Source organism: Amblyraja radiata, chromosome 8 (assembly GCF_010909765.2).
Source record: "Amblyraja radiata isolate CabotCenter1 chromosome 8, sAmbRad1.1.pri, whole genome shotgun sequence".
Classification (NCBI taxonomy): Eukaryota; Metazoa; Chordata; class Chondrichthyes; order Rajiformes; family Rajidae; genus Amblyraja; species Amblyraja radiata.
The window spans coordinates 54,278,631-54,422,809 of record NC_045963.1 but is presented as its reverse complement, the minus strand read 5'-3'; the positions used below and the strand labels follow the sequence as shown (position 1 = coordinate 54,422,809).

General features: G+C 43.3%; 2 protein-coding genes across 4 annotated transcripts; one reads left to right on the top strand and one right to left on the bottom strand.

Annotated features, from left to right (window-relative positions):
- Positions 1-3,771: 3,771 nt before the first annotated feature.
- dll1 (delta like canonical Notch ligand 1) lies at positions 3,772-12,429 on the bottom strand. The gene is made up of 11 exons (XM_033025915.1): positions 11,760-12,429; positions 11,348-11,641; positions 10,836-10,896; positions 10,441-10,698; positions 9,495-9,555; positions 8,158-8,288; positions 7,884-8,053; positions 7,565-7,781; positions 4,855-5,644; positions 4,606-4,720; positions 3,772-4,420 (listed from the first exon to the last, which is right to left on the bottom strand). The coding sequence occupies exons 1-11, from the start codon at positions 11,811-11,813 to the stop codon at positions 4,415-4,417; spliced, it is 2,157 nt and encodes a 718-aa protein (XP_032881806.1). The 5' UTR covers positions 11,814-12,429; the 3' UTR covers positions 3,772-4,414.
- A 20,828-nt stretch (positions 12,430-33,257) lies between these two features.
- fam120b (family with sequence similarity 120B) lies at positions 33,258-119,662 on the top strand. 3 transcript variants are annotated; one of them, XM_033025914.1, is made up of 11 exons: positions 33,258-33,475; positions 52,391-53,446; positions 61,420-61,600; positions 75,455-75,568; positions 75,951-76,126; positions 83,751-83,843; positions 99,211-99,417; positions 103,154-103,256; positions 106,349-106,474; positions 112,161-112,218; positions 119,401-119,662. In XM_033025914.1, exons 2-10 carry the CDS (start codon positions 52,433-52,435, stop codon positions 112,199-112,201), a joined length of 2,055 nt encoding a protein of 684 aa, XP_032881805.1. In that variant the 5' UTR covers positions 33,258-33,475; positions 52,391-52,432; the 3' UTR covers positions 112,202-112,218; positions 119,401-119,662. The 3 variants fall into 3 exon arrangements, with proteins under 3 accessions (XP_032881805.1, XP_032881804.1, XP_032881803.1); XM_033025913.1 differs by lacking the exon at positions 119,401-119,662 and adding an exon at positions 118,383-118,471 and having other exon boundaries at positions 112,161-112,222; XM_033025912.1 differs by lacking the exon at positions 119,401-119,662 and having other exon boundaries at positions 112,161-112,386.
- Positions 119,663-144,179: the final 24,517 nt, after the last annotated feature.

Sequence of the window (144,179 nt, the reverse complement as noted above, 5' to 3'; positions counted from 1 at the left end):
TTAGTCAAAATGAAGCTTAAAATCTGGACTATAAATCTGAACAGCATTGAGATCTATCTGAATAGTTAATAGCGAGCAACTTGGGAGCACAATAGGTTGCAATTAAGAATAGACAGCTGGATGAAAGGAATTAGTCTATAGTCACAACCCTCAATTAGGAGTGTGCTACTTCTCAATTACTGCTTAAATCTAAAAAAAGACCTAGTGAGCTATTCTGTAATGAGCATGAAGCAGCTGCATAACTATACTTAAAACTATGTATAATGAACAGGTGCTCAGAGCTGAAAATGAGGTAGTCATCTTTACTGTAAAAATGCTTTGAGAAATTTACTTGCACATAAGCTGAAGTATTATAAAGGCAAGATGTTGGTAACTCTTCCTTCTATGCTGATTATTTACTATTGTATGGAAATATACTTTAAGTTCAGCAAAGATGCAGGCCATTCAGCCTAACAGATTGATTCTCATAAGTAGGAAGGAACTGCAGATGCTGGTTTAAACCAAAGATAGTCACAAAAAGCTGGAGTAACTCAACGGGACAGGCAGCATCTCTGGAGAGAAGGAATGGGTTATGTTTCGAGTCGAGACCCTTCTTCAAACTGATTAGGGATAAGGGAAACGAGAGGTATAGACGATGATGTAGAGAGATAAAGAACATTGAATAAAAGGTATGCAAAAAAGTGACGATGATAAAGGAAACAGGCCGTTGGTAGCTGTTTGTTGGGTGGAGACGAGAAGCAAGTGCGACTTGGTTGGGGGAGGGATAGAGAGAGAGGGAATGCCGAGGCTACCTGAAGTGAGATAAATCAATATTCATACCACTGGGCAGTAAGCTGCCCAAAAAATATGAGATGCTGTTCCTCCAATTTCCGTTTAGCCTCACTCAGACAATGGAGGAGACCTAGGACAGAAAGGTCTATGTGGCAATGGGAAGGAGAATTAAAGTGTTTAGCAACCGGGAGATCAGGTAGGTTCTGGCAGGCTGAGCGAAGGTGTTCAGCGACACATCTGTACCTCCACCAAACTCATCTACTGTATCCGTTGTTCAAGATGTGGACTCTGTGGACTCTGACAGACTGGGCGTTCGTTTTGCGAAACATCTTCGCTTAGCTTGCCTGAACCTACCTGACAGACAAAAAAATTACTTAAATGTTCCACTACTAATATTACGGTGGTGCAGTCTGGCACAACCACCCCCCCAACCCCCCACCACTTCCACTGCCTCCACCACCCAGTTCCATCCCTCACCTCCACCTCCTCCAAGCACTCATCACCAGCCCTCACTTCTCTGGGTCATTATTGTATTTTTCTTTTCTTCCCCCCTCCCCACACATATTTCCCTTTTCCTCCATCCCTCTGGTTCCACATTTCATTCCCCGCCTTCCTTTCCAGATTCCATCATTTGCGCCTTTTTGTCTTCTCCACATCACCTATGGCCTTACTATCTCCACCCTTCTCTCCCCACTTGATCCATTTGGCAATCTACCCCTTTCTTACCTTTATCCATCTATAACTTGCCAGCTCTTGCCCCACCCCTTCCTCTCAACTCTTTCTACCATCAATCTCCCTTCTACATCATCTGAAGTAGCACCCCAACCTGAAACATCCTTTGTTCATTTCCCTCCACAGATGCTGTCTGACCCAGTGAGTTTCTCTAGCAGTTTGTCTTTTGCTGAAGATTCCAGCATCTGCGATATCTTGTGTCTCGACAATGTCAGTGTAGCTTTAAATTATAATCAAAGCATTGAGTTCAAACTGGCTCCATTCCAACTCTTAAATTAATCTGAAAGTGAAACCAATAATCTACAAATTTAGTTGATGTTCCAGGAGTTTGAAACTACTGATTAAAATTTCATCCTCGTTATACTGAAGACTTTATACAGTATTTTTCCCAGTTAGCTTGGTAACACTATAAATCCTTTGTATTTTTAAGACCAGATGGGTGAGGTTCAAGCCTCGGTCAAACAATTACCAATTGCACATAAACTTCCCATGAGGAAAATGTTTGTTGGTTTTGCCTTAGCAGAGTTTGCAGAGCTCGTGTGATAGGATAGGGTGGGATGGAGAGGAAGGAATCAAAAGACTGGCAGAACCTCTGCATTTTCCTGTTTAACCTAGTAGCATTCAGCAATATTTATGGAATTATCTGTAAACTCTCACATAGCTCCTGCCAAAGAATAGCAAAGAAAAAGGGACATGATCCCAAAGTGGAAGTAGTGGGGATGGGTTAAGAAAGTGACGGCTAGAGCAGAAGAGGGAACATCACAAAAATGAGTGTGTTCACATTTCACCTTCCAGCCAAGTGACAAATCCTGTTTATTCTAGAAAGTAAAAGTACAGCTGGTATGCAAACAACTTTTTACAAATTACATTATGAGTCAAGCCACTAATCGCAAGCACACAGTATATTTCAACAGAAAAACATGTGCAGTGAAATAAAACAAGCTAGCAGGAGATTGGAGGTCGAATATCTCCAGCACAAAAGTGGAAAAAAAGTTGCCCATCCATAATATATCAAGGTCACATAATTAATCCAGCAAACAATTAATTATCTCCATTTACGTTGTTCATTTTTAATGTCTTTGCTGGTTATGCTGCAGCTGTATTATTCTTCTTCAAATGAAGGAGTGATGCCTGTCCACTCCTCCTATTCTCACTTCTTTATCTCTAAAGATCACAACCCCATCACTACTAATACACTCAGAACTATGATGAAATAAATAGGACAATCTGCTGCAAAAAACAAAAATGCTGGAAACATTCAACAGATCATGCAGCATCTGTGGAAGAGAAATAGAACTAATAAAGGAGCTTTGACATGAAGTGGTTTTCTTCCTATAGACTTGCTGCGTGTTTCCAGTGTTTACTTTCCCCCCCCCCCCCCCACACTTCAATGTCTGCATTTCTTAATTTTAAAGACAATTTGATACCCTGCACAGAAATCAAAATAGGTAAATTGCTCAGGAAGAACTTAAAAAAATTGTTTCACTTTCTCAAAAAAAAAACTGAGAGGGTTCAAACTGAATTAATTATTTTACAGATGAGAATTTATCAATTCAGCCACATTACTCTATCTCTCTCCTTTCTTGGATCTTCATACCACCATGGCATGCTGACCATTTTGCTCATCTACATTAATCCCAGTTGCCAGTGTTAGATCTGTATCTCACTATGTTTTGTCAATTTAAATGTCTGTCTAATGGATGTTTCGATTTCTGGAAGTGAATTGGGCAAGAAATGCAAAGTGGTTTCTGAATGAATTGCACCCCAAGGATATGGGAATTAGGAAAAACACTAACCGCTGCCAAATTAAGTAGCTTAAATCTGTCTAGGTTGATTTGTTAACAAACTACACAGAGGAAACTCAGTAAAAAGTAAACAGGAAACCTTGTACACTGTGAAATAATACATTATATTAGCACAAATTCAGAGGTCAGAATCCTAGTGAAAATAAAGTAGAAACAGAAACGATATCAGAGCTCCAATGAGTTATTATACCTTTTATTTTTACAACTCAAGTAATCAAATAATGTTATTGGAAATATTCAAGTTTAGGGAGATGCAAATTCCAATTGTTTTATTTGAAAAGATGCTTTAAATAGCTTTAAATTAAATATGTATAAATGTTACTCTTTCAAAAATGGAAGATACAATTGGGATAGACAGAAACCCTTGAGGAGCTTTTGTTTTAGTGTAATGGGAATATAGGTTTGAACATAAAATCAGAGAATATGCTGCAGAATGAATAAAACAGAACTAGGAGAACATCAGAAAATTATAATCAATTTCATTTATTTAGAAAAAATATTTATAAAACACTTTTCTTCAGTAACAAAAAACCAATACAAACAAGTCCAATAATTTTTTGCACCTGTTTCTATAAATACGAATATGTACAAAATATAGACATATAGAACCGAAGTGCCTTTTCCTTTTTACATATATAGCAGAATTTTAAATTATGTGAAATGAACTTCAAGAACCTTTAAATGCACAAGCAAGTTCTAAAAATATTTCGGCGCTTGAAAGAATACTTGTGTTTACTTTTCCTCCTCCACTCGCACATTAGAAAATAGTTCCATGTCTAAAGAAAGGCATTGGAGGCAGCATTTGCATCTCCAGTACGAGAACATTTCTCATACTTCTCCTGAATTTACACTCAAAGGCAGTGCAGGCTTTCTGTTCAGACATTAAGCCCATTTAGAAAATACAGGAAGCAACTGTTGGTCCATAGTGCAATGGATTTTCTTCTTTAAATGCCATTTAAAGGCAGTGCAACAGGCGAGTACAGGTCCTGGCTTGCTGTCTGTCCTTCGAGTCTTCTTGCCAGTTTCGGCAGAGAACCAGTTCAATCTAAGCAGCAGTTTATTGGAGAAAAATCTCTTCTTGGCAAGACAATTATTGTCCTTCCATTTTACACCTGTGGAGAAAGCAAATAGATTCACTGTCAGCTGCTGGTTTTGGCCACCAGAACATCATAATTAGTTGTAAGCAAAATCTGTGTGGAATGGCAAAGCATTGTTAAACTGGTTATACTACAAACATTTAGTTAATGTCTTCACTTGTTAGGATGTGAATTAAGGAAGGGTAAAGAAAAGTATTAACCTCAGTTGCAATTATACATTCGTCCTTCTCTTCTGATATGACGTATACCGACTGGTACTTGATGTCTTTTGAGGCAGAATATGTGGACTCTGGCTGCTTCCTTTCTGATGGTTCACTGTTAGTTTGAGACAAAAGCAAGAGTTAGGTTGCTAGGCAATTGACTGGGTTTCCCAACAATGGACTGGATATCCCAGATAACATCCACATTCACTGTATCAAATAAAGAGCAAACTGATTTTTTTTTTTTACCCATTGTGCTGTGGAGCATTTTTGTGCTCTGATTCCGGAGTATTGACATCTCCCCGTTCATTTTCCTCCTTAAGGAAGTCTTCATTCTTTAACTCGTGCACCAAATTATAATCCACTGAAGGGTATTTGACCTTGTAGCCATTTCTCTCTGCAGAGCTTTCACTTTGCAAGTCCACTTTTTTGTTGGTGTTTTTGATCTGTGTGGCGGCAATGATGCTAATGGAAATGTCTTTCTCACGATGGCAATCAGTAAGGTTGTTCATTGTCTCAATCTCGCTCTTGGAGATGTCAGGCTGGTGCTGGCCCTTCTGAAGCTTTACCCGCATGCAGACAACAACTGCTGCACATCCCAAGAGTAGCATCAGGACCAAAATAATCCCAGCACCCACGGCAACCCACGGGAACTGGCCCTTGTTCTCAGCATCCGTGTATTTATCCTTAACGTCAATTATAACAGTTTGACCCCGAGGCTGCTCTGGCAACAGGAATTGGCAGTTCAGGCCACCATACCCATGGGCACACTGACAGATGTAATGATCATTTCTTTCATGGCAAGTCGCCCCGTTGTGGCAAGGGTTGTTGAGGCATTTACTGAGAGAGATGTTGCAGTTCTTCCCATTAAATCCAGACAGACAGGTGCAGGTGTAGTCATTAACTCCATCCTGACATGTTCCACCATTAAGACAAGGCAGACTCGCACAGTTGTCAGCATCAATATTACAGTTTCTGCCCATGAAGCCATCGCGACACTGGCATATGTAGGAATTCCCAATGTCAACACACTGAGCATCTAAACAGGAAAAAGAGATCTTCAGTTATATGATTCAATTCTTACAATGAAAACTTGCATTTATTTAACGAGGTTTTAACAAAGTAATATGTCCCAAGGTGCTTCAGGTAAGGGTGGTCAGGCAACATATGATGCCAGGTCACAGAAGGTGGTAATACAAAAGTAACCAAAAGTTGTTCAGGATGTCAGGAACATCTTAAAGGAGGAACGACAATGTAAAGGTTGTGAGAGAGAATTCATGAACTTGTGAATTAGACCATATATTATCAGGTGAAGAAAATAGATGTTTAAAAGGCTTAAAGAATACAGATAACTAGGCAGTAGAGCCTGTACTATACTGTGTTCTATGTTTTAATTTATTTCAAATTTTAATTTTATTTAAAATTAAATATACTCAATTAAAAAATATAACACCACATAGCTTTCTTTACATGCATAGCATTGTCCAATCTACAGACAATCTTAGACAAAGCACTAGAGCTACTCCAGCACTCCTTTGATTATATACTCTTTGGGAGGGGACCCAGTCGCCTAGGACCCAGCCTCTAAAACCAGTGACACCAAGACTTCAGATTGCAGTCCTTCACCACAAAGCCTTTGCTCGTCAGCATGTATTCCTGCAGCCTGGAATGTGCCAACTGGCTGCATTCACTTACACGCATCTTGTTGTACTGGGAGACCAACATGTTTCAGGCAGACCAAAGTGCATCTTATGCCAAGTTGATGATCTTCCAGTAACACCTGATGTTTGTCTCAGTATGCATCCCCAGAGATCAGAGAGTCCTTTATTACACAGCTCAACATGCCCCATTGCATCCTCTTTACAAACACACAGACCACAAATTGGAAGTGAGAATTCAACCATGTGCTGAGGTTCTGACTTGCAAGGCCCCTCTCACTGTCAACCAAGCAAGGTCGTGGTACTTGTTAGTAGAGGTCTGGCAATGAGACATTCTGCCAAATGATTTTGGCAGTCTGCTTCAGAAACCACCTCGTCCATCCTATCTTTCTCCATTCTGTGCTGACAACCACCAGAAGGATGTAGGGTCAAAAGCATTTTCCTGCTGAAATCTTTCTATAAACGACAGCAAGGAAAGTCCAACTGAATGGAATATTGCCATGCAAAGAAGCCAAGCACATCCATTACAAGACCGGGGACAGGTAGAACCTTAGCATGTAGTGCCTCATATGCCCAAGTCCTTCCTGATGGATTTGGCAAAGGGTTCTATAGAACATACGAACAAGACATGGGAGTCGTCAACTTGCCCGACTCCAGATTTGATTGGGAAGTTTATCCGTTTCCAACCAATTAATTTGGACTGCACTACTGAAGTCTATGTAGAGCAATTGGATTTACATAGGGTATCTACCCTGCAGAAACAAGGAACTATCAACCAGAAGGGCCCTGACCTGAAACATCACGCATCCATGTTCTCCAGAGATGCTTCCTGACCCACGGTGTTGCTACAGGACTATGTATGTAAACCATATACCTGTGCAATGTCAAAGCCCTTTTCTTGGTCCAAGCTAGCAAGATAAATGCCCACCCTCCTGTCCCACATATACATGATGGTAGCCCCAAACAGCACCAGGCTGTCAGAGATTTTCTTACTGGGTACAACACAGATTTGGTCCTGCGCACATCTGAAGTCACATAAAGGCCAGACTGGTTAGGATTTCTTCCCCGAAGATTGTTAGTGAACCAAATAACCTTTACAACAATCTGATCATTTCATAGTCACTATTACTGTGGGGGTTTTAATTCCATTTTTACCTAACTACTTGATTTTAAATTCCCTAATTGTTGAAGCAGGAGTCCAAATCTTTCTCCCAATCAACGTCCCATGACATTGGATACTAATCCAGTAATTTACCCAGTAATTTAACCAGTATGACCTAAAAATTTACATTCCTGCTCACCATTGGTGCAAGGGCTAGAACTGCAGTGATCAATTTTCTTTTCACAGTTGAACCCAGAGTAACTGGCTGGGCATTGACAGCTGTATCCACCAGTAGGTCTGTCCGAGCATCTCCCTCCATTAAAGCAGGGCCTGTCCTCACATTTCATAGCACTCAGTTCACAATTTTTCCCATGGAATCCAGGTGGGCAGGTACAAGAATATTGGTTCTCCAGATCCTAGAATTAGATTTCAATGCAATGGTTACTTATCCATGTTAGAAAGAGCTGTATTACATTTTTTTAAAAGACAGATGTTTTTAACGGAACACGCTCACTTACTGTGCAGCTTCCACCATTTTTGCAGGGATTAGCATCACATTCATTGATCTCTATTTCACAGTTGGACCCAGTGAAGCCAGGGCGGCAAGAACAAGTGTAACTCCCCTGACCAGTGTTTGTGCATGTCGCTCCGTTCTTGCAAGGTTTGTGATGTGTACAATAATTCAGATCTGGAAGAGGGAAAAAAAAAAAGAATCGATCATTCACAGAAGAAATTTAACAAACACTAAAATATCAAATAAAACATTGGAGTTTTGTGAAAGATAGATCTTACCTTGGTTGCAAAACAGACCGCCCCACCCTTCCTGACAGTTACATTGCCAAGGCTGCTGACATGTTCCATGAAGGCACCCTGGATAATGAATGCACTCATCACAGTAACGTCCTTGCCATCCCACCCCGCATCTAGAAATTAAAGAAAAATAAAAACGTTTAAGAATGTGAATAAATCTACAAGAAATGTAAGTAAAACATGGAACATACAGTTTTCCTTTCCTAAAATTGTTATGTATTTGATTATGTGATATGTGCATCAGAAGCAAGGCCATCATTTATTTCCTACCCTTAACTGCCATAGAGAACGTAACAGTAATATTGCTAGTTGCAGCATCACAATAACACTACCTGCTCACTATAGTAATGATAAATTAATGTGAGAAGGAAATAGGATGCACCATTTTAAGCCTTGGGTAATATTACATTTTTCAAAATGTACAGTTTTAGAACAAGCTGCTCAATCATTTGGATGTGAAGAACTGAAAAACAGACAGGGATACCAAAATGCAAGACTGAGAAATCTGATGTGACTGTAAAAAGTTTGATACTTTGGACTGAAAACATTAGTTGATGAGGAAATAAAACTAATGTTTGCATCACCAATTCACAGTGTGCGGGATTGGATATAGTGGGGAAGCACTGTTCAGCAGTAGTTAAATCTCTGCATTAGCGAGCCAGAGGCCTGAACTAACACCAGCACAAATTGTTAATAATTTGACCATAAGTCATAATGAAAGATGGTTTATACCCTCTCAAGAACAATTATAGGTGGGCAATAAATTCTGGCTTTCCCAGCAATGCCCACATCCTGAAAAAAGATATGCCCATTTGAAAGAGATTTAAGATTAGCTTATTTTGGCCAGTGAAGGTGGGGTAGGAACAATAAAAATATATTCAATTAATTTTGTGAAATGATCAATCTCTACCGAATGGTCAATACTGTTGAGGTTGCATGAAATATAGTCCCAGCCTAGTCCAGTTCTGCAGGCCACATGGGCCAATAGAGGGCGCGCTGAGCAGCTGTTCAGTTGCAGAATAACGAGAACTGAAATACGTCTCCCTACACTCGTTTAGCTTGGTAATAATAGTAAATTTACTTCCCGGTAGGGTAGTGTAAATTCGAGTTAACAGCAATGTTTTCCTTTTGTTACTTGATCCCCAAAGACTTGAAGTTTCCCAGGCTTCCAAGATGTACCTAACAGCCACCAGAAGATGAACCTCTTTGAACTTTGGAAGATGCCTTCTATTCCCACGCACCTTCCGATACAGATCATTTACCACCTCTTTTATCTATCGGTCAACCAACAGGGGGAACAAGCAGCTCTCATTACTCACTTGCATTCCCCAGGTTTCTCGCACAATCCGTGTTGTTTGTCGCAGCCAGGAAGGCAGATAGCTGGGGGAGGGAAATTTCAATTTTATTTTTTTTTTCAACAAAAATAACATATCAAGTTTGACAACCCTTTAAACAACTTTAGTTTAATACAAAAAAGGAACACGTTGAGATGGGGACAGAAAATATTTTTGCAAGGAAGTGATTGTGCATTTATTTCTGGGTGGGAAGTTTCTGATAACTGATGATCACGAAGCTACTGTATAAAGAGACCTCAAAGTTGTTATTTTTGTTTGCTTTTATTGCCTGTCCCGCTCTCCCCAACTTCAATGTCGGTCTGAAATCTGTTTTTCTTTTTCTCTCTCTCCTCTCCCCCTCCCAAAAACTCCACCCCTTCATATCTAGTGTGTGTGTGTGTGCGCGCACAGATAAGAGTGGACAGCTGGTTTGCAGGCTGGCTGCGGCAAGACAGCTGCCTCATTGTTCGCCGCCTCTCAGCCCCACAGCGCAGCTGCCCTCGTGGACTTGTGTGCTCTCGACAACAATACACGCCACCGCCAGCCAGCCTGCCGGCCGCCCGCCCGCCCATCCGCGCCCCGGCACACCGCCCGCCCGCTCGCTCAATTGTCACCGCACGAGTGAGATGGCCCAATTAGAGTGAACGGAAGGCTCAGAGTTGTCGCTGTTGCATGGGCTGAAGCATAAAGTCAATACAGCCTGTATGTGTCGGTAAATTTAATGGCTGTTTAATATATGGTATTAGCAGGAAACCGAACACATGCTCCCCAAACCCAACTTATACTTTATCCAAAAATAAATGCTAAAACATTTTAAGAACAGGAGCGTTGTCGCGTTAAAATTGGACTATTTGCAGTTAAAAGTGCTGTTGATTGAGCGTGCGGCTTGCCCTATTAAAGTGGCGGCGTGCAATGGGAAATGTGCACTCACATTCATCGCAGTAGGTCCCCTTCCAGCCCGGGTTACACATCTTTTCACCCTTTTCGCCGCAGCTGAAGTGGCCGAAGGCATCATCTCTGGGGCGGCAGAAGACGGAGCAGCCCTCCCCGTAGTAATGCTCGTCGCAGACAAAGCGGTAAGAATATTTGAGTTCTGTCCTGGCGCTAATATGGACATCCTGCGACCACTCGTCCCCCACGGCGAGGTGTCTCTGGGTAGCCAGGCGGCTGATAAGACGATCCGGATTATCTGGAAGCCACGAAGAATGGGGAAACCGTACACATAATTAAAAATTATACATATCTCAGTGGAATTTAATGAAAAGGGTGGGGGGTGGAGATTACGAGAAGTGTGTGTGTGTAGGGGGAGGGGGTGGAGGAAGTTACCTGTGCTGAGGTCATCGGTGGGGTCTTCATGTAAGGCTTCGATTATCAGAGAGAAAGTCCCCTGTTTAGAAGAAAATAGAGTCATCTAAAGCTTCAAAATTGCTTCTTTAAAAAAAAAGGAAATCAGATCAATGCCGCCCTTCACACTCGCCTAGATAGACGTAATCTCTGCTGCCTCTGTGTTTGAAACATTAGGAGCGGATCCTTAATCAGAAGTGTGTTTATAATCTCGGCACAGGATACTGGCAGAGGCTGCGATTGTTAACCATCTTCACGCTTAATTTCACCACCTTCACACATAACATTGTAAAATGAAGCCGTTTGGAATCTCACGCTGGGCTGAAAATTGCCAGTTAGGGTCTGTGAGGTTTCCCACATCATTAACTATTTTTACTCCAGAGGAGACGCTTGTTCAGCTTCACAGCCCGGCTCCCCATATACCAACTTCAGCGCCACATTGACTTCTCCCACCGCTCTCTCGCACACATTAATTCTTCAACGATGCAACTTACCGGCCAGGTGAATGCGAAGGGGAATCGAATGGGGTTGTTGAATGCTTCCGCGTTCGGGATGGAGAAGGAGTTGGAGCCGAGCACAGGGGTGAGGGCACTGCCGTAGGTGCACGGAGGTTCCGGGGAGATGTTCGCCTGGTAGTGCTTCAGACACACACGGAAGAAGGTCTTGCATTCGCAAGGCAGCCCGTAGTTGGAAGCCGAGCCGCCTTTGCAGCAGTTCGCGTTGCCAATCAAACCTTTGCGATTGTTAAACTCTTGTAGTTTTAGCTCAAACACCCCAGAAGGGGAGGCCTGCGAAAATAAAGGGGTGTAAGAGGGAGGGGGGGAAAAAGCCGCGAAAGGATTGCTGAAGATGTGAGCGACTGTTTGAATGTATGTAGCGGGGTAAGTCAGGAGCAGCTGTGCTTACCTGATGAAGCGTGGCAAATACCGTGATGAAGAGGCAGAGGTTGTGACGGGCCATGGCTGAGAGCACCGTTTCACTTCGCCTTTATGGAAGGGAGAGCCCGGACTAAGCCTCGCCGCTCCCAGCTCCACTGAGAATGCTTCTGTTTTTCCTCTCCCAAATCCTCTGCCTGCTGCAATTCTCCACAGAACCGCCCTTGCGTCAATGACTGACAGCTCCTCTCAATGAGGCTCCGTGGCTGGAGGGCAGCGGGCTAAAGATCGATGCGCACACTGGCCGAACGAGCACCTTCCTTTCTCCCTCTCCGTCTGGCTCGCGTGGGCTGTCTTTCTGAGCCTCTTTTACCCCAGACGTTCGGATTTTAATTCCAGAAGGGAACACCCTGTGCAACGAGACGATCCCGGGAAATTTAGGAACAGCTTGAAAATTCTTAGTTCAGTCAATAATTCCAGTGGAAGCTTTTATTTTAAGATGGTAGATTCTAAATAGAGAAGAAAAGAGAGCACTGATGTTCTCGGATAAGGTCGGATCCAGGAGGTTATCGCATTTGTTATCCTCCTACTTTTATGCTTTGCCTCTCGGTCTGTCTTTCCGTGCCTCTCTGTGCTTTACGCAAAGCACACGCGTTACCTAAACCACTCCCACTCCGATCCGCAACACTCGAAGACTGATGCACCAGGCGCCTTGTCCTGCCTTTATATACAACAAGGGATCTGCATTCCTAATGACACACAGATTGTTCGACCAACTCCCCCCCCCCAATCTGTCGAGATGTTACAAAAGGGGCCGGTCTTGCCCTCCTCAATGGATCCAAATGTCCAGTGAGCTGTAAAATGGGCAATTCTCCTAGCACACACAAAAACTCATTTAAATTCTAACAAATACATATATGTTGTATATAAACATCCGCACAAGTTTCCATCAATTTTTTACAATTTATTAGTTAACGGAATAGCGACACTGGGAGGCGTGTTATGAATGAAACTCCCTCTCCCCACTTTCCGCGCGAGCTATTTACTTTCTGCAAGCAATTTGAGGGGCGGGAGAATGGTCGGGGCAGAAGTTTGAGATATCCGATGAAAGTTAGAGCATTTATGGATTTTGACTCTGTATGTGTGTGTTTCTGTAAAGCTGTGTCAGTGAGGGGAGAAAAGTTGGTGGGTGTGTGTCGTTCGCGTGGCTGTCATTACGGCAGTTGTTATTGTTGAGCTCAAGGCGACTCATTGTGCTCTCAGCTGTATGGTAATGCCAGCAAGCACCTGCTCCCTACAATAGAGCAGCTCCCCTTGGCGCACGCTGCCTTCCCTCTGGTCCTGCGCTCAATCCGGCCAACAAACAAACACATCCACACCAACTGACCAACCGTCACACACACACAGTATATGTACAAAAGTGCACAACAACACCAAAAGTTCATAAAACCCAACTCATGAAAAGGTTTATTTCTTTGTATATTAAAAAAAATCTATCGTAACTCAAATTTAAAGGGAAAAATCTTTTATTTTAGTAGACCGCGCTCACCACTATCAGTGTAAAGATTTATGAACAGCTGTGGAAGCGGATCTTTAGACTTCACTGAAAAAAACTTATCGGTCAAGTTTGTTGTAAGCTGTTTTCTTTATGGTACGTTTCAGTCGCGGGAATATCTACCTTGGCTCCTCGCTATATATTAAGAAAAACACCCGCGGAGAGTTCACATGGAAGTGCCTTTTATTGTTATCGTTTTAAAATGCATCCTTGTGTTATACGGTTTCCTGCCGCATTAATGGCTCATCTGGCCGGATTACTTTTACACGAGGCGTGCAATGACTTGGAGAAACTCAATTTATCTAGAGCCAATCGCAGAAACATTGACTTTGCAAAGAGAGAGACTGCTGATGCCGCGGCTGTAATGTGTACTGTTATGAAAGGAAGCAACAAGTGATTCAAAAGATTTTGCTTTTCTAAACAATGTCCTCCAAAGAGGTTTTTTTTAATACACAGACGCCAGATAATGGCTTGCATGTTAACGCATTGCAAAAACTTAATGCATCGCAATTTTATTAATATTCAAGCGTAAATAGGTTCCACGCGCAAGGGTTTAAAGCGACAAAAAAAATGTGCCTTTCTCAACCGCCCAGCATGCGTTTGTTGAATTGACGGGGTACAGATTTCTCGATTGCAGCGGAAAACCGTGACTGAAAGGCATACTAAAACATGGCAATCCGTGCCAGTGCAGTTATTCTTTTCGGACTTAATTTATGCCACGCGATTCTGTTTTCGTGAAATCAGGCAGAAAGCTCTCTTTTCTCTCTTCTCCTCCTCCTCCTCCTGGATGGCTAAGCCTGAGTTTGAGAAGGGGAGGGAGATGGGGGGAATGAGACAGAGAGACTGTTTAACTTAAGTGGTTCTGCTGGAGCCTGTTGGAGTTTAACTCCTGTCCACCAGTAACTAAGGGAACAAAGAGAGGGCAGCGCTGGGGATTCGAGGTCCAACTATTCAGCTTTTTTTCTTCCCAGTTTAATTTTCATTATCAAGACAAGAGGAACCCTTGGGGGATTCGATCTCAAGGGGTACGACACGCCTCAGACGCGGTCAGCAGATAGCCAGCCATCTGCTCCAAACAAATGGCGTTATTCCACTGAAAGTGGCATGTCTCTGTATGACTTTACTTGCAAATGCGATCCTCCGATCAGTGCTGCACAAAAGCATGCTCAAAATAACCTGTAACGGTATGACAAATGACATATGGCTTAGATAGTCCATTACTAAGGGATTTACTCTCTGTCTCCCCATTGATAAATCAGAACAAATCTATAAACCCTAAAGTGCACATATTGGTTACATCACGTGGTTTTACTAGAAATGTAACAGATAATTCATTTATTGGAGAAATCGTGCTAATACCCCCGCAATGAACCTTTTGATGTCATACATTTGTCAATTGGTTAACTTGTTTATTTAATAGCCCACCATTAAATCTGATTTCAACGATTCCGTCCTTGCAATACATCAGATGTAATCTGCCTTGAGCAGGTGCTGTGATTTGCGTGTTTGCGTCTGCGTGTGAAACTGTAACAGAACTAAATGCATTCGTTTTATCAAGAAGGCGAGGTAGAAAAAATGGACATGTCCTATCAAAAACATCAAAAACAGCCACACGTCCTAAAACGCCAGGTACAATATCCATCACTGGAATACAAGTGCGGAAGATGGTTACATTTGACGGATTTATCGCTTGGTTGAATCAAATATTCCATACGGTCATGACTTTAAGGTATAAAATGTAACTGAACCTGTTAAATGTACTGTGAAATTGGGAGATCAGTAATTTAATGTTATATTTCTGAGGAAATATCTTATAAAAGAGAACTGGGCGTAAAACGAAAATGGGATGGTGGCATTAGAATCGGAAGTTTAATATTATATTGAAATGAATCAGAAATTTAATAAAGAGAGCATGTCCTGGCATTGGCACTAATGGAATTCATTACAAGTGAGTCGTTGTATTGTTGCCTAACGCTGTCCTAAAAACATTGCGTACGTGTTGTAATATGTTTTTTTGCGCGAGTTATTTGTAAACAACTTGAAATGGAGGTGCGCCTGCGGGTAAGTTAGATCGGAGAATAATTCTTAAAATTACCATCTCCACCCCCTTTCATTTTTTCTAACTTTGAGGAATTGAGCAGAAAGTCTCCGAGCTGGTGCCTGGCATGTGCTGATTAGAATATGAATGCGCTAGTCGCGTGGCTCATCCAGTTCTGGGGAAAGCAGATGAGAGATACAAAGCTCTCTTGTCTACCTTTTCAAACACTGCCATCCATCGAAAATCATCTGCTGCGGCGAGTCCCAAGACTCATTTTCATAACAAAACTGGTATGTTTACCTGTGATCTTAGAACCGAGGGGGCATTCCTTTTTGTCCACAGATCAGATTACCAGACCAGCTGCTTGGTACGTGTCTTTATACACCAGACTGCCCAATCTCAGAGTGCTCCAGCTCTCTCTCTCCCTCTCCCCCCCCCTCCCTCTCTGTTCCCCCCCCCCCTCTCCCTCTCTCTCCCCCCCCTGTCCCTCGCCCCCCTCTCCCCCCCTCTCTCTCCACCTCTCTCCCCCCACCCCCCCCTCTCCCTCCCCCCTCTCCCTCTCTCTCCCCCCTCTCCCTCTCTCTCCCCCTCTCCCTCCCCCCCCCTCTCTCCCCTCCCTCTCTCCCCCCCCTCTCTCCCTCTCTACCCCCTCTCCCTCTCTACCCCCCTCCCTCCCTCCCTCTCTCTCATCCCCTCATTGTTGCTGTGCTTAAGGGGCAGATTATACGAGAAAGTGGGGAAGTGGTGGGGATGTGGTGGGGAAGTGGTGGGGAAGTGGTGGGGAAGACAAGTTTTTGTGCACTGTCCCGTACAATGCAGTAAAACAAATCTTTCACTAGAAGATTATTTGCTGAGTTTTCTTGTGGAGCTGAGGGCGGTCGCGTGCCGATGTCTGCTCCGAACATCTGCCGGCTCTGATTATCAACCTGATTGGAAGAGCCCCTTCGGCTTGTGACAGAGGATTGCACACAACTTGATGCTACGGTTTCTACAATGATCATATTGCAGCTCCCAGCTAACAGATTGGTAGCCACAGAGAAGTGTGCATATTATATCTGATTTATTCTCATAACATGGGCCCTTTTCCTGCTCTAATTGCTAAATATGGTCATTCGTTGATGGGGGGTTGTGATTAAATGGAGCGCTCCTTTATGAATAAAAAACAAGCGTTTCATGATTTCTTTTTCAGGGCGCCCAAAACACCTGAAATTCAGCAATGAAATGCTGTTGTTTTAACGAATAGTCACGGCTGAGATGTCGTGAAATTCAAATTTACTGCTATTTTGATGCGATTCCGCAGATCGGCGCTTAAACAGCCACGCGGGAGGCATTCTGTAATGTTCTTAAAATCCTCGATTAATACATTTTAATTTTAGCGTATCGCTAAACACACGGGCTAACATTAGACGAAGCTCTCGCCAGATGGAGGGGGGAGGGGGGTAAAACCGAGATCGATATATCAATACACTTTAAATTCAACATTTCCTCTGCCAAACCACTGCCTGGTTGTGTTATTGAAAGTCGCCCACTAATTATGCAATGTTTAGTTTCACTAAAGGGAAAGTAGTTTGTTTAATCCCTAAATCTGGCTGCGTTGAGGTTTGCATGTATAATGCGCCAGGTTGCAGGTGTTTGTGTAATTGTTGCGCGTGTTTAATGTTTTTTTCATCGTACTAATCAACCTTCTTGAAAAGTGCTTGGACCACGCAAAATAGTCTATCTGGCACTGTACGCCGCACTTACAAGTCACAATTATACAACAACCAAAATATTGGCAACCCCGACACGTTTTTAATATCCACAGTGAATTCCGATAGTTTACAAAATCTTTGCACCGTTGACTTAACATTGCTGTGCAATGCGATCTGATTTATTACACTAAGTATTGAGCAATGGGTTCTGAATGGGACGGACCGGGGTCGGAGAGACTCTATCGCTTTCTATAAGCATCTGCCTCGAGTTGAACAGATGTCGGCACCTGCGGTGACAGGCTGCATATGTTCCATCCCATTCACTATTCTCTCATACATCACCACAATAGCGAGGCTTTGTGCACACAATTCCACAATATATTAATCTCTCAGATAGCTACACTCCCCAGAGCTCTGCACTGTTTAATTTTATACCAGCAATAACATCTGACTAATCCCTAAATCTGCTCTTAAAAGGTCCTTTAACCCAACCTGTAAAGTTATTTAATTTCCACCTGTTACCCTTTACAGAGCTAATCTTCTGAGCGGTATTTCGGTTGTTCTTCTCTTTACATTCTCTTTAGGGGATAGTATTGGCTTGTTCCGCCTAATTAAAAATACAGGTATGTTGTAAATTAAATAAGCGAGGTACGGGAAGAGATGGGAGTACCACACAGGCTGTGCCAGTCCATGCCACGCGGCCCTATGTTTCCCTGAATCAGATATAAGCTGCATCAGCCAACTCTCAGGTGAGGGGAGAGAGAGATTCGACAGGGAACGGATCTTCACTTTGTTTTGTACAGAAGATGGTGAGAGAACGATATTTGCAGATTGGGAAATGCCATGCAGATATACGTGTGGGGAAATACCAATACATTCACACAAACCGATACCTATGAAAACAGATATGCTGTATACACACAGCACGAACCACATTCGTATGCATCTCTCCGGCAGACCCTCGGGGCTGAGGATGATTGGTTCTGTGGGGACTGGGGTGGGTGATTATGGGACATAATACACATGAAATCACACACTTGCAAACATTGATATCGTCAGATGTGAACACGCACGAGCAAGATTACACGTGTAAATATATGCACACAATATATCACCCAGAGAGTTGTGAATTTGTGGAATTCTCTGCCACAGAAGGCCAATTCACTGGATAAATTTAAAAGATAATTAGATAGAGTTCTAGGGGCTAGCGGAATCAAGGGATATGGGGAGAAGGCAGGCACGGGTTACTGATTGTGATCAGGCATTATCACAATGAATGGCGGTGCTGGCTCGAAGCGCCAAATGGCCTCCTCCTGCACCTGTTTTCTATGTTTCTACATATAAGCATCAGCAAAATTAGATTACATATATGTTTCAATTTAGGCACACACATAAATCATGTTGGAGACATTTTATTTGTTAAGAAATCATCCTGCCATTTTACCTAAACCAACAAGTACTTATCAGTGTAATAACTGTGAGGGGACATTACAAATAATATCGGAGAGGTTTTATTTGTTTTGTTTTTTTAATTTCCCATTTTACTCGCTCTGATCACTTGCCCCGATGTTTGGCGCGGTGTTTTTGAGCGGAGCATCCCTACACACCGCGTTTGTTTTAGCGGTTGCATGCAGACATTCAATTCTGCTCCAGGGAAATGCTGGCGTCCAGTGTCGGCAATTAACAGAAGGCGCCACTGGTGTAAAGGTGAAAGCAGAAGAAAAATAGCAAAACGAATACCCGGTCTAAGGATCCGGTGCACCCTGTCGTACTTTCATGGAGGTAAATAATGATTGTTGTGCTGTCGGGCTCCCCTTTGCATGTTATCTGAGTCCCTACGCAGCACTGCCACCTGTTTGAATCCTTTCGAATTAATTTGAGATACAACTAAGATATAGGTTCTTTCAATGCTGGATCCGTTTCTGAGTAACTCTTCCTTTATAAGTAGATCATATGATATCAATGCCAATGTAGTATTTTAAAGTGTCATTACCACTGACGTTGCAGTTTACAATTTTCTTTGATGAAAGGAATGGCCCCATTCATCATTTTCACTTTTAGGTGTGGGAGACTTGTGGGGTAGAGGAGAGGGTGAATATTCTATCGGGATAGCTCATCAGGGACAATTCCGAGGAAAAGCTGTTTTGAATGCAGCTCCTATGGTTGATTAAGTTCAGAAATTAGAATTGCCCCATTATTTGAGACACCAAGTGTGGCTGCTGCCAATACATGGCACATTCACCAAGCGACAATGGTCAGAAATGTGAAGGGAAAGATCCATTCATTCCCCTGGGTATTGAAAATTAAGGGACGATCAAATTAAGGTGTTTTAATATGTCATAAGGATTCAATGAGGTATGAGAAATTTCAAACACAGAGGAAGGCCTTCCTTCCCAATCTGCCCACTTAGTTATTTTACACAACTATCCATTCAGTCGCATTCCACTGTTCTATTCTCCTAACCCAACAATTTGTATTTTCCATATGTGATTATCTAATTCCCATTTGAGAGCCACAGTTGAAATTGCTTCCATTATCTTTTCAAGGAGTGTATTCCTGATCATAAAAAGTAATTAAAAGCATCTTCCTCCTATCATCCCTGGTTTCTTTAGCCAATTACTATGATTCTCTATCTTCTGGTTCCTGACTCTTCTGATAATGTAAATGGGTTCTATTAATTCTTCATCAAATCCTCCTTAAATACTTCATCTATTGATCATGAAAAATATTGCTTATTGGAATGACAATGGATGTGCCATTGCAGTCTGGTAGGCTGACATCTACAGCTCTGAAGTCAGGCATCAGCTATCGGACACCTCCTCATACCTACCCTATGGCCATGACCCTACAGACAAACACCTGGCCATCAGCTCCCTTAATCTTTGCAAAATCCACAAACAATGTACAAGGAGCAGTCTGTTCCTGCCCCACAGAATGCTTCTCTAAATGCTTTGATACCATCTTATCTCCCCTTGCACATTTCCTTTGGACCTACATCTGAGACACCTCACTCACCTTTCAACTCCTCAAAATCTGTCAATTCCTAAACACCCCATTGCCTCATCTTTACCATGGACATCCATTTCCTTTACACCTCCTTCTGACCAGGAAGGACTTCCTTGAACTGAGACATAATCAGTTTCTCTCAACTAAGACTTTTCTTTGCCTATCCAAACATACACTGGCACCACCTCCCAACTCTTTCTCCACTACATCAATGACTGCATCGGAGCTGTCGCCTGCACCTATGTAGAATCTGTTGAATGCATTCACTTCACCACTAACTTCCACCATGCTCTCAAATTCACCTGGACCACGTCTGACATCTCACTCCCCCTCCTTGATCTCTCTGTCTCCATCACAGGGAACAGACTATCGATTAATCTTTAAGACAAACCCATCAACTTCCACAGTTATACGGAATAAATCTCCTTTCAGCATGCCTTTTGCAAAGGAGCCTAAGAGAATTCCCTGCACGCAAATTCTCTGTCTCCACAGCATTGGCTCGCAAGATGAGTCCATCCATTCTAGGACATCTGAGGTCATAGAAACATAGAAACATAGAAAATAGGTGCAGGAGTAGGCCATTCAGCCCTTCGAGCCTGCACCGCCATTCAATATGATCATGGCTGATCATCCAACTCAGTATCCTGTACCTGCCTTCTCTCCATACCCCCTGATCCCTTTAGCCACAAGGGCCACATCTAACTCCCTCTTAAATATAGCCAATGAACTGGCCTCAACTACCTGTGGCAGAGAATTCCAGAGATTCACCACTCTCTGTGTGAAAAATGTTTTTCTCATCTCGGTCCTAAAAGATTTCCCCCTTATCCTTAAACTGTGACCCCTTGTTCTGTACTTCCCTAACATTGGGAACAATCTTCCTGCATCTAGCCTGTCCAACCCCTTAAGAATTTTGTAAGTTTCTATAAGATCCCCGCTCAATCTTCTAAATTCTAGCGAGTACAAGCCGAGTCTATCCAGTCTTTCTTCATATGAAAGTCTTGACATCCCAGGAATCAGTCTGGTGAACCTTCTCTCTACGCCCTCTATGGCAAGAATGTCTTTCCTCAGATTAGGAGACCAAAATTGTACACAATACTCCAGGTGTGGTCTCACCAAGACACTGTACAACTGCAGTAGAACCTCCCTGCTCCTATACTCAAATCCTTTTGCTATGAAAGCTAACATACCATTCGCTTTCTTCACTGCCTGCTGCACCTGCATGCCTACTTTCAATGACTGGTGTACCATGACACCCAGGTCTCGTTGCATCTCCCCTTTTCCTAATCGGCCACCATTCAGATAATAGTCTACTTTCCTATTTTTGCCACCAAAGTGGATAACCTCACATTTATCCACATTATACTGCATCTGCCATGCATTTGCCCACTCACCCAGCCTATCCAAGTCACCTTGCAGCCTCCTAGCATCCTCCTCACAGCTAACACTGTCCCCCAGCTTCGTGTCATCCGCAAACTTGGAGATGTTGCATTCAATTCCCTCGTCCAAATCATTAATATATATTGTAAATAGCTGGGGTCCCAGCATTGAGCCTTGCGGTACCCACTAGTCACTGCCTGCCATTGTGAAAAGGACCCGTTTACTTCTACTCCTTTTCCTTTAGTAAACATGGTTTCTCCCCTGCTATCCCTCATCCAAATTTCTTCTGTGTCCCACAGTATTGGTCCTGCTCACTTTCTCCCCAGAAGGAACAAAGATAGTCTCCTTGGTCCTCACCTTTTAACCCACCAGTATCCGCTTCCAACACATCATTCCAATATTTTCATGGAGAATGATGAATTTTCACCATCTTCAACGTGATCCCACCACCAGTCATATCTTCCCGTCCGTACCCCTTTCTGCTTTTCGAAGAGACCGTTTCCTCTGCAATTCATTGGTTCACTCATCCCTTCCCACCCAAATCATCCCCTCCCCAGGCATTTTCCCCTGCAACTGCGGGAGATATAAAACCTGTCCCTATAACTCTGCCCTCACATCCATCAGGGATTCACGTCAATCCTTCTGGGTGAGACTGAAGTTCATGTTCATTTCCTCCAACCTCATCTAACTGCATTCAGTGCTCCTGATGTTGGCTCCTTTACAATGCCGAGACCAAGCATAGACTGGGCAACCATTTCGCTCAACACTTGCGCTCGTTCTGCCATATGTCCCTCTTCTTTTTTACCCCTCTCAACCAGGATGTGTATCCATTTCTCCCTTTCCGCCACCCCACCCCCTCTCCTTCCACTTATGTTCCTTCCTCTGGCTTCACATTTTGCGCCTCTTCTATTCTTATCTCACACGTTTTGTCTTTTCATCTCTGACCTTTTTTCAACCATCTGCCAATCAAAAATCCCTGTCACCATTCACTTGTCAAACATTGTCCCAATCCCACCTCTCTTCCAGCTTGACCCAACTCGAAACATCACCTATCCATGTTCTCCAGTGAGTAATTCCATCACTTTGTGTGTTCTTAGCTTAAAGTTGGAGCTTGATAATTCGGGACTGAAATTAGCAAGCACTTTACCCACAGGATTGTGGACTTTATCACTTTGTTCATTTCTAATCCAACCGGGAGAACTCTTTAGCCAACTTCAGATTAAAAACAATGTTGAATAAAGCACAGTAATTGTACTTGTGTTCATAGGCACCTGATCATGTTGGCTTGCTCAAAAATACATTAGCAGGAACTATTATTAAGAATATGTTGGGATGGATTTTAAACAGAGACTAGACTAAGTGGGACCCGTTGGGTCCCAGTCACATGGGAGGAGGGGTGTGGGAGAGGGGGGGTTTGGGGGAGAGGTGTGGGGAGAGGGGGTGTGGGGGTGGGAGAAGGAACAGGAAGGGTAAAGGGGGGGTTTTGGGGGTGGGTGTGGGGAGGAGGGAGAGGGGGGGAGGGGGGTAAGGGGGGGGGGGGCGTGTGGGAGGGGGGGGAGGGGGAAGGGAGGGAGGGGGTGTGTGGGGGGGAGGGCGGATGTGTGGGGGGATGGACTCCACTCAGTGGCCACCGGCCGCGGCACCACACAGCACCTCCCGACTCCACACAGCGGTTTTCCCGACTCCACACAGCGGCTTTCCCGACTCCACACAGCGGCTTTCCCGACTCCACTCTTGCGGACTCAATTAGCGCGGCTTGTTTACACAGCCCCGCCTCTAGGGCTTTATTCTCGGTGACTGACAGGCGAGAAGATCAATCTGCTGATGTCATGATTTTTTAAACCTTCACAACTTTTCCCATATTTCACCAATCGGAACAAAACTTGGTGTCTTGGAGTAGAAGAGAACAGTGAGTAAGGTAGTGAAAAAATCCTAGCGATATAGGATAGCGTTTTTGCGCAAATTTAATTACAACGCAGACCGGAAGTGGTCAAGGTGAGAGTTTAAGTAATAGTATAGATAGATTGTTTGCAATAGAAACTGTGCTTTTCCACAGAGTTTTGTTTGCTCATTTCCCCCATTTCCTCCCAGTAGGCTGATCCTAACCATCTGAAAAAGGTTTTATGAGTTGTTGATGTAGCTCATGCCCATTATGCAAACCAACCTTGGGCTACATCCACAACTCTCCGCAATTTCTTGCAATCTTGGATGGAGCAGCTCCCAAACCATGCTGCAATGCATCCTGATAAAATGCTTCCTAGAATTTTAATCCTGCAACAGGGTGGTATATTTCTAAGTAAGGATAGTATTTGGCTTGGATAGAAAGTTTGGATGATCTGTTCTTTGTTCCTGCAAGGCTGAATATTGTTGTTTTGATAGGGACATTTATCCCGAGAACAGCAATGAGCTGAGTTGTACAATGCAATGTATGTTCACTCAAACAGGCAGGCAAGACCTTGATGTAAAATTCGATCTGCTCAATCATTTACACTGCAGTTCATTCACTCCTTCAACCGTACCTTCCAAATCCACAACCTCTATCAGCTAGGCAAGATCGAAACACAAAGCTGTAGTAACTCAGCAGGACCGGCAGCATCTCTGGAGAGAAGGAATAGGTGACGTTTCGGGTCAAGACCCTTCTTTTCAGACTGAAGAAGAGTCTCGACCCGAAACGTCACCCATTCCTTTTCTCCAGGGATGCTGCCTGTCCCGCTGAGTTACTCCAGCTTTTCAAGTTCAAGTTCAAGTGAGTTTATTGTATGTGTCCCAGATAGGACAATGAAAATCTTGGTTTGCTTCAGCACACAGAACATAGTAGGCATTTACTACAAAACAGATCAGCGTGTCCATATACCATTATATGAATATAAACACATGAATAAATAGACTGATAAAGTGCAAATAACAGATAATGGGTTATTAATGATCAGAGTTTTGTCCAAGCCAGGTTTAATAGCCTGATGGCTGTGGGGAAGTAGCTATTCCTGAACCTGGTTATTGCAGTCTTCAGGCTCCTGTACCTTCTACCTGAAGGTGGCAGGGAGATGAGTGTGTGGCCAGGATGGTGTGGGTCTTTGATTATACTGCCAGCCTTTTTGAGGCAGCGACTGTGATAAATTCCCTCGATGGAAGGAAGGTCAGAGCCGATGATGGACTGGGCAGTGTTTACTACTTTTTGTAGTATTTTCCTCTCCAGGGCGCTCAAGTTGCCAAACCAAGCCACGATGCAACCGGTCAGCATGCTCTCTACTGTTCACCTGTAGAAGTTAGAGAGAGTCCTCCTTGACAAACCGACTCTCCGTAATCTTCTCAGGAAGTAGAGGCACTGATGTGCTTTCTTGATAATTGCATTAGTGTTCTCGGACCAGGAAAGATCTTCAGAGATGTGCACGCCCAGGAATTTGAAGCTCTTGACCCTTTCAACGGTCGACTCGTTGATATAAATGGGACTGTGGGTCCCCATCCTACTCCTTCCATAAAGTCCACAATCAGTTCCTTGGTTTTGCTGGTGTTGAGGGCCAGGTTATTGTGCTGGCCCTCAAGACAGTTGCTCGATCTCTCTTCTATACTCTGACTCATCCCCATCAGTGTACGTCCCTCAACAGTGGTGTCCTCAGCGAACTTGATGATGGAGTTCGCACTGTGACCGGCTACGCAGTCATGGGTATAGAGTGAGTACAGCAGGGGGCTGAGCACGCAGCGTTGTGTCTACCTTCGGTTTAAACCAGCATCTGCAGTTCCTTCTTACAAAAGGACAGCAAGAGCCCGGGGACATCTCCACCTGGAAGTTTCTCTGCAAGCCAAACAGTATCTTGCCTTCACTGTTACTGGGTGAAAATCCTAGAACTCCTTCCCTAACAGGATTGTGGATATATCCATATCCGAAAGACAGCAGCAGTTCGAGAGGCAGCTCACCATCCCGTCAATGAACATTAAAAAATCATCTACATGCAATATGGTTGAGGTCTGCATTGCCGGTGGTCATTGCTTCAAGACCAGCATTTATTAACGCCCTTGAGAAAGTTTGTGGCGAGCCCAATTGTGCAAGTGAAGATAATCCTACAGTGACGTTGAAAGAAAGAAAGACAGTGACATTGAAGGAAATGCCATATATTTCCAAATCAAGAGATGATGCTGGAATCAACCTGCAGGTCTGGCAGCTCAGGTGGAAAGGGAATCAATAAACGTTGTACAGGACCTTTTCGTACTGTCTAACCTACTGAATGGTTTTTTTAAAAGGTTTTTAACGTCTATGGATTTTTTAAATTATTTTTTTCCATTTCCACATCATTTAGCCCAAGGGCAAGGAAAGACCAAACTGGGATGCGCTGGATTGAACACCACCAGCGGGCGCTGTCTGTCGTGCACGCGCGTCGGGAGCTCGCTTTCCGTGGGCGCGCACGGCGGTGGCAGTCAGCGGCGGCGACGGCGGCAGGTAGGCAGGTGCTAGGGAATGTGGAGGTTGCGATGGCGCTGGGCTACTCGGCATTGAAGCGGGCTCTGGGGCTCTCCGTCCTCGGGGCAGCCTGCCGACCAGTGCCGCTCCTGAGGTGGGAGTGTCTTTCGTGGAGGCCCGGGACAGGGAAGTAGGCCGCATGGGCTACTCGCACCCATCCCCGGCGTGAAGTTCAGCTGCAGACTGCCTGCGATCACGCTGTCCTGGGGTGGTGATGGAGGGGTGTGGGTGTGGGTGCGGAGCTGTACCAGTGCTAGACTTGCTGACTCTCATCTGTAGCAAAATTAGGAGCCAATTGCAAAATTAATACTAGAGGGCATAGCTTTAAGGTGAGAGGGGCAAAGTTTCAAGGAGATGGGCGGGGTAAGGTTTTTACACAGGGTGGTAAAGGGCCTGTCCCACTTGGGCGTAATTTGCTCGTAATTTACGCGACACGCGCGTGGTGCTGCGCACATGGTGCGCATTACGTGCGCATTAGGCACGCATGGTGCGTGGTGACGTAGGCAGTGACGCGCGGTCGCGCGCGGCACGCCAGGATTTTTGGATGTACCAAATCTTCGCTCGCCATCTGCGTGACGCGCAAATGACGCCCAAGTGGGACAGGCCCTTAAGTGCCTGGAACACGCTGCTGGGGGTGGTTGTTGAAGCAGATACGTTAGCGGCATTTAAAAGACATTTGGATAGGCACATGGATATGCAAGGAATAGAGGGATATATATTATGCGCATGTAGATAAGTGTTGGTCTTGGTTCATGTTCGGCACAGACATTGTGGGCCGAAGGACCTGCTTTTGTGCCGTAATGTTCTATGAATACCAACAGTCGAATAAGGAAAACACATGGGACTGTAGATCCTGGAATATCACTTCTAGTCTTATTGTCAAACACACAAGTACTGTGAGATACAGGTATAAGAAAAACTTGCTTGCAGCAGCATCACAAACATAAAAGACTCCAGATAACACACAAAACATTAGTCATACATTAATTACACAAATTCTGCAATTAAAATAAAAGATCTGCAAAAAACAAAACATAAGTGTAAAATTAGAGAAAAATAAGTCCATGATAGTGCAAGAAGTGGTCCATAGTATTGAGGTAAAATGTGATGTGCGTAGTTTGGTTCAAGAACCCTACAGTTGTAGGAAAGTAGCTATTCCTGAACCTAGTGATATGGACCTTCAAACTTCTAAGGCAATAGCAAGAAGAGGGTATAGGCCAGATTGTGGGAATCTTTGATAATAGGTGCCATCTTCTTGATGCAGCGCCTAATGTAGATGCTTTTGATAGTGGGACCAGAAAATTATGGAAAATATCAGCCAGTGATGCAACCTCTGTAGAAAGGAGCAATTAACAGTTTGCATGAGGGAGCCTTTCTTAAAGCCTGCTCAGTGGAAAGGCTCCTGAGCCAAAACTTTAGCAAGCTTCTCTTTCTGCAGATGAAGCTTGACTGGCTGAGTTCTTCCAGCATTTTCTGTTTTTAAATCAAATAAAGGATTTAGAAACTTGGAGTATTGAAGAGCCTCTCATAATGCTGGGCAAGTTCCTCGAGTCTGACCATGTGCTGACAGGAGAGCTTTAAAGCTGCAGAACGACATTCTGTTTCAAATGACATGGAACAACTGGTAACCAGTCAAGCCATTCATTCCATATTGTAAATCCATGCTCCATCTATGGAAACAGCTGGATGTTTTGCCACACCTCTCGGATTTCAATGATTGATATTTGGTATTGGTTTATTATTGTCATGTGTACTGAGATTCCGTTTTTTTTTAATGTTTTATCTGCTTGTTTTTATATATTAAACTTATTTTTGGTGTTTATTATGGTGTCTACTGAGTACTATGTCGCCCTGGCCACAAACTCTTTGAATCACTTCCCTCTGGAAGGCGACTCCGGACTGTCAAAGCTGCCACACCCAGACATAAAAACAGCTTTTTTCCACGAGTAGTAGCTCTACTCATAACCAAAAATCTGTAGCCTCATTTTGCTCTGGTATTTTATTTAATTCACATGTTTAATCGATAATGTTTTATTATTAATGTTTGATGTTTTATGTGTCATTCCTAACTGTCACTGTATGTTATGTTGTAACTTGCGGGCGGAGCACCAAGGTAAATTCCTTGCATGTGAATACTTGGCCAATAAACGTATTCATTCATATCTGTTGTGCTGTTGCAAGTAAGAATTTCATTGGTCTGTTTTGGGACATTTGGCAATAAAACGACTGGTGACTAATTAGTCAAATTATACCATATTCCCCTCCCAAACATGTTTTGCATGCTAACCCCATACATGAGTACAATCAGTATGAGTACACAAGTACAACAGGGAGGGCAAAGGGGAAAACAAACAAAGTGCAGAATATAGTGTAGACACAAAGAACTGTAGATGCTGGAATCTTGTGAAGAACACAAAGTGCTGGAGTAACTCCGTGCAGGTCGGGTAACATCTCACATAAACTAAGAAATGGTGCCTGACTCACTGATTTACTCCAGCACTTTGTGTTCTACCCAGTCTACCCATGGCCTACAGAGATGATGCTTAGCTGAGTTACTGCAGCACTTTGTGTTCTATGCAGAATTTAGTATTACAGCTGTAGAGAAAGTGCAGATTTAAAAAAGTACAAGGTCAAATAAGATAAAGTCAACATGATTTTGTGATGGGGAGATCTTGCCTGACAAGTCTGTTGGAATTCCTTGAAGAAGTAAATAGCAGGATAGTCAAAGGCGAGTAAGTGGATGTTGTTTACCTAGATTTTCAGAAGTCCTTTGATAAGGTGCCACACGTGAGGCTGCTATACAAATGAGAGCCCATGGTATCAGAGGGAAGATACCAGCATCGATAGAAGATTGGCTGAATGTCAGAAGGCAAAGATTGACTTGAGAATTAAGGGACTGAAGTTTAGGGGTAACATGAGGGGGAACTTCTTTACTCAGAGAGTGGTAGCTGTGTGGAATGAGCTTCCAGTGAAGGTGGTGGAGGCAGGTTCGTTTTTATCATTTAAAAATAAATTGGATAGTTATATGGATGGGAAAGGAATGGAGGGTTATGGTCTGAGCGCAGGTATATGGGACTAGGGGAGACTATGTGTTCGGCACGGACTAGAGGGGTCGAGATGGCCTGTTTCCGTGCTGTAATTGTTATATGGTTATATTATATGGTTAAAGAGTGGGAATAAAGGGGGCTATTTCTGGATGTCTGCCAGTCACTAGTGTTGTTCCACAAGGATCAGTGCTGGGATTTCTACTTAACCTTGTATAACAATGATTTGGATGATGGAATTGATGGCTTTGCAGCCAAATTTGCAGATGATATGAGGATCCATGGAGGGGCAGATGGTGTAAAGGAAGCAGGGAGTCTGCAGAAGGACCTGGACTGGTTGGGAGAGTGGGGAAAGAAATAGCAGATGGAATACAGCAGCGCATAATGTGCTGTCATGCACTTTGGTAGAAAGAATAAAGCCATAGACTATTTTCTAAATAGGGAGAAGATTCAGGAATCAGAACTACAAAGGGACTTTGAGTGCTAGTGCAGGATTCCCAAAAAAGTTAATTTGCAAGTCGATTCGGCAGTAAGGAAGGCGAATGCAATGTTAGCATTCATTTCGAGAGGGCTAGAATAAAAAGGCTGGATATAATGCTGAGGCTTGAAAAGGCACTGGTCAGACTGCATTTAGAGTATTGTGAGCAGCTATGAGCCCCATATCTGAGGGGGGGATATGCTGACATTGGAAAATGATCCCGGGGATGGTTGAGTTAACGTATGATGAGCGTTTGACGGCTCTGGGCCTATACTCGCTGGACTTTAGAAGAATGTGGGTGGACCTCATTGAAACTTTTCAAATAGTGAAAGGCCTGGATAGAGTGAATGTGGAGCGGATATCGAGGACCAGAGGAGACAACCTCAGAATAAAAGGACATACCTTTAGAAAGGAGATGAGAAGACATTTCTTTAGTCAGAGGGTGTTGAGTCTGGAATTCATTGCCACAGATGGCTGTGGAGGCCGTTATTGGGTATTTTTAAAGCAGAGATTGACAGATTCTTGATTAGTAAGGGTGTCAAAGGTTATGGGGAGAAGGCAGGAGGATGGGGTTGAGAGGGAAAGATAGATCAGCCATGATTGAATGGCGAAGTAAGGCCAAATGGCCTTATTCTGCTTCAATGACTTAAACGTATGAGTATGACACAAAGCCGGTACAATTCCACACTTAGCACGTGAGCCTTCTCCAATCTTTATGTCATCCTGTAATCATCACACCTTTTCCCCAAGATGCTCATTCAGCTTTTTCTTAAAATTGATCTATTATTCTCAGCCAACTGTGTGGTATGGAAAGTTTCATATCCTGATCCAATGGGTAAAATGTTCAAGACCCTTATTTGATTATTTTTGAATGCATTTCTATGTGGTCTCTCGTTTTACTTTTTCAATTTCTGACCTACAGGAAGGTTATTGAGCTCATTCTAAACAGTAATTGATGTTCCTTTATATGAAATGAATCAAGGGGAAGTGCTGAGGTAGGAGTTCAGCCATAATCTTGATGAATGGGATCAGCCATAATCAAGCTAAAAGGTCCTTCCCAGACTCATCCTCCTAATTCCTATATTTTAATATGAAAATATTCTGGTGTAGAAATTTGCCTTTTGTTGCTTGTGCTAAATGTGGATACTGTGGTCGCAGCTGGATATTGTATCACACCTCTGGGATTTCACTGATTCTATATCAATCAAATTTTGCAATTGGAGTATGATATCCAGGCAGCACATAACACAAGGGTGATCTTCCTTCCCTTTGTGTGCATCAAAACCTTTCATAATTTTGAAAAGTGGCCCAATCTGTATAGCTTTTTCTAACGGATAAAACCTTGGATTTATGAATCAATTCATAAATTCTTTCTTCACCATCACCCCTGATTCTAAATTCCTTTCATAATGTAATGAACAGAATATATTCACTGTTCCGTGTGGTTTAACCAAGATTTCTGTTCTGTTTTTCTGTTCTGACTCTCTTGTTTGATCTGTTATTCTGGTTCCATTAAACATCATTATTACCTGTAGTGCTTTCCATATTTGTAATCCAATATCTTTATCCTTTACATGATTTGGATAATTATTTTTCATATAATATACAGCTTAATTGGTTTATCCAGTATTTTACTTAGTATTTAACACAATTATATATTTTTTGATGTCATGAATCCTTGGCTCTTTGACAAAGTAATTGTTTAATATTTCAGTCATGTGAGCTATCTTTCAAGTACTTGTTGTCTTTGACTCTTTAAATTGGTAGGGTCCTGCAGGTTTTATGGTTGGGATTGTGGGAGAAGATGCTTATGAAATAGGTTTTATTGAATTGTTGAAGTGACTATCTGGCAGGTACGCCAGTGGTGGTGAGAGTGAAGGGCTTGTCTCACTTACGTGTCCTTGGCATGCAAATTACACAACCTCGTGGTCGCGTTGAGGCGCATGGGCATCGTATGGCCGCGTGGGGCCGGTCCCACTTAGAAGCGCGGAGCGGTATGTAGTTGTGCGCGACATCGCGCGGGGCTCAAATATTTGTAATGAACAAAATCTTCGCGCGTCAACGGCCTGTCGCGGAACTGATGGCCAAAGTGAGACAGGCCCAAGACCCTGGCGCGATGCAACGCCTCACCTTCAACAGCAGCAGAAGCAGGCAAACGAGGCCTGGGGCTCACGGCCGTTGCGGTCCGGATGTGCCCCCACGTCTACTCCCAGAGCGTGGCCAAGAAAATTGAAGATAGACACAAAATGCAGGAGTAACTCAGCAGGACCGGCAGCATCTCTGGAGAGAAGGAATAGGTGACGTTTCGGGTCAAGACCCTTCTTTTCAGACTGAAGAAGAGTCTTGACCCGAAACATCACCCATTCCTTCTCTCCGGAGATGCTGCCGGACCCGCCGAGTTACTCCAGCTTTGTGTCCATCTTCAAACGACGTCACGCGCTCCAGACGGCTGTGCGTACGCATGTAATCGCGCCCGACCTTCGCGGAACCATTGCGGCTCAACACGACCACGAGGTCGCGTAATTTGCGTGCCAAGGACACGTAAGTGGGACAGGTCCTTGAATGTCTAGAGTGCTGGAAGGGTTGCTTTGCCTTAGGGGATGTTGAACCTTCGACTATTGTTGGAACTGCACTCATCAAATTGAAGAACATTTCTTCATGTGGATAGACTTTGGGGAATCAGGAAGTGAGTTATTTGTTGCAGACACTCAAACTCTAACCTGTTCCCATAATGCACATAATTCATTACAAGTAAATTATTGGCTATCCCCAAGATATTGGTGGTGGGGGGGGGGGTGTTCCTACTGTTCTTGAATAACAAGTGGAAGGAGGTAATACAGTAGTATATCTTTCTCTCTGTCTATTATGTATATCACATTAATGTATCCTAAAGTAAAATGAACAAAATAACAGCAATTGAAAGACTGCCTTGAGCTCCTGCAGTGCAGTCGTGGGTTGAAAGCTTTTAGTAGGCATCATGTAGCTGCAATAAACTCAAAAGCAGAGTGTCTGCCTAGTGATCCCGTGCAACCTGTGATTTGGCTAAACATAAAAGAGGAAATACAAATAGTGGCATTTGAAATGATGAGGGGTTGCTTCTGATAATTTATTAGAAATTCTGCATAACATGTTGATATTATGGTCATTTATTTATGGGAACATGTCCAACTTGTAAATTAGAAGTTACAGTTTTGGGATAGCTGGTGAAAATCAAGCTAATCAAAGTAGAGCAAAATGGAATACCACTATAAATGTTGTGGAGTTAATTTTGAAAAATCAATGTGACAACTTCAAATGATTTTTCTGCAGTGACAGATACAGTGTCCACTTACATCCCAAACCTTCAGAACTGCTTGATTTCGAATACAGTATCCATTTTTTGTTTTGTTCCTGAGATTGAAATTGTCAGTTTGAAAGAAAGGTAACTTCACAGAAGATAATGCAATCTGTCACAGTTTTCACATTCAGTTAATAATTTTGCACATTTTAATTTTAAATTAATTGTGTGAAATCATTTTCTAGTGAGCTAACAATGGAATAAATAATTTCCACCTGCAGCACAATTGTGTAAGCGAGGAGAGAAGGGTGTGGACTTGAACAAATTGCTGGAAAATCATAGGTGAGACCAAGAGGCGAATCGGAGGGGAGGCTGGCTGGACTATGGTGCCTTCCTCACCTTGGTGCCACTGTGTTATGTTGTGTCGTGGACTTTCTGTGTTTGTGCTTTTTTAATTCAATTTTATTTTTAATATGTTTTATTGTTTATTATTTATTTATTTTTATGATACTGCCTGTAAGGAAAATTCATTTTGTTGTCTCTAATTGAGACAATGACAATAAATTTGAATACAATACAATACAATACAATACAATACAATACAAGGCGACTACTTTGCTAAACACTGGCACTGTGTCTGGCAGGGCCACCTGGAGCTCCAAGTTGCTAGCCACTTCAGTTCACCTTCCCGTCCCATATTTACCACACTAGCCTTGGCCTCTTTCGTTCAGACTAAATCCACACATAGATGGAAGAATAGCACCTCATATCCCGCTTGGAGAGCCTACAACCCAATGAGATGAACATTGAATTCTCCAATTTCAGGTAAACCCCTTTTTTCTACTTGGGCTCCCTGCCCCTGCCGCTTAATTCCTTCCCCCCTCCTCTACCTTCTCCATTTACTCACCACCCATCCTCTCCCCTACTCCAGGTTACCCATTTTTCTTCACCCCCCCCCCCCACACCCCTTATCTACCCATCATCTGCTTCTACATTTCACTCCCCACCATCCTTTTTTTTTTAACCAGATTTCACCTGTAATGTATTCATACATATCCAGGCAACCTGCATGTAAGTTGTTATTCATTCTGCTGTCCGGAATATAATAAATTTGGCGACGAGGATGTGATAGAGTTTGTGAACTCATCCTTTAAATACAGTGCAGGATTGTTTTGCAACATGCAGTATTGTTTAACATTTTAAACAGTAAATATGGAGTTGTGTCGCAGTTGTTTACGAGCTGGACACGATAGGCCGCAGATCCTTATATGCAGGGGACTGTAGTTTAAAACTGCAGCTGTACAAATCGGCAAAAGTTTGTCAGGCTATCTCTATGTTGTGTCTACGTGGCGAGATGTCATCCTTGGGATTGTATAACATTTTAGACTGAGTGTTTTTTGACAAGTTCCTTAAGCTGAATAGCCTTTGTACAGCTAAGTTTTAGGTGAATTGTTACACCAAAAGAGACAGGAAATCGGGGTTTTTGAACGGACTTTAAAAAAAAAAAAAGAGAATGACACGATGGCAGCGTCCACGGGCTACATCGGAAACCTTGGCACTTTTGACAAGAGCAGAGAGCCGTTTAGCAAACATGTTTTTCACGGCAAACAACATAATGGAGGTTAGTGGTGAAGGAGAGATAGTGACTGAAACAAATAAGGCCGTTTGCGAACACATAAAAGCAATTCTGCTAACGGAGATCGGTCCTGAAGTGTACGGCACACTCGTGAATCTCCTTGCGCCCATGAAGGTAAAAGACGTGGAAGTGTGTGGAACAAAAAGATACTTAGGAGATAGGATCAAAAGTGTTCATGTTGATCAAATGATTCCAGCCAAAGATGAACCAAAAACTGAGCTTGACGTCCTAATCCCCGAGTTTTCATCTGAAAGTGAGTTGGAAGAGACCACTGTGATTGAAACACATAAGGCCGTTTGAGAACGCATGAAAGCGATTCTGCTCACGGAGATCGGTCCTGAAGTGTACGGCACACTCGTGAATCTCCTTGCGCCCATAAAGGCAAAAGACGTGCCATTCAATGACATTATGAAGAAGTTGGAGGAGCACTTCAACCCAAAGCCTCTGGAAATTGCAGAAAGCTATAAATTTGGCACTAGAAACCAGAAGCAGAAAAACGTAACTTTGCATTGTAACTTTGGAACCTTTCTCTGATGCTCACTACGTGACAGATTTGTTTGTGGTCTAGTGGATGAACAAATTCAGTCCAAACTCATGAACACTCCAGATCTTACATTTGAGAAAGCATGCAAGATTGCTACCACAATGGAAATGGCATCAAAGAATGCTCGCAAGTTTCATCCACCATGGACTTCAGTGGCCAGTTACAGTCACAAGGCCAAACCAAGAGGCGCTAAACCAAAACCAAAGTATGGCGGGGAGCCGAGTTCAGCCAGTTGTTATCGTTGCAATGGTAATCACTCATCCCATCAAATGGCCAAGTGCTATAACTGCCAGAAGAATGGCCATATCGCCTCAGCATGTTGGGCCCAGCTTAAAACAGGAAACCAACAATCTGCGGGAATCAAGCGACAACACTAGAGAGGAGTTCACAACTTGGAGATTAACCTAGATGGAAATGAACTTGGGTTGTACATTTATGCAACCAACATCGATAAGCCTACAACCAGCCAAGGCAAGGACTTTCGAACAAAACTATTGATAAATGAACAGTTAATCGATAGGTGTATTGACACGGCAGCAGATTGTTCGGTCATGAGCAAAGACCTGTACGAAACAAAGTTCCAACAGATATTGTTTGAGAGTAAGGTCAAGCTGAGAACCTACTCGGGCGAAGTTTTGGAGACATGTGGAAAATTGAACTGTAAAGTTCAGCATAATGGTTAGTCAGTAACACTGCCCTTCATAGTGGCCAGCTACAGAAATAAACCAACCCTCCTTGGAAAGGATTGACTGAGCAGAATAGAGTTATACTGGAAGAACATTTTCAGCGACGATTTGTCCAAATCACGTCTTGAAAACGTCATAAGCAAACATGCAAACATTTCTGCTGACAGTTACACGGGAATAACAGGGTACTCTGCACACATTCGACTTAAGCAAGATGTGAGACCTGTGTATTGTCGACCAAGACCTGTACCATATGCACTAAAGCAACAAGTGGAGGAAGAACTCGATAGCTAGAGCGGAATGGAGTATTCGTGAAGACAGACCAGAGTAACTAGGCAATGCCAATTGTGGCCATACCCAAGACCAACAAAACTGTTCGACTATGTGGTGACTACAAACTCATAATCAACCAAGCCGTTGAAGAAGAACAATATCCGTTACCAATCTCGCAAGATCTGTACGCAGAACTTGGCGGAGCAAAAGTCTTCACTAAACTGGATTTGTTACACGCTTACTCCCAACTCAATGTCGACCAGAAAAGTCAGCAGTACTTGACTATCAACATACATAAGGGTTTGTATTCATATACAAAGCTGCCCTATGGTGTGAAATTCTCCCCGAAAAATTTCCAGTCTTTCATGGACAAAATGTTACAAGGCATTCCGCACTGTGTGTGCAACCAGGATGACCTACTGATATTCACAGAGGGCATGGTAGAACATCTGGAAATCCTTGAGCAAGTTCTCACACGACTGATCTGCCACAATGTCAAACTGTGACAGAGCAAATGTGCATTTGCGCAGTCAGAGGTGGTAAAAGAAACAGGTTCCTCTTGTCAAAATCAGGGTACTAAAACAGAGCCAAACAAGCCAACAGTGGAGTCAACACCTAAACCTGTTACTGTTAGAGGATCAGGCAGGATCCGTAAACCAGTAGTCAGATTAAGTTTGTAAGTTAAGTAACTCACTGTATAAGTAAAATGAAAATGTGTAGATATGTAAAATAAAAGTATGATGTTTCATGAATATTGGTTTAAAACAAGTATCACAACAAAAAAATTGTGACTGAGTACTTAGATTTAATACTTAATAAAAGGAGAGCAGTGTAATGTATTCATACATATTCATGCATATGTTAATGAGTTGGTGTTCAATATAAGATGGGAATGTTGGGTAATAAATCTCTCTCGTGATCCAGGCAACCTGCGTGTAAGTTGTTATTCATTCTGCCGTCCGGAATATAACACCACCATTCACAAGCCTTTATCTCTCCATCTCCACATTTCCCTCCTCCACATGATTCATCTGTCAATCAACCCCTCCCTTACATTAGTTTAGTTTAGTTGGGAGATGGATCCACCTACCAATTGCCAGCTCTCACCCCACCCTTTCCTCTCACTTCATTCTACCAGCGATCTCCCCTCTATTCCATCAGTCTGAAGAAGGTTCACAATCCCAAATATTATCTTCCCTGTGCCAGTGTGGGAAACGTGCTCAATAGAAATGTCGGGAAATTGGCTATTCCTCAATTTTCCTATCCAGAATTTCCTAATGGTAATAAAACAAATCGTATGAAGTTTGCACATTGTCCGTGTGAGTTTCTTCTGGGTGCTTCAGCTTCCTCCCCATCCCAAGATGTATGGGTTTGTCGGTTAATTGGCTGGAAGCAAGAAAAAACCAGGACAAATTAGGGCCGGCAACAGATGACTTCAGGCAGGGTGGTTCCCTGAAAGGCCAATTGTTGGCTCGGAATTAAGTGATCCCAAAACGATTACATTTAGGCCGTGGGCTGAGCACTGAAAAAGCGTCTAGAATTTAACTTTTGTGACGCATGACTGGTGTCTACCTAAAATTTGGCACAGATTTAGATAAAATATCATTAAGAAGGAATTTGTAACTCGTCAGTGCCAAGTGTTGCACACTAATTAATTAAGATAATTAGAAAATTTATTAGAAAAAGTAACAGCGCCCTCGTGTTCAATAATAGGTAGTTTAATATTAGTCTATGAGGAGCTGGATTCCGTGTTGCGGGCTATTTACTTCCTGGCTCAGGGAGATCATAACGGAGAGAGAGAGTGAGAGAGCGAGAGCCCGTTTTGTGAAGGATTTTATTGAAAATGGGTAGAGAAAAATGACCAAATTTAATGAAGAGTGGATATGCGAATGTAAAAGTAAAATCGCTAGCGAAATGGTAAAAATCTCGGCGTTTTGGCGTCTGGTTTTCGCGGAGTAACGAATCAAAAACTTACAGTATTTAAGTTGCAGTTTTTGCATGCTCCTTTATAACATTTTACATAACATTTTACATCAGTACAACTTGATTATTAAAACAAAGACAACTTCAATTCTTGATTTAAAAAAAAAATGTATACAACAATGACCCCAATCATCCCATTTCACCCACTCATTACTCTGGACTAAACCAAAATTATTTCTGAAATATTGGTCATAAATTTGGTGCAAAAATGCTCCAAAATAAGGCTCAGAATGCACCAGAGAGCATCTAAAACCCCAGAGCTTCCAGTGCCCTTAAGCGGGCCCTGGACCTCGTCCGCGAGGGAGTTCACACTTCGCGCTTGTGATGTGTGCTGCACGAATATTATTTCACATAAAATTTGGGTGATCCTATCATGCCACCCCCTTTTTTGAAAAGCTTCGTGCAGGCCTGGGAGTTGACACCAGGAACAGTAGATGAGGTTGGAGGAGATGCAAGTGACCTCTGCCTCACCTGATGAGACTATTGGGGTCCTTGAATGCAGTAGAGGGGGAAGGTAAAGGGACAAGTGTTGCATCTCCTGCGGTTGTAGAGGAAAGTATCTGGGGAGGGAGTGGTTTGGGTGGAAAGGGATGAGTTGACCAGGGAGTTGCGGAGGGAACTGTCTCTGCGGAAAGCAGAAAGGGGTGGAGATGGGAAGCTGTGGCCAGTAGTGTGATCCTGTTGGAGGTGGCGAAAATGTTGTAGGATTATATGCTGTATGTGACGGCTGATGGGGTGGAAGGTGAGGACAAGGGGGACTCTGTCGTAGCAACCGGGAGATCCAGTAGGCCTTGACGGTCCGAGTGTAAGTGTTCGGCGAAACAGTCGCCGAGTTCACGCTTGGACTCGCCGATGTACAGGAGACCACATCAGTATTTGGATTAGTAAGTATGCAGATGATACTAAGATAGGTGGGGTTGCGGGTAATGAAGTAGAGTTTCAAAGTCTACAGAGAGATTTATGCCAGTTGGAAGAGTGGGCTGAAAGATGGCAGATGGAGTTTAATGCTGATAAGTGTGAGGTGCTACATCTTGGCAGGACAAATCAAAATAGGACGTACATGGTAAATGGTAGGGAATTGAAGAATGTAGGTGAACAGAGGGATCTGGGAATAACTGTGCACAGTTCCCTGAAAGTGGAATCTCATGTAGATAGGGTGGTAAAGAAAGCTTTTGGTGTGCTGGCCTTTATAAATCAGAGCATTGAGTATAGAAGTTGGGATGTAATGTTAAAATTGTACAAGGCATTGGTGAGGCCAATTCTGGAGTATGGTGTACAATTTTGGTCGCCTAATTATAGGAAGGATGTCAACAAAATAGAGAGAGTACAGAGGAGATTTACTAGAATGTTGCCTGGGTTTCAGCAACTAAGTTACAGAGAAAGGTTGAACAAGTTAGGGCTTTATTCTTTGGAGCGCAGAAGGTTAAGGGGGGACTTGATAGAGGTTTTTAAAATGATGAGAGGGATAGACAGAGTTGACGTGGAAAAGCTTTTCCCACTGAGAGGAGGGAAGATTCAAACAAGGGGACATGACTTGAGAATTAAGGGACTGAAGTTTAGGGGTAACATGAGGGGGAACTTCTTTACTCAGAGAGTGGTAGCTGTGTGGAATGAGCTTCCAGTGAAGGTGGTGGAGGCAGGTTCGTTTTTATCATTTAAAAATAAATTGGATAGTTATATGGATAGGAAAGGAATGGAGGGTTATGGTCTGAGCGCAGGTATATGGGACTAGGGGAGATTATGTGTTCGGCACGGACTAGAAGGGTCGAGATGGCCTGTTTCCGTGCTGTAATTGTTATATGGTTATATGGTTATCAGGGACACCGGATGCAGTAGATGAGGTTAGAGCAAGCATATTGTAAGCCAGAGTGACCCATTCATGCAATGTAGTTGGCTCTTAAAATCTCAACCCACTAACTTTGCCTTGGATAGGTTCAACTTCTTCAAAAGAAAAACGTTTTATCTTTTATAAGAGTGGGCTGAAAGATGGCAGATGGAGTTTAATGCTGATAAGTGTGAGGTGCTACATCTTGGCAGGACAAATCAAAATAGGACGTACATGGTAAATGGTAGGGAATTGAGGAATGCAGTTGAACAGAGGGATCTAGGAATAACTGTGCACAGTTCCCTGAAGGTGGAATCTCATGTAGATAGGGTGGTAAAGAAAGCTTTTGGTGTGCTGGCCTTTATAAATCAGAGCATTGAGTATAGAAGTTGGGATGTAATGTTAAAATTGTACAAGGCATTGGTGAGGCCAATTCTGGAGTATGGTGTACAATTTTGGTCGCCTAATTATAGGAAGGATGTCAACAAAAAGAGAGAGAGTACAGAGGCGATTTACTAGAATGTTGCCTGGGTTTCAGCAACTAAGTTACAGAGAAAGGTTGAACAAGTTAGGTTTTTATTCTTTGGAGCGCAGAAGGTTAAGGGGGGACTTGATAGAGGTCTTTAAAATGATGAGAGGGATAGACAGAGTTGACGTGGATAAACTTTTCCCACTGAGAGTAGGGAAGATTCAAACAAGAGGACATGACTTGAGAATTAAGGGACAGAACTTTAGGGGTAACATGAGGGAGAACTTCTTTACTCAGAGAGTGGTAGCTGTGTGCAATGAGCTTCCAGTGAAGGTGGTGGAGGCAGGTTCGATTTTATAATTTAAAAATAAATTGGATAGTTATATGGACGGGAAAGGAATGGAGGGTTATGGTCTGAGTGCAGGTAGATGGGACTAGGGGAGAATACGTGTTCGGCACGGACTAGAAGGGCCGAGATGGCCTGTTTCCGTGCTGTAATTGTTATATGGTTTTATGATGTTTTGTTTGGGATGGGAGATGTTAGCCTCTGTAGGAAAGTGTCAATTTCTTCAACTGACAAACTGCACTCTGAGGAATAATAAATGGAATACAATTTAATAAACCTTGGATTTATTTTCACCAGATCACCACAGATGTGACATCAGTGCTACTTTTAATTATGGGAGTTACTGCATTCATCTCACTCCTGCAGTTCAACTATCGGCTCATCCCACGCTGTGGACGTAATTTGATCATTGCACACTCATTGATATTTATTGTATGGATACTTTGAGGGATTCCGACAGTTTCAGAGGCCTAACGGCAGGAAACTACATGCTAACATCACAAATCATTGTTATTAACTTTGTGCTTCGATTTGAATTGATGCTTATTTAGAGGCAGGTGTGTTTACTGTTCTTGATAAATTGTTAATGGACGTCTTATGACAAGAAATTGCTGGAGACTCAGTCCAGGTGATTGGCACGTGGAGTTAATGGCATAAAAAAACATGGACACAAGCCACGGTTTAACTTCCATTTAGGCTTTGGTTTCTTTCTTTCTTTCAGATAAGACAAATTCCAGGACTGCCACTTAATGATTTGAAAGTAGATTAGAAGCTAAGGAAATGCTTTAAATTGGTTGTACTGTTCTTCCAGTGGCTTGCCTGGTAAACACAGTGTGTGACTGGCTTTAACTCTTGGTCTCTATGGGGTATCTGTTATCTGCAGCACAAGAAAAGGGAACCACAATTAGCTTCAGCATCTCTATATCAGGATGGGAAATTACAAAGAATTTTTAGCACAGTAATAGGTCATTTGGCATAATGTTCAATGCAAGTATTTACCCTTTGCACTATTCTCTTTCCACCCCTCCTCGTCTCATCCATTCTACATATTAAAGCATGTTTACTGCTGCATGTGGTGTCTATGAAGTGTGGAACAATGAGTAAAAGGGGAAGGATCTCAGTCAGAGATAAACATGCAAACAATTCTCCAAATCCGTGCAGACCATCAACCACTCATTTAGATTAATTCTACATTAATCCCTTTTTGTAATCTCCTCACTTTCTCAATAGCCTCCTTCTCCTCTCAGATTGTACCACACTTGGGACAATTTACAGTGACCAATTAATTTACCAGTGTATGTGGAACCTGACAATATAAATTCTGATTTCTGTCATGCCACTGATCAAATTGCCTGCAGAATGTGGACTTTGGTGAGGTTCAGGCTACCTAATTAATGCAGGCAGGACAGGTAATGTGTTGCAGCAGTAGTACATGGGAGCTGATAGAAATCTTTGTAATTCATGATGACCACGTCTGCAATAAAAATCTACAGCTAAAGGCTTAGGATCTGAGATTTGGACATGGCAGCAGAGAAGATGAATGTTACTTGTTCCAGGGGGCATTTATGCCCCTTAGACGAAATACCACAGAAGTAGTCCATCAAAATAGGTGGTGGGGGGGGGGGGTCTTGAGGGTATGACTACGCTTGACAGGGATCAACCAGATAGCATTGAAGGAGCCTAAGTCCACAGTCCACAGAAACAAGGTTAATGCAGCCTGTGTGGATGAAAGCAGATAGTGGGATGAGCAAACTGACCACAGTGCGGTGTTACAGAAAGCTGTTCAAGCTGGAGAGGACAAAGGAGTGTACTTATGAAAGGGGAAAGTGCAGTTGGTGGATGCTTACTTTTCTCTGTAACTGTGAGCGAGAGTCTTGAAGGCTGCATTACAATGTTGCGGATATCTTCTCAGGCCTGGAAAGGAACTTAATATGGGAGGTAAAAAGATTGAACCTTTGTGGTCCACTTGGGAACCAATGACATTCATAGGATGAGGAAAGAGATTTTGTTAAAGGAGTACGAGCAACTAGATCAAAATTTTTTTTAAACGGAACTACAGAAATTATTAATCTCTGTGCATTAAAGCTCTGATAATCCTGTGGTACAGTACTGGAAAACAGATTTCCCAGACTATTGAATGCTATCCTATAAATTTGCAACACACTTTTAATTGTTTTTTTTGTCAGATGTTACAAAATAGTTAATAAATTTTCCAATAAACTGGTGAGTCTAAAGGGAATACAGTGAAAAAAGTTCTAGTGTGCTTAAAGTGTTGGAAAAGGACCCACACACTTAAAGGGAGCACAAGAAAAGGGCCTTCTACGTTGAAAGGGAGCTTCGGAGAAGTGCCCTCAATGAGTTTAAAGAGAGTATAGGTAACGGGACCACAGTTTGTTAGGCGGGAGTGTCAGAAATAGAGTCCCAATAAGTTTAAAGGGAATGTATGGAATAGAATTGTGGTTATTTAGAGGGAGTGTGGAAACAGGGCTCTAGCGCGTTTAAAGTGAGTGTAGAAACGGGGCCCAAGTGTGCTTAAAGTGAGTTCCAGAAAAAGGCCCTCATTGAGTTTAAGGGTGAGGAAACGGGGCCCCAGTGTGTTTGAAATAAGTGTAGGAACCGACTCCGATGTATTTAAAGGAAGTACATAGGACCCCGGTGTGTTTAAATGGAACAGGGAAAGTAAAGCCCCGATGTGTTTGTAGGGAGCACAGAATACTAGAGCTCAAATATCTGAACCATCGGGATTTACATACATTTAAATGTTGTATTATTGGAGTTTTACTGAATTACAACTTGACCCATGTACAAATTGGCCTCTGTAAATTTCCACTTGTGTATAGGTGAGTAGTCAAGTTGATAAGAACGGAAGGAAAATAAGAGAAGAAGGTGGTAGAGAGAGCAGCTGATTGAAAGGGGAGCGGGCTAGAGGTTCTATGGATTTCTGGGGGGAGTTAAAGGAATCTGAACTAGGCTGCAGACCTTGCGTGAAGCAGCTGCTGAAACCTAGGGAAGTGATCAGCAAATGGCGAATGGCCACAGAGGGGGGAAATGGACTCGGAACAATAGACACAAAATGCAGCAGTGACAGGCAGAATCTCTGGAGAGAGGGAATGGGTGACCTTTTGGGTTGAGGCCCTTCTTCAGATTGAGGACAACCCTACCTAGGGAAAGGGCAAATGATAGTTAGCTGGAGTGAACTACCAGGGAAACATAGAAACATAGAAAATAGGTGCAGGAGTAGGCCATTCGGCTCTTCGAGCCTGCACCGCCATTCAATACGATCATGGCTGATCATCCAACTCAGTATCCTGTACCTGCCTTTTCTCCATATCCCCTGATCCCTTTAGCCACAAGGGTCACATCTAACGCCCTCTTAAATATAGCCAATGAACTGGCCTCAACTACCTTCTGTGGCAGAGAATTCCAGAGATTCACCACTCTCTGTGTGAAAAATGTTTTCCTCATCTTGGTCCTAAAAGATTTCCCCCTTATCCTTAAACTGTGACCCCTTGTTCTGGACTTCCCCAACATCGGGAACAATCTTCCTGCATCTAGCCTATCCAACCTCTTAAGAATTTTGTAAGTTTCTATAAGATCCCCCCTCAATCTTCTAAATTCTAGCGAGTACAAGCCGAGTCTATCCAGTCTTTCTTCATATGAAAGTCCTGACATCCCAGGAATCAGTCTGGTGAACCTTCTCTGTACTCCCTCTATAGCAAGAATGTCTTTCCTCAGATTAGGAGACCAAAACTGTACGCAAGGAGAGAGCGGAGCGAGGCAGCTGAGATAAAGTTGAGATAAAGTTGTGAAGGAGCAGAGTGTTGAGAGGAATGGAGGAATATGAGGCAAGGAATGTGAAGGAATTGGCAGCTAGAAGGTCATGTGAAGGGGAGGCATCTGAGAAGAAGGTGAGTTGCGTGAATGTGCTGATGGTGGGGTGCGTAGTTGAAAAAGATAAAGCTGAAGAGGGGATGTAATTGAAGTAGATGGAACTGAAAGAATTTGTGTTTGTGAAGGAGGCCCTCACTCGTGTTTCCTCGGTACCCCACAGCTCCGCCCTTGCTCCCCCTAGTCGAAACAGAGACAGAGTCCCCCTAGTCCTTACCTTCTACTCCATCAGCCGTCGTATACAACACATAATCCTCCGAAATTTCCGCACCTCCAACGGGATCGCACCACTAGCCACATCTTTCCATCTCTACCCCTTTCCGCCTTCTGCAGAGACCGTTCCCTCTGCAACTCCCTGGTGAACATCTCTTCCCACCCAAACCACCCCATCCCCAGGTACCTTCCCCTGCAACCGCAGAAGATTCAACACCTGCCGCAATTCCTCCTCCCTCGACTCTGTCCAGGAACCCCGGCAGTCCTTTCAGGTTAAGCAGAGGTTCACTTGCACCTCCTCCAACTTCATCTACTGTATCCGTTATTCACGATGTGGACTCTTGTACATCGGCGAGACCAAACGCAGACTGGGCGATTGTTTCGCGGAACACCTTCGCTCAACCCGCGTGAACAAACCTGATCTCCCAGTTGCTGGACACTTTAATTCTCCTTCCCATTCCTACACAGACCTTTCTGTCCTCGATCTCCTCCATTGTCAGAGTGAGGCTAAACGCAAATTGGAGGAACAGCATCTCATATTTCGCTTTCGCTTGGGCAGCTTACAGCCCAGTGGTATGAATATTGATTTCTCTCATTTCAAGTAGCCCCGACATTCTCCCGCGCTCTATCCCTTCCTCGCCCGTCACACTAGCTTCTCATTTTCACCCAACAGCTTACAATGGCCTGTTTCCTTTATCATCGTTACTTTTTTGTGCATATTTTTCATTCATTGTTCGTTATCTCTCCACATCACCGTCTATATCTCTCATTTCCCTTATCCTTAACCAGTCTGAAGAAGGGTCTCAACCCGAAACGTCACCCATTCCTTCTCTTGTGTTTGCTGAGTTTGTCCAGCAAAGGCTGGTCTCCAATCATCTTAGATCCCATTGCCATGGAACAAGATCTCACTTAGTTCATTGGCACTCAAGTGGGACTGGCTTGGTTGTGCAACTTGGTTGGCATATACAAATTGAGCCAAAGAGCCTGTTTCTGTGGTATATAATTCAATGGCTCCATAAATAATTTGGTAGCTCGTGTGCCACGAGCACTACACGTAAAAATTATTTTTGCATATTCTCCCATTCCTCTGGACCAGAATCATTCTCGATCCTGAGAAACTGCCTTGGAAGAAGCACAACAGCAGTGCGACTAATTTGTCAAAAAATTAAGAACTTCTCACAAAAACCATTGTGTGATTTTCCCCATTACCTATTAACACCAATGTGGCACCAAAGACTGCTGGCCACACTGTCCACTATATCTCTCAGAACTCAAATAATTGCTGTCTTAGGCATCCCTGCAATTATTCCACCTGGGACAGGAAAAATAATAAAATTATAATGACTGGGCCTGGGGATTGCATTAGTGCTAAACGAGGAGCCATTCCAGGTCCGCAGGGAAAGTGGGATGGACATGATTCTCAAAACAGCAACCCTGTTGCAGAAAAGAATACATCTCTGCAGACAAGACCTTTGATCCACAAGAAGGGTTTTAAAATTACTCAGCAAACATTAGAAAATAAATTATGTAAATTCCATAATATATATGCATCCAGAGTAGAATGCCCTTCAGGGTGTTTTTTAAAATAAAATGCATTTCATGGCAAATGTCCAGTGACAGTTGTTTTAACCAGGTCCAGACTTGCATTTTATTTCCCAAAATTGGACTCTCTAGCACCATGAGTCTACCAACAACCCTAGATGGGACTGAGGGGCCTTGGTATGCATCAGTAGAGGTGGCAGCACAAGTGGATATTAGAAGTGAAGAAGATGTATGGGTTGCTGGTCTTCAGTAGCTGAGCTTGAAATATAAGAGCATGGTTTAAACGTTACCACACTATAGAAAATATATGGTTGTACTGAAGAGGGAACAGAGAAGATTTACCAGAATGTTGCCTAGGACAGAACAAATCAGTTATGAGGAGACATACATAAGGGGCTGCAGATGCGAGTATAAAAAAAAGACACAATATGTTGGAGTAACTCAGTGGGTCAGGCAGCATCGCTGGAGGACATGGATGGGCATTGTTCTGGGTTGGGACCCTTCTTCAAACTGATTGTAGTGGAGGGGGAGTGCTGGAAGGGAGGCAGGAGCAGGAGAGGCAAGTGATAGGGGTGGATACAGGTGAGAGGGGTTTGATTGGCAGATGGGTGGACAAAGGCCAGAGATGAAAAGGAGACAAAAGGTTGTTAGAGAAGGAGAGAAAATGCATGAGGTGCGAGGGCAGAGGAAGTGATATGGGTGGAAGATGATGGAGGGATGGAAACAGAGTGGGTGTGATAGTGGGAGGGTGCACATCCAGGTGGAGCACAATGAATAAGGGGGGGGGGGGAATAAAAGGGGTGGTCTGTTGGTTAGTTGACTAAAAGTCAGTTATGAGGAGAGACTGGGTAGGCTGGGTCTACTATCTTTAAAGCGGAGGAAATTAAGGGGTTGGGTGGACCTGGTAGAGATATACAAAAATATGTGGGGAATGAATAGAGGGAATAGAAACATTTCTCTATAAAGGAGTTTCCTAAATGTTACTGTACCTGCATTTTAGCATTCATGATTGATGCACAAGGACATTCAGATCTCTGCATATCAACATCTTTCAACCTCTCATCATTTAAGAAGTATTCTGCTTTTCTATTTTTTCCACCAAAAGTTGCCCTCACAATTGCTATGTATACGACCATTCACTTTATCAATCTATATCCTCCAAAGGCTTTCTTCATCTTCCTCACAGCCCATATTGTTTAGACTCATCAGTGAACTTGGATATATTACACTTGATCCCTTCGTCCAAAATCATTATTATAGATTGTGAATAGCTGGGGCTCCAGCACTGATCCTTGTGGCACTCCATTGGTTACACTGTTCTCCACAATTTCTAGGAAACTTTCTGCATCTGCTTGCATGAAGATGGGCACAACATTATTAGTTTACTCACTTTACAATTATCATATTCTCGTGTGTAATTTCTCTTGCCTTTAGATTACTAGTTAAGTCTTCATTGCATAACACTAGATCTGAAATAAAATATTCCTCTTAGGCTCTTTAGGGAAATAAGACGCATGGAGAAATTAGAGGGGAATGGCATTGCTGTCTGAGCGGCTGTAGACTCAACGTGCCCACATGTCCGTCACATCATAAGGAAACTGGAGAAAATCCTAAACATATTTAATTTGCATAATATTGCTTTGAATTGTTCCTATATCAAACAGGATTTAGTGTGTTGATGTCTTTGCCAGACTTGATAATTAGTTTGGGGATTAAGTTAGTGACAGTGCAAATGGGAATTCCTGATCAGAGCAATTTTGGTGAACAGCAGGTGATTTACAGCAAGTGCTTTCATGGAAATTTCTGTACTCTTGAGTATTTGACTGAATGCATGAAACATAATACAATAATTGTCCCTGTGCTACTCAAAGTGGATGTCTCATCTCCTCCCCCACCACCACTAATTCATGACAGTTATATTATAGAGAGTAACCTCTGAGTGTCGAGCAATCAGCAATGTTGGTCTACAGAAATGTACTGAAAATTCCCTTGTTGCTGTCTTCCAATGCAATACATCAGACACAGTGTAGAGTGGTGTTGGCAGCACAATTAAAGCTTGAGACCCTATGCTGGAAACAGATTCCAAGGTATATCACACCCAATTGACAATGCAAATATGAATATTCAGGAATGTTTAAGAAGGAACTGCAGATGCTGGAAAATTGAAGGTTGACAAAAATGCTGGAGAAACTCAGCGGGTGCAGCAGCATCTATGGAGCGAAGAAAATGGGCAACATTTCGGGCCGGAACCCATCTTCAGTCTGAAGAAGGGTTTCGGCCCGAAACGTTGCCTATTTCCTTCGCTCCATAGATGCTGCTGCACCCGCTGAGTTTCTCCAGCTTTTTTGTCTACCTAATATTCAGGAATTGTTGTGTTCATAAGGTATATCACATCCAATCGATGATGCAAATTTGAATATTCAGGAATTGTAATGTCTCAGTCTCCAGTCTCTAAGTTTTTAATAGTAACTAGACCAAGTGGGACCCGTTGGGTCCCTGTCACACGGGAGGCCTGATCCCCCAGACTAAACATATTCACCAATCAAGACATGATATATCCCACAATGACATGCAGCAAAAATTATAAGACAGTATCTCAACTCTTTTTACACGTTGCAATTAATGCAATTTCTATTAGTTCTTTCCACTTCCAAACAAAAATATGTTTGGATTATTCAACATATGATCAACCTGTGTCAATAAATCGTGGACCGTGGTAACATATATGCATACGTATAGTTGTGAATGTTGCTCATTAAATAACTACAGTACTGATACTCCATATTAAGAGCATTGATTTGCCGTTAAAATGAATTCTGTAATAACATGTCATCGGCAGCAGTGACAATCGAACACTGCGGTTTTAATGTTTCACGTGTTCAGAATTGAATTAATCCATCTTTATGGATTAAAACAAATAATGGGAATTAAAACATATTTGATTGCATTCCTTTATCAAACATAGTCAATGTTCGCTCTGAAGACATTTCCAGGACAATAGGGTCAGGAAGGGGGGTGTGTGTGAATCAGTGCGGGGTGGATTGATGGCGGGGGGGGGGGGGTTAGAAGGCAGTCGGTGCAGAATGGATGGATTGATGCAGGTGAATTAGTACGTGTTGATTGGAGTAGGTAAAATTGTGAGGGGAGAGCACGGGGGATGTCAGTGGTGTTGGAAGTGGGGTTCAGTACGGGATGGATGGGGGTAGACAAAAGTGCTGGAGAAACTCAGCGGGTGAGGCAGCATCTATGGAGCGAAGGAAATAGGCAATGTTTCGGGTCGAGACCCTTCTTCAGACTGTTCCCCCCATTCTTCTTGAATGGGAGGATCAGTACAGGATGGATGGGGGGGGGGGGGGGATCAGCGCAGGATGAATGGGTGTGGGATCAGTACAGTGTGGATCGGAGGGTCTGTGCAGGATGAATGGGAGATCACTACAGGATGAATGAGGGGAAGGTGCAGGGTAAATGGAGGGTGGGTCAGTACGGGATGAATGCGTGGATTAGTACAGGATGGATGGAGGAGAAGTGCAGGATGGATGGGAAAGGGGTAAGTACAGGATGAGTTGGGGGACCAGTGTAGGATGGAATGGGGGGGGGAGGTGGCAGGAGAATCAATGCGAGGTGGATAGGGTGATCAGCGCAGGATGAATAGATTGGGGGGAGAGATGGGGAGGGGAGCACAGGGGATGTCAGTGAGGACTGAATAGAGGCTGGAATGGGGATCAGTGCGGGATGGAGAGGAGGGGTCCCGGGATAAGGGGGGGGGGGGGTGGAGGGAGCGTTCGAGATAGAGAGAGAGAGAGAGAAGGGGGGCGAGGTATGGAGGAAGGAGGGTCAGCGCTCCTCGTACAACATCGCCCCGCTGCCTTGGCCGTTGGGAATTCCTCGCCGCCGCCTCCCTCCTCCGCCAGCCAACAGCAAGGTGCGGGGCCGAGCGGTACAGCTCAAAGATCCCATAGCGATAGTATCTTTGGTGCAGCTGCTTCAGAAGGGTCGGAGCGAATGACGGGTCCTGCACAGCGGCAGCAGCGGCCGCGACAGCGGCTCCATCACCTCCTCCCGCACCCCGCCCGCCCTGATAAGGGCCTCTGTTTGCAAATGCGCTAATGGCGCTTTCAATACAAACCTTCCCGCACGCCGAGGCCTTCCCCTCCCTCCCTCCTCCCTGCCTCAGCGTGCGGGAGGGTTTGTATTGAAAGCGCCGTTAGCGCATTTGCAAGCCGCGGCCGCTATCAGGGCGGGCGGGAGGAGGAGGAGATGGAGCCGCTATTCGGGGCCCGTCATTCGCTCCGACCCTTCCTCACCCCGCACCTAGTATCTTTCCCACGCAATACAGCCGTCACCGCCGACACAAAACGTCGCGTTCCTTTTCTCCAGAGATGCTGCCTGACCCGCGGAGTTACCCCAGTTTTTTGTGTCTGTCTTCGGTACAAAACAGTATCTGGTTGCCAAGGTGTTTAGGTTGCCAGGCGGCGCTTTGAGTGGTCAGTGGCACCCGGGCAATCGTTAATTTCGAGCCATGATTAGTCCAAGTCAACATGGATTTATGAAAGGGAAATCATGCTTGATTAATCTTCTGGAATTTTTTGAGGATGTGACAAGTAAAATGGATGAAGGGGTGTCAGTGTATGTAGTGTAGACTTTCATAAAGCCTTTGATAAGGTCCTGCACCGGAGACTGGTGACTAAAATTAGTCGGAGCCTCACTGCGTGGGAGGGAGAGAGAAGGGGAGGGAGGGAGAGAGAGGGGGAAAGGGGGGGTGGGTTGAGACAGAGAGGGGAGAGAGAGGGAGGGGGGGTGAGAGAGGGGGAGGGGGAGACAGAGCGGGGAAGGGGGGGAGAGGAGAGAGAGGGGAAGGGGGTGGAGAGAGAGGTGGAGGGGAGGGGGGGAGAGAGATATGGTGAGGGAGAGAGGTGGAGGGAGGGGGAAGGAGGAGGGGGGAGATGGAAAGGGGGATTATCTTTAGTGAGATTGCAAAATTAAGGTAAGTTTGAGCAATTATATTTTCTCCATATGAATAATATCAAACAATTGGAACTGCTTTCTTTTCCTTGATAACAATACTGAAAAATATGAATTCCATAGTTTGCGACTTTCATTTTACATCATATTTTTAATGTGCACACACTAACACAGTCAGAACAGTACCAGGCAATCAACTCAACACACAAAACATATTCTAAAAATAGGTTTTATTTATTGCCAAAACTTACAGTATTTTATTTGCAGTGTTTCCATGCTCCTTTATAACATTTTACATAACATTTTACAGTACAACTTGATTATTTAAACAAGGACAGCTTCAATTCTTGATTTTTAAAAATGTATACAACAATGACCCCAATCATCCCATTCCAACCACTCATTACTCTTGACAACCAAAATTATTTCTGAAATATTGGTCATAAATTTGGTACAGAAATGCTCCAAAATAAGGCTCAGAATGTACCAGAGAGCAACTAAAACCCCAGAGCTTCCAGGGCCCTTAAGCGAGTCAAGGACCCCGGCCACAAGGGTCTTTCAGCTTTGCGTTTGTGATATGCGCTGCGTGCACTTATTTCACATAATTTTTTTGTAATCCAGCCATGCCACCCCCCTTTTTGAAAAGCTTCGTACGAGCCTGATGTATAATATTTTTGACACTGTCATAGGCCTTTCTTACCTATGCTGTCACAACAGACTGTAGTCTCTAAACAACACTTCAGTAATTTTCCTTGTCCTCCATTTCAGAATAATAGTGTTTTAAGCTGATAACTCGACACTAGCACTGGCAAGAAATAAAAAGCGCAGCTTTCCAGCCCTTATCTCATTGGCCACGCTCGGCTGCACATCGGTGTCAATCTTGTGGACTGTTCCATCTTCCTCTCGTCGTGGGGGTGAGGGATTGGGAGGGGCCTCACAAGTGGAATAGCCGAGGGCCTCTCTTCATCTAAATACGGCCCTGTCCTGACCTAAGATGTCATCTACCCATTTTCCTCCATAGATGTCCTCCACAGCTGAGTTCCCCCAGCATGTTGTTTTTATCCTGAGTCAAGTTTGTTGGTTCTAAGCTGACTTCAAGTTTGACCACTTATTGTGCATGTCATGCCTCTGCAATACTATCTTGGCGTCACATTAGCAGCGTTGATTTACTTTGGAGGAAATATTCAATAATGACCTCCAACACCCACCAACTTCCCTACCTGTTTGGGTATGCACAGAAAGTACATACTTTAGTTGTCATATTTGCTCACATATGAACAAATTAATGTTTTCTTCCTGACATGAGTGGTGAAGGTATTGTTTCCTTGTAATTAATTATTAATATTTTCTTCTTTTTTTTTTTTCTCGTCCAGACTTTGAATGCCTCTGCATTGGGATTATTAGCTTACTCTGTGATGGGTGTAAAGGGTCTCCAGCAGTTTGTGGATCACATCTGTCCAGCTGTGAAGGTATGGGTGGACTTGAAGGAGATGGCAGAGCAACATCAACGCTCCCATCCTGAATGTTCTCCTGTTGTGGCTGTGGACACCATGGCATGTCTACGATATTGGTACACCCCTGAGGCCTGGGTTCACGGTGGACAGTGGCGTGAGTATTTAGACAGTCTAAAACGTTTTGTGAATGCTTTCTCAACGGCCGGCATAGGGCTGGTGTTTTTCTTTGATGGGGTAATAGAACAGAAAAAAAGAGATGAATGGATCAAACGACGACTGAGGTGCAACCTAGAGATTGCAAAAATCTTTCAATACATAAAGGCAAATGCCTGTCAACCAGGTACGGAGATGTTCTTTATTCCATCAGGATTGGCCACGTTCACTCGCTTTGCCTTGAAATCCATGGGCTTAAACATCAAGTGTTCCCTGCAGGAGGCCGATTATGAAGTAGCAAACTACGCGAGGTTAAATGAGTGTATGGCGATTCTAAGCCAGGACACGGACTTCCTCATTTATGACACTGTGCCTTACCTCTCGATAACCAAGCTGTCGCTGGAAAAGCTATCTACTGTCATGTACTCCCGTGGAAAACTCTGCCATTCCCTCAACCTACGGATGGCAGACTTACCACTTTTAGCCTGTCTTCTTGGTAACGACACAGTGCCAGAAAACACGGTGGACAGATTGAAGTACCGGTGCCTGGATGAATACTTGCCAAACGGCCGAACCGCAAGGCAGAGGAAGCAGATAGTTGCGGCAGTAGCACATTACATTTGCAATGTGGACCATTCTCACAGTGGATTGAGAGAAGTGGAGAGAAACCTGCCATGCCATTCAGATGAAAGCTTGTTGGAAAAGGGAGTGGAATCTTACATACTGCCTGGACAGAGTTCACCATGGCTTCCCCGCAACAAAATATCTCCAGTAACACAGCAGTGTGAGATGCCTACATGCCTAAATCATAGGATTTTGCAGGTGAGTAATTGACTCGCTGTCCTAATTTTAGTTCGCAAGACAATACATGTTTGATAGAAAACATTAATAGAATCTGGACACAAATTGCTGTAGTAACTTAGCAGTTCAGGCAGCATCTCCGGTGAATATAGGTATGTGATATTACAGGCCCGTACCTTTCTTTAGACCCGCAGTGGAGCAATCAAAATGTAGTAACAAAGTCTCGACGTGAAATGCTACCTATCCACGTTCTCTTGAGATGCTGCAAGATCCGCTGACTTACTCCAGCACTTTGTGTCCCTTTTTGTAAACCAACGTCGGCAGTTCCTTGTTTCAACGTTAATAGAATCTATGCTGTTAGTATCAAAGGTAACATGGAGCCGATTGCATAAATAGATCAGTACAATAACATACAAATGAATTTTGTAATATTGTTGATGAGCCTTTGCACTGAGTAATTTACTTAACAGTGTTTTTGGTTTAAAAAGCTTAAGTGAAAGTGGCGTCGCATAATGGAAAAAAATCGTTTTTTATCTTTCTTACCTCTGGAAAAACATTTTGAATCAGTCAAAGTATCCCTTCAAGCTTAAACTGCGCTGTCTGCAATGACAGTTTGTTGTTACTTCCTGAAAATCCAGATTATAAATTAGCCGAAAACAGCCGTTGGAGGAACGTAGTGGGTCAGGCAGCAGCTGTAAAGAGAAATGGACGGTTGACTTTTCATGTCAAGACCCTTTTTCAAAACTGGCCAGCATTTTGCATAATGTCTTAATATCTATTCTAATGTCCCCTTATAACCGTAGGATATTCCAAACTGTTTACAGTGAAAGAAGTAGTTTTGAAAAAAACATAATTGTTGTTTTGTATGAAAGAACACAGCTGCCAATTTGCACGCTGCAAGCTTGCACAAACAACAATGTGGTTATGACAAGATAATCCATTTTCTTACATTGCTTAAGGGGGAAATATTGACCATTTCATGACGAATTGCGTCAGCTGTTCTTTGTCGTCATGCCATGGGTTCTCTTACATCTGCCTGAAAAATCAAACAGGGCCACAGTTAAACATTACATCCAAAGAACAGCATTTCAGACAGTGCAAAGCCAAGGGGTTCCACTACCACAGCTCACCTACGTCGCAGCAGTTCAGCTCTACGTCCTTTACCATTAAAAATATCAAGTGAACGTCCTTGATCAATATGCTTGAGACCAACAAGAAAGGAGGCATTGTTAAATCTAGTTCCGGGAATGAAGTGGGCCAAATAGATGATGGGTCACTAGGAGAACTATTAAAGAGCATATGTTTCAGTTGCAGGCGAGCTACATTCCCACAAGGGAAAAGCGAGGGAACAAAACCCAGAACTCCTTGGATGACAAAGGAGACAAAGCGTATGATAAAGAGAAAGGGAAGTTTGATAAACGTCTGATGAATAACTCCAGCGAGAGCCAGTCTGAATGCCTGAAAATAAACAGACTGAATATGAGCAGAGAATGTAATGTAAAAGTAATTCCTAATGTTTTGCATCTGCTGGAGTTTGGAAGGGTGAGATGTAACTTGATTTAAAAATAGGGATCCTGAGGGGTCTTGAAAGAATGGATGTAGTGAAGATGTTTCATCCAGTGAATGAATCTAGAACTTAATATCACTTTTAAAAGTAGGTGGTGGCTAATTTAAGGCAGTTTTTTTTGTTCTCTCTCAGAGGGCATTGAGCCTATAGAACTCTCATGCTCAAAGGGTCCTTGAAGCAAAGTAATTTAATATTCTTGATAAGCAGGTAGACTGGAACACCAAATTGAGGTTACAACAAATTTTATTAAACGGTAGACTACACTTAAGGGGCTTAGTGGTCTGCCCTTGCTCCTAATTTGTATTATTTTATGTCTTCTATAAGCAGCTTAGTAGTAATTGAGCAGCAAAAAGCAGGGTAGATCCAATAAGATGTAAAGAAGTTGATCTATGCATTGAGACGGAATACATAGCGGGAATGTCTTTGCATTAATCTCCCGTCTAATCGTAATAATGGATGTTGTGATCATTGGTAAAGAGGAATGGCTGCCTATGTTAAAAGTAAACAAGTGAACAAGTCTGAATGGGATGTATTCAACATTACGAGGGGAGGAGATATATAGATTACAGAAGGGACTTCCATCATCTTCCACAGTTACAGGGAAAATGCTGGAGGGCTAGAAAATGGCATATGTAACACGCTTGTTCCAGAAGGGGTGTAGGGTGGGTACCCCGCAGCTGAGCTCTTGCTCCCCCTCCCCCTTGTCGCAACAGGGACGGAGTCCCCCTAGTCCTCACGTTTCACCCCATCAGCCATCGCATACAACACATACTTTTCTGACATTTTCGCCACCTCCAACGGGATCCCACCACTAGTCCATCTTCCCATCTCCACCCCTTTCTGCTTTCCGTAAAGACCGTTTACTCCGCAACTCCCTGGTTAACATGGCTTCTCACCCAAATCACCCCCTCCCCAGATACCTTCCCCAGCAATCGCAAGAGATGCAACACTGTCCCTATACCTCCTCCCTCAACTATCCAGGGACCCCAACAGTTTTTTCAGTTTAGGCAGAGATTCACTTGCACCTCCTCCAACCTCATCTACTGTATCCGCTGTTCCAGGTGTGGACTACTATGTATCGGCGAGACCAAGCGCAGCCTGGGAGATTATTTCGCTGAACACCTTCGCTCGGTCTGCCTTGGCCTACCTGATCTCCTGGTTGCCAAACACTTTAACTCCCCTTCCAATTCCCATACTGACCTTTCTGTCCTGGGCCGCCTCCATTGTCCGAGTGAGGCCAAATGCAAATTGAAGGAACAGCATCTCATATTTTGCTTGGGCAGCTAACAACCCAACGGTATGAATATTGATTTATCTAACTTCAGGTAGCCCTTGCATCCCCCCTCTCTCTGTCCCTCCCCCACCTTCGTTGTCCTACTAGTTTCACTGTGGTTCTGTTAAGTTTCACTGTCTGTATAACTTGTTATCACCTACCCTCAGCCAACAATGGACCATTGCGGGCTCCACTTTCCTGGATCATCGTTACTTTTTGCATACCTTTCATTAATTTGTTTTATATTTCACTATATTACCGTCTATATCACTTGGTTCCCTTTCCCCTGACTCTCAGTCTGAAGAAGGTTCTCGAACCGAAACATTACCTATTCCTTTTCTCCAGAGACGCTGCCTGACCTGCTGAGTTACTCCAGTTTCTTATGTCTATCTTCACAACACACTGATTAGTCCACAACATAAATATATCGGCCACTTTTGGCTGTTGCATTTGGGGAAGGATGTGAAGATCCTGGAGAGCATGAGATGAGATTTACAAAATTAGTTCCAGGGATCAGGATTTCAGCTTTAAGATTAGAATGGGGGAACTGGGGTTCTTCTTAGAACAAAAAGCTGGAAGGAAACTGTTCTTATTAATTGATGCCCAAGGATCAGGGGGATACAGATTTAAACTCCTGTACAAAAGATACAAGCAGGTGGGAGAAAAAGTTTCTTATTCATGTATAGTTAAGATTTGGAATTCACTGCCTATAAAGGTCATGGAAACAGAATCAATTTGTGCCTTTGAAAGAAGATTTGGAAAGCACTTGAGAGACCTTAATTTGTGAAAAGAGTCCTGTGCTGCAAGTGCATCAAATTTTATTCCGACCGGTGAAATATTATTAAAATTATTCGTCTATCATTTGCCGGGATGGTGACGCCCCTTCCGGCACCCGCTGTCAATCACCGGCGGCGAGAATAAAGCTGAAGGAGCTGAGTGAGCAGAGTGCGGGTGGGGGCTGTATTCTCGGGCGGGGGCTGTGTTCGCGGGCGGGGGCTATGTTCGGTGTCAAGACGAGCTGGGAGCCGATTAGTGCGACAGGCTGAGTGAGTCCGGAGCCGGGTCCTGGAGCCGGTGAGTGCGGTCAGAGCCGGGGCCGGGAGCAGCTGAGCCCACGCAACCCTCCCCTCCCCTCCCCCCTCTCCCCCCTCCCCCTCTCCCTCCCCCTCTCCCTCCCCCCTCTTTTGGGAATTCTCGTGTTACATTTTATCTTCTAAAAATTAAGGAAGTGAAAATAAAAGAGCATCATGCATTTTGGACATAACTGCTAGGATTAAATACTCCCATGCAGGCATAACAGAGAATTTTCCTCAGCAAAGGGTCTCAGCACTACCCAAATACATGGCAACCCACACCTCCTGAGTGAGCCTGCCAAATTAGCAGAACTATAACCCACCAGGAATAATTCTAACTCACTTGACAGAAGACAGACTTAAGAAACTGGTCTTTAATCATATTCACTGTTAATTACCTCTGAGCATTGGGGATAAAACTTTGACAGAGCTGCCTGAGGTAAGATCTTTTCAATGGAATTAAACAGAGCACGATGATTTAAAATGAATGATTCATTCAAATGGACCATAAGTAACCACTTTCTCTCAAAGGCAGCAATGATATTGGTTAGCCAACTTGTTTAAGTCAATTTATTTGTAATTTTACAAGAATTCAGGTTAGAAACAAAAAATCCATTTGTAATTTGAGATTATTACATCAGTGTTAAAACAAAGTATGGCCATATTGATAATGTTTCCTCGTTGATGCCTTTTGTTAGAAATGCACGTAAACTATGAGGTCAGGGGTTCATGGATTAATATCTAAAAGATGAGAGTATAATCAATCTATGCTGAATCTTCGTAATAATGTTTTATTTGATGACAATGTACAAGGCATGTACTGCAGATATAGCGAGGTGTTGCAATTTGAGGTCAATCCAGGGCAGGACCTTCACAGTGAATGGTAGGGCCTTCGGGAGTGTTTTAGGACAGAGGGAATGAGGAGTACAGGAGTACCAAAAGCCTTCTTTACCACCCTATTTATCTGTGACGCCACTTTCCCTGAGAGTGGTGTCACAGATAGATGGGGTAGTTTGGGGAGTGTTTTAGGACAGAGGGAATGAGGAGTACAGGAGTACCAAAAGCCTTCCTTACCACCCTATTTATCTGTGACATCACTTTCCCTGAGAGTGGTGTCACAGATAGATGGGGTAGTAAAGAGTCTTTTGGTACACTGGTCTTCATCAGTCAGGGTATTGAACAAAGAAGTTAAGAAGTTATATTATGGTTGTACAAGAGGTTGGTGAAGTAACATTTGGTGTATTGTGTAGAAAGGAATTGCAGATGCTGGTTTAAACCGAAGATAGACACAAAATGCGGGAGTAACTCAGCTGGACAGGCTGCATCTGTGGAGAGAAGGAATGGGCGACGTTTGGGGTCGAGCCAATTCTTCAGACTAGTCTGGGGAAGGGGAAACTAGAGATATAAACAGTGATGTAGAGAGATATAGAACAAATTAATGAAAGATATGCAGATAAGTAACTGATAGATATGGTTCAGAGGGATATGGACAAAACGTGGGCAAATGTGACTAGCTTAGATGGGTGCATCTTGGTTAGCATGGATGAGTTGGGCCGATAGCCCTGTTTCCGTGCTCCCTTGGCTATAATCTGTGAAAGCAGATAATCCAATAGAATATTGTGCTACCTTTCTCAACGTTACATTGTCGCTACATTTAATGAATACATCTTTAGACATAAAGCACTTTGGTGTATAGAGCACTTTGGAGCATGCAGGAGGTATTGAATGGGTTCAAATCATAAAATGCTGTAAATACTCAGCTGGTCGCTCAATAACCAGGGAAAGAGAAACTGTTAACTTTTCAGGTTAGAATAGAACATCAGTCTTCAGTGAAAGGGGAATGAGAGAGACAGAGATAGACCACAAATAAGATTTGAGGTAGAATTGGAAGCAGAATAGATTAAATGATATTAGAGATAACAGTGAAAGATGGAGGTAATGAGACAAATAAGAGAACATAGGTCAGTCAAGAAGAGATGGGAACAGTCAAAGCAAAGTATTTTTCTGCAATTCGAGAAGGAACAACTGTAAGTGCTTGATATCCGGAATAAAAATACAGGAACTGTTCATCATATGAAAATTTTGAGTTTTGAGTCCAGAAAATATTTGATTGTGACATTTTCCTTGCAGATGAGTTTTTCCAGTGAAATCAGCGATAGATTTCAAAAGATTTTGGGGAAATATCAGGCACTGAAAGTCTCTGAATAAACTTAACACATCGTTAAACAGTGACCAAATTATTTATTTATTTATAAATGTGTAGAGTTGAGAAAGGGGGCCATTAAAGATAGGAGTAGAATTAGTCCATTCGGCCCATTGAGTCTGCTCTGCAATTTGATCAGGGCTGATCGATTTTTCCCTCCCAACCCCCATTCTCCTGCCTTTTTGTAACCTTTGAAGTTATTACTAATCAAGAACCTATCAATCTCTGTTTTAAAAATAACCCAATGAGTTGGGTACACCATCTGTGGCATTGAATTCCATATATTCATCCCCTTTGGCTAAATAAATTCCTTCTAATTCCCATTCTCGATAAATCTATAGATGCAATGCTTTTGGACTTCCCAGGGGTATTTTGATAAAGTGCTACTTGAAAAGCTCATGGTATTGCTAGAAGTGTGTTGACATGAATTGATGACTGGTTATCACATAGAAGAAAGAGACCAAATAAATGTGCCTGTTTGAGGCTGGGACAGGGGTAGAAGAGTGCCTCAATGAACAGTTTTTGGTCTTCAATTGTTTATTAAAAATAGGGAAGTGCTGTTCTAGTTGTACTCACACCTGTAGTACGTGCATATTTTTGGTCCCCTTATTTAAGAAGAGTTATACTAGATGAAAAAGCAGTCCAGAGAAGATTCACTGGGCTGATTCCTAGGATGAAAACATTGTCCTAACATAAACCGTTAAAAATGTTAGATTTGTATTCCTTAGAGTTTCTGGGTGACTTTTGATACAAGATCCCAAAGGGGTGTGATAGAGTAGATGTTTCCAGTTGTGGAAGTTTCTTGAATGAGGGGGGATGGTTACAAGATAAGGAACCCATCATGAAATGTGTAGGAATTACTTTTTGCTGAGGATGGTTATCTCTGGAATTCTCCAGGTATTATTGGAGAGTAGATCACCTGAGATATTAGAGCCCCTGTCCCACTTAGGACATTTTTTCAGCGACTACAGGCGACTAGGCTGTTGCCACATGGTCGCGGGGTGACGCATGTATGGTCGTGAGTAGTCTCCTCAAGTCGCCTAAAGCGTCGTAACGTTTTTCTGGTCGCCGCTGGAGTTTGAAATGTTCAAAACTTTTCGGCGCATGTGGGCTTGACGAAGCTTGTCTTCTCCTGTGGTGGGTGCTGTCGTAGGTTGTCGCCAGGATGACGCAGGTTGTCACCAGGTGACATTGGTTGTCGCCAGGTGCTGACTTTTGTGAATTCCATTGGAATTCAGGCGACAGGTACCGGCGACTGAATTGTCTTCCGTTGTCGCCGACAGGGTTGTTGCTTGTCGTAATTTGTCGCGGGTGGACGTAGGTTGACTTCGGTTGTCCCAGGTTGTCGTCTGTGTGGTCGTAGGTTGTGGTAGGTGGACATCTGAATGGGTCGCCAGTTGTTGGTAGCTTGCCGTAGCTTGACGTCAACTAGGTGGTAGGTTGTCATAGATATTATTGTAGGGAGGGTCCAGTTGCCGCTTTTTCGACGACCTGCTGCAACTGTGACAGTCGCCAGCAGTCGCCAAAAAAATCGCCTAAGTGGGACAGGCCCTTTAAAGAGGAGATACATACATATGTATAAGATCGAGAAGTTGAAGACTGTGCGGAGTTGACACAAAAGAGCAGTTGCGGCCTGGGGTAGGTCAGTCATGACCACATTGACCTCCTACTACTATTTTCTGGGAGAACACCTTCCTGATGTGGACATGTACTGGCCATTTCATTGTCACTGGACTCTAAATCTCCTTACTGTATAACACTGGAAATAATTACATGTTGTTCAAGTTAGCTCACCACATTGAATGTGTAAATTCACAAGACTGAATGTTTAAACGAAAGTATGCTCATTACATTTATTTCCCTTTTTAATTTTAAAAGTTTGCAAGAGAAAAGCACATCAAAGCTGAGAGCTCTATGGTCTATAAAGTCTTGATTAAAGGAGAAGTTGATTGCAGCAACACTCTGGAAGATGAGTTGGATGCAGATCTTCCTGGACAAGCAATTATTTACCGACCCGCTCGACAGTCTATTTATGGCATTCTTCTCTCAGCTGAGCCAAGTAGGTAATCTGTAAATATTTAAACCATTCAAATGACACAGTTTCAGGTATTATCAGATTCCTTGCATTTATTCATGCTGATTTCACTTGCCAGTCACAGCTTTAGTGGACCTGGTGCTGTGAACTTCCTATACCAGACACATGAGGCTGTTGAATTATCACACACAAAAGCATCAACTTGAACCCTTTGGTTAATAACATGCAGTGTACCTTACATTTGATGCTCTTAGGGGAATTTGGTCATTAAATGAGGTCAACTCTATCATTCAAACAACGGGAGAGCTAAGATTACTTTTATTTCCTCTTAGAATCACAACATGCCAATTTGTGTCAGAAGGACTTTCTCATTTAAACAGATCACTTACAAGATCTAACTAAAACACAAGATCTAACTAAAACAAAGCTCAGGATCAAAATAACTGCTCAATAAAAAATCTAAGAATAACCTTTTATGAAATGTATCTTTCTGGATTAGGGCTGTGTGATCAGCAAGTGCTGTGTTACATTATAATAGTCAACTTATTTGGTTTCCCACATTTCATATCTCTTCAACATCTCATTAGTGTCTTGCACCACCTACAGTGCCCTCCATAATGTTTGGGGCAAAGACCAATTATTTATTTATTTGCCTCTGTACTCCACAATTTGAGATGCGTAATAGAAAAAAATCACATGCGGTTAAAGTGCACTTTGTCAGATTTTATTAAAGCGTATTTTTATACATTTTGGTTTCACCACCAAGTGTGATGTTGGAATTACTGAGACATGGCTGCAAGAGGGCCAGGGCTGGGAACTGAATATTCAAGGATATACCTCCTATCAAAAAGACAAACTGGTGGGCAGAGGGGGGGGGGGTGGGGTTGCCCTGTTGGTGAGGAATGAAATTCAGTCCCTTGCTAGGGGTGACATTGAAACAGGAAATGTGGAGTCGGTATGGATAGAACTAAGGAATTGTAAGGGTAAAAAGACCCTAATGGGCCTAATCTACAGGCCCCCAAACGGTAGCCTGGACATAGGGTGCAAGTTGAATCAGGAGTTAAATTTGGCATGTAGTAAAAGTAATGCTGTGGTTGTTATGGGAGATTTCAACATGCAGGTAGACTGGGAAAATCAGGTTGGTACTGGACCCCAAGAAAGGGACTTTGTAGAGTGCCTTTGTGATGGATTCTTTGAACAGCTTGTATTGGAGCCTACCAGGGAGAAGGCAATTCTGGATTTAGTGTTATGTAATGAACCGGATTTGATAAAGGAACTCGAGGTTAATGAGCCATTAGGAGGCAGTGACCATAACATGGTCAGGTTTAATCTACAATTGGAGAGGGAGAAGAGTAGATCGGAGGTGTCAGTTGAATAAATGGGACTATGGGGCCATGAGGGAGGAGCTGGCCAAAGTTGACTGGAAAGATACACTAGCAGGGATGACAGTGGAACAAAAATGGCAGGTGATTCTAGGAATAATACAGAAGGTGCAGGATCAGTTCATTCCTAGGAGGAAGAAAGATTCCAAGGGGAGAAAGGGACGACCATGGCTGACAAGGGACGTCAGGGACAGTATAAAAATTAAAGCGAAGAAGTACAACATAGCAAAGATGAGCGGGAAGTAAGGGGATTGGGTAATGTTTAAAGAACAACAGAAGATAACCAAAAAGACAATACGGTGAGAAAAGATGAGGTACGAAGGTAAGCTAGCCAAGAAAATAAAGCAGGATAGTAAAAGCTTCTCTAGGTATGTGAAGAGGAAAAAATTAGTTAAGACCAAAGTTGGACCCTTGAAGACCGAAAAAGGTGAATTTATTATGGGGAACAAGGAAATGGCAGATGAGTTGAACAGGTACTTTGGATCTGTCTTCACTAAGGAGGACACAAACAATCTTCCTGATATAGTAGTGGCCAGAGGATTGGGGGTGACAGAGGAACTGAAGGAAATCCACATTAGGCAGGAAATGGTGTTGGATAGACTGATGGGACTGAAGGCTGATAAATCCCCAGGGCTTGATGGTCTGCATCCCGGGGTACTTAAGGAAGTGGCTCTAGAAATCGTGGATGCATTGGTAATAATTTTCCAATGTTCTATAGACTCAGGATCAGTTCCTGTGGATTAGAGGGTAGCTAACGCTATCCCACTTTTTAAGAAAGGCGGGAGAGAGAAAATGAGGAATTATAGACCAGTTAGCCTGACATCGGTGGTGGGGAAGATGCTAGAGTCAATTATAAAAGATGAGATAGCCGCACATTTGGTTAGCAGTAACAGGATCGGTCCGAGTCAGCATGGATTTACGAAGGGGAACTCATGCTTGACTAATCTTCTGGAATTATTTGAAGATGTATCTAGGAAAATGGACAAGGGAGAGCCAGTGGATGTAGTGTACCTGGACTTTCAGAAAGCATTTGATAAGGTCCCACATAGGAGATTAGTAGGCAAAATTAGGGCACATGGTATTGGGGGGTAGAGTGCTGACATGGATAGAGAAGTGGTTGGCAGACAGGAAACAAAGAGTAGGGATTAACGGGTCCCTTTCAGAATGGCAGGCAGTGACTAGTGGGGTACCACAAGGCTCGGTGCTGGGACCGCAGCTATTTACAATATACATCAATGATTTGGATGTGGGATTCAAAGTAACATTAGCAAATTTGCAGATGACACAAAGCTGGGTGGCAGTGTGAACTGTGAGGAGTATGCTATGAGAATGCAAGGTGACTTGGACAGGTTGGGGGAGTGGGCAGATGCATGGCAGATGAAGTTTAATGTGGATAAATGTGAGGTTATCCACTTTGGTGGCAAAAACAGGAAGGCAGATTACTATCTAAATGGCGTCAAGTTGGGAAAAGGGGAAGTACAACGGATCTGGGGGTCCTTGTACATCAGTCTATGAAAGTAAGCATGCAGGTACAGCAGGCAGTGAAGAAAGCAAATGGCATGTTGGCCTTTATAACAAGAGGAATCGAATATAGGAGCAAAGAGGTCCTTCTGCAGTTGTACAGAGCCCTAGTGAGACCACACCTGGAGTATGTGTGCAATTTTGGTCCTCTAATTTGAGGAAGGCCATTCTTGCTATTGAGGGAGTGCAGCATAGGTTTACAAGATTAATTCCCGGGAAGGGGGGCTGTCATATGCCGAGAGAATGGAACAGCTGGGCTTGTACACTCTGGAGTTTAGAAGGATGAGAGGGTATCTCATTGAAACATATAAGGTTGTTAAGGGCTTGGACACGCGAGAGGCTGGAAACATGTTCCCGATGTTGGGGGAGTCCAGAACCAGGGGCCACTGTTTAAGAATAAGGAGTAAGCCATTTAGAACGGAGACAAGGAAACACTTTTTCTCACAGAGAGTGGTGAGTCTGTGGAATTCTCTGCCTCCGAGGGCGGTGGAGGCAGGTTCTCGGGATGCTTTCAAGGGAGAGCTAGATAGGGCTCTTAAAAATAGCGGAGTCAGGGGATATGGGGAGAAGGCAGGAACGGGGTATTGATTGAGGATGATCAGCCATGATCACATTAAATGGCGGTGCTGGCTCGAAGGGCCAAATGGCCTACTCCTGCACCTATTGTCTATTGTCTAGACTAAAATTTAAAGACAAATGCCATAATTAATGACACACAAAATAAGCCAAATGGCCACTACACCTAGTATAACTGATAATTTATTGTATTATTCACTGTATATTTACTGTGTTGTTTCATTAAAGTGCCACTAAAGCTACAACAAGTAAGAATTTAATTGTTCCGTTGCTGATGCGTATGATCCTTTAGAACCCTTGACCCTTGTCTCCAGTGAATATAGGGGGAAATTCCTCAGCCACTTTTCATGGGACAGCCACCTCATCCCGAGAAAATAAATCCTACACAAGGCATATACAGTCTTATTCTCCAGCATCATTCCATTAAACCTCTTCACCCACACAGCCTTTGTGAGCCAAGGCACTGTGGATTAGAAGTCTCTTTGGCTGCTGGTAACATCATAACTAATCTGAGCCTGGCTTGAAGTGATAGCTGCTGAAGCATTTTCAGCAGCTCGGTAGTTAATAAATTAATCCCCCTCCCCAAAATAAACTCACCCACTTTGTTGTTGGATCCAGTGTTGCCAACTAATTGTTGCATCATTATCACTTTAGTCATAGAGAAGGATAGGGAAGGGTTAAGAACCTCAAATGCAGTGATTTTAAATTAATTACATTAATTTCATTTGAGTGTAAGATATAGAAGGAGGAGTACGCCATTTTTCCGCATAGAACAGTTTTGTCATTCAATACACTGTATGGTATTTGACCACAGCTCTATGCTCCCGTTCAAACCCCATTATCCTCAAGTGCCGATATCGATATTAAATTTGAATATACTTAATGACTCAGCATCCACAGTAATCTGGGATGGAAAATTCCAAAAATTCATTATCTTTTGACTCAGGAAATTCTTCCTCATCTCAGCCTTTATGTGATTGACTCACAAACTGTGCCACAAGTTCTAGATTTCTCACCTTGGCAAACAATCCCACAATGTCTAGCCTGTTAATGGTGTTTGTAATCTTGAATATTTCCATGCGATCATCTCTGATTCTCCTAAAGTCATGTCGGTCTATTCTGCTCAATCTTTCCTTGTAGGACATTCCATCATCTCAGGACTTAATCTAGGGAACATTTGCCGCATTACTCCAAAGCTCTATACGGTTCAAGCAAAACATCCTTATTCATGTTCACCTTCCATAAAATAGATTCCCTTCCTAACTCCTCTTGTATCTGCATGAAGTGATAGCTGCTGAAGCATTTTCAGCAGCTCGGTAGTTAATAAATTAATCCCTCTCCCCAAAAAAAACTCACCCACTAATTTAAAATCACTGCATTTGAGGTTCTTGATTTAAATCTTTTTATTTGAATTTCATAGCAATTTGCATACATACAATGATAACATACAGTGACAGTCCAGGCATAATTGTGCAACAGTATGTAGGCGACCCTCAAAGCCCTTACCCTTACCCACCTTCAACCCACCCGAATCAGGTCGGAACCAAACGGGGACAAACAACACTCACATACGTACACATCCACACAAATATGGTAAGATAAACGAAACAAAAAGTACTAAAAAAAAAAAAAAAAAAAAAAAGGGGGGGGGGGGGGGTCACTATTAACAGTAAATAAGTAAGTAATTAAATAAATAAGTGTGGGGAGGGGGAGGGGTTAAGGGGAGAGCAGCTGCAGCAGAGCAGAACAATGGTGGAGAGCACTCAGTCCTCTTCCGAGTCCAGGGACAAGTTGAGAGAGTTAACAAGTTCCAAGAAAGGGTTCCATGTATCTAGGAATGTCTTGGTAGAGCCTTTGAGAGAGAACCTAAGTTTTTCAAGCTGTAAATTGTAAAGCACCTCCTTAATCCAGCGGGCGTGTGTCGGGGGACAGGTGAGCCTCCAGTTAAGCAAGATCAGTCTCCGGGCTAACAAGGTTGTAAAAGCTAGAACCCGTTTCACCGCAACAGAGAGGTTGGTGTTGGGAGGGGTACCGAAAATGGCTGACAGTGGGTTTGGAGGAATAGTCTGGCCGTAGGCTCTGCTTATCAAGTCGAAAGCACTCCTCCAAAAGGCTGCTAGCTTAGGGCAAGACCAAAACATACGGCTATGGTTGGCAGGAGATTGATTACATCTGTTGCAGGTGTCCCTAACAGCGGGGTAAATTCTAGATAATCTTGCATTTGTGTAGTGGACTTTATGAAGGACTTTGCATTGGATTAGACCATGACGGGCACATATGGAGGAAGAATGGATCAAATCCAAGGCAGAGTCCCATTGCTGGTCTGTTAGTTTCGTATTCAGCTCACGCTCCCACGCAGCTTTTAATGAGGTATGAGGTTTCAATATAACCGACCCTAACAAGTTATACAAACAGAGATGCATTTCTTCCGGTTGGGATCTAGAGCTAAGATGGGGGAAATGGGGGAATGTCTTCTTCACAAAATCCCTAATCTGGAAAAAACGAAAAAGGTGGGAATTTGGGAGGCTATAGTTGGACGAGAGCTCCGCAAAAGACGAAAAGATGCCATCCTTGTATAGGTTTTTAATACTACTGATACCGTTGCTATGCCAGGTTTTGAACGCGTGGTCTGTACTTGAAGGTTTAAAGATGTGGTTTTTAAGCAGTGGGGTCAAGATGGAAGGGCCTTGTAAACCGAAGTTTTTCCTGAGTTGACTCCATATCTTGAGCGAGAGGGACGCAATTGGGCCTGCACCCACATATGTTATAGGAAGGGGGAGTTGGGAGCATAGGACAGACCGCAACGGGAGATGTGAACTCGCCTTTTCCATGTATACCCAGGTCGGTAGGTGGTCGCAATCATCATTCATCCAATACAGGAGTTTTTGCAAGTTAGCTGCACAATAGTATCGCCTAAAGTCAGGAAGTGCCAAACCGGCGTCACTCTTAGGAGACTGTAGTATCGCCTTTCGGATTCTAGTCGGTTTGCTACCCCATAAAAATTTAGATATTGTCCTTTCTAATTTATCTAAAAGAGATTTAGTGATAAGTATAGGGACGTGCTGGAAAATATACAGGAATTTGGGTAGGACGACCATCTTGAGCAGATTTATCCGGCCCACGAGGGATAGCGATAAAACTGACCAGCGGTCAAAATCTCTTTCAGCTTTCTCAACCAGAGGCAGAAAGTTTGTGCGTAACATATCAGATAAGGGTGTTGTGATAAAGACGCCGAGCTAGCGAAACCCGTCATCTGCCCATTAGCCAATGAGGTAATGGGTGAAAGCTCACTCTTTTGGTAGTAAAGCTTATAAGCAGAAAACACACACACACACACACACACACACACACACACACACACACACACACACACACACACACACACACACACACACACACACACACACACACACACACACACACACACACACACACCACACACACACACACACACACACACACACACACACACACACACACACACACACACACACACACACACACCACACACACACACACACACACACACACACACACACACACACACACACACACACACACACACACACACACACACACACACACACACACACACACACACACACACACACACACACACACACACACACACACACACACACACACACACACACACACACACACACACACACACACACCACACACACACACACACACACACACACACACACACACACACACACACACACACACACACACACACACACACACACACACACACACACACACACACACACTCTCTTGTATTATTAATTCGCTCCTTATCCCCAGCCCCATCCACTCACGCATAGCCCCCACTGCGCAGGCGCGGCTAGAGAGGGGGGTGGGTGAAGGGGGTAGAGAGGGGAGGGGGATAGAGTTTGAGAGGAAGGTTGGGGGCGTGCGGCATCACAGGGCTGCTTCCCAAACGCAATACTCCATCACCCACCCATAGGTCCCAATACTCGCCACTCCCTAGAGAGGGAGGGGGGCAGAGAGAGAGGGGGGGTCAGAGAGTGAAGGGGGCAGAGAGGGAGGGAGGGGGGGCAGAGAGGGAGGGAGGGGGGCAGAGAGGGAGGGAGGGCGGGGCAGAGTGGGGGGGGCAGAGAGGGAGGGGGAGGCAGAGAGGGAGGGAGGGGGAGGCAGAGAGGGAGGGAGGGGGAGGCAGAGAGGGAGGGAGGGGGAGGCAGAGAGGGAGGGAGGGAGGGGGGGCAGAGAGGGAGGAAGGGGGGCAGAGAGGGAGGGAGGGGGGGAGGGAGCAGAGAGGGAGGGGGGGCAGAAGGGAGGGGGGGCAGAGAGGGAGGGGTGGGCAGAGAGGGGGGGGCAGAGAGGGAGAGGGGGGGCAGAGAGGGAGGGAGGGGGGGCAGAGAGGGAGGGAGGGGGGGCAGAGAGGGAGGGAGGGGGGCCAGAGAGGGAGGGAAGAGAGGGAGGGAGGGGGGGGCCAGAGCGGGAGGGGGGGCAAGAGGGGGGGGGCAGAGAGGGAGGGTGGGCAGAGAGGGGGGGGGGGCAGAGAGGGGGGGGCAGAGAGGGGGGGGGCAGAGAGGGGGGGGCAGAGAGGGGGGGGGCAGAGAGGGGGGGGGCCAGCAGAGGGAGGGGGGGCCAGAGAGGGAGGGGGGCAGAGAGGGAGGGGGGGGCAGAGAGGGAGGGGGGGGGCAGAGAGGGAGGGGGGGGCAGAGAGGGAGGGGGGGCAGAGGGGAGGGGGGGCAGCGAGGAGGGGGGGCAGAGAGAGAGGGGGGGCAGAGAGAGAGGGGGGGCAGAGAGAGAGGGGGGGCCAGAGAGAGAGGGGGGGCAGAGAGAGAGGGGGGGCAGAGAGAGAGGGGGGGCAGCGAGAGAGGAGGGGCGGCAAGAGAGAGGGGGGGCAGAGAGAGAGAGTGGGTGGGCCAGAGAGAGAGGCGGGGGCAGTAGAGAGAGGGGGGCAGAGAGAGAGGGGGGGCAGATGAGAGGAGGGGGGCACGAGAGAGAGGGGCCGTGCAGAGACGAGAGCGTGCGGTTCTGGCAAGAGAGAGAGAGGGGGCAGAGAGAGAGGGGGGGCAGAGAGAGAGGGGGGGCAGAGAGAGAGGGGGGGCAGAGAGAGAGGGGGGGGAGAGAGAGAGGGGGTGGTGCAGAGAGAGAGAGGGGGCAGAGAGAGGGGGGGCAGAGAGAGGGGGGGCAGAGAGAGGGGGGGCAGAGAGAGAGGGGGGGCAGAGAGAGAGGGGGGGCAGAGAGGGAGGGGGGGGCAGAGAGGGAGGGGGGGGGCAGAGAGGGAGGGGGGGGCAGAGAGGGAGGGGGGGGCAGAGAGGGAGGGGGGGCAAGAGAGGGAGGGGGGCAAGAGAGGGAGGGGGGGCAGAGAGGGAGGGGGGGCAGAGAGGGAGGGGGGGGCAGAGAGGGAGGGGGGGGCAGAGAGGGAGGGGGGGGCAGAGAGGGAGGGGGGGGGCAGAGAGGGAGGGGGGGCAGAGAGGGAGGGGGCAGAGTCACCGGGCGGCAGGGCCGAGCGAGGCCGTGGGCTCCGGGCGAGCGTCGACCCCAGGACCGAGGACCGCGAGTTCGGCGGCTCCAGTACAGGGCCCAACTTCATCTCTGGGCTCTTTCTTTCTGCATCTTTTGAATAACAGGGGGGGTTGGGGGGGGGGGGGGGGGGGGGGGGGGAGGTTACGTCACTCAAAGCACGTGGATGGTTCTGTGCGTGAGGCGGCGCCCAGCCGACCCATTGTGACGTCATCAGCAAGAGCTGCTCGTTTAAATTCAAAGTCTTTTGATATTTTTTAACATTTTCAGTAATGTCGAGAAATGAAGCATGACATTTTCAGATAAGGTGATTTTGGACTCGTCGGGAAAAATGTCAACCGGAATATGTAAATATTTAATCCGTTTTTTTTGGCGAAAATGTAAAAACACATCTACACACGTACAAGATCAGACTTTTAATAAGTATATGATATGATTTCCCATCCTACAAGAATGGATAACCTCTCATTTCTCCTCACATGGACAAATATTATATTTTTGCCCAGCGACCCAATATATCTTTGCAGATACATGTCTTCACACGCTATCTTTGCCTCTTCAGCAGACATGGGAATTTTTTAAGACGGTTCCCGACCTGATATGTCACTCTGTCCATTTCCCTCCACAGATGCTCCCTGACTTCCTCCAGTGGTTTATTTTTTATTATGCTCAAATGTTATACTCAACTGCTTCATCAAATTCATCAGTATAGATTGTAAATAGCTGCCCTAGCACTAATGCCCGAGACATCTAACTTTTTCCCCTACCAACCCAAAGATGATCCAATTATCCTTACTCTCAGTTCTAATTGTCGATCCATGCTAAAGTATTACCCTCAAACCCATGAACCCGCATCTATTACTAACCTTTTGTGAGACGCCTTTCTGGATATCTTTTTGAAATGTAAATGCATAATATCCACTTTATCTACTCTGCTAGAACACTTTATCTCACCGTCTCCATCACAGGACTATTGACCGACATCTACGACAAACCCACTGACTCCCATAGCTACAGTGCCCTCCAAATTCAGATTTTAATAAAGGCAATTTTAATACATTTTGGTTTCACCATGTTGAAATTACAGCAGTGTTTATACAAAGTGCCCCCCATTTCAGGGCACCATAATGTTTGGGACACAGCAATGTCATGTAAATGAAAGTATTCATATTTAATGTTTTGTTGCATATCCTTGATATGCAATGACTGCTTGAAGTCTGTGATTCATGGACATCACCAGTTGCTGGGTGTCTTCTCTGGTGATGCTCTGCCAGGCCTGTATTGCAGCCATCTTTAGCTTATGCTTGTTTCGGGGGCTAGCCCCCTTCAGTTTTCTCTTCAGCATATAAAAGGCATGCTCAATTGGGTTCAGATCGCGTGATTGACTTGGCCACTCAAGAATTTACTATTTTTGTCTTTGAAAAACTCCTTTGTTGCTTTAGCAGTAAGTTTGGGATCATTCTCATTGGGATCACCAGGCAGTCACGGTGGCGCAACGGTCGAGTTGCTGCCTTACAGCGAATGCAGCGCCGGAGACCCGGGTTCGATCCCGATTACGGGTGCTGTCTGTACGGAGTTTTTTACGTTCTCCCCTTGACTTGCATGGGTTTTTTTCCGAGATCTTCGGTTTCCTCCCACATTCCAAAGACATACAGGTTTGAGGGTTAATTGGCTTGGTAAATGTAAAAATTGTCCCTGGTGGGTGTAGGATAGTGTTAATGAGCCGGGGTCGCTGGTCGGCACGGTCCTGGTGGGCCGAAGGGCCTGTTTCCGTGCTGTATCTCTAAATTGTCTTGCTGTAGAATGAACCGTGGGCCAATGAGTTTTGAGACATTTGTTTGAACTTGAGCAGATAGGATGTGTCTATACACTTCGGAATTCATTATGCTACTCCCATCAGCAGTTGTATCATCAATGAAGATAAGTGAGCCAGTACCTTCAGCAGCCATACATGCCCAAGCCATAACATCCCCACCACCGTGTTTCACAGATGAGGTGGTATGCTTTGGATCTTGGGCAGTTCCTTCTCTCCTCCATACTTTGCTCTTGCCATCACTCTGATATGTTAATCTTCGTCTCATCTGTCCACAAGACCCATTTCCAGAATTGTGGTTGCTTTTTTAAGTACTTCTTGGCAAACCGTAACCTTCCCACCCCATTTTTGCGGCTAACCAGTGGTTTACATCTTGCAGTGTAGCCTCTGTATTTCTGTTCATGAAGTCTTCTGCGGACAATGGTCATTGACAAATCCACAAATCCAGTTTTTTCTGATCTGTCTGACAGGTGTTTGGGGATTTTTCTTTATTATAGAGAGAATTCTTCCATCATCAGCTGTGGAGGTCTTTTTTGGCCTGCCAGTCCCTTTGCGATTAGTAAGCTCACCGGTGCTCTCTTTCTTCTTAATGTTTCAAACAGTTGATTTTGGTAAGTCTAAGTTTTGGCTGATGTCTCTAACAGTATTATTTTTGTTTCTCAGTCCAATAATGGTTTCTTTGACTTTCATTGGCAGAACTTTGGTCCTCATGTTAATAAACAGCAATACAAGTTTCCAAATGTGATGGAAACACTGGAGGAAAGACTAGGTGCTTAGAGCTCTCTTATACCTGCATTAAGGAGGCAATTAAACACAGCTGAGCAAATACAAACACCTGTGAAGCCATGTGTCCAAAACATTATGGTGCCCTGAAATAAGGGGACTATGTATAAACACTGCTGTAATTTCTACATGGTGAAACCAAATTGTATAAAAATGACCTTTATTAAAATCTAACAATGTGCACTTTAACCACATGTGACTTTTTTCTATTACAAATCTCAAACTGTGTAGTACAGAGGCAAATAAATAAACGATGGGTCTTCGTCCCAGACATTATGGAGGGCATTGTATCTAGACTACACTTTAGGAAACGGGGGTTCCCATCTTCCATTATAGATGAGACTCTCACTGGGGTCTCCTCGATATCCCACAGCTCCACTCTTGCTCCCCATTCGTAACAAGGAGAGTCCTCCTTATCCTCGCCTTCCACCCCATCAGCCGTCACATACAGCATATAATCCTCCAACATTTTTGCCACCTCCAACGGGATCCCACTACTGGCCACATCCTCCCATCGCCACCCCTTTCTGTTTTCCGCAGAGACCTTTCCCTCCCCAACTCCCTGGTCAACTCGTCCCTTCCCTCCCCAGGTACTTTCCCCTGCAACCGCAGGAGATGCAACACCTGTCCCTTTACCTCCACCCTCGACTCCATCCAAGGACCCCGACTGTCTTTACAGGTGAGGCAGAGGTTCACTTGCACCTCCTTTAACCTCATCTACTGTATCCGCTGTTCCAGGTGTCAACTGTACATCGACGAGTTCAAGCGCAGGATCGGCGATCGTTTCGCTTAACATCTCCGCTTAGTCCGCCTTAACCTACCTGATATCCCGGTTGCTCAGCACTAACTCCCCCCTCCCATTCCCAATCTGACCTTTCTATCCCGGGCCTCCTCCATTGTCAGAGTGAGGCCCAGCACAAATTGGAGAAACAGCACCTCATATTTCACTTGGGTAGCTTACACCTCAGCGGTATGAGCATTGACTTCTCTAACTTTAAATAGCCCTTGCTTTCCCTCTCTCTCCACCCCCTCCCCCTTCCCAGTTCTCCCACCAGTCTTACTGTCACCAACTACATTCTATCTCTGTCCCGCGCACTCCCCTGACATCAGTCTGAAGAAGGGTCTCGACCCGAAACGGCACCCATTCCTTCTCTCCAGAGATGCTGCCTGTCCTGCCGAGTTACTCCAGCATTTAGTGTCTACCTTCGATTTAAACCAGCATCTGTAGTTCTTTCCTACACACTTTATCTTCTCTGCTAACTGCTAAATTAATTGAACATAATTTCCCTTTCATTAAACCATACATCATGTTACTATGGTTTTCTAAGTGCTCTTACCACTCACTGCCTTGATAATGGATTCCTGCATTTCCCAACACTGGATAATAAAATAATAACCATGTAGCTCACTTATTTGTTTCCTTCTTCATTCTCAATGAACTATTATAAAAACAATGATTAACTATGCTTCTCCATGTTGAGGTCATGGACTTTGTTAAAGGTATGGATCATTGTGCATGGGGCACCTTAAAGACATTGTAGGCGTTGGGCATATCACAGGTGCAACAAACCCACACGTATTTTCACTCTAGTTCAGTTTAGGCTGTAAAATAGTGATTAGCCTAAACTAACTACTAAACAGTGGTTAAGAATGCTGGAAAAATCGAAGGTAGATAAAAAGGCTGGAGAAATTCAGCGGGTGAGGCAGCATCCATGGAGCGAAGGAATAGGTGATGTTTCGGGTTGAGACGTCTGAAGAAAGGTCTCGACCCGAAACGTCACCTATTCCTTCACTCCATGGATGCTGCTTCACCCGCTGAGTTTCTCCAGCATTTTTATCTACTAAATAGTGGTTAGTGTTTCCTAACTTAGCTTCCTCTCTTATCAACTCACTACCTTAACCAGAGCCACCCAGGAACTTCCAAAAGATTGTCATTCTAATACAGTTTCATGTTAATGACACAAGACAGAAAGATATTGCTGGCCTATTTTTAAATAGCACCAGAGTGGGACTGCATGAACACCACAAAGAGCTGGCAAATGGAAGATGACTAAATGGAAGCCTTTTGTCTTGTATAATTCAATGATGAATAGATAGGTACTGTTATTTTTTATTTAATATGCAGTTTTATTGATATACGCTGATAGAAGAAGTGGATGCTATGGATTGATCAAAGAATGAAAAATCCTGGTGGATTTAAATGACTTATCAGTCTGCAAAATGTTATTCACTGTCTGTAGGTCGGCTGAAAGAGGACATTCTGCTCAGTTGATAATCTTGTTTGAAATTCTTTATGTCTAGATGCCCAGCCGGATTCTGCCAGATTGTATCCTACGGTGAAGGAGTGGTTTGTGTATCCAGGGAACCTACTCCAGCAGCCAGATCTTGTACTAGCTTTGCCACCAGAACTACCAGGTACTTCGACTGTCTGTGTTTTAACCAATTTAGCAAAAAAATAAAAACAGCCCAAATTAGTTACAACACCTTAAGTGTCTCCAGGATGACATTGCTGCACTGTACAACCAACAAAGTACCTTCGAACTGGGATCACTATTGTATGAAAATGTGGCAGCCAGATTACATAAAGCAAGATCCTATAAATACCTCTGAGACATATGATCAGTTATTTCCTTTTTGCTATGATATTGATTGAATCCATCAATGAGAACTAGACCTGTTATATTGACATTGCCTGCAGAATTTGGAGCAGTGCTCCTCAATGGAAACAAGCCACTTGAGTAGGAAAATGTTCACTGAAGACTTTAGTATCAATAATAAATCAAATCCTTATTTGCAGGAGGAATTCCAGATTTACAAACCTTATGGCTAACAGAAGGACCCGCAGTAGAGAAGTTACGTTACCGGATGTTTCTCGCATGTTTTGGCTTACAAGATTTTGTTCAGGAGTTTCTTCATCTGGAGCTTCCCTCGACTGCAGTTGTTTGCTGCCTGCTGCTCTATATGACGCTGCAGGTAAGGAGAAGAATTGCTTGTTTCAGTCATGGCAATAATGCCATGAAAACCTCGTGTTTAAGAGATTGCGTGTTTACCACTCATAAAAGTGAAGTATTTTAGTCACTGAAAGTAAATGTTAATATAATTATAAATTATTTGAATATGATTTCAAAATAGAAGTGAATATTCTAGAATTCCACTTAAAAGCAGAAATTAATTATTTCAATGTGTAAATTATGGTCCTGGTCCTAATCCAGAAGTGTAAAGGAAATATTTTGACTACGTTCTTAAAGTGGCCAACAGCTTTTTTTCTGTGTTCTTTTTCTGATTGCTACTGCCCATACATCCTATATATATCAAATCATATACTGCTTAATATTTTTGCAGATAGGAAAATGATTGTATTGAATTCAGAAGAACCGGAGAAGGCAATTTATCCTCATGAGCCTACTCCACCAATATGACCCTCCGCTTTGATCGAACACCCTTTGAAGACTTCTTGCTGTTTATGTATTTAGAAATTAATTGCCATACATCTTAAGAATATTTAGTAACTTAGTCTTCACTGCGTGCTGTGAATTCTGCAGGATCCAGATATACAAATCTTGTGGTGGTAAAAGGGTCAACAGTTGAGGAACTGCGTTCCCTTTGAGTGAAGACATTTCTCCTGACCCAAATGTCTAACCTTGTATTCAGAGGCTGTGACACCTGGTTCCACCCACCCCACCTTGTAAACACACTCCCATTATCTTACTAGTCAGACCCTGCCAGAAGAATGTATATTTTAATGAGATAGAAACATAGAAAATAGGTGCAGGAGTAGGCCATTCGGCCCGTCGAGCCTGCGCCGTCATTCAATATGATCATGGCTGATCATCCAACTCAGTATCCTGTACCTGCCTTCTCTCCATACCCCCTGATCCCATTAGCCACATCTAACTCCCTCTTAAAAATAGCCAATGAACTGGCATCAACTACTTTCCGTGGCAGAGAATTCCACAGATTCACCACTCTGTGAAAAAAAATGTTCTCATCTCGGTCCTAAAAGACTTCCCCCTTATCTTTAAACTGTGACCCCTTGTTCTGGACTTCCCCAACATCGGGAACAATCTTCCTGCATCTAGCCTGTCCAACCCCTTAAGAATTTTGTAAGTTTCTATAAGATCCCCCCTCAATCTTCTAAATTCTAGCGAGTACAAGCCGAGACTGGATACAGTCTTCATATGAAAGTCCTGCCATCCCAGGAATCAGTCTGGTGAACCTTCTCTGTACTCCCTCTATGGCAAGAATGTCTTTCCTCAGATTAGGAGACCAAAACTGTACGCAATACTCCAGGTGTGGTCTCACCAAGGCCCTGTACAACTGCAGTAGAACCTCCATGCTCCTATACTCAAATCCTTTTGCTATTAAGGGCCAACATACCATTCGCTTTCTTCAATGCCTGCTGCACCTGCATGCCTACTTTCAATGACTGGTGTACCATGACACCCAGGTCTCGTTGCATCTCCCTTTTTTCTAATTGACCACCATTCAGATAATAGTCTACTTTCCTGTTCTTGCCACCAAAGTGGATAACCTCACATTTATCCACATTATACTGCATCTGCCATGCATTTGCCCACTTACCCAACCTATCCAAGTCACCTTGTAGCCTCCTAGCATCCTCCTCACAGCTAACAGTGCCCCCCAGCTTCGTGTCATCCGCAAATTTGGAGATGTTGCATTCAATTCCATCGTACAAATCATTAATATATATTGTAAATAGCTGGGGTCCCAGCACTGAGCCTTGCGGTACCCCACTAGTCACTGCCTGCCATTCTGAAAAGGACCCGTTTACTCCTACTCTTTGCTTCCTGTCTGCCAGCCAGTTCTCTATCCACATCAATACTGAACCCCCAATACAGTGTGCTTTAAGTTTGCATACAAATCTCTTATGTGGGACCTTGTCGAAAGCCTTCTGGAAGTCCAGATACACCACATCCACTGGTTCTCCCCTATCCACGCTACTAGTTACATCCTCGAAAAATTCTATAAGATTCGTCAGACATGATTTACCTTTCATAAATCCATGCTGACTTTGTCCAATGATTTCACCACTTTCCAAATGTGCTGCTATCCCATCTTTAATAACTGACTCTAGCATTTTCCCCACTACCGATGTTAGACTAACTGGTCTGTAATTCCCCGTTTTCTCTCTCCCTCCCTTTTTAAAAAGTGGGGTTACATTAGCTACCCTCCAATCCTCAGGAACTACTCCAGAATCTAAAGAGTTTTGAAAAATTATCACTAATGCATGCACTATTTCTGGGGCTACTTCCTTAAGCACTCTGGGATGCAGCCTATCTGGCCCTGGGGATTTATCGGCCTTTAATCCACTCGATTTACCTAACACCACTTCCTGACTAAACTGGATTTCACTCAGTTCCTCCATCTCATTTGACCCCCGGTCCCCTGCTATTTCTAGCAGATTATTTATGTCTTCCTTAGTGAATTCAATTGGTCTGCCATGTCCTTGTTCCCCATGATCAATTCACCTGTTTCTGATTGCAAGGGACCCACATTTGTTTTAACTAATCTTTTTCTCTGCACATATCTATAAAAGCTTTTGCAGTCAGTTTTTATGTTCCCTGCCAGTTTTCTTTCATAATCTATTTTCCCTTTCCTAATTAAGCCCTTTGTCCTCCTCTGATGGACTCTGAATTTCTCCAAGTCCTCTGGTAGGCTGCTTTTTCTGGCTAATTTGTATGCTACATCTTTTGTTTTGATACTATCCCTGATTTCCCTTGTTATCCACGGATGCACTACCTTGCATGATTTATTCTTTTGCCAAACTGGGATGAACAATTGTTGTAGTTCATCCATGCGGTCTTTAAATGCCTTCCATTGCATATCTACCGTCAACCCTTTAAGAATCAATTGCCAATCTATCTTGGCCAATTCACATCTCATACCCTGCCACGCACAACAAGACTGCTAACTAACACTTCCTCATTACTCAATACCCAGTCTAGAATAGCCTGCTCTCTCGTTGGTTCCTCTACATGTTGCTTTAGAAAACTATCCCGCATACATTCCAAGAAATCCTCTTCCTCAGCACCCTTGCCAATTTGATTCACCCAATCTATATGTAGATTTAAGTCACCCATTATAACTGTTTTACCTTTGTTGCACACATTTTTAATTTCCTGTTTAATGCCATCCTCAACTCCACTACTACTGTTAGGTGGCATGTACACTAGCATTTTCTGCCCCTTAGTGTTTTGCAGCTCTAACCATATCGATTCCACATCCTCCAAGCTAATGTCCTTCCTTTCTATTGCGTTAATCTCCTCTCTAACCAGCAACGCTACCCCACCTCCTTTTCCTTTCTGTCTATCCCTCCTGAATATTGAATATCCCTGGATGTTCAGCTCCCAGCCTTGGTCACCCTGGAGCCATGTCTCCGTGATCCCAACTATATCATATTCATTAATAACTATCTGCACATTCAACTCTTCCACCTTATTACGAATGCTCCTTGCATTGAGACACAAAGCCTTCAGGCTTGTTTTTACAACACTCTTACCCCTTATACAATTATGTTGAAAAGTGGCCCTTTTTGATTTTTGCCCTGGATTTGTCTGCCTGCCACTTTTACTTTTCACCTTGCTACCTATTGCTTCTACCCTCATTTTATACCCCTCTGCTCATGCTCCCATCCCCCTGCCACATTAGTTTAAATCCTCCCCGACAGCACTAGCAAACACTCCCCCAAGGACATTGGTTCCATTCCAGCCCAGGTGCAGACCGTCCTATTTGTACTGGTCCCACTTCCCCCAGAACTGGTTCTAATGCCCTAGAAATTTGAATCCCTCCCCCTTGCACCATTTTTCAAGCCACATATTCATCTGAAATATCTTCCTATTTCTACTCTGACTAGCACGTGGCACTGGTAGTAATTCAGAGATTATTACCTTTGAGGTCCTACTTTTAAGTTTATCCCCTAGCTCCCTAAATTAACCTTGTAGGACCTCATCCTGTTTTTTACCTATATCGATGGTGCCAATGACAACTGGCTGTTCACCCTCCCCCTCCAGAATGTTCTGCAGCCGCTCAGAGACATCCCTGACCCTTGCACCAGGGAGGCAACATACCATCCCGAAGTCTCGTATGCGGCCGCAGAAACGCCTATCTATTCCCCTTACAATTGAATCCCCTATTACTATAGCCCTTCCACTCTTTTTCCTCCCCTCCTGTGCCGCAGTGCCACCCACGGTGCCCTGAACGTGTCCCCTGATGAGCCATCTCCCCCAACAGTATCCAAAATGGTATATCTGTTTAGGAGGGATATGACCGCAGGGGACTCCTGCACGACCTGCCTACTGTTACGCTGGCTAGTGGCCACCCATTCCCTTTCTGTCCGCTTAACTTTTACCTGCGGTGTGGCCAACTCACTGTACGTGCTATTCATGACTCTCTCAGCAGCGTGGATGCTCCATTATGAATGCAACCGCAGCTCCAACCGTTCAATGCGGTCTGCCAGGAGCTGCAGCTGGACACACTTCCTGCACACGTAGTCACCAGGGACACCGACAATATCCCTGATCTCCCACATATTGCAGGATGAGCAATCCACAGGGCCGATCTCAACTCACATGGCTTACCCCCAAATTAAATCAACTCACTCCCACTATAAAAATCTTAATCCTTTAAACTGTACCTTTACTAAAAAGCACTGAACCCTTAACTCACTGAACCCTTAACTAAAAAGTACGAACAGAAAGCAGAAATATTGGGGTTACTCCCAATCAGCTGCTTCCTCTAGTCCGCTTCGACCAATCAGCGGCTTCCTGCAGACCACTTCTTTTGAAGTGTGATGGAACGTTGCAGAGTGGGCGCTCCAACCGCTCCTGGGCTTCTGTGGAACAAAGCCCCGCGCTCGATTTTTAAACTTACCGCCCGAACGCTGCACCAGCCGCTCCAAGGCCTCGGTGGAACAAAGCCCCGCGCTCGATTTTTAAACTTACCACCCGGACGCTGCACCACCCGCTCCAACCGCTCCTGGGCTTCTGTGGAACAAAGCCCCGCGCTCGATTTTTAAACTTACCGCCCGAACGCTGCACCAGCCGCTCCAAGGCCTCTGTGGAACAAAGCCCCGCGCTCGATTTTTAAACTTACCGCCCGCACGCTGCACTAGCCGCTCCAACCGCTTCTAGGCCTCTCTCCTCATATTCATCTAAGCTGTGGAGAATACAGGCCGAGTCAACCTAATTGATCCTCATGTAATAGTACTGCTATCTTGGGCATCAGGCCAGTAAACATTTGTTACACTCCGCAATGGCAGATATACAGTGCATTCAAAAAGTATTCAGACCCCTTCACTTTTCCCACATTTTGTTACGATACAGCCTTATTCTAAAATGGATTAAATTTTTTTTTTTTAAATCATCAATCTACACACAATACCCCATAATAAAAAAGCAAAAACAGGTGTTTAGAAATTTTTGCAAAGTAATTAAAAAGAAATAACTGAAATATCACATTTACATAAGTATTCAGTCCCTTTACTCAGTAATTTGGTGAGGTACCTTTGGCAGCGATTGCAGCCTCAGGTCTTCTTGGGTATGACGCTACAAGCTTAGCACGCCTGTTTTTGGGTAATTTCTTCCATTCTTCTCTGCAGATCCTTTCAAGCTCTGTCAGGTTGGATGGGGAGCGTCGATGCACAGCTATTTTCAGGTCCCTCTAGAGATGTTCGCTCAGGTTCAAGTCCGGGCTCTGGCTGGGCCACTCAAGGACATTCACAGACTTGTCACAAAGCCACTCCTGCATTGTATTGGCTGTGTGCTTAAGGTCATTGTCCTGTTGGAAGGTGAACCACCGCCCAAGTCTGAGGTCCTGAACGCTCTGGAGCAGGTTTTCATCAAGGATCTCTCTGTACTTTGCTCCGTTCATCTTTCCCACGATCCTGACTAATCTCCCAGTTCCTACCGCTGAAAAACATCCTCACAGCATGATGCCGCCACCACCATGCTACACTGTAGGTATGGTATTGGCCAGGTGTTGAGCGGTGCCTGGTTTTTTCCAGACATGACACTTGGCAATCAGGCCAAAGAGTTCAATCTTGGTTTCATCAGACCAGAGAATCTTGTTTAGGTGCCTTTTGGCAAACTCCAAGTGGGCTGTCATGTGTCTTTTACTGAGGAGTTACTTCCATCTGGCCACTCTACCATGAAAGCCTGATTGGTGGAGTGCTGCAGATATTGTTGTTCTTTTGGAAGGTTCTCCCATTTCCACAGAGGAACTCTGGAACTCTGTCAGAGTGACCATCGAGTTCTTGGTCACCTACCTGACCAAGGCCCTTCTCCCCCGATTGCTCAGTTTGGCCGGGCGGCCAGCTCTATGAAGAGTTCTGGTGGTTCCAAAGTTCTTCCATTTAAGAATGACAGAGGCCATTGTACTCTTCGGGACCTGCAATGCTGCAGACATTGTTTTATACCCTTCCCCAGATCTGTGTCTCGACAAAATCCTGTCTCAGAGGTCTATGGACAATTCCTTCATCTTCATGGCTTGGTTTTTGCTCTGACATACACTGTAAACTGTAAACTGTGGGACCTTATATAGACAGGTGTGTGCCTTTCCAAATCATGTCCAATCAATTTAATTTACCACTGGTGGACTCCAATCAAGTTGTAGAAACATCTCCAGGATAATCAATGGAAACAGAATGAACCTAAGCCCAATTTTGAGTGTCAGAGCAAAGGGTCTGAATACATATGTAAATGTGATATTTCAGTTATTTCTTTTTAATTACTTTGCAAACATTTCTAAACACCTGTTTTTGTTTTTTTATTATGGGGTATTGTGTGTAGATTGATGATAAAAAAAATGTTTAATCCATTTTAGAATAAGGCTGTAACGTAACAAAATGTGGAAAAAATGAAGGGGTCTGAATACTTTCTGAATGCATTGTATATCTTTTCTTTGGTAAGGACTCACAGTATGTATTGTGTTGCATACAATCCTCTAAATGTGGTCTCATTAAGGACCTGTAGAATAGTTGTAAGACATTATCGGTCCTGTACTCAAATCCTCATGAGTGCAGTCCAATATACCATTCCGGCTGCCTTATCTGCTTGCTGCACTTGCCTGTTTACTGTCACTAACTGCTGTACTGGTACCCAGAACCACTTTTGTATAATTTTTTTAATCATTTAAATAGTACTCTAAATTACCGTTTTGCTAAAACCATTCACATATTCACATAAAAATATTCACAGCTTGAACCAGACATTTTGGTCCAGTCACTCAATCTATCTAAATTACCTTGAATCTGCTCAGGCACGCAGATACACCGTGAAAATGAGCAGGCAATTTTAATGGGATTTTAGTCATTTAAATAAAAGGAGGAAATCCCGAAATGATTTGGGGACAGAGTTGTAAATGCAATCGATAACTATATCAGGACTAAACATGTTCGGGGAAGCCACAGGAGGTAGTGTAGATCTTGATGTTATGTGCATCAGTTAGTCTGCAGGAAATGAAGACCATGGCACCTTTTGGAAAGTATAACATAGAATGCTTGAGATCAAAATAATCTTGTGGTAGATTGGAGAAGGTCTGTGGCGCCAGAGCTTTAAATGTATTTCATTGTTTGTTACAGGTCACCACGTTATGTGTGGAGGACCTAGATGCATATTTGGCTCAAGTTGTATGTATCCGTGATAAGCCAGCTGACCATCTCGCTCAAATACAGGTATGTATTGCATACAGTCTCCCGCTCGACCCTGATTCTTTTTATTTTGCCCGTCCTAATTTTTACAGCACAAAATCGATGTTATCATCCATTGAATAATTAATTCTATCTCTATACTCACTTTGGAATTGAGAGCCAGAGGTTATAGGTTTAAGGTGAGTGGGGAAGGAGTTAATAGGAACTTGAGGGGTAACTTTTACACAAAGGGTGGTGGGTATATGAGACGAACTGCCGGAGGACGTAGTTAAGACAGGTACTTTCCCAATTAGTATTATGGGTAAAACAGATGAACTTGGAGCTTTGATTAGTTGCTAGAAGTATGATGTTATTGTCATTACCAGATGTGATCGCAAGAGGGACAGGACTGGCAGATCAACATTCTAGAGTTTTGATTTTTCAGACGTGATAGAGAAGGAGGGAAAAGTGGTGGAGGAGTTGCATTACTGTTCAGGGAGAATGTCACAGTAGGACTTGCAAGGTGGCCCGCCATTCTCTCTCAGCATGATAACCAGGGGTGGACCATGGTTGGCTTTCATACATCAAAGGAAGAAAATTATGGTTAATCATAATTTATTTTGCAGTGAGATTGCAGTCTATGTTGCATTAGGCCTATCTGGAGGCTACATTTGCAGGGCTATTGGAACGGAGCAGGCATTGCGACCAATTGAGTTGCTCTTTTCATGAAATGGCAAGAGGCTGGAGGGACAGAAACATCACCTCCTCTGTGTGCTTTTATGATGTGACATAAGTATATGGATAGGATGTAGTCTCCACCACCATTATGAAGGATTAGCTGGAAGTATATAAGGTGTAATAGACAGTACAAGAGTGTTGCAAAATGCGAGGATACTTTGTGAATCAGCCACTTGGTCACAAGCATTCGTTCAGCACACTTTCTAAATGCCTTTGTGGTTAGTAGTGTTTGAGTCAAGAAACCATGCTTCAGCTGTCATTGCTAATCATTAAGTAAAGTGCTGTTACTGGAATTTTGAAAATGCAGGAGCTGCTTCTTGTGGGTTTGCTAACCTGTTTGAGGCTGGACAGTCTAAGATATCTTCTTCAATGATATGGGGATCCAAAATAATCTTACTGGCTTCAAACTAGATGTCAATCATCTGAGAACCTCCCTCCCCCCCCCCCGTCCCACTCCCACTCCTACTTCCACTCACCAAATATCCTAATCCTCTGAAGGGAGCGATCAAAATCATTAGATTTTGTGATTATGTATATTTTTGTTTTAAATAATGTAAGGATCTCTTTCCCTCTGTGAAAAGGTTACCCCACAGTATATAGGTTTAAGAATGCTCTGAAAAGGATTTTTTGTCACCTAGAAATTGTGCAAAAAAATCTGAATCCATTTGAAAAGTGTATGGATGAACCTACATGGTTTCAGACCAAGAGTTAAGAAATAGGACTAGGCATGAAGATTAGGTCTTTAGAAGTGTTTCGACCTGAAACGTCACCTATTCCTTTTGTCCAGAGATACTGCCAGACCTGCTGAGTTACTCTAGCATTTTGTGCCTATCTCAATCAATCAGTTTTATTCGTCACATTGCACATAAAGTGCAAGTGAAATGAATTTGTAAGGATGTAAGGAATTTGTAAGGATCTTATGATTGGGCAAGATAGCTGTCAGCCAGCATCAAATGACTTCCTGTGTGGATAGGTTCTGATGATGATAAAGGGAAATTAGATGTAACTGCTGGCAGAATGTTGCAAGCAAATGGCTACGTTCTGGCTCCATCCTACAGTTTAAAAGCTTTTAACATTACACAAATGAAGTGCTAAGCTTCTGTCTACTTATATGAGAGACCGTTAACAGGGAGAAAAGTTGTTTTGTGAACATGGGTGTTTTAAGGTGTAACTACAAAAATTGGTTAATTATCCAGAACTTCCAAGGCACACGCCAGGCCTTTCTGAAGCCTGCAATAATGAGTGAAGTTTCTGTTGTAAGGCAGCTGAGCTTTGACTCCTGGCTTTTTTTGCATAGTGTGTTATGGGCAATCACTGCAGCACGCACGACTCAATATGACACGTGGAAAGTTTGCCTCCAGAGGATTCTCGTTGCTGGAGTGAGGACGGATGAACAGTGAATGCTGTACATCTATCACCCATACCAAATACGGCAGTGAAATAGTAAAGTAAAGTGTGAAACCTGCCAGTGAAATATGCTATAAGGACTTAGCACTTCATTTGTGTAATGTTAATGTCATCTAATTTTCATTCCCCATCCTTTACGGTGATTTAACTGGCTCATTTTAGAATTGGAAATGTAAATTTTACTCCCCCACCCCCACTTCAGTTCAAGCAAAAGCGAACCCTTTCATTAACAACATTTGCCCCATGCAATCCTTCATTTGAACTGCACACATTCCATCGTGCTAGAGTGGGTAATTTATAATGAGGACATCATGCTGTTTGGGGAAGTGGTTCTCATTAAAATCTGACAGTGGCTCGACAGATCTGGATACACCAGAGCTTGTTTTTGTTAGTACCTGTAAAACTTGACCCCTCCCCCAAATCATTTTAAAACAAATAATCTGCAAACCAGTATGACAGTATTACCAGTTAAATGTCCGGTGAATGTTTAAGGAGGCTTGTGCAGCACGGGGTGAGGCTGACAGTTAGTCAATTGGACAGTATCAGATTGCTCTTTGGAACTAGCCGGTGTCAGCAGCGGCAGGTGCTGCCTGAGGGAGGGCCTGGCCTGCAGCAAACTGGGAGCGGTCCGTGCACCTGCCTGTCATCTGCCGCGGTTCCTGCGCACCTGTTGGGTCCTGGGGAGGAGGTGGGGGTCCTATTGTTGCACGTGGTCTGGAATGCAGCAACACAAAAATGTCTTGCATCTGCCGCCAGTGTGCATCTGTCGGTCATCATTGCATGTGATGAAGATGGACCAATGTTTCCAACAAGTGCGTTTGCTCAGTTAACTTGCGTACATTGTGAGCTATGGGCAGAGGGAATGATAAGGACTGACGTGTACAGTTGTACGTGAATAAAGAGACAGATACTGGAGTGGTAGTAGAGAGACATAGAGGAGGCATGAACATACAGATGCGTGTGTTTGTGGAGAGGGTGAAGGAGAATTATTTGAGAGGCAGATGTTCAGGAATGAGGAGAACGAGGGTGAGATACAGGAGCAGAGATAAGATGGACAGATTTGCTGGAGAGGGATATCAGTAGTCAAGTGTGCTCATTTGTCATATGTACTGGATATGAACCAGAACAATACAATGTTTACTTGCTGTAGTTTTACAGGCATGTTGCTTGCAACAATAACAGCAATAAATGTACATTAAATTATCAGTTATTTTAAGTAAAATATCTTTAATCGGACGTTACTGGACTGAACGTTACTCCCTTGACCATGTATCTGCACTGTGGATGGCTCGATTGTGATTATGTATTGTCTTTCCACTGACTGGTTAGTACACAACAAAAGCTTTTCACTGTACCTCAGCACACGTGACAATAAACAAAACTTCAAACTAAATTGGACCATGATAGTGCAAAAGGCAAAGGACATAGCGTAACTGTAGTAGCGCAAAGAACGAAGTGACACAGTTGAGTTGAGGTAGAATTGTGGCTGGGGTTGTGCAGCATTATTCAAGTACCAGATGATTGACGGGAAGAAGCTGTGCTTGAACCTGGAGGTAGTGGTTCTCAAGTTCCTGTACATTCTTCCTGATAGAAGCAGTGAGAAAAAAGCATGGCCATAATGCCCCTACAACACACCATCCAACAGGGCTGCCACTGAAGGGATCAGCAGCTGGCAGGAAATTGCACCCGCCCTCTCTAAATCCATTCATCTGAACACAGGGACAGACACATACCTTTGTCTGTGAGGGGAGACATGCAGGTACAGTCTAACAACGGGTACAGATGTCGAAGTAGAGAAATTCTGTGACTAGAAATACAAACAATGTGTAGTGGCCATTTGGCTTGTTTTGTGTGTCATTAATTATGGCATGTGTCTTTAAATTTTAGACTGCCCGTTATTATGTGGGTGGGATTCATGACGTATTCTAGAGCGTGTTTGGAGCTAAGTTTCTTGCGCAGAAGCTTAGTTTTTGGTTTAGTTTTCTAACCTTTAAAGGAGTTTTCTAACCTTTAAAGCGATATGCTGGAGTTCGATGAAGATTAAAGTGTACGTTGGAGTGTAAGGTTGGATGTACCTTACTGTTTTTCATCAACAATAACCAATCTATTAATCAATAGACTGTGTTATGAAGATTTATCTGTGAAGAAGCTCTGAAGGTCTCTGACGGAGAGCTCACATGCATATTACGACATTCTCCTTAATCATGTAGTCCACTTAGTGACTAGAGGGAGTAATCTCGCGGCCGATATAAAAATCTGCCGCTACACAATGCAGAGAGAGGGAGAGATACTGATATAGGAACTGTTAAACAGAAGACCCATGGCGGTTCACTGAGGCTCAAATGACAATAAATGGTATTGTATTGGTATTGTATTGTATTGTATGAACATATACTTTTCTAACTTCTGGTAACCCTTGCATGTGATCTTTCAGCAGATCTGAGCTTCTTTGGTTAGCACAGTGGTGCAGTAAATAGTGCTGCTGCTTTGCAGCTCCTGCAACACATTTGATTTTGAACTCCAGTTCTGTCTGGGTGGAGTTTGCATGTTCTCATGACTTTAAGTACATGTGATTTTTTTTCTATTAAAAATGTCAAACTGTGGAGTTCAGAGGCAAATAAATAAATGATGGGTCTTTGTCCCAAACATTATGAAGGGCACTGTATGTTCCTAATCCCACCCATGTAATTTGAGCACCTGTTTTTAGTGATAAGATTAGATTAGATTAGATATAATTTATTGCCACACAGCCAGGCTGGTGGAAATTTGGGTTGTCTGCAGTGATACAATAATAAAGAACACACAACCACAATAAAACTGTAACACAAACATCCACCACAGCATTCATCACTGTGGTGGAAGGCACAAAATTTGGCCAGTCCTCCTCCATTTCCCCCCCGTGGTCAGGACCAGAGTCCAGAGTCAGTCCAGGATCGGCTCTTCCTCACCGGAGACCGCGGCTTTAAGTTGTTGTAGGCCGCAGACCGGCGGTCAAGATTTAAGTCCCCGCCGCAGCCAGAAGCACCGTAGACTGCAGGGCCGGCGGTCGAAGCTCCCCTCCAGGGGTGATGGTAAATCCATGCCGGACCCGCGGTAGAAGTCGGCCGCGGGCCGGCAGTGATGGCTTCTTCTTCCCCCGGATCCCCCACGAGGGATCCCGGGCTGTATACGCCGCACCAGCTGGAACTCTGCAGACCGCGACTTCAGGCTGCGACTTCAGGCTGCCGGCTGCCCCGGGCCAGCGAAACGGAGCGCTCCCCTCCAGCGAGCCCCAGCGAGGGCTCACCCGCTCCACGCCGAGAGTCCACGCTGCGCCCGCCGCTGAAGCCCCGGGCGCGTCTCCGGGAAAGGCCGCGTCGATCCTTGATGTTAGGCCACGGGGGAGGCGACCTGGAAAAACTCGCCTCTCCGTGGAGGAGGCGACCAAAGCGGTTCCCCCCTTACCCCCCCCCCCACACCACCCCCCACACAAAACACACAAAGAAACATTAAATACAGACTTTAAAACATACTAAAAAAAATTAAAAAAGTTGAAAAACTGACGATTCCGGTTATCAAATTGTCCGAAGGACATGATAATATAGAATTTCTGTCTATCTTGTCTGCACACCTCTTTGAAAGCTGCATAATTAGTCTGACTCTTTCTCTTGCCTTCCCTGTTCCTGCAAATGTTTCTCCTTTTGTTTATCCAATTCTCTCTTGAAAGATACTATTGAATGGCTGTCCACCACCCTAAGTCTTTTTTTGTAGGGACTCAAAAAAAAGAATCCTCATCTTCCCTTTGATTCTTTTGTTTAAAACTGGTTACACGCCCACAGTCAGTGGAAACTTTTATTCCTGGTGTTCTTCATAACTTCAAACCTTCAGAACTATTAAATCTCTTCGATGTGCCAGTAGAGTTTGTTATCTGTATTTGAAAAGCCAAAGACTGCAGATGCTGTTACCTGTATTGTTTACTCTAAACATTGGCAACAGCAGGGTCCTGCCAGGCCATCTGATAAGCTCTAAACTTAGGAATGCAGGTTATTCGAATATCACTGTACCTTAATTGGTACACGTGACATTAAAAGACCTTTGAAGCCTTTGATTACAAAATGAACTTCTTTTGGTTACTTCCATTTGGAACTTCCATTTGCCAGATCAATTTGACAACTGAAAATACGTAGCATAAATATGAATGAGGATTATTTACCATGAAGCATTGAATCAAGTGGGCTGCAACCGGTTTCTCCACCTCTTATTACGCCCATGTAGATGATTTTAAATCCAGATTTGAGGATGTAGTTGAGACAGGTACTAGGTTTAGGTCTATTATTGTCATGTGTGCCAAGGTACAGTGAAACACTTTGTTTTGAATGCTATCCAAACAGATCAGATAAACCATACATAAATACAATAAAGTCAAACTCAAATTTAATAGGCAGAGCAAGGGGGAAAGATATGGAGTGCAGAATATAGTTCTCAACATTGTGGTGCATGAGTTCCATAGACAAAGACCATTGTCCGCAATGGGGTAGAGGTGAATCGGACAACTTATGGAAGTGTGCACCACCAGCTCTTCCTCAGTCTGGTCATTCAAATTTTCAAGCTTCTGTACTTTCTGCTGGATGGGATCAGGGAGAAGAAGGAATGAATGGGGTAGGACAAGTCTTTGATTACATTGGCTACTTTTCTGAGGTAGCACAAAATGTAGATGGAGTCAATGTTGGAAAGTCTGATCTGTGTTTTAAAAGGGGCCACATCCACAAATCTCTTCAATTTCTTGAGGTATTGGGCAGAGCTTTTCCCAAACTGAGCTGTGATGCAGCCCAACAGTATGCTTTCTATGGTGCATATGTACTTGTTTGTAAGACTCATTGGAGACATGCCAAACTTCCTCAATCTCTTCAGGAAGTAGAGGCAAGTTGTATGTCATATCAATGTGGTTGGTCCACAACAGATCATTGGTAATATTAATGCTATGGAACTTAAAGCTCTCAACCATTTCCACTTTGTAACCACTGATACTGATTGGGGCATGTACTCCACCATGCTTTCTGTCAATAATTATTGTTTGTGGTTCTGCACACCACAGAGGTGTCATCTGCCAACTTGTAGATGGAATTACAGCTGAATTAGGCCATACAGTCGTGAGTGTATAGGGAGTATAGGTGACTGAGAATACGCCGCCTCCAACGGGATCGCTGCCTCCAACGGGATGCCAACACTACTCAGATCTTCCCATCTCCACCCCTTTCCGCCTTCTGCAGATACCGTTCCCTCTGCAACTCACTGGTTAACTCATCCCTTCCCGCCCAAACCACCTTATCCCCAGGTACCTTCCCCAGCAATTGTAGAAGATGCAACACCTGTTCTTATACCTCCTCCCTCGACTCTGTCCAGGGACCTCGACAGTCATTTCAGGTTAGGAAGAGGTTCACTTGCACCTCCCCCAACCTCATCCACTGTATCCGTTGTTCAAGATGTGGAGCCTTATACATCGGCGAAACCAAACGTAGACTGGGTGATTGTTTCGTTGAACACTTTCGCTCTGTTTGCCTGAACCTACCTGATCCGCCGGTTGGTAAACATTTTAGTTCTCCTTCATATTCCCACACTGACCTTTCTGTCCTAGGTCTCCTCCATTGTCAGAGTGAGGCTAAATGCAAATTGGATGAACAGCATCTTATATTTTGCTTGGGCAGCTTACAGCCCAGTGGTATGAGTGTTGATATCTCTAACTTCAAGTAACCCCTGCATTCCCTCACTCTCTATCCTCCCCCACCTAAGTTGCACCAGCTTCTCATTTTCACCCAACAAACAGCTAACAATGGCCTTTTCCCTTTATCATCATTACTTTTTTGCATATCTTTCATTCATTGTTCTTTATCTCGCTGTCGTGTTCTATATGGTTATATGGTTATACCTCTCGTTTCCCTTTCCCTTGACTTCAGTCTGAAGAAGGGCCTCGACCCGAAACGTAACCCATTCCTTCTCTCCAGAGATGCTGCCTGTCCCACTGAGTTACTCCAGCTTTTTGTGTCTATCTTCGGTTTAAACCAGTATCTGCTGTTCCTTTCTACACATCTTTGTGGGGCATTGGTATTGAGAATTATTGAGAAGAGGTGTTGTCACTTACCCTCACTGATTGAGGTCTGTGGGTCAGAAAGTCGAGGATTCAGTGGCACAGGATGAAGCTGACTCCTAGTTTCAGAAGTTTGGAGATGAGTTTGGGTGGGATTATGGTGTTGAAGGCAGAGCTATGATCGATAGATAGGAGTCTAATGTAGGAGTCCTTGTTGGTTAGGTGTTCCAGAGATAGGTTCAGGGTGAGGGTGATGGTGTTTGCTGTGGACTTGTTGCGATGGTAAGCAAACTGCATCGCAAACTGCATCAAGGTTGGATGGGAGGCTGGAGTTAATGTGCGCCATCACCAGTCTCTTAAAGCACTTCATGATGATGGATGTCAGAGCCACTGGACATTAGTCATTAAGGCAAGCTACCTTACCTTTCTTCGGCAACAGGGTGATAGTAATTTTTTGATGCATTTAGGGACCTCAGAATAGAGTAGTGAGATTTTAAAGAGGTCTGTGAATACCTCTGCCAGCTGATCCACACAGCTCCAGAGGACGCGGCCAAGATCTCCATCAAGACCAGTTGCTTTCCACAGATTCATTCTCAGGAAGGCCAATCTTGCATCTGCCACGGTAACCATTGATACAGGCACACCCAAGATTGGCACACAGGGTGCTCTGGTCTGAACCTACTACTGTATCTCTTTATTTAACAGTGGATTGTCACCTTGTCGTGGTGGAGAAGCTTGTGTGGTCCTGAGATCCTGAGAGCGATGCCGTCTGGAGCTTTGCTCCTGGTAGGGCCACCATGGCGGTAAGGGGGGGGGGGGGGTCCCTGACAAAGAGTAATCCAAACAAGACCACAATGTGGAACAGACGGAGGATGATGGCTGACTTAGTGGAGTGTCACAACGGCCGGGAAGATGGATGAAGGCTGCAGCAGAAAAGGGTCCCTGGTTGTCCTGGACTCTATGCCACTGTATCCTGACCCAGATCTGTCAAGGCCGTGTGGTGGCTGTCTGTGCACCACGTTAAACAAAGTCACGCACAGGCGTCCACCATATAGGGAATCCACCCTAATGACCCTATGGAGTGACCGCCAATGATTTAACAGAATAATTATACTTTTGAATGTCTTTTCCAATCTCTTCCTGGGATTCTCTATCCCATTGGAACAACTGAGCTCCTTCACTCATTATTAGTTTCATTCTAGTCAATTTGGAAGAATTCCAATAAATCATAGAAGTAATCTTGCAGATGTATCCTGATAGTTAAAGGATTAGGAATAGTACATTTAGAACATTGTTTTACATTATGAGAGAAGAAGAGGGATTCACAGTTAGTTAGTTAGTTAGTTTAACACTAATATCTGACAGTTGACCTCAAGTCAGTGGATGGAATGGCCTTCTAGACAGGAAAGTGGAGGTGAGGGGCTTGGAGTAATTTAAGATCATCAGTTTGATGCTGCAAATTATGTTCAGAATCTTTCTGAAAGTATGATTGAAGATAGTTAGAAAGGCTTCCCATATCTACATTTATTTTGTGATTTGAACACTCATAATGTTAAGCTGTTTCTTTCACTTCAAGGAACCTTATTTTTAATGGAGTAAAATGACCAAAAGCACGTCAACTATTTAGATCAGCATTTCTTAACTTTTTTACCCGCGGAACCCTTGAAATGATTTTCATGTCTCAAGGAACCCCTGAGTTGGGGGATTCCGGGCCCACCTCTATTTTGAGATCGCAATTTTGACTTGCGTCACAACAGGGACCCGTCAGCCGCGCCTGCACAGTTGGAGGAGGATTGCCGGGCCGGGTTCGTCATTTTAACATCCAGCGTTGTGTATAGGTGAGTGGTACTGGGGGGATATTACGTTGGGGGAGAGGGACCCAACGGGTTCACGCTTGTTCTAGTTCAGGGATGTCAAACTCATTTTAGGTCACGGGCTGGATTGGGCAAAATGCGACTTCATGCGGGTTGGATCAGTCGTGCATGTGTGAACGTACGCGCGCAAGTTCCTACAACTTTCGTTGCCTTCGTTTTTTCAACCTGCCGTCATGTGTCAGTTTCTGCTATAACTACAAAGTGTTTCACTTTACAAATTTTGTTTCTTATGAAGAAGATTGCCTAGCAAGCATTACTTTTATGATTGGTATTAATTTACAGTCGTAGGCTTCAAGAAAGTTGTTTCGTAAGGTCTACTTCTCCGCCACCATTTTAGTGCTGGCATCCAAGAGAGCCCACCTGGTCAGTGCGGGTTTCTGGACGATCGGGAGACTGGGAAGGGCCTAGCACAGAGATGCTTTGCGGTTGGCTGAGCTCTTTCCTCCACCATGCTGCTCCACACAGTGTAAAGATAAAGGTATCCACCATGCAGCCCGCACCGCTACAATGTTGTTTTTTTTTCTCTCACAACATTCGAACCCAGCACCCAGCTGCTCTGCACCACGCAACCTAACCCCCCTCAGCGCCCGCCCCCTCCTTCCTCATTGGCCACAGATGACTGCCCAGAGGGAGGTCCCTTCTCCTATTGGGCCAGCCTGGTGTCAGTCACGCGGGATGACGGCCAGCCTGTTTGTCTGGCTCTCGCAACGTTCGGACTTCCCACCCACCCCCCCCCCCCCCCCCCCCCCTGAGCGACATCTGCGGTTCGATTGGTCAGGTCGGATGTCAGTCAAAGAGTTGTCACAATGCTGGCAGCTCACGGCCGCGGCCTCTCATGACATATAAGGCGCGTACGACTGACCAGGGAGGTGGGTCATGTGCTCTGGCATTGGGGAAAATCATCCCGTGGGCCGGATTGGATCCCTTTGCGGGCCGGCAGTTTGACACTGGACTCTAGTTTACACTATTTCTCTCGGAACCCCTAGCGAACCCTAGCTTTCGGGGTGCCCCGGTTGAGAAACGCTGATTTAGATCCTGCAACGTGTATTTTTCCAGTAATGTGAATTTTTTTATATTGTGGCTGAAGTTCCGCATTAGATAGCTTCTTGCTAGCTACACCCTGACAGTAGACATGTAGTATTTCCTTTGAAAGACCTAGTATTTATACAGATAATCAAGTATCTGACTGCTTGACAACATCCATTGGTCCATGTGAGCGCCACTATCACTGGTCCTCTGCTCTCATTCCCTTTTAAGTATGATAGCTAAACAAAGCAGCAGCGGGGTGAAATAAAAGCCCAAGGGTATTCAGTGTCAATTGCACTTGTACAGCTCCTTCCACAATCCAGGATCAGTGAGAAACAAGAGGAGCCATTAAGCCCATCTCATATTTTGTGTTTATAGAGTAACAAATACCTCACTTCTCTTTCAAGACAGGAAGGTATCTGTAGGTCAGATGAGCAGAAATAGTTCTGGGCTCTGCTGTTGCAATCTTGATGTGCTTTGATTCTCCTCCTCCCACTTCCACATGTTAAACTCATGCACCCTGTGCTACTTAACCTCCATTCCCTGACTAGGTTTCATGGTAGAAACATTTCTGAGCATAATTTATTTAAGGAGAAGGCAATCCCAATTGAAAATAAGCCCTTCAAAGAAAATTTGATCAGTGGTCTTTGTAAAGCCCCTGTCCCACGATGCGAGTTCACCCAAGAGCTCTCCCGAGTTTAAAAAAAAAATCAAACTCGTGGTAAGTACATAGAATGTACGTAGGACCTCGTGGATGTCCCGTAGCGGCTCGTAATGCAAACGGCAGATACTTGAGAAACGCGGTAACTAATGGCAGGTACTCGGGAAACTCTTGGACATTTTTCACAATCTTGAAAAAACTTCATGAGTTACCGCATTTCCGGAGTACCTGCTGTTAGCATTACGAGCCCCTACGGGACATCCACGAGGTACTACGAACCCGCTATGTACATACCACGAGTTTGATTTATTTTTTTTAAACTCGGGATAGCTCTTGGGTGAACTCGCATGGTGGGACAGGGGCTTTAGGATGAAGTTTGTGTGCAAAGGAATCTGGTGACCAGCATGTCAGAGGCTGGCTCCTGGGATTAAAGGGTAAACTAAGAATGAATGGAAACCTGATATTTGTATGCCACCACACTAATATGAAGTGCCTGAAGTTTGGCAGGGAAAAATGTTGGACCTTTTAAAAAAGTTAGTAATATCGTCTGTGTAAAAAGCACCTTTTAGGTTCTTTATTTAGAAATTGCATTGGCAGACAGTTTTCATATAGTTGCTACATAAAATAAATTATGCTTGTAATGGATTTTTGGCATCTTTCTGCATGGATAAACCAATGAACCCCACACACTAAGAAACAGAAGGCGAACTATAGTAGTTTGAGCTAATGTGGTGTTGTTTCCAGCTGGAGGTTTTTGTTTCTAGTGACCAGTAATGGAAAATGCAGAGGAGGAGATGTCCAGTGGCACAGGTTCAGATTGAGCCACGATACCCATTGTGATGAATAGCAGACCAACAGAGTTTCTAGTTCAGATTGGCAAATGTAAAGTGAATGGCGACTTCTGGGAGGGAGAAAATTGGGATCATTATTAATAAACAAAGCTGACAGAGCTGCAGTGTCTGTGAATATATCATTTCAAATGAATTTTGTGGAGCTGATGCTAATTATATGGGACAGACTTTTCACTGATTTTTCCCATGACTATTTGCATCCTATACTGTATAAGCCAATGGGAAACCTAATTGAAATACAGTACACGTTTAAAAGTTGGCAGTGGGTTTTGTAGCAAATTTGCTAGGACGCTGGTATTGTTTTAACTGCTGTCAGTTGAAGTTCACAAAGGCCTACTGTCTGTTATCTATAACCCAGCAGACATTATCCCTTCATTTTAATGTAACGTTAGATGCCCTGCTTTTGGACTATTGTCTTAAGCCTTCTGCAGATCAGACACATTCTCTGCCCTTGTGCGGGAAACACTCGCTTTAATGGGTCTATGGCTTTTCTTCTTTTGTTCCCTTCTTTTTCCTTCAGCTGCATTGGAAAATACAGGCTCGAGATGTGAACTTCGCTGAAGCCATATGCAGATCCCAGGGACGGGATTTGCTCACAGACTCCTCCTAAATAATGCCTGCTTTTACACTGCATTCTCCTTCTGCCTGACACATGCACTCACTGTCTGCTTTTGATTTATGCATCGAGTTACAATAAATTAATACATGTTATTTTTATTTCCCTGTGTGACCTAATATTTGGATGCTTTCATTTTACAATATGGAAGTCCTGCAGGTGAGATTTTCTAAAAGCCCTGTCCCACTGTACGAGTTCATTCAAGAGCTCTCCCGAGATAAAAAAAAATCAAACTCGTGGAAGCACGTAGAATGAACATAGCGGGTACGTCGGAGCTCGGGGACATCTCTTAGCGGCTCGTAACGCTAACGGCAGGTACTCGGGAAACGCGGTAAGCTCGGGAAGACTCGTGAAGATTTTACAACATGTTGAAAAATGTCCATGACAGCCCTGAGTACCTGCGAGTGGCCATTACCGTAAATCTCCGAGTTCGAATCAGGGCAAACTTGGGAGAACTCTTGAATTAACTCGTACAGTGGGACAGGGCTTTAAGAGGCATTAATTTTGCAGTGATCTGTGGGTGTTTTTATTTTCAAATTTGAGAAGTCAGCAACTTTGTGCCTGCTTTGGCCACTGCAAGGCAAAGAGCTGTCAGGGATTCTGATGTTGGGGTTTATATAGTGCCTGCCATGACCTCTGGACATCCTGTAAGTACAAAGAGATAATGAACAGACAATCGGATGTGATGCTCTTTGTGGAAATATGAAGTTTGGTCAAGACACCGGAGATCTATTCTTTTGAAATCGTATCATTAGATTTTATTTTTGCATCTATCTGTGTGGTCAGACAGTTTCTGAAGAAGGGTCTCGACCCGAAACGTCACCTATTTTCTCCAGCGATGCTGCCTGACCCGCTGAGCTACTCCAGCATTTTGTGTCTGTCCTCAGTTTAATATCTCTTATGAAAGACTGCAGCCCCAGACCTGCAAAACTCCCTCAGTGCTGTAGACGGTCAACGTGGATTATGTGCATGTGTTTCTGGAGTAGGATTGGAGCTACTCCAGTCTAACAGAGGATACTTTCCACTGATCTGTTACTATGACAGGATGGGTAAGGAAGTTACATTCTTTTCCCTCATTGGAACCCTCCACTCAGACAATATATCAAGGCCCAAAATACCAGAAAAACAACTTTCGACATTGCTTTTACCTGTAGCATGTGACGCCGGCATAGTGTGTGCAGACCATGCCAAGAGAACCAGATAAAGTCAGAGGGTTGGATTGGTGGAGTGAGTTGGAGTTGTGGAGCAATGGGTTGAGGAAGATGGGCATTATCGAGCTGCATCTGTCACATCACTGAACTATGATCCAAATTCTGAGTTCACCACAGGATGTTGACATTTTCAATTTTGTTTAAATATGAAAAAGGAGCTGAACATCCAGCATCAGTTGAAATGGGCCTGGCTCATCTTGGTTTAAAAAACAAACCTGTTCACTCATGTCTCTTAAATTTGGAAAGCTGGCATTTACTGTTGTGGTCATGCTTCCCTCAGGGTTAGCCAGTGGAACCAGCCAAGGCATCTAAGGATGGGCAATAAATGGCGGTACATCATCAATTACACATCCTGGGAATTAATTAACAATATATTTTACAATGTTGCATTTGCACCTTATGAAAGGGAGCAGATAGCTTCAGGAAATTTCTCACACTCATTGAAATTGAGATCAGTTTGCCATTAATGTGCCATTTCGCTCTAACGTTATGATTTGAAAAACCAACAATGAAAGTATTGTGAACCTCCAGGTGTGGCAAATTGCAATTACAAATGTGAACATTGGATTGCATTTGTATTAGCTTGAAGGCAAAAGACACATCTTGCTGGTTTTGCAGTTTGCCAAGATACCAAATGTCCTTTAAGAGGCATTTAGACATCAACGGGCAGGGAAGCCTGTAGACTATATAGAGCGATGTAGACGTGTAGGCAGATGTGCAATTTAAATTGGCATTATGGTCAGTTCAGGCATCGAGTGCCAAAGGGCCTGTTTATGTGTCGTACTGTTTCTATGTCTTCTCAAACTGTCGTGTACTTTGCTGGCCGTGCTACTTTGACCATTGTGGTAACATGGATGCTACCAGATGGACCTCCCGCTAACTTGTCTTGTTTCACACAGCGTGTGCAGCAGGTGACTAATTTGCCATCATCGTCCGGTCGTTAATCTTTGATTCTCTTCTTCAGGTACCCCGTGTTGATTCGCGAGCTGTGCACCTGGCTTCCCTTTTTGTGCGGGGCCTCTCCGTGCTCATTGCAGCTAATAGTGCTTGTGGGTTCCCATTTAAAATGGTCGGCCTGATGCCATGGGAGGTGTTTGACGGGAAGCTTTTCCACGCAAAGTACCTGCAGTCTCACAATGGATGTACAATGGAGGACCTCTTGGAAAAAAATGTACGTATGCAGATGGAGTGTTCATGCTTGAGGTGGTTCTCTACTAATGATGGTGGTTTACAGTAGGTCATTTTGAAAAGCAAATACCATCTGGTAACAAATACAAAGAACAGCTATCAAAAACAAGGCAAAATTAATTATTAATCGTTTCGGTCCAAAGTCAGCTTGTGTGTACATATTTGAATGCATGTACTTCATTTGTGTGTTCTTTGGAACAAATGGAATTTAAAAACAAACTGGAAATCATTGCAGAATATATGACAGGAAGGGTGTATTCAATTCAATGTGCTAGTACCAGTCAACAAAAAAACATTTGATTATTTTACTCTTGTTGCTTAACATGCAGCGTCTTCAATAAAGTCACACTACAAACTCTTGTGCATTGCCCTGTTTTATCTTTCCAACTTCCAATCTGCTGGTCCCATCAGGTAAGGTTCAACGGACACTTCACCAGATACTCATTATTTATCTGTCAGCGTTAACTGTTTTTGTCGGCAGCCTATTTGATCATGCGGGACATCCTATCTTGTTCTGGCATGACATCAACTGTTCTGAGATTGACCACCCCACCTCTACAATCATCCCCAAAGCTTTACCACCTCACTTTATTTTCTCATGTTTCATGTATTTTGTGTTTTTTATGACTGTTGCCAAATTAATTTCCGTCCTGAGATAAATAAAGTTCTATCGTATCGTATTGTAACACGTGCATACCCATTAACAGGGTCACTAGATAGCATTTGGTAGAGAGATTGTTTGTTTTTTCGTTGTGCCCTAAGAATGGAGATCCCGATGCCAGCTGAATCACCCAGCCCTCGTGTCGCGTGTCGCCTGGGGTTGCCAGTTTAATTTGGCAATCGGATGTTTCTTTTTACCCATCATTAATTCCCAGCTGTCTTGCCTTCCGACTCCATTCTTCTTATTTCTGAAACAATCAATTTACTTAATCATAAGTTCACCTCTATTTTTAATGTGGTTCTTCTTATAAAATCTGATGATCCCTCCTTATCCTGGTCATTCTCTTATTAATTCCTTTATCTTAGCCTCTTTCAGTCCAAGAGAAGTAAACGGACATTCGGGTGAAGTCTGGTCTCTCCTCATTCATTTGCAGATGCAAATTTCAATTGATCTTCTAACCACTATTTCACGATCATTCTGATATGCAGCAATAATGCCATTATTTCTTCTCCATCATAAACCACAACCTTGAACTTTCCCCTTCCACTTTTTCCATTGTTTCCTTCAACAAGACAAGAAAGTAATTGGACTACTCTGCTGTTTCCCACCATTCCAATTGCCCGCAGAGTCAATTGTAAATGGAACTATTCCAGAATGCCAACTTGGTCGGTGTGGACAAGGTGGCCAAAGGGCCTGTTTCCATGGTGTGTAGCTCCATGAATTTATGTAATCCAAGGGTTACACTGCTCTAGCCCAGATTTTGCATTTTTCCCCAGGTTTCTTTGATCATGTCCTCTCGGACCACACTTTGTCCAAGAGATACACATCCAAATTCAGTTAACGGAATAATATATGATGCTATGAGAAAGATAGGCCTGGATTTTAGAGGAAGCCATTTTGGGAATGATACAGAAGGCAGTATTATAGTAGTTTGTAAGGGCAGAGGGATCACAATTTATTTTTGAGCAGCAGAATGAAAACAGTTACTCCTCTTCATTGACATTGCTCATCTTTATCATAACATGAGATTAGAATTGCTTGCCTCGTTTCCATTATTAGTATGATTGAAATACAATGGAATTGTGACCCATGATAAATGGCCACTTCTTGACACCTTAGATTCAGTTCCAATATCATCCTTCTCCATTGCCTCTCTTGTGTTGTCTAGCTGCATAAAGGACATGCAGTGGGTGTTCAATATGATCATATTGAATGATGGAGCAGGCTCAAGGGACCTTATGCCCTCCTCCTTCTCTTGCCACTTGTCCTTTCCACTGGTAAATAGAGAATATGGACTCCATATCTTTAGCCATAAGGAGAGGTTGGACAAAAATGGGTTGTTTTCTATGGGGCATTGGAAACTGAGGGAAAATCTCATAGAAGTTTATAAAATGATGACATATATAAACAGAGTAAATGGTCTTTTTCCAGGGTGGAGATGTCAAATAATAGAGGGCATAGGTTTAGAGGGTAGGTTAAAGGTAAGAGGGAGTTAGTTTAAAGGCATGTTTCTTAAGCAGAGAGCGGTTGGTGTGTGGAGCGTCCTAACAGGGGAAATGGTGGAAGCGGATAAGCCAGACAGCGAGGCCTGTTTGGGCCGAAGGAGCCTCAGCGGCGGCGGTGATGGGAGCCTCGGTGGCGGCAGCGTGAGCCTCGAGTGGGCGACGGCGGGGTCTCGGCGGCAGCGTAAGCCTCGGTGCAACGGGAGCCTCGGCGGCGGTGGGGACTCGAGGATCCAGGAGCCTCGGCGGCAGCGGATGGGTCTCATGATCGACCCACGATCAGTGATCGATGAGCGTGAGGGGGGAGGGGAAGACTATGAGGACTCGGCGTGGAGTATCGCCATGAAGAACAATGGAGGACCCGACGTGGGGGGATCGCCATGAAGAACAATGGGGACCCGGCATGGGGGGACTGCTGTGAAGAACAATGGAGGACCCGGCATGGGGGAACCGCCGTGAGGGAGAACAAAGGGGGGCCTGGTGTGCAGGAGGGGGGGACACTCTAGTTTTAGAATCCTCTGCCAAGGGGATAAGCCTACGTTTGTTTGTTTGTTTGTTCGTTCGTCTCGGTTAAGGCACTGCACGCGGCAGCCAGCCAACAGTCGCTTGTCTTTTTCTTTTTTTTAACTTTAATTTCATTTTAATTTCATTTTTTCGTGTATCTTGTGTGTTGTGACCGTTGGCAGACCAATTTCCCTCCGGGGATGAATAAAGTTCTATCGTATCGTAAATTAGCATCATGCTCAGCGCAGACATCATTAGCCGAAGGGCTGTACTGTTCTTTGTTCTCCTCCGTGACTGTTTGAGGCTGATCTACATCATTTAAAGCTTGGTTGAATTTAACTCAATGAACATTAGGCAACCCATTCAGGATCTAGATTGCCTTCCGTCACCTCCAAAGCTTACACTTCTCACTTCTTACTTCAGCTTTCAACTATACCTTTATGACCTCTGGTTTTTACTATATCGATACATTACTGGTCATCCTCCCATATTGACTGCTTGTATGGCCATGTGCCAATTTTAAAGTTGCCACTTTTCACAATCCATTCTTGACTTTCTTTTGGTATACAAAAATGCTGGAGAAACTCAGCGGGTGCAGCAGCATCTATGGAGCGAAGGAAATAGGCAACGTTTCGGTCCGAAACCCTTCTTGACTTTCTTTTGCTTTGTCTCTGTAATCTTGTAATCACTCCAAGATTTTGTCTGTTCTCCATTCCTGGGTATTATTTTTGCATTCTTCATTTTAAACACACTCCCCATTAACATTTGTGCTTCAATGGCTAAGGCACTGGAATACCTTACTAAACCTACCAACCTCCTTACCTTTAAGACACTCTTTATAACTTGCCTCTTTACCTAAACCCTGTTTTAAAATCTCCTTGGTGTCAGATTTTGTTTGAAATTGCTCCTGTGAAACTCCTCAGGCAGTTTTAATATCCTTAAAATACAATGTAAATGCAAGTTTTAGTGATGATACTTTTTGCTGATAAGTTTATTCAATTCTGAGAATATTTCTTTTGTCATTTACTTTTCATTCATTCTTTTATTACTAGGACATCCTGGTCCACGAGTTTCAGAAGATAAAGTTTCTCATCAACACTGTATGTGCAGGAAAGAATAGAATTTTACAGAGCAAACCTCGGCCTCTTGCCCCAGGTCAGTGGTCAGGCTATAATGTAAATATATCCTTGTTCACTGCCTTCACTATATTGTAGACCACGGAGACAGAATTAAACTCTTGATTGTTAGTTCGCATTGCATAAATGATAAGGAATTTGGAGAGTTATGCCCCTGTCCCACTTAGGCGATATTTTAGGCGACTAAAGGCGACTAGGCTGTCGCCACATGGTCGCCGGGGTGTCGCCCAAAGAGTCTTACCTTTTTTCTGGACCCGCTAGGTTTTGAAAGGTTGTCATAGGTGTGGTCGTAGGTGGACATCCTATGGGTCGCCAAATGTCGGTAGCTTGCCATAGCTTGACGCAGACTAAAACTCTCGTCCTTTCTCCTTGGCTGTGTCCTGTCTCCATTCCCAGACCTCACTTTGGTAAATCTGATTACCCGGCTGAGCTTCTCACTGCATAGAAGCAGAAAGTGAAGCAGGAGGACCTAATACCGAAGGTTGTGGAGTGTTGGTCCAAGGAAACATCGCAACTGCTTTGAGTCAGTGGACTGGTTCATATTCAACAACTCAGCTGCTAACCGAGATAATTATGCCACTGCTGCAACAGACTTCAACAGAAAATGTGTAGAGGACTGTGTACCAAAGAAGCCAATGCATATGTTACCCAACCGGAAATGATGGGTAGCTGTCTGTAGCCTTCAAGTTAAATGATCCTGAACGATACAATAATTCTATCTACGATCTTTGCCGAGCCATTAAGGATGCCAATAGGGAATTCCGGACTAAACTGGAGTCTCATGGTAGTGACATGGATACCTGTAGATTGTGGCAAGGCTTGCATGCTATATTGGGCTGCAATTTGAAGGTGGGCAGTATAGCTGGCAACAATGGGTTCATTCCTGATGAATGCAGTACATTCTACACCTGCTTTGAACAAAAGGTCAGTGGAGAATCGCTTCCCGCCCTGCCCTGCCCTGCCAGTCTTACGTGTGCCTGTACTAGCAGTTACTCTAGCAGTCGTGAGATTGTTCGTCCTGTGAATCAATCCATGAAAGCAACTGGTCCGGATGAAGTCTCTGGCCGCGTCTTCAGGACCTGTGTAGGCTGGCAGAGGTATTTTCAGACATGTTTAACCTCTCACTACTCCAGTCTGGGGTCCCCACCTGCTTAAAAAAAAAACACCATTATCCCACAGCCAAAGGAAAGTAAGGCAGCGTGCTGTGATTATTGCTCTCCAGTGGCTCTGACATCCACCATCACAGATTGCTTTGAGAGACTGCTGGTGATGCACATTAACTCCAGCCTCCCAGCCAGCCTTGATCATCTGCAGTTTTGCCAATGGTTGCAACAGGTCCACTGCATTTGCCCTTTGCCTTTGCCCTAAACTCATCTCTGGGAAACCTTGACAATGACTCCTACACTAGATTCCTATTTATAGCTCTGCCTTCAACACCATAATCAGATCCAAACTATTCTCCAAATTCCTGGACCCCTCTGCCACTGGATCCGTAACTTTCTGACCCATAGACGACACTCGGTGAGAATAGATGACTACACTTCCTCCACAATAATTCTCAACACTGGTGCCCCGTAAGGATGTGTTCTCAGTCCCATACTATGCTCCCTATACACTCACGATAATACAGGCAAATTTGGCTTCAACTCCATGTTTGCAGATGACACCGGTGTGGTGGGCCGAATCACGAACAATGTTGAGACAGAGTACAGTTGTAGAGAGCTTGGTAACCTGATTTCAGGACAATAACCTCTCCCTCAATGTCAGTAAGATGAAGGAGCTACTTATTGATTAAGTAAGTATCGTGGAATACATGCCCCAATCTGCTTCAATGGGGCAGAAGTGGAAATGGTCAAGAGCTTCAAATCCTTGGCATTAATTAGTGATGTGTTGTGGATCAACCACATTGAAACTTTTCTACTTCCTGAAGAGACTGAGGAGTCTCCAATGACTCTTACAAACTTTTACAGATGCACCACAGAAAGCATATTGTCGTGTTGCATCACAACTTGATTTGGGAACAATTCTGCCTAAGACGGCAAGAAATTGCAGAGAGTTGTGAATGTAGCCTATCACACAGAACTGATTTCCCACCATTTACTCCACCTACACTTCATGCTATCTAAGAACAGCAGTCAACATAATCAAAGACTTATCCCATCCAGGTCATTCCTCCTTCTTCCTGCTCCCATTGACAGAAGGTACAGAAGCTTGGAAGTACACTCCACCAGACTCAGAAACAGCTTCTTCCCCTCTGTTATCAGACATCTGAATGGTCCTTCTGTAAGCTCGGGTACTGTCCAATTTAACTCTGTCCCATTGTAAACACTGGGTATTGTCTATGGAATTGATGTGCTACAATGCTGAAACTATATTCTGCACATTGTAACTTCCCCTTTGCTACAACTAGTACACTTGAGTTTGACCAGGTATGGTATATCTGATCTGTTTAGATAGCATGCAAACCAAAGCATTTCACCATACACACAACACTAATAAACCTAAACCTGTTATTTGTATGAGGTGCATTGGCTTGAGTGTAATCCACTCCAGTAGGATCGTGCAATCTATTATGTTCTACCTAAGTGGGGAAACCCTCTCTCAGTTATGCACTGAAACATATGCTCATCCATAATGGAGCCGTAAGATTCAGATTCAATCCCTGGTTTAAACTGAATGCTAATCTCGGCCAACAAAATAGCTTATGAATTTCACCAAGAGCTTATTACAAGTGAGAAGAAAATTATCCAAAATCCCTGCCAGTGGTCTCTGTCCAATGACTTCTGTTGGAAACTAATGGAGCACAAATGGGATTCAGCTTGTCTGTGATCTCCTCAGCATTGATACGTTGCTGATACTTACTATCATCACCCACGTTTGAGTAAAGTAACAGCAGGTGCTTGGCACCAGATTCACCAGCTGCTGTCATTGCCTTTAAGGGAGAAAAAAAGTCACCAAAAGTAAGATGAAACCCTATGAAGCATTCATTGAATATTCTACATTGTTCTCATGTGAAAATATTGAGAGCGGCCATTTAGTAGAATTCATTTGCCATTGTATTGTCATCGAGCAATCTGTGACAGTAAGATGGTTCTTTTATATGTTCTATAGTCAGAGACAGGCCTGACCCCCACGGTGGAGGCAGCCATCACAATTTCCAGCGTGCACAGCCTACTCATCACCCAAGGTATCAGGGACGATATCCACAGCCTGGTTGGACCAACTCAGCTCAAGCAGGTATGTTACAGATTGTTTATATCAACAAATATTACTTCACAATCTAATAATAACCAAAAGAACAACAAAAATATTCCCAATATCACTGGGTGTTTGTTTTTTATTCATTCTCTGAATGTGAGCATTGTTAACAATACAGTTTTTATTGTGTATTATAATTGTCATTGAGAAAGTGCTTTGACTGCTGCAGTCTTAGTATTGTGGCTCCCTTGGTGGTGTTTCAGGATTTTGACTGCTCTGATGAAGGAATATTGATACATTTCGACTTTGGAATGTGATGTTCTCCTGTACTTGATGATCTTGATCTTCGTGCTGGTGGAGGTTGAGAGTATTAGATATTGTCAAACCAATATTACGTTCCCAACACTTTAACACTTTAAGTCCAACAGTTGACCAGTATCATTCAGTTAAGGAGAGATGGAACCATCTTTTGGGTCCTGGTATGATCATCATTTTAGAATGGTTAAACATTTATTTCCCAGTCTCAAATTGTAGACAACTGCTTAGTCAAGCATTAGAAGGTCATAGGGAAAATACAATGCATTTTGTATCAAGGTCCTCAAAGTTCATAAGTGATAGGAGCAGAATTAGTCTGCCATTCAATCATGGCTGATCCATCTCTCCCTTCCCAATCAGAGTCAGTCGGTCAGTTTTCAGACGCTGGATGAGTTAAGGTTAGTGTAGCGGCCGATTTTTATATCATTTGAGAAATCAACCCTCTAACCGCTAAATGGATGAGCATGGTTAAGGGGAATGTCTTCAAAACGTATGCAAGCTCACCCACAGAGACCTTCAGAGCTTCTTCACAGCTAAGTCTTCAAAACACAATCTTTTGATTAATAAGCTCTTTATTGTTCATGGAAAACACTCATATACATCCAAACTTCTCCCGACTCGTTACTGCTGGCTTCATCGAACTCCAGCTTGTTGTTTTAAACCTTAAAAAACTCCTTGTGTCTCCGTAACACTTCGCATGATCTCCTTTACACATCGCATGGTCGAAGCGTAAACCTCCTCCATGATCTCACCAAACTAATCTCAAAACGAAACTTCTGTGCAAGCTACACAGCCCAAAACATGCCCAAAAATACGTCATAAATCCCAGCCACAATATACTGGCCCCTAATTGGTCCGAGTATATAGCGAGGCAATTACTAATAAACATCAAAAAAGTAGCCATGCAGGCTTAACATATATAAAAACACAAAAGATCAGGGAATTAACCCCGGTGGCTCCTCGTCGGGAAATTGAACCGCATGACAGGCGGGGATACTAAACACTATACCAACGAGGAAAAAATAGCATGCACTATATATCCGCAATCAGAATTCTTCATCGACTCTTCCATCTTCATTTTCGCCTTCTTTCGCAAGCATAACTAGGTTATTAATCTTATTAAAACACTGGTTTTAGTTCAAAGTCGTACCCTTAAAATCAGGCATGATACCCAATATATAGTCCAAAACATAATAGTCCAAAGCTTTGATAGCATGAAATGTCTTCCTCCATGTCCAATCAATTCATGAATGTGTTGTAACAGTAATGTTGAAGTGTGAAAATCCTTCAAAAGAATAACAGGATCTTTAGCAATAAAGTTCACTGTTAGATTTGATTTAGTTTCCGGGTCATTAGCGGAGATTTCAAATCCCAGCTCAAGTTTTGGCCATTCTCTGTCTGTCTTACAGAGAAATTGGGGGAAGGGACTCAAATAGAGAACGCTACTAGACAGTGTGTGAGGCAGGAGGCAGAGAAGGGAAGTACTCAGACACAACATGTAGGGGAGAAAGAAGAAAAAGATAATAAACATAATAAGAAGTGGTGGGTTTCTTAAATGTGTATATTTTAATGCTAGGAGCATTGTAAGAAAGGTGGATGAGTTTAGAGCCTGGATTGACACCTGGAAGTATGATGTTGTGGCGATTAGTGAAACATGGTTGCATGATGGCTGTGATTGCAAACTAAATATTCCAGGATTTTGTTGCTTCAGGTGTGATAGAATTGGAGGGGCAAGAGGTGGAGGTGTTGCATTGCTTGTTAGGGAAGATATTACAGCAGTGCTTTGGCAGGATAGATTAGAGGGCTCGTCTAGGGAGGCTATTTGGGTGGAACTGAGAAATGGGAAAGGTGTAGCAACACTTATAGGGGTGTATTATAGACTGCCTAATGGGGAGCGAGAATTGGAAGAGTAAATATGTAAGGAGATAGCAGATATTAATAGTAAGCACAAGGTAGTGATTGTGGGAGATTTCAATTTTCCACACATAGACTGGGCAACACATTCTGTAAAAGGGCTGGATGGTTTGGAGTTTGTAAAATGTGTGCAGGATAGTTTTTTGCAGCAATACATAGAGTTACCTACTAGAGAAGGGGCAGTGCTGGACCTCCTGTTAGGAAATGAGACAGGTCAGGTGGCGGAGGTATGTGTTGGGGAGCACTTCGGGTCCAGTGATCACAATACCATTAGTTTCAATATAATTATGGAGAAGGTCAGAACTGGACCAAGGGTTGAGATTTTTGATTGGAGAAAGGCTAACTTTGAGGAGATGCGAAAGGATTTAAAAGGCGTGAATTGGGACATTTTGTTTCATGGGAAGGATGTAGTAGAGAAATGGAGGACATTTAAAGGTGACATTTTAAGAGTACAGAATCTTTATGTCCCTGTTCGGTTGAAAGGAAAGAGTAATAATTGGAAAGAGCCATGGTTTTCAAGGGAAATTGGACACTTGGTTCGGAAAAAGAGAGATCTACAATAATTATAGGCAGCATGGAGTAAATGAGGTGCTTGAGGAGTATAAAGAATGTAAAAAGAATCTTAAAGAAATTAGAAAAGCTAAAAGAAGATATGAGGTTGCTTTGGCAAGTAAGGTGAAAGTAAATCCAAAGGGTTTCTACAGCTATATTAATAGCAAAAGGATAATGAGGGATAAAATTGGTCCATTAGAGAGTCAGATTGGACAGCTATCTGCAGAGCCAAAAGAGATGGGGGAGATATTGAACAATTTATTTTCTTCGGTATTCACCAAGGAGAAGGATATTGAATTATGTGAGGTAAGGGAAACAAGTTGGGTAGCTATGGAAACCATGGGGATCAAAGTAGAGGAAGTACTGACACTTTTGAAAAATATAAAAGTGTCCAGGTCCTAACAGGATATTCCCTAGGACATTGAGGGAAGTTAGTGTAGAAATAGCAGGGGCTATGACAGAAATATTTCAAATGTCATTAGAAATGGGAATGGTGCCGGAGGATTGGCGTACTGCGCATGTTGTTCCATTGTTTAAAAAGTGTTCTAAGAGTAAACCTAGCAATTATAGACCTGTTAGTTTGACGTCAGTGGTGGGCAAATTAATGGAAAGGATACTTAGAGATGATATATATAATCATCTGGATAAACAGGATCTGATTAGGAACAGTCAACATGGATTTGTGCCTGAAAGGTCATGTTTGACTAATCTTCTTGAATTTTATTAAATTGATGAGGGTAAATTGATTGATGTTGTCTATATGGACTTCAGTAAGGTTACATCCTATATTTCCCAAGTTATTGACGATTCAAGTTTTTAAAAAAGGCAAAAAACGGTTCTCACACATAGCCTTTTTCCTGGCTCTCAAGCTGCCGAATGCCACACCCCCTGCTCCTTCCCCCCCTGGTTATTCACACCCCCCGCCTCCTCCCCCCACGGATTATTCACACCCCCCCCCCCCCCCAGGTTATTCATGATTAAAGTCCTTTTTTAAAACACCAACTTCCAGTGACATCACAATGCCCCCCCCCCCCCCCCCAATGGTACAGTGAAACAGAATATTCCACCACCTTCCAGTGACGTCAGAGGGAGGGCCTCCTTTCAAAAACAGCTTCATCAGCTCCCAACGCACACCATTGGGGGAGCAGAACCAACGGGTCTGCACTTGGTCTAGCACTCATTAAAAGTCTCATCTTGTATGTGTGTTTGTGTATGTGTTATTCTACCTATGTTAAAACGGCACGCGCCAGCGCAGAAAATATCACAGATTATTAATCACATTAACCCCGTCGACAAAATAAACAGCTTCACTTCACATTTCATAAGTTATAACGTTTTAAAAATAACTAAAACCAAGTTTTTAAATGGCAAACGTCCTTCAACCTGCCTCGAGTGATGTCACAAAGGGGGTTGAGTGGCCACCAAGGGGGAGTGGGCCACCCTCCACCCCCCCCAGCTTTTTCGCACCCGGGGTTCTACCCGCGACGCCCCGGCAGGGGTTTTATGCGGCCATCAAGGAGGCATCGAGACCGCGGCAGTGAGGCCTCGCGATGATGGGGCCACTGGGGAGGTGAGGAGAGAGAGTAGGGGGATTGAGGGAGAGGAGGAGGTAGGGAGGGTAGTTGCCACGTCTACACTCCCTCTCTCGCCTGCTCCCTCTCGACCCTCCCTCTCCTCTACCCCCTCCCCTCTCTACCCCCTCCCTATCTACCTACACTCCCACCCTCTCTACCCCCCTCTCTCCCCACCCCCCTTCCGCTCCCTCCCTCGCCCTCTCCCTCATTACCCTCCCGCCCCCACACTCTACCCCCCTCCCCCTCTCTCTCTCCCTCTCTACCCCCCCCTCCCCCTCCCTCTACCATCCCTCTCTACTCTCCTCCCTCTCTGCTCCCTCTCTCTCCCTCTCTACCCCCCCTCTCCCTCTCTACCCCCCCTCTCCCTCTCTACCCCCTCCCTCTCCCTCTCTACCCCCTCCCTCTCCCTCTCCACCCCCCTCCCTCTCCCTCTCCACCCCCCCTCCCTCTCCACTACCCGTCCCTCTCTACCTCCCTCTCTACTTTCCCTCTCTACCACCCTCTCTACTTCCCCTCCCTCTGTAGGGATGGAAGAGGAGGAGGGAGTGCTGGGGGATGAGGAGAAATGAACCGCGCCTGCGCAGTTGGGGACTATGCGTGAGTGGTGGAATATTGCATTGGGGGAAGGGGTTGCGTTGGGGGAACGGGTGAGTGGTAGAATATTGGGTTGGGGAAGGTGCACTTTGTTTAATATTTCTATAAATATTGTATATCTAAACAGGAATGTGGTGCCCAGATCTCTGGAACTCCCCGTTTCCTTGTCATGCACATTTAAATATTTTTCAACCGCAACATGTCATTTTTTCCCCCTTCATTTCCATATAAATATTTACTCCCAAATCTTAAAAAGTCAAGAGAAAATATCAAAAAAAGAATCAGGGGAAGACATGCAATTGATCAATATGATTGTTGTACGGTTTAAGACATAGGAAGTGTGTAGGAAAGAACTGCAGATGTTGGTTTAAAACGAAGATAGACACAAAATGCTGGAGTTACTCAGCAGAACAGGCAGTATCTCTGGAGAGAAGGAATGGAAGAGACCCTTCTTCGGACACTTAAGACAGGAAGCTCAATGTATTTTGTTGGCAATTTTGAGATCAGGAAAATTGCTGTCTTTGGCGACTGTCGGGCAAATTCGTTCTGTGTCTTTTGTACTGATTGTATAAAATGATGTAAGAAGCAACAAAAAACAGAAGGATAAAACTTCAGAATTTCAAAAATATACATTATTTATAATATAATGTACAGGAAATACAATTGGTACATGTCTTTTCTCTTCATTGTACCATCAAATTAACACATTCTCTTAAAATGCATCCGTGACACTGTTATCAAACATACTTATTGTGCAGCCTTCTTGTTTATTTCAGGTAGAAGATCTCAACCGCGTCCAGGATCCTACAACAAATGACCACAGTACACATCACGGTGAATATGAGGAGTCCTTGTATTTTCTTTCTCTTTGTGTCAGATTACAAATGCAGAAACTACACAATGGCCTGTGTTACTGCAGAAGATGTAACACCTTCCCTCTTTACCTCTTCCCTCGCTCAGTATTTGGCCACAAACACTCATTCACCCATTGTACATTCATTTTAGCATGCTTCATTCAATGTTGAAGATGTCATCTCTTCTAACTCAGAAAGACCAAACTTGATGAAAGGCCACAGACCTGAAACTGTTTCTCTTCCTATAGATACTACCTGATCTGCTGAATGTTTCCAATATTTTTAGACCAAATACAGTGTGAGTGACTACTTTGTGGAATACTTTCATTCTGTCCACAAGTTTCGAATAACTTTGATTCTCTGCCCTGTTCCCAATCTGACCACTCTGCCCTCAGCTGCTTATGCTGTTCCATCAAACCGGCTGTGGTCAAAAAGGCTTTTGGCACATTGGCCTTTATCAGTCTTGAGTATTGAGTATAGACGTTGGGAGGTTATGTTGCAGTTATAAAATATGTTAGGGAGGCCACGTTTAGAGTACAGTGTTCAATTCCGGGCACCATGATAGAGGAAATATGTTGTCAAGCTGGAAAGGGTACGGAGAAGATTTACAAGGATGCTGCCAGGACTCGAGGAGCTGAGCTATAGGGAGAGGTTGAGTAGGCTGTAACTCTGTTCTTTGGAACACAGGAGGATGGATGATCTTACAGAGGTGTATAAAATCAAGAGAGGAATAGATCGAGTAGATGCACAGTCTCTTGTCCATAGTAGGGTAATCGGGGACCAGAGGACATGGGTTTAAGGTGAAGGGGAAAATATTTAAATGTTATCTGAGGGGTAACACAAAGGGGGTGTATGGAATGAGCTGCTAGAGGAGATAGTTGAGGCAGGGACTATCCCAATGTTTAAGAAACAGTTAGACAGGCACATGGATAGGACAGGTTTGGAGGGATGTGGACCAAACGCAGCAGGTGGGACTAGTGTAGCTAAAACATGTTGGCCAGTGTCGGCAAGTTGGGCCGAAGGGCCTGTTTCCAAGCTGTATGACTCCATGACTCTAAACCCCAAAGTAATTTTGAATGACACACCTCATAGACAAGAAAATAAGAGCAATCTTTTAAGACTACCCACCATTTTATAAATTAAGGCGTCCACTTTTCATGTAATTTCTCCCTATGGAAAAACCCATTTTCCCAGAAATTCCCTTTAAAACTCCTTTCTATCTATCACCTTAAATCCTCTTGTTTTAGATATCCCTACCATGGAAAAAATAATTTGGCCATTTACCTTCTCTGTGTCCCTGAGAAGGCTAAGTCACCCCCTCGGTCTCCTTCACTCATGGAAAAACGAACCCCTCCCAATAGTTACATTCGTCCAGTCCAAGCAGCCCCTACATTCTCTTGTGCACTACCACATCCTTCCTATTATGTAGCACAATAGTTCTTCAAATGCGATCTAACCAGTGTTAGATAACATTCCAACATAATAATCCAACCTTTATATTCTAAGTTCTGGGTAATAAAGGCATTCTTCACCACTTTATCTCATCTTGTTGCCATTCGCAGGGAACTGTGGACTTAAAACCCCAAGGTCCATCTGTTCATAATTTATTCTGCGCATTTTAATTCCCAAAATGCTTCACCTCGTCCTAGTCAAGATCAAATTCCATCTGGCATCACTCCTCATAGATATCCATTTAAGTCTGAAGAAGGGTTTCGGCCCGAAACGTCACCTATTTCCTTCGCTCCATAGATGCTGCTGCACCCGCTGAGTTTCTCCAGCATTTTTGTGTACCTTCCATTTAATGTATATCCTGTTCTAGCTTTGACAGCCTTCTTCACTGACCACAGCACCACCAACTGTCCTGTCATCCACAAACTTACTAATATTATCTCCTGCATTGACATCCAAGTTGTTAATATACATCAAACTATAAGGGCCCCAGCATCAATCCCTGCAGTACTCCACCTCAGCTTCCTGCCACGTTCACAGACTTCCAATCAGAAAATATATCCTTCCACCACTACCCTCAGCCTCCTATCATCAAGCCAATTTTAGATCTAACTAGACTAAGTGGGACCCTTTATCACCCCAACGCAATATTCCACCACTAAGCCATAGCCCCCAACTGCCCATGATCGGCTGATGGTCCCGCACTAATGGCAGAAGTTAAGTTAAAGTTAATAACTTTGCATTTAATATTTCCATTACCTCGCCATCTTTCTTCCTACTCCTATCCTCCTCCATTCCCCCTCATCCCTCGGCACTCCGCCCCCCTCTTCTTGACACTCCCGCTTCTTTCACCTGGGAGACAGGGAGAGGGAGGGAGGGAGAGATGGAGGGAGAGAGAAGGGAATGGAAAGAAAGAAGCAGGGTGAGGGAGAGAGAGGGAGGGAGAGAGGAAGGCGGGAGGGAGAGACGGACGGAGGGAGGAAGAGGGAGGGGGGAGCGAGAAAGGGAGGAAGAGAGAGAGAGAGGGAGGGGGAGAGGGAGAAAAAGAGAGAGGAATGGAATAAGAGAGGGTGGGAGGGAGAGAGAGGGAGGGAAAGAAAGGTGGAGGGAGGGGAGGAGAGAGAGAGAGGTGGGAGGGAGGGAGAGAGGGAGGGAAAGGGGGAGGGAGAGAGAGAAAGGTGGAGGGAGGGAAGGAGAGAGGGAGGGAGGGAGGGAGACAGGAAGAGGGAGGGAGGGAGAGGGAGTGAGGCAGAGAGAGGGATGGAAAGAAAGGGTGGGAGAGTGAGGGTGTATCAGTTTTACAGTGAATAGGGAGGGAGAGGGGGTAGAGGGGCAGGGAAAAGAGTGGATAGAGGAAGTGGTTGAGAGGAAGGGAGGGGTGGTAGGGAGGGAGAGAGAGAGTGGGAGTGAGGGAGGGAAGGAGGGCTCATCCCCAACCCCGGACCCAGGTTCGTCCTTGGTTCCATCCCAGGCCGCGGCTTCTTTCTCAGCCCCGGTCACGGCCCCATCCCAAGCCCTGGGCTCGACCCTCACTTCAGCTTCAGCCGCAGGCTCGGCTCGGCTTCAGCCCAGGCCCAGTCCCCGGGCTCGGCCCACGGCACCACCCGACCGCCGCCACTCCTTCACCGCGACGCCGGTGGTGACCTCCAGCCGACTGACAGTGGACAGTGGTTCCGGCGACACCCTTTCTTGACTGACAGGAGAAGAAACCAATCTGTGTGGCAGCGACTGACAGGGAAGGAGACCAATCTGCGCAAGCGCAGTTTTTAAGATTTTCAAACCTTAATAACCGTTACAATATTCCATCGATCAGAACAAAACTTGTCTCACTTGAGCACAGGAGAATGGTAAGGTGGCGAAAAATCGTACTGTCGTGTACCGTTTTTGCGCAAATAGAAAAACCGCGCAAACCGGAACAGCACAAGATCAGAGTTTTAGTTATGTGTAGATTAGCTAGCTCACCTTAACCTTTTGAACCAGGCTACCATGCATAATCTTATCAAATGCCTTTCTAAAATCCATATAGACAAAATCCACTGCGTGCATTCATTTACTTACCTCCTCAAAATATAAGCAAATTAGTGAGATAGAACTTAGAAACATAGAAACATAGAAATTAGGTGCAGGAGTAGGCCATTCGGCCCTTCGAGCCTGCACCGCCATTCAATATGATCATGGCTGATCATCCAACTCAGTATCCCGTACCTGCCTTCTCTCCATACCCTCTGATCCCCTTAGCCACAAGGGCCACATCTAACTCCCTTAACAAAGCTATGTTGACACCTTCTGATCAGTCCCTGCCTTTCAAAATGGACATAAATTATTTACTTTAGGATCTTCTCCAATAATTTTTCAATCACTGATGTAAGGCTCACTAGCCTGTTGTTATCTACTGAATCACTGCTGTCCTTCTTTGATAAAGGAACATTAACTTTCCTCCAGCCTTGTGGCACGTCGTCTGTGACTAACAAAGATGCAGGATCCCAGCTATCTCCTCCCTTGCTTCCTATAGCAACTGGGGATAGATATCATCCTGTCCTTGAATTGAAAGATACAGCATGGAAATGGGTCCTTCGGATCACCATGTCTACACTGACCATCGATCAATTGTTCACATTAGTTCTGTGTTATCCTACTTTCTTATCCATTCTCTACATACTGGGGGCAATTTACAGAGGCCAATCAACCTACAAACCCGCATGTCTTTGGGATATGGGATGAAACCGGAGCACTCAGAGGAAACTCACGGAGTCACAGAGAGAACGTGAACTCCACACAGACAGCACCCGACGTCAGGATTGAACCCATGTCTCTAGCACTGTGAGGCAGCATCTCTACCTGCTGTGCCGCACCTAACACGGCCTCTTCCTTAAAAGTGATAAGTTATCCACGTTCTTCTCCTAGAACACATTATCTTCCATGGTGGTGCATGCATAGTTGGCTGAGAAACGTATTCCTGGCATGATGATCAGTGATATAGGCCTGCAGTGTGTCCGCATTCCGACTAGGATCAATGGAGATTTACTCCAGTTTTCCGTACGATCCCCAGAAATCTTGGTTGATTTTGGGACATTATTGATGAGTAGTTGGCTCATACATCAGTCACAGTTATAGCCTTATTCCCATATTGTGTGGTCTCTGCTGTTGGAGAAATACAGGTTAAAAGGATATGGAAAAGCAGAGGTCAACATTGTGACTGGATTTATACCCAGTGACAATGAAGGACAGATGATTTGTTTCCAAATCAGGATGGCCTGTAGCTTGGAGGAGAATTTACAGGTGGTGGTTCCAGCTGTTGTGTTTTTCTTAGTCTGAGAGGTCATGGATTTAGGAAATGTCGTTAAACGTGTTAATAACTGCAAAGCATTTTGTGAATGCTACACATTGCAACCTCTGTCAAGAATGTGTCATCGAGGATCCCCACCATCTGGGCTTTGGCCTCTTTTCACTGGTACTATGGGGCAGGAGGTGCAGAAACCTGAAGTCCCACACCACCAGGTTCAGGAACAGCTGCATTCGTACAACTATCAGGTTCTTGAACAAATTTGCACTATCCTAATCCTACCTCAACAACACAACTCCCCGAACCACCTTTTGTATTACCGTGGACATGTTTATTTTTCTAATTGTGTTTCTTTACACTTTCATTTCTATGTGCAGAATTTTAAGTGTAATTTATGTATAATATATGTTTTTGTGTCTTTGTCTGACTCTATGTGCCTGTGGCTGCTGCAAGCAAGATTTTCATTCACCGTACCTCACCATATTTGTACACATACCCGACTTAACTTGTTTAGTCTTTGCTGCATGCCTTATATTTGGAGGGGGTTCAAATTGAGTTAAATGTTATGCAGTCATCAGTGAGCATCCCCACTTCTGACCGTTCAAAATATGGTCATCGATGAAGCAGGTGAAGATAGTACTGTACTAGGATCTGCCCTGACAAAGTCTGTTGTGATGAAGTCAAGGGCACAGCCCAGTCCGTCACGCAAACCAGCCCCTCCCACCCCTCATTGACTCCATCTACACTTTCATGCTGCCTCGGGAAAGCAGCCAACATAATCAAGGACCACTTACAACCCAGTGATTCTCCCCACTCCCATCGGTCAGGAGATGCAAAAGCTTGAAAGCAACTACCACCAGCTTCAAGAATAGCTTTATTTGCATCTTTCACACGGTTCTGATAAAGGGCATAACTTAGGTCCTTTCACATGTTTGAAATTCTTTCTGCTTGCCAAATATGAAATCTCTTTCCAAGGCATCTTTCCTGATTTGCAATCCTCATTCTTTGCATTGCCTACGTGGAGAGATTTTTATAATTAAACAGGTGTGACGATAACTGTGTGGGATATCTGAAGAAGTGTCTCGGTGGAATTGCTTTGAATTTGTATAATTATATGAAAATTCTAGGTGGAGGGGGTGTGGGGAGGAGGAGGTGGTTGTGCATGAGGAATGGTTTTATACTGAGCACAAAAATAAACTTCAAATTGCCAAAAACTAAATCTCAACATTGGTGTCCTCAAATTCGGGCTTACTGATCTACCATAAAATTAATCATTCCAACATCATGTGAAGTGTCAAGTGAAGGTTATGTGCTCTCCTCTCCTAGTGGAGGATGGATCCACTAATGGTGATACTTTATGAATTTCTTCAAATTCTTGAAATAAAAACAGAAAATGCTATTTATATCTGCAGGTCGAGTGCGTCTGTGGAGAGAGAACTAGAGTTAACCTTACATGTTGATAACTACATCAGGATTAATGAAAATTCCAATGAAGTGTCCTCTCTTCAGCAGCGGCCTCTGCAGTCCGTCTGCGTTTTTATTATTTTATGTCTATGTTTTTATGTAGTTTTTGTTATTTTTGTTGGGGTATGTGTGTGGGGGGGGTGGGGGTGGTGTGGGGGGGGTTGGGGGTAACTTTTAAATCTCTCCCTGCACGGGAGACCCGACCTTTTCTTTGTCGGGTCTCCGTTGTCGTTGGGGCTGCAACGAGGAGCGGCCTCCAACAGGAAGACCGGGGGCTCTGGTACCGACTACTCACCTCACCGTCGCGGAGCTGGCCGAGTCCAGAGCGGGTGGAGCTGTGGTGGACGCTGCTGCGGCCCGACCCCCGGAGATTCGGTGGCTGCAACTGCGGGTTTGGCGGGCGGCACCGGGAGCCCGCGGGTCCCTGGAGGGAGACCGCTTTTCGGGGGTTCCGCAGCGGCGACTTCTCCCGCCCGAGTTGCGGGGTTGAAGAGCTCCTGGAGCGGGGCATTACAGCACTGCCCCGCGCGGCTTGGAATGGCTGCGGGTCTCTGCGAGCGCACGCCGGGGGCTCTAACACCAAGACCCGGTGTGCGACCTTGCATCTCCCGGCGTGGCTTAATGGCCACGGGACAATCGCCATCGCCCGCCGGGGGCTTTGACTTTGACTTTGACTCTGACATCGGGGGGGAGAGTGCAGTGGAGAGATAAGTTTTTTTGGCCTTCCATCACAGCAATGTGATGGATGTTTATGTAAATTATGTTGTGTCTTGGGTCTATTTGTTTGTAATGTATGGCTGCAGAAACGGCATTTCGTTTGGACCTCAAGGGGTCCAAATGACAATAAATTGAATTGAATTGAATTGAATTGACCTGAAACATTGTGTAAAATAAATTACATTTTCACATTTATGCAACATGTTGAGCATGGGTTTCTGATTATTATATTGTATCATTTTATTTCAGGCCATATGGTTTTCAAGGTTCCCAGCCTGGTTGGAGTTAGATTGGGGAATGTTAAAGTGGTGAAGACGACACGGGATCTGAAGGAGAAACATTAATCTAATTATTAACAACATTTAAATTCTTTTTTTGTTCTATAAAAAATCTATAGTGAAAATCCTATAATATAAAGCTTATCTCTCTGGAATGTGTTATTCTGAGAGCCTGGCCATATTTCACCTTGAACGAAAAGCTCAAAGTTTAACCCCTTGGTACCTGCTTGTATGGTAGTTAACCCCTTGGTACCTGCTTGTATGGTGTTGGTACCTGCTTGTATGGTAGTTAAAGAATGGGATATTATGTAAGAATCCTGGGTGGATATATATGGTAAAGTTTAGATTAGATTAAGATTAGATAAATTGGAAAAACATATCTATATTACTAAAAGTCTGATCTTGACCGCTTTTGGCTCGCTGTGGTGTGATTTCCAAGAGAACGCCACCACCTACGGCCGTCATTTTTGGCCACCTCGCTCAAAGCCGCCTTCCGGGACCGGAGGATTTTTCCCATCAATGAAAAATCTGAGAAATATTAATGTTTTTAAAAAATTCCCCATTCTCTCTGCTGCCCCCGCTGGCGGCAGGGGGGCGGGACTATAAAACCCGGAAGTGTAGTCCCTCACTCAGTCTCTGCCAGACCCAGGAAGCAAGAAGGTCACGGCTCTCTGAGCTGCGAATAACACTGAACGCAAGTCTACTCAACGGTGAGTCCCCTCGATGCAGCTGTAAGGTGGCTGCTGCCCAATTGTTTGCCTCGCCTTTTTAACAAGTTTGTGTTCACAAAATGAATTTTGGTTATCGGGGGGCTGCTGCCCAATTGTTTGCCTCGCCTTTTTAACAAGTTTGTGTTCACAAAATGAATTTTGGTTGTCGGGTGGCTGCAGCCAAATTGTTTGCCTTGGCTTGGCTTTTAAAATCGTTGCAACAGTTGGCTGCCACTCCCTGTCCTCCATGTGTGTGTGTGTGTATGTGTGTATATATATATATATATATCTTATATCTATATTACTAAAAGTCTGATCTTGACCGCTTTTGGCTCGCTGTGGTGTGATTTCCGAGAGAACGCCCCCCACCCCCGCCACCCACCCCCACACTGGCGAGCAATATTGGAATTGGTGGAGAGGTGGAATATTGTGTTGGTGACCAGCCCTCTCGTGTGATGCTGGGACCCAAAAGGGTCCCACTTAGTCTAGTATACTTATATAATCGTGTATATGTTGTGTTTTATATTTGTTTTTTTACTTCTTATGTCTTTTCCTGATTTCTTTCGGCATTCACTGGTGCTGGTTTGATAAATTCATATAAAAAAAGACAAAATATGAAACGGTATGTAACTTTTTATGAGGCTCTACCAAGGGGGAGGAGCTCAATGTATAACAACATCACGGAGGTCTATAAATTTTTTGCCATCATTGATGGCTATTCGTCTTTAAGGTATCTTTTCTTAGATACCTTAATAGCACTTTTTTTTTTTTAAGCACAATCAAGATCTTTATTTGTTTATTTTTTTTGTAATTAATTGTATATCACATTTTTTCTTTCTTTTTTTAAAGCACTTTACAAGAAGGAGATGCAATATAAATCTAATAACTTGGGATGACCACCCAACTCCCAGAATTCTGAGGTATTTGGTTGCACCATATGATTCAGGAATACTATCTTGATTTACAATGCAAGACGATAGACAAATAAAGAATGGAGGAATTACATTCTGTAGTTGGAATATAAGGGGTGCCAACGAACCAATTAAGAGGGGTAAAATTTTTGCCCAACTAAAATCTTTGAAAAGTGACATCATGTTTTTGCAGGAAACGCACATGAAACAACAAACACAAATTAGATTAAAGGCGAAGTGGATAGGCCAAACATACTACTCCTCATTTACTTCTAAATCTAGAGGTACGGCTATTCTTATTCGAAAAGGTATACCTTTTAAATTAAAGAATACTATATCAGATAAAGAGGGAAGGTATATTATAGTTTCGGGAGAAATTTATGCAACCCCACTAACCATGATAAATATTTACGCTCCGAATTTTGACAACCCCCAATTTTTTGATAAAATTATAGATATAATATCAGAGTTTAATTACCAAAATGTGATAATAGGGGGGGACTTCAACTGTGTTTTAGATTCATATCTAGATAAATCAGCAAAACAAAGGAGGAGTAATTTAAAATCTAAGACTAGTGAACTTCTAAATACATATATAAAAAATACTAATATAATAGATGTATGGAGATCTGCTAATCCAGTTGGAAGGGAATACTCGTTTTACTCTTCGGTATATAAAACTTATTCAAGAATTGATTATTTTTTAGTGGATATGAAATTAATGCCATATACAATCAATCCAACATACCACATTAGTAGTATCTCAGATCACTCTCTGTTGACATTTTCAGTAAAATTTGAGGGAATGCCGGGTAAAAAATCTTTTTGGAGGTTTAATACACATATTTTAAATGACTTACAAGGCTATCAATATTTAAAACAACAAATTAAACTTTTTTTTGATACAAATGATATACCAGGTACCTCGCCTTCTTTATTATGGGAAACTTTTAAGGCATTTATTAGAGGAATTATAATTTCATATCAAAGTTTTCACAATAAAAAGAATAAGACATACAAATGTTGTTCGAACAAGAAATCAGACAGTTAGAGTTAGATAATGCTAAAGATTCCACAACAGATAAACACAATAAGATAATATTACTGAAATTTAAATTTAATCGAATTTTATCGGCAAGAGTAATAAGACTATTCCAAATTACAAAACAGAAACATTTTGAGTTTGGTGACAAACCACATAAGCTTTTAGCTCGCCAATTGAAAAAACAAGAAAAGGAAAATACTATAACTAAAATTAAATCGGAGAAAGGTGAATTACTAATACTACCTAAAGATATTAATAATAGATTTGCTCAATTTTACCAAAATTTATACACATCTAAAATTAAAATAGAAGATAGTAAAATTAAAAATGTTTAGATAACTGTAATCTTCCAAAACTGGACCTTTTGGAACAAGAGGAACTTGGAGCTCAAATTACAATCAAAGAAATAGATGAAACAATAAAATCGCTGAAAAATGGTAAGACACCGGGACCAGATGGTTTTAGTAATTAATTTTATAAAAAATTCCATGCGATAACGACCCCTTATTTATTTAATTTATACTCTCACGCTTTTAAAGAAAACAAACTACCTGAAACACTAACAGAATCAACTATTACGCTTATTCCAAAAAAAGATAAAGATTTAGAAGAACCGGGCTCATACAGAGCTATATCACTTTTAAATACAGATCAGAAAATCTTAGCAAAGACTTTAGCTAGAAGATTAAGCAAATATATTAGTAAATTTATAAACCCTGATCAAACGAGGTTTATACCCAAAAGATACTCATTTAATAATTTGAGACGCCTGTTTAATATAATGTACTCGCATAAAGTAGAGGAAGAAGATATATCAATTATTTCTTTGGATGCAGAGAAAGCATTTGATCAGGTAGAGTGGCAATACTTATATAAAGTACTGCAAAAATTTAATATGGGAGAGAATTTCATAACATGGGTAAAATTATTGTATGATAAACCGATGGCAAGAATTTTAACTAACAACATGTTATCTCAAAAATGTCAATTATCAAGGGGTAATAGGCAGGGATGTGCGTTATCACCCCTGCTATTTGCCCTTATGATAGAACCTCTGGCTGAAAGTATAAGAATTCATCCGAATATTCAGGGTATAATACTAGGCTCAAAGAATAAAATCTCATTATATGCAGACGATATACTTTTATATATTACAAAGTCACAAACGAGCATACCAAATTTATTAAATTTAATAGAGGAATTCGGGTCTTTTTCTGGATATAGAATAAACTGGAATAAAAGTGAAATCATGACATTAAAACCTCAAGAACCTACACACTTATTGAAGTTCCGCTTTAAAATCGCAACAGAAAAATTTAAATACTTGGGTATTCAGATTACTAGAAAATATAAAGCATTATTCAACGCTAATTTTATACCTTTATTAAATAAACTTAATACGCTGATTAAATTTTGGAAAACACTTCCTTTATCATTATTAGGTAGAATAAATGCAATAAAAATGATCTTCCTACCACAATTACTATACCTATTTCAGTATATATACCAAAATATTTTTTTTTAAATTACTAATTTTACTAATTTTATTTGGGACTATAGATCACATAGAGTTACAAAAAAACACTTATGTAAACCAAAAGAGGTTGGGGGACTTTCACTTCCGAATTTTATGTATTATTACTTGGCAGTGCATATTAAGAATATAATTTACTGGCTGGATAGTTCTACCCAACAGACAGAATGGATAAAAATGGAGAAAGAGGATTGTCATCCTTGTAATATAGGAACGATCTTCTCCCCGAAAAAACTGAATAACACAATATATAAGAAGAACCCAATTATATATGGTACAATAAGAATTTGGAAACAAATAAAATTATCTTTAAAATTAAGAAATCTATCATTGTTAATGCCAATAGCGAATAACCCTTTATTTAAACCATCTCTTATTGATAAGACATATAACCAATGGGAAAGTCTCGGAATTAGAAGGATCGGGGATATGTAAGAAATGGGAAACCTACTATCATTCCAACAATTACAATTAAAATTTAAACTGAAAAACAACCAATATTTTAAATATCTTCAGATTTGCGATTTCATGAAAAAATATATACAAGGATATCAAAAAATAACTCCTGAATTATTGGAAGAAGCAATGAATATTGAAGCTGACTCACAAAAATTAATATCATATTTATATAATAGTATTCTAAATATAGACCTACCATCGACAGAGATACTTAGAGAAGAGTGGGAACGGGAACTAATGATAAAAAATTACGAAGGTTACATGGGAAAAGTACTTGATATATATTCACAAATGTTCGATTAATGTAAGACATAATCTAATTCAATTTAAAATTTTACATAGATTATATTATTAAAAAACAAGATTGAACAAATTTTATCCAAATATGTCCCCCATTTGTGATAAATGTCTATCCAAAAATGCAACTATAACACACTCCTTAGTTTCCTGCATAAAACCTTATAGATTTTGGAGTGATATTTTCGAAATATTTACAAAATTATTCAAGATAAGAATGGAACCTCAATTCAATTCAACTTTAATGTCATTGCACAAATACTGAGTATGGGTACAACGAAATGCAGTTTTGCGTCAGTCCGTAGTAGTGCAATATAGAAATTTATTAAAAAAACAGGATACAGAATAATAAAAAAATACAGAATAATTAAACAATGGGGACGGAGGGACCGGAGGAATCTATCGGCGGGACTCCGAGTTCAGCAATGCGACGGTATGATTGTAGAAGCTGTTCCTCATCCTACTGGTACGAGACCTGAGGCTCCTGTACCGCCTCCCTGATGGGAGGAGGGCAAACAGTCCATGGTTGGGGTGGGAGGGGTCTTTAATGATCTTCCCAGCTCGTTTCAGACACCGTTTTCGGTGGAGGGCATCCATGGCAGGGAGCGGGGCACCGATGATGTGCTGCGCGGTTTTCACCACCCGTTGTAGTGCCTTCCTGTCCGCAACAGTGCAGCTGCTGTACCATACCGTGAAGCAGGCGGTCAGGATGCTCTCGATGGTACACCGGTAGAAGTTGGTCAGGATCTGGGGGGACAGGTGGGCTTTCTTGAGCCTCCTCAGGAAGTAAAGGCGCTGCTGTGCCTTTTTGATCAGCTTGGAGGTGTTGAGGGACCAGGACAAATCCTCCGAGATGTGTACCCCGAGGAATTTGTAGCTGGAGACGCGCTCCACCTCAGTCCCGTTTATGTGGATGGGGGTATGTCTGCCCCCTCTGACCTTCCTGAAGTCGACAATAAGTTCCTTCGTCTTCTTGGAGTTGAGGACGAGGTTATTATTGGCACACCAGGTTGTCAGGTGCTGGACCTCCTCTCTGTAGGCTGACTCATCGTTGTCACTGATCAGTCCTACCACCGTGGTGTCGTCAGCAAACTTAATGATGGCGTTGGATCCGTACTTAGGGATGCAGTCGTGGGTGAAGAGGGAGTAGAGGAGAGGGCTGAGCACACAGCCCTGTGGCACGCCGGTGTTCAGTGTTATAGTGGTGGAGGTGAGGTTGTTGACCCTAACAGACTGTGGTCTGTTGGTGAGGAAATCCAGTGTCCAGTTGCAGAGGGAGGTGGAGATGCCAAGCCCGCTGAGTTTGGTGATCAAGCTGGCGGGGATGACAGTGTTGAAAGCGGAGCTGAAATCAATGAACAGCAACCTGATGTAGGAGTTGTTGTTGTCCAGGTGGGTCAGGGCAGAGTGTAGGGCCGCCGATATGGCGTCCTCTGTAGACCTGTTGGCCCGGTAGGCAAACTGATGGGGGTCCAGTGTGGGGGGGAGGCTGGCTTTGAGGTGAGCCAAGATCAGCCGCTCAAAGCACTTAGCAATGACAGGGGTGAGTGCCACTGGGCGGAAATCGTTGAGGCTCCCTGTGGCTGACTGTTTGGGCACTGGCACGATGGTTGATGTCTTGAGGCAAGTGGGGACAACACCCTGGGCCAGTGAGTGATTGAAAATGTCGGTAAAGACTTGGGATAGTTGTCCAGCACATGCCCTAAGCACCCGGCCAGGGATGCCATCGGGGCCGGCAGCTTTGCGCTCATTCACCTTGCTCAGTGCATCCTGTACAGCAGAGGTGGAGAGACTGAGGGGTTGTTCATTTGGGGGTGGAGCAACTTTGATGGCTGGGGTTTTGTTATCTCGGTCAAAGCGAGCATAGAAATGGTTTAGCTCGTCAGGAAGGGTGGCGTTGTCTGGGGGAGGGGTGTTAACTTTCTGGTAATCGGCAAGGGATTTGATTCCTTGCCACATGCGCCTGGGGTCAGAGTTGTTATGTAAGTGCTCCTCAATCCGCCGTTTGTGATTGAGTTTGGCATTCCTAATTCCCATTTTCAGATTGGCCCTGGATGAGCTGTATCCCTCAGCGTCGCCAGATCTGAAAGCGGCATCGCGAGCCTTCAGTAGGAGTCTGACCTCCCTGCTCATCCACGGCTTCTGGTTAGGGAAGGTCTTTATTTCTTTGTGGGTAGTGACATTATCGGTGCAGAATTTTATATAGTCCATAACTGTTGAGGTGTATGAGTTGATGTCCACTTGTGAATTGAAGGTGGACTGGGTAGCAAACAGACTCCAGTCTGTCTGCTGAAACTGCTGCTGTAAAACAGAGACAGCCCCCTCAGGCCAGACCTTCACTGTCCTCGTGGTAGGTTTCACACGTCTGATCAGAGGTGTGTATTTGGGGAGCAGGAACAGAGAGAGGTGGTCAGACTGACCAAGGTGGGGGAGGGGGAGGGCTTTGTAGGCTTCAGTAATATTAGTGTAAACTAAGTCCAGAATATTGTTTCCTCTGGTTGGGCAGGAAACATGCTGATGGAACCTGGGGAGTACAGTTTTAAGGTCGGAGTGGTTGAAATCACCCGCAACAATAAATGCCCCCTCTGGGTGAGCAGATAGATGTTTGCTGATAGCAGCTTGCAGCTCTTCCATTGCTAGCCTGGCATTAGCGTCCGGGGGTACATAGACTGCGGTGATAACAGTCGATGTGAATTCTCTGGGCAAATAGAAGGGCCTGCACTTTAACATCAGGTATTCCAGGTCAGCAGAGCAGTGACTACCAATCCTAACGACGTCCATACACCATGAGTTGTTCACATAGATGCACAGTCCGCCGCCCTTGGTCTTACCGGAGTCCTCCGCTGTTCTGTCAGCCCTGAAGACAGTGCGCCCCTCCAGCTCGATGGCGTTGTCTGGGATGTTGCCGTTGAGCCATGTTTCAGTAAAGACCATGGCGTTGCAGTCAGCGATCCGTCTGTGTGTGGTGATCCGCAGCCTTAGTTCATCGATTTTACTCACCAGGGACCGGACATTCGCGAGGAAAATGCTGGGCAGAGCTGGCTGGTGAGGATTTAATTTCAGCCTAGCTCGATGTCCTCCCCGCTTCCCACGTCTTTGTTTGCGGTCCCTGCGCCGCCTCCGGGCACTACCTGTCGGGGAAGCTGGCCCGCTAGACCACGGTGTCTTGGCGATCTCCGGCGGCAGTTGAAAGTCGCTTCTGGGGCTCGTTACGCAGAGACGGCCGAGCTCTAATAGCTCCTGACGGCCGTATAGAGTCTTCGCTCGGGTGCTCCGGGCGAAAACTAAGGTAATGATTAACAGAAAAATAACTAAATTATAAAAACTACGGAGACGCAGAGCCTCGCGTTGTGCACGCGACGCCATCTAATACTGAAATGATTATATTTGGAGTAATGGAAGATGGGAATAAATTGAACACATCTCAAAATTTATTTTTTAACTATGGTTTAATAATAGCAAAACAATTAATACTTAAATTTTGGAAAAATACATCAATACCAACGCTTAAAATGTGGATTGCAAGTATGTTGGACACCGCACATCTTGAGGAAATGCGACTCCTCCTAATGGATAAATCAGACCAATTTATAACGAGTTGGTCTCCATTTGTCGTCTTTTTTGAATCATATGGTGCAATACAATTGTAAAAACTAACTGTTTCAGGACTGGACGAGGGTTGGTCAAGATTATAAACAATGATCTCCTTACCCTTTTTTTTAAATTTTATTTTTTTTATGTCTTATTCACTTTTTTCTATTTTCTTTTTCTCAACTTTCTTCACTCATTCGTCTTTCTTCTTTTTCTTCACACACTATATATCTCACGCTTTTCTATCCTTTACTATCTAATTTCTTTTTCTTATTCTAATCTTTCTTTAATATAACAAAAAAAAAAAGAAGCTGTACATAAAATGTATTATGAAAATATATATTAGGCACTTTGGTGCCATATGATTGTACTTACTTCTAATAAAATAAAATATTAAAAAAAAAAGAAAATCCTATAATATACAGTGGTATACGAATTTGGAAACAACTAAAAAATACTTTAAAATTGGATAATTTATCACTTTCTCTCCCCGTTGTAAATAATCCTTCATTTAAACCTTCAGTGTTGGATAAAGCTTTGGACAATGGAAAAATCATGGAGTTAAAAAGATGGGACATCTTTATAGAAAAGGTATCTTTCTTTCGTTTCAGGAGTTACAACAGAATAGTAAGATTAAACGAGAACTTACCAGTTTGAAGTTTGATCTTTATTTTATGAGGAGTTACGATGAGTGATTACGTGAAGAAGGCCGTCACCACGCATGCGCGTCAATCTTTAAAGCAGCAGTGTGAAATCACAGAGAAGAGTTGTTGAACTAAAATAGTAAGATTAGAGTTGGCTAGAACTTACAGAAAGATCTTTATGTTACGAGGGTCGGGAGCGGAGGGCACGTAATCGCTCATCGTAACTCCTCATAAAAATAAGATCAAACTTCAAACTGGTAAGTTCTCGTTTAATCTTACTATTTTACTTCGGAGTTATGTGAGTGACTACGTGAAGATTTTGAAGCTCTGTGATTTCATGCCGAGGAACGAGTCCACGCATCAGAAATGCATCAATTGACCAGGACGAGTGAGAAAATTAATGCGTTCAAACATGACATGGTTAAACAATACTGATGCTTTAATAACAAAATAAACAATAACAGTGACCCCTCTCACCCAGGGGGAACCTGTGAAACAGAACTTAAAACAATCAGCAAAAATCCCCGGTCTGTCGATAGGCTTGTTATAAAACCTTTGGTACGTCCGCTCATTAGACCATCCCGCAACCGCTAGAATGTGGTCGAGAGGGACGTCCATATCCCTTGCTGCTGATGTCGATGCATGCCCTGGTGGAATGAGGTTTAAAAGTGTCAGTGTCCACTCCTGCACACGCCAGAACCTGTTTAATACATCTAGAGATGGTCTGCACCGTAACCTTTTTATGAGGTTTGGTATAACTAACAAAGAAGGAGAGTTCCGAGCCTCTCAGGCTCTTAGTGACCTTTATGTATTGAAGTATGTGTGACACTACACACAATCGTGGATCTGAGGGGTATGCCATAAAACTCAATTTGAGCCCCAGTATCCCTGGCCTGCTCTGCTTAATGAGGTCATGAACAAAAAAGGTGATGCTATTACAAGATGTACCCATACTGTCCAGTCTGAGTTTATGTAATGTCTGGACCCGTTGTGCTGAGGACCAGCGCCATGAGCATGACTACTTTGAGTGTAAGATGGTGCAGAGACAGAGATGAAGCTGGTGCCCACTGACGGAGCAGCGTGAGAACCATGCTCACATCCCATATATGTGAATACCTGGGCCTAGGGGGAGTGGAGTTAAAAATGCCCTTCATAAACGTAGTTATTAAAGGGTGAGATCCTACCGTGTGGTTCCCTGACCCCAGCCATAAATAATTTGACAAAGCGCTCCTGGCACTGTTAATGGCACTGTAACTGAGCTTGTTATCATAAAAAAGTGACGAAAGAAACTCCAAAACGTCCATGATAGAAGCCGTGTCATATGAAATATTAGAGCGGGAACAGTACATCTCCCATTTCCTTATGTGAGTGATGTACTGTTTCTGTGTGCTCTTCCTCCAGGCCGCAGTGATGACATCTATCGTACGCTCTGAAAGCCCGAGCCCCAGGAACGGTCTCCTCAGAATCTGCAAACCAATAAATTTATATGGTCATGAAGAGGGTGGCTTTCCCCTGTCACCGGGTGTACCAGCAGATTTCTGCTCTTGGGCACTGCCATAAAAGGCTGTGTAATTAAAGCTAGAACCAGTGGGAACCAATGCTGAGTAGGCCAGTCTGGTACTACCAAAATGCCAGAGGCAGAGTCTTGCTTGATTTTGGCCAAACATCGACTAATGAGGCAGAATGGGGGAAAAACATACAAAAATGTCCCACCCCAGTGTAGCGAGAATGCATCTACTGCTACTGCCCCTGGGTCTGGCTCCCATGACACGTAAATTGGTAACTGATGATTAAGCCTGGATGCAAACAGATCAATGTCCAGTACACCATAACGAAGGACAATGTCATTAAACACTTCGTGATTCAACATCCATTCTTTGTTGTCATTGAACTCGTCGTGACCTGGTGTCTGCCACCGTGTTATATCTACCTGGTAAGTAGATAGCTGAAACCCAGATGTTTCTCGCAATACACCAGTGCCAGATGAGATTAGACAATTTATCACAGGATACAGACTTACTTCCACCTATGTGATTAATGTACGCTACTGCTGTAGTGTTGTCAATCTGAAGTTGGACATGCACATGATGCATGTTGGTACAAAAAGCCTTTAACCCATAGAGTGTTCCCAACAACTCTAAGTAGTTAATACCGTGTGACTGAAGCATCGATGATTCCTGCAGATCCCATCTGCCACCGCAGCTCGAGACGGTGTCGGTAGCACCCCAACCTAGTGCACTGGCATCAGTCTGCAGGATAACTGATGGTGTATCGACTAAAATAGTACTAGAACAATACTGAATATTGGTAACCCACCATTGTAACTCAGCCAGGGCTTCAGCTGGCAATTGCATGGGTCTATCGAAGCGACCTCTATGAAGCTTGAGTGCCTGTTCCTTTGCACGCTGTAAGTTTTGGTAGTGCAAAGGCCCGAACTGAGCAGCTGGGAAAGCAGCCACTAATTTTCCAATTATACTAGCCACATGTCTAATAGAAGGTTGATTATTAACAATGAGTTTCCTGCAGGCTTCAATTAACTCTAATTGCTTGCCCCGAGGCAGAGTCACTGACATGTGTACTGAGTTAATGGTGAATCCCAAATAGTCAATTATCGTAGATGGCACCAATTTAGACTTAACTGGATGGATTAAGAACCCCAGTTTCTCAAAAATGAGTTTTGTAGCTGACACAGATAATTCAGCTAATTCCAAAGTCCTCCCAATGACTAAGATGTCGTCCAAATATGCCATGACTATATGATTCTGTGCCCTGAGTAGCTCCAGGACTGGTTTTAGCAATTTAGTGAATAGTCTGGGAGCTGAGGTTAAGCCATTAGCAATGCTTTAAACTGCCACAACTGCTCGATCCAGTTAAACTTCAAAAATCTCCTGTGATCTTCATGAATGGCCACTGAATAGTAAGCATCTTTGAGGTCAATGCTTGCCATGTAGCATCCCTTGGAAAGCAGTTGTTTGGCAGTGACAAAAGTTTCCATTTAGAAGTGTTTATACTGCACAAAGGTGTTAAGCTCTGTCAAATCAAGGATAATTCGACATCCTCCATCCTTCTTTTGCCTAGGTAAATATGTTGGACACAAACTGGTGAGGCTCACGACTCGACCTCTCAATTACCCCTTTCTTGAACAAAGACTCAATTTCTCCTTGTGCACTCATACACTCCTGTTGTGAAAACACAAAAGTGCGGCTAGGTGTATGCTGAGTGGGTGGAGGCGAGTCAGAAATGAACTCAATTTGGAAACCTTGTATACTGTGCAGTATAAACGGGTCACATGTTATCCAATGCCATTCATGTAAGAAAAATTGCAATCTCCCCCCAACTTGTAATTGATCCATCGCAGGCTCACTTACCTTAGTGGTTACCGGCGGTATGGTCTCTGCTTCTGCCCCCGAGGTCTGGGGGGTAGGGCTGTTGGAGGACGCCATCCCCGCATCTTGAACATGGCCCGGCTTGGGCCCTGCCCTAAAAAAGGCTTCTGTGCCTGTTGCTCGGAACCACGTCCACCATATCCTGGCGAACCGTCTGGTATGGAGAGGAGGGTAGGGGTACTGTCGCCGGAAAGATGATACCTTGGGAGGTGCCTTCATAAGGCCAACGGTTTTAGCCTCCTCATCCAGCTCTTTTACCTGTTTAGACAGGTCTTCTCCGAACAGGAGGTTTGGGGGTTGGACATTCCCCGGCTTGCACAGCCCAGCAAATTTTGGATTTAGAGCAGGACGGATGGCATTCTTCCTGAGGCAATTGATTTCAAAATGTGCATTGCACATTAATGCCATCGCGTCCTGCTGGGTATCAGAGAGGGGCGCCCCATCCACTGACCTGGCAAAGGCCGTGATGCCTGAGGCAAGTAGCCTGAGGATTTTTTGAATTTTTACCTCTTGGGCTCTGAAGCCCCCTCCAATGCGTCCCCAGATAGATGGGTTTACAACCGGGACACTTAGTGAGGCACAGTTCAGTGGAGTATTATACTTGGCAGTAGTTTCCTCCATAGTTTGGTCTTGGAGTTGATGGGAGGCCAGATAATTTATGCTCATGGCGAGCTCTTCTTCCAATGGCTCCCCTGTTAGGGCAGGGATAGCAAATCTGGATGCCATAGGGGGTACATCCGATGTTTTCCCCTCATGCCATGAAGCATGCTGCCCAACTGTGCCTCCGTACTCTGGGTCAGTATAACACTGGCCTCGTACGCTCCCCTCATCAGAGAGGGAGATATTCTGCAGCCCTGACACAGGCGCTGCTGCCTCGAGTTCTCTGTGATCCCCGGGCTCCGATAACTCCCTCCTTTGGAACATATCTCTCTGGAGTAACTTCTCCACTAGGTTCTCCATGTGGGTCAGCCTGCCAATAACGCTGCCCATATAAGGAGGGGACATTTCCACCTCCTGGCCCTGACTCATCTGAGTCCAGGGCCCTCACAGACTTTCTGGTGGCTTTCCTCCCCCGTGGAGTAGCCTAGGCGCTTTCTGGCAGCATCAAGTCTATAGCCGCTGGCTGCTCTGCCGGCGATCCTGAAGGCGAATTTGGCGGCCGCCCGCAGGCCTGCGGTCTTCCGCAGGCGGTTTTGTCGCGGCCCGCCTCTTTACCTTGGACATGTTCTCCCGAAGTCCGATGCTGAAAAGGTTAACAAAAAATCCTGAATCGGGAGCAACGACCTCAGCTAAGTTATGAACACTTACCTGACCATTTAAAAACTTACCGCTGGAAGGAGCAGCGCGCCCGCCAGTCAGTCGTTGCGCAATGCGTCAGACGTAATGACGCGCATGCGTGGTGACGGCCTTCACGTAGTCACTCACGTGACTCCGAAGTAAAATTATGGATTACATTCAAATAATTTTTTTAGATATTTACAACTTAAAGATTACGTTAAATCACATACACAAGAATACAGAACTAGAGAGCCAGAGATTCTAGATGAATGTTTGAATAAACACCCTAATACAGTCAAATTAATATCTTACATTTAGAATACTCTTTTAGACAGTGAGATTCCATTGACGGAATTATATAGACTAGCATGGGAAAATGAATTAGCTCAATCTATAACGAAAGATACTTAGGATGAAAGTCTACAACATATACATCAAAGTTCGTTAAATGCCGGACATTCTTTAATACAATTTAAAGTACTACATAGACTGCATTATTATAAAACAAAATTAAATATAATTTTTCCTAATATCTCTCCTGTCTGTGACAAATGTCAATACTCAGCGGCTAATTTAACTCATACTTTTGTAAATTATATAAAAATTAAAAACTTCTGGATGGATATTTTTTAAATTATTTCCGTAGTTGTTAATACCCAATTGGATCCTGATCCTAAATTAATAATATTGGGCATATCAGAACAATACCTAAAACTTACAACAAACCAAAGAAATTTCCTTGATTATAGTATAATAATTGGAAAAAAATTAATATTAAAATTTTGGAAAAACCCAGCAACCACCGCAATCAAAATGTGGATTATGGAGATGTTGGAGACATTTGGAAAAAAATGAGTTTTGTCTTAATTGACAAACCAGAATTATTTACTATAATATGGTCTCCATTTATAGATTATTTGAAAGGGTAGATTGGGCCGGCGCGGAAGCCTGACTGAAACTTGAATTCAGGACGATGAATAGTTATGTTTTCTGACCTACGGACCTATCTCCTAAGTTGTATTATGGCAGTTTATTCTATCTTTCTAATTTTCTTTTTTTCTCTTTATTTTTTCTATCTATAAATATAAATAAACAATTAGAGGCAATGTTAATATGTAGCCGATAAATAAAAATCTTAGATACTGATAATATGTAATTGTTAAACAAAGTTTGTATTGGTTTGGATTATGATATGCATATGCTTCTAATAAAAAAAAATATATATTAAAAAAAATAGATATTTTTTTGTATTTTTCCAGTAGAGCAATAAATTATTTATAGACTCTAAAGTGTGTTTTGATGATATCTCTGCAAATGTATCCAGTTCGGTCGCACAGTCATGCTCACTAGTTTGATAAAGGATTGTTGACCTAAAACAATGACTCTTTCTTGGTTTCTCAACTGTCTGATCTGCTGAATGCTTCTATCATCTGCAGTATTTTCTTTCAAGTCAATCCTATTGTCACATGCACGAGTATGGTGAGGTACTGGTACAATTAAATCTGGCTTGCTTCCGCTTCAGATGCACATAGACTCAAACAAGGCACAAAAACATAACCTACATAAATTCTACAAGATAGTGAAACAAAAAAGATTGTAAGTAAAAAACATTGGTGCAAAAATACACAATTAGGAAAACAAGATCATGGTAGTGGAAGAGGTGGTCCATTGTATTACTATGCTGAGGTAGGAATAGGGTTGTGCAGGTCGGTTCAAGAACTTGAATGGTTATAGGAAAATTGTTCTTGATTTGTTGTCTTGCTAAATATGATTTGAAACATGACCGATAATTTTCTGCAACGCTTTCAGCACATGAAGGGAAACTGTTCAGCATTCAATGCTAATGTTAGCAAATTGGTATAATTTGTTTCAGGAACTGTTTTTGCCACGGGTAGCAGTCACTTCAGTCCACAACAGAAGACCTACATTGACCTACAAGACCTACATGGTTGCAGGATGGCTGTGATTGTAAACTAAATATTCCAGGATTTCGTTGCTTCAGGTGTGATAGAATTGGAGGGGCAAGAGGTGGAGGTGTTGCATTGCTTGTCAGGGAAGATATTACAGCAGTGCTTTGGCAGGATAGATTAGATGGCTCATCTAGGGAGGCTATTTGGGTGGAACTGAGAAATGGGAAAGGTGTAGCAACACTTATAGGGGTGTATTATAGACCGCCTAATGGGGAGAGAGAATTGGAAAAGCAAATATGTAAGGAGATAGCAGATATTAGTAGTAAGCACAAGGTAGTGATTGTGGGAGTTTTCAATTTTCCACACATAGACTGGGAAATACATTCTGTAAAAAGGCTGGATGGTTTGGAGTTTGTAAAATGTGTGCAGGATAGTTTTTTTGCAGCAATACATAGAGGTACCTACTAGAGAAGGGGCAATGCTGGACCTCCTGTTAGGAAATGAGACAGGTCAGGTGACGGAGGTATGTGTTGGGGAGCACTTCGGGTCCAGTGATCATAATACCATTAGTTTCAATATAATTATGGAGAAGGTCAGAACTGGACCAAGGGTTGAGATTTTTGATTGGAGAAAAGCTAACTTTGAAGAGATGCGAAAGGATTTAAAAGGAGTGAAGTGGGACATTTTGTTTCATGGGAAGGATGTAGTAGAGAAATGGAGGACATTTAAAGGTGACATTTTAAGAGTACAGAATCTTTATGTCCCTGTTCGGTTGAAAGGAAAGAGTAATAATTGGAAAGAGCCATGGTTTTCAAGGGAAATTGGACACTTGGTTCGGAAAAAGAGAGAGACCTACAATAATTATAGGCAGCATGGAGTAAATGAGGTGCTTGAGGAGTATAAAGAATGTAAAAAGAATCTTAAGAAAGAAATTAGAAAAGCTAAAAGAAGATATAAGGTTGCTTTGGCAAGTAAGATGAAAGTAAATCTAAAGGGTTTCTACAGCTATATTAATAGCAAAAGGATAATGAGGGATAAAATTGGTCCATTAGAGAGTCAGAGTGGACAGTTATCTGCAGAGCCAAAAGAGATGGGGGAGATATTGAACAATTTATTTTCTTCGGTATTCACCAAGGAGAAGGATATTGACTTATGTGACGCCTGTTTAATATAATGTACTCGCATAAAGTAGAGGAAGAAGATATATCAATTATTTCTTTGGATGCAGAGAAAGCATTTGATCAGGTAGAGTGGCAATACTTATATAAAGTACTACAAAAATTTAATATGGGAGAGAATTTTATAACATGGGTAAAATTATTATATGATAAACCGATGGCAAGAATTTTAACTAATAACATGTTATCTCAAAAATTTCAACTATCAAGGGGTAATAGGCAGGGATGTGCACTATCACCCCTGCTATTTGCCCTTATGATAGAACCCCTGGCTGAAAGTATAAGAATTCATCCGAATATTCAGGGCTATAATACCAGGGACTCAAAGAATAAAATCTCATTATATGCAGACGATATACTTTTATATATTACAAAGTCACAAACGAGCATACCAAATTTATTAAACTTAATAGAGGTATTTGGGTCTTTTTCTGGATATAGAATAAACTGGAATAAAAGTGAAATCATGACATTAAAACCTCAAGAACCTACACACTTACTGAAGTTCCCCTTTAAAATCGCAACAGAAAAATTTAAATATTTGGGTATTCAGATTACTAGAAAATATAAAGCATTATTCAATGCTAATTTCATGCCTTTATTAAATAAACTTAATACGTTGATTAAATTTTGGAAAACACTTCCCTTATCATTATTAGGTAGAATAAATGCAATAAAAATTGTCTTCCTACCACAATTACTATACCTATTTCAATCTATACCGGTATATATACCAAAATATTTAAAAAAAAATTAGACTCTAATATTACTAATTATATTTGGGACTATAGATCACATAGAATCACAAAAAAACACTTATGTAAACCAAAAGATGTCGGGGGACTTTCACTTCCGAATGTTATGTATTATTACTGGGCAGTGCATATTAAGAATATGATTTATTGGTTGGATAGTTCTACCCAACAGACAGAATGGATAAAAATGGAGAAGGAGGATTGCCATCCTTGTAATATAGGAACGATCCTCTTCTCCCCAAAAAAACTGAATAACACAATATATAAGAAGAACCCAATTATATATGGTACAATAAGAATTTGGAAACAAATAAAATTATCTTTAAAATTAAGAAATCTATCACTGTTAATGCCAATAGCGAATAACCCTTTATTTAAACCATCTCTTATTGATAAGACATATAACCCATGGGAAAGTCTCGGAATTAGAAGGATCGGGGATATGTACGAAATGGGAAACTTACTATCATTCCAACAACTACAATTAAAATTTAAATTGAAAAACAACCAATATTTTTAATATCTTCAGATTTGCGATTTCGTGAAAAAATATATACAAGGATATCAAAAAGTAACTCCTGACATTGGAAGAAGCAATGAATATTGAAGCTGACTCACAAAAATTAATATCATATTTATATAATAGTATTCTAAATATAGACCTACCATCGACAGAGGTACTTAGAGAAGAGTGGGAACGGGAACTAATGATAAAAATTACGAAGGTTAAATGAGAAAATACCTGATATATATTCACAAATGTTCAATTAATGTAAGACATAATCTAATTAAATTTAAAATGGTACATAGATTATATTATTCAAAAACAAGATTGAACAAATTTTATCAAAATATATCCGCCACTTGTGATAAATGTCTAGCCCAAAAGGCAACTATAACACACTCCTTAGTTTCCTGCATAAAACTTTATAGATTTTGGAATGATATTTTTGAAATATTTACAAAATTATTCAAGACAAGAATGGAACCTAATACTGAAATGATTATATTTGGCGTAATGGAAGATGGGAATAAATTGAACACATCTCAAAATCTATTCCTTAACTATGGTTTAATAATAGCAAAAAAATTAATTCTTAAATTTTGGAAGGGTACATCAATACCAACGCTTAAAATGTGGATTGCAAGTATGTTGGACACCGCTCATCTTGAGGAAATGCGATTCCTCCTAATGGATAAATCAGACCAATTCATAACGAGTTGGTCTCCATTCGTCGTTTTTTTGGAATCATATGGTGCAACACAATTGTAAAAAATAACTGTTTCAGGACTGGACGAGGGTTGGTCAAGATTATAAATAATGATCTCCTTTTCTTTTTTATTTTATTTTATTTTCTCTATTCTCTCTCAACTTTCTTCATTTACTCGTTTTCTTTTTTCACACACTATATTTCACATCTTTCTATCCTTTACTATCTAATTTTTTTTTCTTATTCTAATCTTTTTTCAGTGTAACAAAAAAAAAAAGAAGTTGTACATAAAATGTATTATGAAAATATATATTAGGCACTTTGGTGCCATATGACTGTACTTACTTCTAATAAAATAAAACATTAAAAAAAAATAAAAATAAAAATAAAGAGAGTCAGAGTGGACAGTTATCTGCAGAGCCAAAAGAGATGGGGGAGATATTGAACAATTTATTTTCTTCGGTATTCACCAAGGAGAAGGATATTGACTTATGTGAGGTAAGGAAAACAAGTAGAGTAGCTATGGAAACTATGAGATTCAAAGAAGAGGAAGTACTGACACTTTTGAGAAATATAAAAGTGGATAAGTCTCCAGGTCCTGACAGGATATTCCCTAGGACATTGAGGGAAGTTAGTGTAGAAATAGCAGGGGCTATGACAGAAATATTTCAAATGTCATTAGAAACGGGAATGGTGCCGGAGGATTGGCGTACTGCGCATGTTGTTCCATTGTTTAAAAAGGGTTCTAAGAGTAAACCTAGCAATTATAGACCTGTTAGTTTGACGTCAGTGGTGGGCAAATTAATGGAAAGGATACTTAGAGATAATATATATAATTATCTGGATAAACAGGGTCTGATTAGGAACAGTCAACATGGATTTGTGCCTGAAAGGTCATGTTTGACTAATCTTCTTGAATTTTTTGAAGAGGTTACTAGGGAAATTGATGAGGGTAAAGCGGTGGATGTTTCTATATGGACTTCAGTAAGGCCATTGACAAGGTTCCACATGGAAGGTTGGTTAAGAAGGTTCAATTGTTGGGTATTGATAGTGGAGTAGCAAGATGGGTTCAACAGTGGCTGAATGGGAGATACCAGAGAGTAATGGTGGATAACTGTCAGGTTGGAGGCCGGTGACTAGTGGGGTGCCTCAGGGATCTGTGTTGGGTCAACTGTTGTTTGTCATATACATCAATGATCTGGATGCTGGTGTGGTAAATTGGATTAGTAAGTATGCAGATGATACTAAGATAGGTGGTGTTGTGGATAATGAAGTCGATTGTCAAAGTCTACAGAGAGATTTAGGCCATTTGGAAGAGTGGGCTGAAAGATGGCAGATGGAGTTTAATGCTGATAAGTGTGCGGTGCTACATCTTGGCAGGACAAATCAAAATAGGACGTACATGGTAAATGATAGCGAATTGAGGAATGCAGTTGAACAGAGGGATCTAGGAAGAACTGCATATTTCCCTGAAGGTGGAATCTCATGTAGATAGGGTGGTAAAGAAAGCTTTTGGTGTGCTGGCCTGTATAAATCAGAGCATTGAGTATAGAAGTTGGGATGTAATGTTAAAATTGTACAAGGCATTGGTGAGGCCAATTCTGGAGTATGGTGTACAATTTTGGTCGCCAAATTATAGTAAAAGATGTCAACAAAATAGAGAGAGTACAGAGGATTTACTCGAATGTTGCCTGGGTTTCAGCACCAAAGTTACAGGGAAAGGTTGAACAAGATAGGTCTTTATTCTTTGGAGCGCAGAAGGTGAAGGGGGGGGCTTGATAGAGGTCTTTAAAATGATGAGAAGGATAGACAGAGTTGACGTGGATAAGATTTTTCCATTGAGAGTAGGGAAGATTCAAACAAGAGGACATGATTTGAGAAATAAGGGACAAAAGTTTAGGGGTAACATGAGGGGGAACTTCTTTACTCAGAGAGTGGTAGCTATGTGGAATGAGCTTCCAGTGGAAGTGGTGGAGGCAGGTTCGATTTTATCATTTAAAAATAAATTGGATAGGTATGTGGACGGGAAAGGAATGGAGGGTTATGGTCTGAGTGCAGGTAGATGACTAGGTGAGAGTAAGTGTTTGGCACGGACTAGAAGGGCCGAGATGGCCTGTTTCCGTGCTGTAATTGTTATATGGTTATATGGTAGTCTGGTGCTCCAATAGGAATGAGCAGCACTCCGGAAATTGTCATTTCCAGAGGGAGTTGTAATTGCAAATTTAATTTAATTCCAAGCAGAAGTTTCAATTCCCTGGGCTAGTACTTTAATTATTATAGACAACAGCACTCTCTTACAGATCTGCTAGGATCCTCTGCCGCAACTTTAATGGGGCTTTTTCACGGGGCGAGTTGACGCAAGATGTCACCAGAGTGAAGTGGTCGTGGTCCAGCACGAGTCTCGCACGATATAACGGGGGGTAGATAAAGAGTTCCCACGGTACTCGGCATTTCTGTTATTTGTGCGAGTGACTTGTCCGTCTCCCGAGCTTTCGCGTTAAATCTTGAATGAACATCGTGAACTACACGTGACACAAATGATGTAACTTTTTTTTTCACACACTATAAATATCCTCCCTTGGTTGAATTGGCTCATTTGGAGACATGTTTTACTGTGTATGTGGGAGGCACAGATGGACTGAGCACAGTACCTCGGTCTTACTGTGTGTGGGAGAGGGGGAGAAAGAGGCGTACACTCACAGAGGCAGAGTCTCTCAGCCTGTGTAAAAGGGAGGGAGAGAGAGAGAGAGAGAGAGAGAGGCACACACAAGGTGGATGTGAAATCTCACCTGCCTGTTTCAGTGACAGACACCCGCCGCCAGTAAATGAAGACACCCCCATCTGTCTCCCTCGACTCCCCCACCTTTCCCTCCCAACTCCAGTCCCGTCCCGACCCCCTGGGAAACTGAATAAAGCAACAATATAGATATAGAAACTGAAACAATATAGAAACTGAATAGAGCAACATGGCAAAAACATCTCTGACACACTTTACCCCCTTTCTTTGAGATTTTCTGGGAGCCATCTCTGCAAGTGTTCCTGTTAAAAAGATTATCCAACAATGACAATTAGGTGGGACGTCCTCGAAGGACACATGTTCCCTTGTCGATATTGAGACCACCTTTTTTACTCACCTTCTGTCCCCTCTGTCCAGCTTCCGGGTTTACCGTTCGCAGGAGTTCCCACGCACTATATCTCTAAAATCTGAAGTTAGGTAATGTCTAAAGGAACTGCAGACGCTGGTTAATGCTGGTTAATACGCACAGAAGGACACAAAATGTTGGTGTAACTCAGCAGGTAAGTCAGATCTGGGAAGAAAAACATAAAAAGCTGGAGTAAGTCAGCGGGTCAGGCAGCATCTCTGGAGAAAAAGAATAGGTGGCGATTCGAATCGGAACCCTTCTTCAGACAGCCTAATCGGAATTGAGTCTGAAGATGTGTCTCGTCCAGAAACATCAGCTATTTTTCTCCAGAGATGCTGCTTGACTCGCTGAGTTACTCCAGCTTTTTGTGTCTGTCTTCGGTTTAAACCAGCATGTGCAGTTCACTCCTTACACGGGTCTCTGTACAACATTGATTGGTAGCGTTCCGGTCCCTGCTTCGGAAAGGCATCGATCGCTAGTCGGCGAGGACTCCGACCTGTATCTCTCAAAGAAGTACATATGAAAAATTTCTCACGGACCATAAAAATGCGTAACCTTTCAGTAAAGTCCCTTTTAAAGTCCCTTTTAAAGATTATAGTTATTTTCTTGAATCTCATTAACATAACTCATGAATAAGTTGATGTCCATATGCGGATGCAAATCTTTATTTTTATTTATTTTTTTAATTCAATCCCACAGAAGACAATTTTTACTCACCTTCTGTCCCCTCTGTCCAGCTTCCGGGTTCACCGTTCGCAGGAGTTCCCACGGTACCCGCAAGAGTTATTACGGATATCGCACTGGCCACTACGTCCATATAATGTTGCAATGCTCAACCACAAGTGTACAAGTCACTCTTGGAGAAATTCAAACTTTCTTGAATTTTCTCCCGAGTGACCAAGATACACGATTACCTGCCGTTAGCGCTACGGTGGTCCACGGTAGTCCACGAATGCCGTACTGTTATCGCACGAGGTTCCCACGATGTTAAGCTCTGGTTAACTCTTGCGTCAAGTCGCCCTGTGAAAAGGCAGCTTTACTAATACCGATTATCATAAAGTGAGGGTTAGTGAGACCAACATCCATGGTTAAACTGCAAAGGAGGGCTGAGCAATGGTGATGTGCGGTGGAGAGTTGTCCTACACATAAAGAATAGGTTTGGTACAAATCTGTCTTTATCTACAGGACCATCCAAGAGGCGTGATTGGGATTCTTTTTTATTTATTCCTTCACTTGAAATTGGTCTCACTGGCAAGGCTCGTATTTATTGTAAATTCCTGTGTCTTTGAACTGACTGCTTTTCAAAGATAGTTAAAATTCAACCAAACTTTTGGGTCTGGGGGTCATATATTGTTAAGACCATATTTTTCTGAAGGACATTACTGAATAAAAGGGGTTTTTTTCTAGGTAATCCAGGGGTGTCATCACTGATACTATCAGTTTCATTTAATTAGTTAAAATTAAATTCCCGAGCTGCTCTGATGAGACTCCAGCATTTGCCTCCTTCTTCTTCTTCTTCTTGCATATGGCATGCACAGCCTAAAGTTGTAGGACAACTTGTTCTATTTGATCTTATTTGATTGTGCACGCCAGGGCGGACCACGTGAAGGTTCCAATATTCCATCCCCATATGCCTCCAAATCAATAGTACAGGGTGCTGGAAACTGGTCTGGCAACATAACCAGTATTTCATAAACTGAAGGTAAAATACCAAAAATAACCAGCAGAAATGCCAACTCGGGAAAATAAAGTGTATCAGTATTAAATTAAGACCATGTCCAAACCATTTAAGTTACAGTTGCAATTGTTTACATAAGATAACACAATGTAAAAGACCAGAAAAACAGGAACTGGTATTCATTGCAGACATTTTGCTCTGTTATAAACTTTAGTCTCATGTCTATGTTTTGAAGTATTCTGGACCATAAAAAATAATTGAGCCTTTGAGTACGTTAGGGAACTTAGTGTCTTTTGACGGCTTGCTCTGTGAAATTAGTTACCCACAGAAGGCTGAACCTAATCCATTCTACAGTTAAGTGAGCCTGTCGATTTCATGTAGTTCTGGCTTTAAAATACTGTAAGGAGTGACTTCATCTCGATCTAGCTCAACTTAACATTGCTGATGACTATGTCACTCACCTCCGCCCTGTGATCCATCCCACTCGATACTCCACATTTTTTTCTGATTTAACACTGATCTGGGAAAATGTTTTGTCCTCACATGGGAGCAGATACTGACCACTTATCCCAAGTATGAAGAGGAGGCAGTCCTTTGCCCCCTCTGTTCAAGCATCAACTGCACTCTGGATTCAGGCCCAGACCATTAACCTACATTGAGTCACATTGAGGGCACAGGGAGTGACCTATAAAACATAGACCAGTACAGAACAAGGACAAGCCCGTTAGTCCACAATGTCTGTGCTTAACATGATGCCAAATCAAATTACTCCCTTCTGACTGCAGGTGATCCATATCCATTCATTCCCTGTTTATTCATATGCCTATTTAAACGCCACTATTATTTCTGCTTTCATCACCACCCCTGGCACAGAGTTCCAGGCACCTACCACTCTTGGTATAAAAAAGCTTACCCTTTACCACTCTATCTACTTGTGTTCCTATTTTGTGGGAACTATGGACTTAGAGGGGTCATGGAAACCCCATGACCCCTCTAAGTATTAATGCTATTAAGGGTCCT

What these genes read in the sequence shown, in the direction of transcription:
- dll1 (XM_033025915.1), bottom strand. Translation starts at nt 11,813, where the DNA reads ATGGCCCGTCACAACCTCTGCCTCTTCATCACGGTATTTGCCACGCTT. An exon ending in GGGGACCTACTGCGATGAAT is followed by an intron (nt 9,556 to 10,440) that starts GTGAGTGCACAT and finishes TCCCTCCCCCAG; the next exon opens with CTATCTGCCTTCCTGGCTGC. An exon ending in AATGCTCCACAGCACAATGG is followed by an intron (nt 4,721 to 4,854) that starts GTAAAAAAAAAA and finishes TCAAACTAACAG; the next exon opens with TGAACCATCAGAAAGGAAGC.
- fam120b (XM_033025914.1), top strand. Translation starts at nt 52,433, where the DNA reads ATGGGTGTAAAGGGTCTCCAGCAGTTTGTGGATCACATCTGTCCAGCT. An exon ending in TGCTCTATATGACGCTGCAG is followed by an intron (nt 76,127 to 83,750) that starts GTAAGGAGAAGA and finishes TGTTTGTTACAG; the next exon opens with GTCACCACGTTATGTGTGGA. An exon ending in GACCAACTCAGCTCAAGCAG is followed by an intron (nt 106,475 to 112,160) that starts GTATGTTACAGA and finishes TGTTTATTTCAG; the next exon opens with GTAGAAGATCTCAACCGCGT.